This window comes from Panthera tigris, chromosome C1 (assembly GCF_018350195.1).
Source record: "Panthera tigris isolate Pti1 chromosome C1, P.tigris_Pti1_mat1.1, whole genome shotgun sequence".
NCBI classification, from domain to species: Eukaryota; Metazoa; Chordata; class Mammalia; order Carnivora; family Felidae; genus Panthera; species Panthera tigris.
Window position 1 is genome coordinate 159,219,018 of NC_056667.1, and position 143,789 is coordinate 159,362,806.

Genomic DNA, 143,789 nt, shown 5'->3' on the forward strand with positions numbered 1-143,789 from the left:
CAGGCTCTGTGCTGACAGCTTAGAGCCTGGTGCCTGCTTCAAATTCTATGTCTCCCTCTCTCTCTGCTCCTCCCCCACTCATGCTCTGTCTCTCTCTCTCCTTCAAAAATAAAAACATTATAAAAAAATAATAAAATAAAATAAAAGGCAACTGGCAGAATGGGAGAAGATATTTATTTGCAAATGACATATCAGATAAAGGGTTAGTATCCAAAATCTAAGAACTTATCAAATTCAACACCCAAAAACCAAATAATCCAGTGCAGAAATGGGCAAAAGACATGAATAGACACTTCTCCAAAGAAGACATCCAGATGGCCAACCGACATGTTCAACATCACTCATCATCAGGGAAATACAAATCAAAACCACCATGAGATACAACCTTATAACTGTCAGAATGACTAACAACTCAGACAACAACAGATGTTGGTGAGGATGTGGAGAAAGAGGATCTCTTTTGCATTGTTACTGGGAATGCAAGCTGGTGCAGCAACTCTGGAAAACAGTATGGAGGGTCCTCAAAAAACTAAACGTAGAACTACCCTACGACCCAGCAATTGCACTACTAGGTATTTATCCAAGGGAAATAGGTGTGCTGTTTCAAAGGGACACATGCACCCCCATGTTTATAGCAGCACTATCAACAATAGCCAAAGTATGGAAAGAGCCCAAATGTCCATCGATGGATGAATGGATAAAGAAGATGTGGCATATATATACAATGCAGTATTACTCGGCAATCAAAAAGAATGAAATCTTGCCATTTGCAACTATGTGGATGGAACTGGAGGGTATTATGCTAAGTGAAATTAGAGAAAGACAAAAATCATATGACTTCACTCATACGAGAACTTTAAGAGACAAAACAGATGAACATAAGGGAAGGGAAACAAAAATAATATAAAAACAGGGAGGGGGACAAAGCATAAGAGACTCTTAAATATGGAGAACAAACAGAGGGTTACCTGATTACTGGAGGGGGTGTGGGAGGGGGGATGGGCTAAATGGGTAAAGGGGCATTATGGAATCTACTCCTGAAATCATTGTTGCACTATATGCCAACCAATTTGGATGTAAATTAAAAAAAAAATCGAATTCTTATTTAACATCACAGCTAACATCAAATGTTTATGTAAAAAAAAATAATGGCAACTGCTTTGAATAGGGTGAAAATCTACAGAGAATTTACAATTTTGGGCTGATATGAAACTATCGAGTATCTCATAAAATGGAAATTCTGCAAAAGACCCTACAATAAACATTTCTAGTTTCCATTTTCAGAAGTGCTAAAGACATGTTTTAAATAAATTTAAATAAATTAAAATTGCAACACATACTAAAACAATCAAGGTACATTACTTTCCAGCTTCTCATAAACAGTATTGTACTGACTTTAGGAAATTGTAAGTTCTGCTTTTATCTTCTAGGTTATCCAACTCTTGTTAACTGTACCTTTTATTTTTGCTTCTTAACTATTTTAAGAAAAATTTTTTTAATGTTTACTTATTTTTGAAAGACAGAGCACAAATGGGGGAGGGGCAGAGAGAGAGAGGGAGACACAGAATCCAAAGCAGGCTCCAGGCTCCAAGCTGTCAGCACAGAGCCCGACGCGGGGCCTGAACCCACAAACCGTGAGATCATGACCTGAGCCAAAGTTGGCGCTTAACCGACTGAGCCACCCAGGCGCCCTGCTTAACTATTTTTGATGTAAGTAGGCCAGTTCATTCTTTTCAGCAATTTATCTTTTTAGACCAACCCCTTTTTATTACGTCTGCTAAACTTCTTGAAACACCTCTCTCCAGATAAAGCCCTGAATTTAAATAATGCCATTTCGCCCTACCCCTGGCTCACTTCTTAAAATTATAGAAATATGCAAAATTGGTTGCTTAATCACACATGTTCATATTAATAAGCATACTGAAATGCTTTCCCAAACCACTACAAGTATACTTAGATTCAATACAAAGATCCCATCTACTGCTCTTAACAAGCAGTGCTGTACTAAATATTCTTGTGTATACCCCATTTTGTACATGTGGGAGTCTGTGTGCACAATGGTGATAGAATCACTGAGTAAAGGTGTATGGACATTTTACATTTTGGTAGGTTTTATACACACTTGAGACAATAAAGAAGTTTGAATATGGACTCTATATTAGATGATATGGGATTTTGTGTGGTTGTGATAATGATATTATGATTGTGTAGGAAAAGGTCTTTATTCCTGGGAGTCACGTAGTGAAGTATTTAGCAGCAGAGTCATGGTGTCTACAGCTTCCATGCAAATGGTCCAGAAAAAAAGTATGTGTAGGTGTGATATATATACTTACATATATATAGGCATATATAGACAATTATATAAACAGAAAAAGAAAGTAAATGTGCCAAATAATTTTAAATTATTCAATCTAGGGAGAAGATACATACAAGTGTTCACTATATGATTCTTCAACCTTTGTGTATTAAGTTTTAAAGATAGGGGTGCCTGCGTGGCTCAGTCAGTTAAGAGTCCAACTCTTGATATTGGCTCAGGTTGTAATCTCCTGGTGGTAGGATTGAGCCCCACGTTAGATTGAGTTTGGGATTCTCTCTCTCCCTCTCTGCCCTTCCCCTGCTTGTGCTCACTCACTCTGAAAATAAATAAATAAGCTTAAAAAGTTTCCAAAATAAAAATTGGGAAAGAAAAGTTATTGCATACATGAAACAAAAACAATATTGTGAGAAGGGAACAATTGGTGAATAAAAAAGAGCTCTTGGAAATTTAAAATAAACATTGTAATTCAAGCAGTAGAAATGTGGGGCATAAAGTTGAAGACGGTTCCTAGAACATCGAAAGGAGAAAGTATGAGCGAAAAGAAATCCATGTGGGACATCTGATAGGTTATTTTCATTTCAGAGAGGAAAAGAGAACAGAAGAATATTATCAAAGAAAGGCAGAATAAGTCTGCCAAGTTGAAGAAATGAATCTTCAAGTTAGAAGCTCAGTGAAGGTTCAACAAGGTTAAGCCATCAGCACGAACATTTACTGAGCACTTACGATCTGCTAAGCACTTGAATCACTCCTGTCAATTCTCACAACGACCTTCAGAGGCACATGGTATCCTCCTCAGGTGAGGCCTGGGAAGGTGACTTGGTCCAAGGTCACACTGGAAGTAGGAGAGCTAGGATTTGAGCGCCGTCTAATTGGCCTGGGTTCTTAACCACAACACCACTTACCTAAAGAGATCCGCATATAGGCTAAATTATTAAATTTCAAAACTCCGAGCATAAAAGAAAGATCCTAAATACTTTCAGAGGGCAAAACACAGGTCACCTGGGGGAGGAGGGGGCCTTTAAATAGCCTTTAGACTTCTCATCAAGCATGCTTCATGCAAAAAGACAATGGAATAATGTCTTCAAAGTTTAGAGTCCTATACCCAAATGTGAAGGTAAAATAAAGGTGGTTTTGGAAATCTATGAAACTAGAAGACTTACTTCACACACTTTCTGATGAAGTTATATAGGTCTATTTTAGCAGCATGAAGGTGAAATCAAAGAGCATGTTAGGTGTGGAGTATAAGAAAGAGTAAAACTAGGGCTGCCTGGGTGGCTCAGTCAGTTAAGTGTCTGACTCTTGATCTTGGCTCAGGTCATCATGTCATGGTTGTGAGATTGAGCCCCACTTTGGGCTCTGTGCTGAGCATGGAGCCTGCTTAAGATTCTCTCCCTCTCTCTCTCCCCCTCCCCCTCTCTCTCCCTCTGCTCTCTCATGCATGAGTGCAAGTGCATATGCTCTCTCAAAAAAAAAAAAAAAGTAAAACTAATCTGATTTCAATAAAAAGAAATCCAAGGATGGCAACCGAATAACATATCAAGGAAAGCAACTGTCCATTTTATAATAGGAAATTATGAACTCAAGGAAAAAAATATATAAGAAAGTCAGAGTCCAAACATAATAAACTGCAGTTGGCATGACTCTGAGCAGCAACTAGAAACAAATTTGTTGAGTCCAGTCAGACTGGGAAAGTTTAGGACAGACTATCCCTTTTCATTGTAACCCTTGTTATAACAGCATGTTTTTAAAAACTATGTGTTACTTCGGGGCGCCTGGGTGGCTCAGTCAGTTAAGCGTCCGACTTCGGCTCAGGTCATGATCTCGTGGTCCATGAGTTCGAGCCCCACGTCGGGCTCTGTGCTGACAGCTCGGAGCCTGAAGCCTGTTTCAGATTCTGTGTCTCCCTCTCTCTGACCCTCCCCCGTTCATGCTCTGTCTCTCTCTGTCTCAAAAAACTAAATAAACGTTAAAAAAAAATTAAAAAAAACAACTATGTGTTACTTTGATACAAAAATTTATTGAAATAATACAACTATATTGTTCATCAACTGAAGCTCCATATAGTTATCAAATAAAACTATAATATGCATAGATTTTATTTTATTTTATTAAATAAAAAAAATTTTTTAATGTTTATTTATTTTTGAGACAGAGAGAGAGCATGAAGGGGGAGGGGCAGAGAGAGAGGGAGACACAGAATCTGAAGCAGGCTCCGAGCTGTCAGCACAGAGCCTGACGCGGGGCTTGAATTCACGGACCATGAGATCATGACCTGAGCCGAAGTTGGATGCTTAACTGACTGAGCCACCCAGGCGCCCCTAAAATGTATAGATTTTAAAAGTAAGTTTACTTGAAGCAGACAAGTGTCACCTTTAAACAGTGGAATTGTGCTCAGCCTGACTTCCACAAAGCAGAACTCGCCAAAAGAAAAAATAATGAAGAGCTTTCTTTAATAAAAAACAAACAAAGAAGCAAAAAGCCCCTAAAAACCACAATACTCAATCCTTTTCTTTGGAAACTGATTCTCAAAGGGATCATACTTTAGCATGTTCTTTGTTTGGCCACCAAAAGCAAACTGCCCCTATCTTTGACACCCTGGCTCTGTGAATCAACAAGCAGATGCTACGTATAAAACCAAAGCTTTGAAATTTTTCGTGTCATAATTTTTGGGGCTTTCCATGAACCCTGTGGAGAAATATAATGCAATAAAAGTGTAATGCTATCTCTTGTGAATATCTGAAGAGTGTAAGATGATACAAGAAGTACCTTATAAATAGCTTGTAAAAATTTTTTTTAATAGCTCCAGTGTTATAATGTACACGGGATGGAAAAGGATTGCACCTTCTCTCCTGTGATCTTCCTGGGCCTCACTGTAGAGTTGGAAGGGGAAGAGTTAGAGTTGGATTAGGCGGTCTTTGAAGCTCTTTCCAGTTCTTCAACTGTATTCTCTTTGAACTTAATAAAAGACCAGTTGGAAAATGTGCTTTGGTTAGACTCCCAGTTCACCTGGACAGTTCTTCAGATATTTTATTAATAATTCTGGCAGGTGAATCTGTGCGGAAGTCTTGGGCTGCACAGCGTGTTTGCCTAGCTCTCTGAATCCCCCTTTGTGAAGGCTGTGGGGCCACCACAGTGAGGTTTGTTTGCTGTGTGTTCCTAGAGCAGCTGCTGCTTTTCTTCCTTTATCCTTTATCAAGCAAAAGAAAATGCGGCGATGTTTGTGTGTGCTTCAGAGGAGGAGAATGCTCTCCACACAGGTTATTCTCTGGGCTAAAGTGGACGGGGTGAGTGCAGAGCAGCTAGTTCAATGGGAAGAGAGGTCGAGGCAGCATCTGCCCTCCTGTTTGTTTCGACAGTTTTGGTCTTGAATGTAGAATTGGTTGAGTGAGAGGCAAGCAGAAGTTAAGAAATGCAATACTGCTTGGTTTGTCAGCCAGTTTGGGGAGTGGAGGCGGAGAGTGGGAGGGGAGAAAGGGACATACAGCTAGTTTTCTTTTTCTGTAATTAAATCCCTTGTAATTTCATAATCTCCACCTCAGAGATTCTTACTGCGGTGTATTTTGCGTAACTGTTAACGGACCAAGGAGTACTGTTCCCTGCTTTTGGTAGGAAATATCAAAATTCCAAATATTTTCAACCTTGTGATATTAATGGTCAGACCTGGTTTCACACAATGCTACAGGACCATATATTTTTGCTCAAACACACTAAACATGAAACAGCAAACAGAACCATAAATCCAGCAAAAGAAGATGCAAAGATGGAAAGATACAGGAAGGGAACCAGGAGTGTACCATCACTTCAGGAGGGAAAGGAAAAAACCACTAAGTAATCTTACAGAAAATGGAAACAATGAAAGGGAAACAAGTGCAGGGTGAGTGCAAAAGGAAGAGAGAAAGCACAGTAAAGCCATAGGTAATAGTGTGCATTCCTGGGCTTCTACATATGGATTGCCGAGCCTGCTGTCTTTTACTCTATATAGATGTGTGACTGGTCGTGGTAAAAATAGGTTCCTTCCCTTAGAAAGCCCAGTCAATGGTACATGCTTAGAAAAAAAAAAATGGATGAATATACATCAACTTAACACTGACTACCTGGAGAGAGCTTTTCTGGGGGACTTCTACTTTCTATATTATATATCTGGGTACCTTTAAATGTTTTTAAAGAGCACATATTACATACTTGTGTAAACAGAAAAAAACAAAACATACTTTTTAATTTTTTTTAAGTTTATTTATTTTGAGAGAGAGAGAGAGAGAGACCCACACAAGCAAGAGCAGGGGAGATGAAGAGAGAGAGAGAGGGAGTGTGTGTGTGTGCGTGTGCATGAACACGTGCAGGGGAGGGGCAGAGGGAGAGAGGGAGAGAGAGAATCTCAAGCAGGCTCTGTGCTGGCAGAGCAGAGCCCCTACTTGGGGCTTGAGCGCATGAACCATGAGATCATGACTTGAGCTGACAATCAAGAGTCAGCTGTTTAACTGAGTGAGCCACCCAGGCACCCCCAAAATAGACTTTTTTTAAAAAGTTTCAACAAGTATAGGGCTGCTGGGTGGCTCAGTTGGTTGAGTGCCTGACTCTTGATTTTGGCTCAGGTGTTGATCCCAGAACCTGGGGTCAAGCTCTGTGTCAGGCTCCATGCTGAGTATGGGGCCTACCTAAGATTCTCTCTCTGTCTGTCCCTCTCCCTCACTATTGTGCTCTTTCTCTCTCTAAAAAAAAGGGGGGGCACCTGGGTGGCTCAGTCGGTTGAGCGTCCGACTTCAGCTCAGGTCATGATCTCACAGTCTGTGAGTTTGAGCCCCACGTCGGGCTCTGTGCTGACAGCTCAGAGCCTGGAGCCTGTTTCACATTCTGTGTCTCCCTCTCTCTGCCCCTTCCCCGCTCATGTTCAGTCTCTCTCTGTCTCTCAAAAATGAATAAACGTTAAAAAAAAAATTTAAAAAAACTCTTAAATTCCAACAAGATCTAGAACATTTTCCTTTCACTTTTATAAACATGGATTAGAGGTGATAAAGGAAGAGTTATATCCCTTTCTCTCACCTTCATCTTTGTAGGAAGTGAAGGATATTAAACAGATTCCAATATTTACATAATTAGATAATTTTTCTCAGTTCTTGACAGCCAGCGTTACAGAATCTGTGACCGCTCACCCCTGTCGTCGTCCCTATGGGGCTTATAGTCTCAAGGGTATTTGGTCTTTCTTTACGGACCATCTTGTGAGCATGTTAGTCTCAGGTTTCCAATTCTTTTTTTTTTTTTTCAAGAGTTTATTTTTAGTTAATCTCTACACCCAATGTGGGGCTGAAGCTCACAACTCCAAGATCAAGAATTGCATGTTCCACCAACTGACCCAGCCAGGCATCCCTCCAATTAGTTTCTTAAGAACAAAAATAGTATCGTATCTCTTTGGAGCCTAGAGTAGGCATTTAAGTGTTCTTCATTGGCTGTTTGATTGCTAAATTCTCTTGCCAACCTTTTGCCTTTCTTCCTTACTCTGACTGGAACTCTTCGTTCTCCAGAAGTGTCTAAGCAGCTGCTGTTTTTTCAAAGATTACTAATATAGATGGTAGTTGCTAATGGTACACATCTTTATTTAGATTTCATAGGGGCAAATGCACACTTCTGTTTTAACCCAACTTCCCTCAGAGCCAATTCCAAGAGATGAGATCAGGGAAGGCTTTTTTCTTAAACCTGCACAGTTCCAAAGGCAAATCTAACCAAAACAAGTATTATCAGAAAACTTGGATGCGTCAGTGTGTGAGGTCTCAGACCACCCTCATCCTCTTCCCTATAGTCTTCCTATGCCCTCCTTCCCTTGGCTCTTGCCACCATTTCATGCTCCAGCAATGAATAGGCTATTAGGCTGAAGCATCATTTCTGCTTACAATCTCCCATATTATCTTTCAAGCCAAGAGGTTGAACCAAGTTAAAATTAATACTGGCCAGACTGGGCCTGAAAGCAACAACTCCCTAACTCCCTTGGGACAATGTTTTGGTCTTACCCTACAGCTAAGTTAGCCCTGTCTGATCCCATTTTACTCTGCTTACCTTGACAGACTGTTCAGGAAGGTGCAGCAAGCTATTTGCTGAGTCCACTTGGATCAGGCCTATATGTGGGTATAAATTCCTGAAATTTTCTGAATTTCAGTGTAGGAGGGGCTCAGGTAGGACAATGTTGTTAGAAGGGGGTGGGACTTCAAGTTTCGCTTACATAGGATTTATATGACTGAGAAAATGTCATTGGACAAATCAAAAATGAGAGGGACAGAAGAGTCACGTACAAGTAAAGCCCCACTCCCTTGCCCCCTGGCTCCTTCTTAGCACTGCTATAGATCAAAACAGGGCACAAGCGGCAAGGAGAAATCCCTTGATTTTTCACAACTGCCTTAGATATAGCATTAGTTTTCCTCAAAAAAACATGGAGCATCTACACATTTTCTCTGAGGATACCTCTAGAATACTCAGTAACATATCCATTGTTGTCTCAAATGATTGCCATAGGAAATGACATTCTACCAGAAAGTTGGTTAAGAGAATGTCTTAGAAACGTTCTGCCTGCACATGTGATCATTTGAAGCTGGACCCTAACTTTACAGGGGTCCAATGAACTGCTGAGACAGGTCCCTGTTGTATGGGCAGACATGTTTATGCAGGACTCCTAGTTCCTGGAAAGAATGTTCATTTGACTTAAAAAATGTAAATAAACAGAAGTATTTCCTCATACTAACATCAGCTAAATCAGAGGGCAAGATTGGAATTATTCTTCTCAAGCCATGGAGTAAAATGCTAAATAAGAAATGATCCTGAAATCAAAAGACAAGTGTTTCTAATTCAGATGGCAAATTGAGAAGCAAGGTCAGGAAGGGCAAATGAAGGCATCTCAGGCTCAATGACAGACCTGCCGAAGCTGTGCAGGTCACAGGGCACCAGGTTCCCTCAGCAGGCCATAGAATCTGCTTTGTGCCCAGTAGGAAATACTGCATTATTTCAGTTAGTTTTACAATATGTTCCTATATTCTTCTATAGATATGTAAACATCTTAGTCTTTACTTTATAGTCTATGTTTTTAAGTATCTTGCATTATAGGTAATCCTAACAAGCATTTAAAAAATCTAAACTTGCAAAACAAGTTTCAGGAAGATGTTTTACAAAGCAGAATTTATTTTATTTCATTTTATTTTCATTTGGGGGGCACCAGTGAGTGAGGGTCAGAAAGAGAGACAGAGAGAGAGAAGCAAAGCTCACCCCAAGCGGGGCTTCTGCTTGCCCGAAGCGAGAATCAAACTTACAAACCATGAGATCATGACCTAAGCCAAAGTTGATGCTTAATGGACTGAGCCACCCAGGTGCCCAAGCAAAATTTATTTTTAAAGAGATTTAATCCGTGTTGCATAATCTCCTAGAACATTTTTAAAATGTGAATTTGAATTACAAATTCAAAACATACAGAAGCCAATATAATTTAAATTTTTATCACAAACTATATACAACTTTTGAAAAAGGGATATAGTATGTCTATAATAAAATATCATTAAGTAAAAGAAGGAAAAACTGACTTCAAAAATAGGAATATGACAATTTATTTCTGAATTATTTCTTTTATAAAAGAAGATAAAAAGATTTTTTTTTAATTTTTTTTTCAAAAAATTTTTAACGTTTATTTATTTTTGAGACAGAGAAAGACAGAGTATGGGGGAGGGTCAGAGAGAGAGGGAGACACAGAATCTGAAACAGGCTCCAGGCTCTGAGCTGTCAGCACAGAGCCTGATGCGGGGCTTGAACTCACAGACTGCGAGATCATGGCCTGAGCCAAAGTCAGACACTTAACTGACTGAGCCACCCAGGCGCCCCGAAGATAAAAAGATTTTAAAAGATGCTAATAAGACGTGGACTTAGGAAACAGTAAAAACCAAGATAAAAGACCTATAAAACAGTAATTAATCACAATTAATAAAATATTTTAATGTTGAAGAATGAATTTTTGGACACAGAAACTGAAGGTATTAAGAACTTATCCTTTATTATTATTTTTTTCATGTTTATTGTTTTTGAGAGAGAGACAGAAAATGAGCGGGGGAGGGGCACAGAGAGAGGGAGACACAGAATCAGAAGGCTCTAGGCTCTGAGCTGTCAGCACAGAGTCCGACCCGGGCCACAAACCCACATACCACAAGATCACGACCTGAGCTAAAGTCAGACACTCAACTGACTGAGCCACCCAGGTGTCCCAGAAGTTATCCTTTATTTCTTGAGCCCTGGTTTTGAGAAACTAAGTACTCAACTTTTTATTCAAGAATCCCAAGTACAAATATGAATATTGGTGGGAGTTCAAATCAGTAAATGCCACAGTGTAATTAACTTTCATTTCACAGGTGGGAAGATGGACAGAACTGGAATAGAGAAGTGAGTCAGTAGTGGTTACTCATCTAAATGAAAGCATTCTAATGCCCTGAATGCCCAGGATCACAGAATGTTGGAATTGCAAGGGATTTCGGATGTCAGTGGTCTAGCCTTTTATCTTGTTGGTCAGTATGCATTTATGTCATAAATTGATGATTTTCGAGGACACATACTGGCAATTTTTAATCCTTCTAATGTCAGTGCAATATGGTATGGGAGAAGCCAAATCCACTGGCAGGAGGTCAGTGGATGAGCTGTATAACCTGTGCAAATTCATATCTGCCTCATTTCTAGTGCATCCTAGATACATACCTTCTATGCTGAACTTATTGAGTATATCCTCACTGGATTTCACTATGGTGGTGTCACCTGAGTCCTTTCCTTTTCCTTTTCCATCTAGTTGCAGGGGAACAGAACAGATTTACCATATTCAAAAACCCTCTCCCTGGAACTGATCTGACTTTGAAAAAGGTGGAGCTTGAAGTAACCTGTGGGAGTACTTTTCATTCTCATCCTTGTACATCTTAACTTACCTCAGTGCAAAACATTATTTCTCTTTATCTTTTAAGGTGACCCAAAAGCATCAAAAACTGGGTCTCCAAGAAGTATAGCATGTGTCCTCCAATGAACTGCCCAAATCCATTCTCTTTGAAAGTAAAAATATCAAAACTATGTAGTCATTAAAAAGAATCAGTTTGAACTAAGTGTTTGAGATTTGATGTTTGCAATGAGTGCAAAAAGCAAGTCCTAACAGTAGGTATGTGAGTCCATTTAAAATATTTTACGCATATTTGCCCGTAAAAGGCATGGAATGATGCACTCAGTGGTTGGCTGGAGAGTGGGACTGTGGTGTGCAGAGAGGGTTAGGAAGCGGACTTGGGCTTTTTCCTTTATATATTTCTGAACTGTCTGGATGGTTCACCAGGTGTGTACTTCAATTCTTAAAAAATTAATTAGGAATCATCACACACATTCACCAATCTTTGCTGCATTAAAAGTCCGGGAAACTGTTAAAGTCTTGGTTTAACTGGTTCCATAAAGAGTTCAATTGCTTCAGGTTCTTTGCTGGGCACCAGGCTACCAAGATCAATAATGCCTGGTCCACGACAGGATGGAAATCTGCCCCAAAATGCAGATAAGAGAAAAAGAGAATTTGGTCAAAAAAATGGGCACCGTCACAGTAGGGATACATCAGCACCCTCACTTGTCTCACAATTGGCCTTCTGTAGGCTTCGTCTTTTGGCAGAGCCACGGGCAGACGTCATCCTCTCATTCTTAAAAGTCAAATTTAGGATTAAGACTCCAGTTAATACCGCTGAGCGGGAATCGTCCTTGGGGAAAGAGAAGTCCCCCGAACATACCCACTGGGGTATCCAGAATTGATTTTGCAGCTGCACACAGATTCCTGTCTTGTCTGAAGTCTCTGCTGAGTAAAGGACACTCTGGGACAGCAAAGGGGCAGCTGGTGACTTTGAACCGAATTTTACCTTTCAACTCAATCCAGGGAAATTGCCAACAGAGTGGCCGACGATGCAAAGTGCTATGTTGAACGCTAGACTGTGTTGTATTTTTTTCCTCCCAACTTCACGTTTCCATGCACCAAAATGTTGATGCTACAAATATTGGATGCCACGCTTACCTGACAGGCTTCTTCCATCCCACCTGGGCGCGGGGGCTCTGAGCGAGAGCGCGAACCGTGGCTGGAGCCCGCCTCTCGCGGCCGGAGCGGGTTCGGCGGGCCGCGGGTTCCCCTGCCGGCCCCAGTGCGGGGGCCGCTTTGCTGCCGGCGCTCCCGCAGTCAGCCCCCCGCGCGCACGCGCGCTCCCCCTGGGGCGGCCCGGGCGCCTCCAGTCTTCGGCTGGGCTGCGACTGGACAGCTCCGGCGGGCGGGGCGGGGCGGCTAAGGAGTTGCTCCGCGACCACGTGACCGGCACTAACATGGCGGCGCCCAGCGGCGTCCACCTGCTCGTCCGCAGAGGTAAGCACCTGGAGGACAGACCCGCGGGAGGTTGCACTGTAGCTCACTCGCTAAGCCCTCGGGTTCAAAGGGTTACACACCCGCTCTCAGACATCTCGGCGCACATGAATGTACTTTCAGTTCTACCGATACGCGCAGGCACACAGGCTGACACATTGACACGCCGCAGGAACAGATAGACATATTTGTTCACTCGTCGCTTGCCTGGACTCCGTCACTGCCTGGCATCTATTCGCCGTCACTCCTTGAGATTTATGAGATATTGTCTGAAGTTTTCTTTCCCCACCTCAGTTGTCTGATTCGCGATAAACCTATGGGAACTCTAAATGTGCCTGGATACCCAGTTGCCAGAGAGAAAACAGTTGGTGTTTGTTGTATCTGTTGGCATGCTGCAACACGTCTTTTGGGACACTTGAAAATTGTGATTATTCTCGTACAGTGACTTAAAGTTAAGAAGAGGAGAAATTATGTCTGGGTACCTGTTAGTAGGTGTTATCCTTGCGTGCGTGGTGAGATTTTAGTAAACGTGCAAATACTTTTGCAGGTAAATTAGGGAAATCCTTGTTGGATTTGAACTAGTTTCTGAATCTTGGTTAGAAAGAACTAGGAAGTTGTTTCAAGGATTGGGAAAGAGGGGAGCCGACATATTTGGAGGGACTGCATAAGTGTCAGGTCCTGTGAAGTGAACGTTATTTTCACAGTAAATAGCTACCGTATATTAAGTGCTTTTTAAGTACATGATACTGTGTCGGCACCTTACACATGCTAGATACTTTTCTTTTTTTCTTCAATGTTTATTTTTAAGAGAGAAGCAGGGGGAGGAGCAGAGAGGGAGACAGAGGATCCGAAGCGGGCTCCTCCCACGAAGGGGAGCTCTTGACCTGAGCTGAAGTCCCACGCTTAACCGACTGAGCCACCAGGGCGCCACTGCTAGATACCTTTTAAAACCTAATGAACTAGTGAGCTAGTGCTCGCTTTGGTAGCACATATACTAAAAGTGGAGGGGCGCCTGGGTGGCTCGGTCGGTTAAGCGTCCGACTTCGCTCAGGTCATGATCTCACGGTGGTCCTTGCGTTCGAGCCCCGCGTCGGGCTCTGTGCTGACTGCCCAGAGCCTGGAGCCTGTTTCAGATTCTGTGTCTCCCTCTCTCTCTGCCCCTCCCCTGTTCACGCTCTGTCTCTTTCTGTCTCAAAAATAAAAAAACGTTTAAAAAATTTAAAAAAAATTAAAAGTGGAATGATACAGGAAGATTAGCATAGCCACTGCACAAGGATGACATGCAAATTCTTAAAATGTTCCATATTTTTTGGGGGCGCCTGGGTGGCGCAGTTGGTTAAGCGTCCGACTTCAGCCAGGTCACGATCTCGCGGTCCGTGAGTTCGAGCCCCGCGTCAGGCTCTGGGCTGATGGCTCGGAGCCTGGAGCCTGTTTCCCATTCTGCGTCTCCCTCTCTCTCTGCCCCTCCCCCGTTCATGCTCTGTCTCTCTCTGTCCCAAAAATAAATAAAAAACGTTGAAAAAAAATTAAAAAAAAAATGTTCCATATTTTTTGGAATTAAAATAAAAAAATTAATATTTATTTATTTATTGAGAGAAACAGAGTGTGAGCAGGGGAGGAGCAGAGAGGGAGGGAGACACAGAATCCGAAGCCTCCAGGCTCTGAGCTGTCAGCATAGAGCCCCACACGGGGCTCCCAACTCACAAACCTGAGATCATGACCAGAGCTGAAGTCGGAGGCTTAACTGACTGAGCCACCCAGGCGCCCCTAACATAATTTTGTTTTAAATAAATAAAGGAAAACTGTACTGTGGAAAAAAAAAATAAAACAAACCCAGTGGGTTAGGCATTACTCCCTGTTTGCAGATGAGAAAAGTAAGGCAGTGACTAAGGTCACACAGATTGTGAGGGACAAAATGGTGTTTGAACATGACCGATTTTTTTTTTTTTTTAAGTTCATTCCTCTGCACTGCATGGCATCGTCTCTCCATACAAATCAATATACAACACTCAGATGAGACAGGAAAAGTATGATGAGTGTGTGAAAAGTAAGAGGAAGATGTTTTTAGAGACGAAGGAGCTTGGTTGGCAGATAGACCTCAGTATTTCAGCGTTAGTGGAGATGAGCAAGGAGCCACAGGAAGATTTGAAGTGAGAGGTGTAAGCAGAAGGTGATGTAAGCTGTATTTTGGACTAGTTGGATGGAAGAGTGCAAATCAATGTAAGAGTGCAGCCTTGTGAAAAGGGGCCCAATTTACATCTCTTAAGATCTGGGCTCCAGGCCAAGCTCTGTTTACTAATCAAGTTATTTTTCTGTTTCCTCTTTTGACAAGAAATAATGGTGTTTAGACTTTTTTGTTTGCTGCAGGTAATGGTGAAGAGGATCTGGGGAGATAGTCAAGGTGGAGGAGAAACCAACACACACACACATATATATTATATATATGCACACATGTGTGTGTGTGTATGTATGTAATCCATGCAGATTACAGAAATAACATATTAATCTCTTTTTTTGTCACTTATGATTTTGACAGATGGTGGTTCAATCTTGGAAAAGGCTGCTATAGGGAAACCGGGTCAGGTTATTGGTTCCTATAACCCATCCCATTCTATCCCATAGTGCTGCAACAACTGTAAGAGGGATCTTCTGATTAGAACAGGGAGAGAAAATGTATCATCAGGAAGAGATTTAGTGACTGGGAAAGGTCCCCTTTATGGACTATCCATAATTAGTTTAAAATTACAGGCAGGTTGTCACAAGACAACCTGGTACAAACCACCTGCTCCCCACCCCCCAGGGTGGAAAACGAAGGGTAAATTCATGAAGGCTCCTCTCCTCTCTCATCCTCCTTTTCACACACTTAAATTGATGGACATCAATTCACTACAAGTCTTTCTGTGTCAGGTTTATCATTAGCATCTCTCCCTCCTGGAAAATAGAAAGAAGACATTTTTTAACCTCTTAAGAAGGACATGAGGTTTTTCTGATGACTCTCCAGCTCACTGTAAACCTCCTCTCAGCATTCCCACTCCTAACTAGATTGTTAATTCTTGTTCAGCAGGAACTATTGTCATATCTGTCTATTTTAACAAACAAGTAACTGGGTCAGAGTTATACTCATTAAACTTGCTGAATTGAGAGGCTATTAAGACTTGTTCTCTCCCATGATGGGTTAAGGGATGGGTAGAAACTATGAGTAGTGACATTGGAAAGGAGAAAGGACAGATCAGTCTCTTGGAGCCAAGAGGTAAGGTAACAAGAGCCTTTGAGGGATGAAAGTATTCCCTGGTATTAGCACTGGCAGGAAGTCCCAGATCACAGTACATAATCCCTACTCTCAGGCCCCAGGAACTCTTCCTTGCTTAGTCTTTCACTCCCAGTCCCCACTTACTAGAATTCTTGTTTCAGTTCCTGAAGGTACTCCACAAGATCCTTTGTGTGGGAAGGAATGGGGAAGGCAAGTAAGTGGGGGCATACTTTCTCCTTTACACTTTGATTACTTTTATGAGCCAGTCTCTCCTGGCTTGTCTTCTATCAGTCTGATTTTCCCAGACTTTCACTAGTCTCTATCTATTGTTAAGTTTCTAAATATTATTGTTCCCCAGGGTTCTGTCCTAACCCCTTATCCCTGTTTCCTCTCTCTGTTGTCACCAAACAAATTTATCTACCTCAATGACTGTCAAATCTAGATGATTTTTTTTAAACATTAAAAAAAATTTTTTTTTAATGTTTATTTATTTTTGAGAGAGAGAGAGAGACAGAGTGTGAGCAGAGGAGGGGCAGATAGAGAGAGAGACACAGAATCCGAAGCAGGTTCCAGGCTCTGAGCTGTTAGCACACAGCCCAACGCAGGGCTTGAACTCATGAACCACGAGATCATGACCTGAGCCGAAGTCGGACACTTAACCAACTGAGCCACTCAGGCACCCCAAATCTAGATGATTTTTTTAAAAATGAACAGAGTATCTGCTGGAACTGGACACCAGGCCTCAATGCCAGCTCTCTGTTGGGCATCTTTTCCTAGATGTCTCATAGGCCTCTTAACCTCAACATGTCCAATATGGAAATGATTATTTGTCTCCACATCTCCTTCCTGTGCCTATAGCCTCTATCTCCATTAATGGTATTACCATCCAGTCAGTATGCAAGTGAAAGCATTTGAGTTCTCTTAGTTCCCACCGTTTCTTTTCATTTCTCTGTCCAGTGAGTTAGTAAATACCATTTGATTGATTGATTGATTGATTGATTGATTGAACACTAGCAGGGAAGGGTCAGAGAGAGAATCTCAAGCAGGCTCCATGCCATGAGTTCAGAGCCTGACATGGGACTCAAACGCACGAACTGTGAAATCATGACCTGAGCCGAGATCGAGTCAGACCCTTAACCGACTGAGCCATCCAGGTGCCTCTTTACTTATTTATTTTTAATTCAAGTATAATTAACATACAATGTTATGTTAGTTTCAGGTGTACAGTATAATGATTCTACAATTCTGTGCATTACTTAGTGCTCATCACTATAAGTGTACTCTTAATCTCAGTAAGTCCTATTCTAGGATCCCTCCAGTTTTCTGTATGGTCTCAGTACAAGTCTTTACCATTCTTTGGCTAGGCAGGGCCTTTATAATTGATCTCTACCTCAGGCCATCCTCTTCCCCACAGCCACAGTTATTGCTCTAAAATTCTGATCTGATTATGATGCTTCCCTGCTGAAAAACTTCTGGGAACTCTTCATTGCTGAGATAAAGTCTGAATCCCTTAGCGTGGAAAGCCAGCTGTATCACAGTCTGGCCTCACTGTATCTTTTCAGCCTCATTTCCTGTCAGTTCCCTATCCTCATATCTCTGCTAAGGTTTACCACTGTGTGCCTTTTTAATTGTGCTTCTGAAGTGTCCTTTTTCACCTGACGAACCCATTCATCCTTCAAGGCCACACCTAAGTGCCATCTCTCCTTTGAGCTTTGTTTGCTTCTACCCAGCTAGACCAACCCACTCTGCTTATATAGCACTTGGGGCATAACTTTACCATAACACTTGTCACCTAGCATCAAAGTATGCCCTCATCTCTAAAAAACATTAGTTTACACCTCTATCTCCCTGCTAGAATGGGAGATTCTTATAGGCCTATCTTACCTTTTTCATCTATCTCCACAAAGTTTGGAGCACAGTGTCTGCACATAGTAAGTACTCTCCTAACTGAATGAAAACCCTTCAGAATGCAACCTCCTATAGAAATATTTGTGCACAGGAGTTGTCTGGTAGGCCTGAAGAATAATTATCTCAAAATGTCAGTTTTCTTCACTTAACAGGCCTAGGTGGTGATTTATTTTCTTCCTTCCTTCTTCCTTCTTTTCTTTTTCCTACCTTCCTTCCTTCCTTCCTTCCTCGCATTCTTTTTTATATTTCATCTATCTCCAAGAATAATTTAAGGCAGTTTTACTTCTGCGTATCTTTTTTGGCAACTCTGAGAATTTCCATTCCAGGTAATTTGAATTGTGAATCACACTTATGATTAGGAAAAAAAAAAAGCTGAAATGGGGGAAGGGAAGAAATCTAAAAGACAAATGCTTGAAGCTTAAGCAGTATAGCCATGGGAGAGGTGAAGGATGGTGATGGAGGTAAACCGTTGCAGCTAAGCACTATCCTGCTGTCCTTCCACAAGCCACATGGAAGTTGCTGAAGCTGTGAGAGGAGAGCGGGCAGACTGTTGGCGAGTCTGGCATAGACTCTAAGTAAGGCATAGCTGAAGGGTGTGTGAAATAGTTTGGCCTTTCCAGAGGGCTGTGTGGCTATGGCTGTCAAATGTAAGATATACACGCCTTTTACCTAACAATTCTGCTTTTAAGAATTTATCCTAAGAGAACAATAGGTTGAGTATGAAAAGGTGTCTGAACAAGATTGTGTGTTGGTAATATTGGACAGGATCTGAAATGTCCATTGGTAGGAGAAGGGCTACATAAATTGTGGTTTATCCATGCATGCTGCTGCATTTAATGGCTGTATAGCAGCTGTTAAAAAAGATGATGTCAATGTACTATAGACATAAAATAGTCATTGACACATTTTTTTTAATGTTTTATTTATTTTTTGAGAGCGAGAGCGTGAGCAGGGGAGGGGCAGAGAGTTGGGGGAACAGGATCTGAAGCAGGCTCTGCACTGATAGGCTGACAACAGCAACCCAGATATGGGGCTCGAACTCACAAACCAAGAGATCACAACCTGAGCCAAAGTTGGACGCTCAACCGACAGAGCCACACAGGTGCCCCGTCATTGACACATGTTGAGGAAAAGAAGGCAGGGTATAGAACAGTGTATCCCACTTACGTAAAAGCATGTATCTTTTCTTTCTTACGTGTAGATATGCACAAAGTGATATCTAGAATAATGTTCACCCAAATGTTCATAATTGTTATTTCTAGATGGTGAGATTAGACTGATTTTCGTGTTTGAATTTTATATGTTGAGCATTTTTATTATCCAAATACTGTATATCCAAATAGAATATTTATATCATTATTCATTACTATAATTTAAGATGTAATGCTACTAATATTTTATTATTGTTTTGTTTTAGCTTAACAAATGTGAAAAATATTTACAAGTGCCTCTGTTCATTTGTGACTCAAAGGCCATCGATTCTTCCACTGAGAATTCTCTTACCATAGTGGTTTTTCACAAATTTAACCTCCAGGAAGGGGAGGGGCTGTTGTACATCATAAATTAAGTATTTTTTTAAAGATTTTTTTAGTAAAATTTTTTAATGTTTATTTATTTTTGAGAGAGAGAGAGAGACAGAGACAGAGAGGAAGAGAGACAGAGCATGAATGTGGTAGGGGCAGAGAGAGACGGAGACACAGAATCCGAAGCAGGCTCCAGGCTCTGAGCTGTCAGCACAAAGCCCGACGTGGGGATCAAACTCACGAACTGCAAGATCATGACCTTAGCTGAAGTCGAATGCTTAACTGACTGAGCCACCCAGGAGCCCCAAAGATTTTTTTTTTTAAGTTTATTTATTTATTTTGAGAAAGAGAGCAAGTGCAAGTGGGGGAGGGGCAACGAAAGAAGGAGAGAGAATCCCAGACAGGCTCTGCACTGTCAGTGCATAGCCTGATGCAGGGCTCAAACTCATGAACCATGAGATCACGACCTAAGTAGAAATCAGATGCTTAATGGACTGAGCCACCCAGGCACTCCATGTATTAAGTATAGTACTTTAAACTTCTGTCAACTGACCTGAGATTCTTACTATCTTGTATATCTTCTGTAGGAAAATGTATCTTCAACTTTGCCAAACCAAGTCAGAATTAAGTTTTGGGATGCAGTCTGTGCAATTTGGAAAATGCTAATGTAATAAGGAGTTTCCTGTGACTTAAACTCTATTCAGGTTGATAACCAGAGAATGAAATGGATTTTTGCTATATGATATTTTTTAATAAATACCTTTCAACCCTATTATAATATGGCTTGTGATATACTCATAGATTAAGGCCTACTTAATAATCAAATCATGGCCCTAAATTCTCTAAAGTCAGACATATCCCTAAAGCCATATAGACCCGTCTGTTTATCCTCTGCTTGAAACAGCTTTCTATGACACAGATAGTTCCTGACTCCCAATGAAATTTTAAAATCTCATGCACGGTGTAGGAGACGTAGACCCTCAATGAAGAATACTTGCAGTGATTAAAAAAAAAGAAAAGTGATGTTGACCTGTATTTGTTGACATGGAATGATGTCCCCAAAATCTGTTGTCTGGAAAAAGCAAGTTATAGAACAGTGTAATACAATCCCATTTTGTAAAATAAAACACCAATATCTTCATGTGTGTCTAAGTATATAACATACAGAGAGAGAGAACGGCTAAATGTTCTAAATATTCAGTTTTTATAAAATGCCCACTTTCCCCAAGTGTTGGAAATCTTTGAAAATGCAGAGTGGATGCCACATACCTTAGGGAATTTGGCAAACAAGGGAGGGGAATAATATGTATGCAGAGCGTCACTTGAACATCTTATTTTATAGGTAAAACAGCTTTTTCTTGTGGAGAGTCTCTTTTTTAGCTCTTGAATATGGAGAACTTCAAACATACACAAAAGTAGAGAAAGCTATAAAATAAACTCCCACCTATTCATCACCTAGTTATAATAATCACCACTTATGGCCACTCTTGTTTTATCTTTACCCCTAGCCACTCTCTCCCCAAAACTGGATTTTTTTGAAACACATCCCAGATATATAATTTCATCCATAGATTTTTCATCATGCATCTCTAAAAGACAGGGAGCCCTTTTTATTTTCTTCATATATTGTACTTACCAGGTCTAGAATTTTTGGTGGATTCTTTTCTTATAGTTTCCACTTCTCTGTTGAGATTTCCCAGCGGTTCACTCATTATGCCCATCTTTTCCAGTCAGTATTTGAAAATACATTTTTACTAGCCATTTTAAAGTCCTTATCTGTTAATTTTGTCACCTAGGTGATCTCAGGGTCTGTTTCCGTTTTACTGACAGCTTGGTTTTTTGTACTCTCAGCTATTTCTTTTTATTTACAGTTTGTGTTCAATGCAGATCAATAATCTAACACGAGAAGTTACTATGAATCAAAGCATAAATACACAAACACAATATACAGTCTGAAAGATGTAGAGCATTGAGATAGGAAACAAAAGGGGAACATAGTAGCTTGAGATCTGTTGGATAGAACTGTAGCTTCCTGAAGAGGAGAAGAAATTACTTTGGTTATCAAGAGTACTGTGGCCAGATTAGATATTGGAACATCGAAGCATCAGTGTGGGACCATGCACACAAAAGACCTTAGGGAAGGTCTACTTTTAAAAAGTTTTCTGTGCTTTGAGGCAGTTGTGAAAAGATTGTCTTGCCAGAGTCAAGCCCACTTTAGGTTTGGGATCAGGTTCTAACTTTCTAAATATACTGACTGAGAACAGAAAAGTGTTCCAAATATGGGTATTCTGATTGAGTTTTTAAAAAATTTACAGAAAGAGTATAGAAGTCTGTCTGAATTTAAAGAGGCTTACAGTTTTCACTTCCCAAATAACTAGAGTTACAGTTTTGGCTCCTGCGTATATTTGCCTTTTTTATTTCAAGGTTTGGCAATTGTACCTTCAAAACAGGTAAGTTTTTACATTGTAAAAAGTATTCAGCATATGCAGAAATAAAAAGCATTTTGAAATTAGTTGAGGTCAATGTACTGATTCTTTGGAATCAGTTTAGCTGAATAAGTCTGATGCTCTTGTTGAATAGGAATGGGTGACAAGCATAAGCAAAATTTATGCATTATGCTTTGATTTGGGGTAGATTCCAATCCGTCACTGGCCTGGCACATGTTAATTTCTATATAAAAAGTCAAATGCAATGTCAAACCCAAAGCCTCAGAGAGAAGAGTTCAGTTCTCAAAGAGAACAGTGATAGCTTAACAGTGGAAAACTTTATCCAGAGTACATAAGCATTAAGTTAGTACTGCTGAAACAATGCATTGAGGATTTTCAGTAACACCCAGAAGTTTCTTCTAATGTACAAATAAACAGGATCTTGGAGAGCTTTTTGTATTGCCTGTTTTATAGCCTTAAAAGATTTAATGAACCAAATAAAAAATGAATCTCTGGGGCACCTGGGTGGCTCAGTTGGTTAAGCATCTGACTTCAGCTCAGGTCATGATCTCACAGTTGGTGAGTTCGAGCCCTGTGTCGGGCTCTGTGCTGACAGCTGAAAGCCTGGAGCCTGCTTTGGATTCTGTGTCTCCCTCTCTCTCTACCCCTCCCCCACCCGTGCTGTGTCTCCCTCCCTCCCTCCCTCCCTCCCTCCCTCCCTCTCTCTCTCTCTTAAAATAAATAAACATTAACAATTTTTTTAAAAAAAAGAAAGAAAAATGAATCTCTGTTCCACATTCCATCCTTTATCTCTAGGTAAGATAAAATTGATTCTCATTTTCAGAGTAGAGTTTGTCGTGTCCAGATGTTTTAAGCCACATGGAAGTAATCATCTCTTTCTTAACTAATCTTGGATGTTGTCCCTTCATCTTGTAGTGAAACCCCACTGGACATAATATTGATAGTCATCATCTATTCAAACCCTTTACATGCTCTTCACACCAATAAAATTTGGGATCCTCAACACTTTCTGTGTCAATAAAATAAGGTGTGGAATTAGCAGATTCAATGAAAATCTGTTTTTTTCCTCGTCACACTGGATGTCCAGATGCCATTTGAATTGGGTTTAGAAGATGGGGTAGTATGGGTGCTTCTTGACTTGAGTCTCTAAACAGAATAGACATAGAAAGGAGAATGAGATTATAAGGAGACTAGCTTTTGACTACAGAGCACCACCACGGTTGCCTTGATGGTGACATTAGCTGGATTAGGAGCAACTGAGATATTCTGGGAGGAATTACTTGAAAGTGATACAACAATTATTTGATTCGAATAAATCTGTCTGGGTAGGAGCAGTGCTAGAGCATTCGCTCCAGTCTGAGCTTGGCCACCATCACTTTGCCCTTGTCCACTGCATTGTCATTGGTCGTGGCACATCTCACTGTATGCTGGGTGAGTGGAGAACGGCTGGCTCGGGGCGGGCACAGGTGAGGTCTACTTTTTCTTCCTTGATGGTGGGTTACATTTGTCTGCTTCTTTATATGTTATCTAATATGTAATTGTATATGTGACATAATGAATATTACCTTGTGCAGATTATGTTGTTTTCTTAAAATATGTTGAGTTTTGTTCTGACAGGAGTTAAATTACTGGCAAGTCTTTTTGATTCTGCCAGACTTGGTTTAATTCTTTGTTAGAGTGAATCTGTTTGTTTTGCCCTAAGAGCTAGAGCGCAGCCCTTACTCTAGCGCAGAGATGAGCAAACTTTTTCTGTAGAGGGCCAGGTAGTAGTAAATATCTTGCGCTTTTGTGGACTCTATGGTCTCGATCGCAACTATTCAATTCTGCCAATACAGTGCAAAAGCAGCACAGACAGTATGAAACAAATGAGCATAACTATATTCCAATAAAATTTTATTCACAAAAACAGACAGCGAGCCAGGTCTTAATCTGTCCACCCTTGCTCTGCTAATGCATGGTTCTTATTCCTAAGGCATGGTCTTTCTGAGGTCTCAGTGAAAAGGTCTGAGCCTTTTTAGCTCGGTGAGGTCTTTCTACTCTGGCCTGGGACTCCAACTTTCTCAGCCCTGCAGCCTCTGGAATCCCTGTTCACTCTCAGCCTACAGCAGCCACTGTCTGCTTGGCCGTGTACCACTTTTCCAGTACTGTGACACACAGATTCCAGCTGTGTCAGCCACCAGACCTCTGCTGCCTACCTCCCTAACTAAGCAGTGAGGTCCTGTGGTTGGCTCAGGTTCCCCTTCCAAATGCCACAGTTGGAATGGTATCCTTAGGCAGAACGCTGGGGACAGTGTGGGTTCACTTTGTGTATTTGTTTATCCTCAAGGTTTACCATCTTGCATAGTTTAGTATCAAGTGCCAAAAAAATAGCTCCTTCACATTTTGTCTAGTTAATTTAGTTGTTAAGAGAGGAGGGCATTGTAGTACCAGATATATGTCAACATGGCCAGAAGAGAAAGTCAGATTTTTTTTTTTTAATCTGTAGGTTTACTTTCCCACTCTTTGGTCTTTTTTTTATATTGAAATTTATTTGTTTAAGCAACTGGTTAGTACGTCTGCCATATGGAGCTTTCCACATTCTGGATTTTGCTGATTGTATATCCATTGGGGTCATTGAAAATGTTCCTCTATAAACTGGCAGTTAAGATCTCAGGCCTGACCTCATTTAGGTTAGACTTTTTTTGGAGACAGGGGCAAAAATACTCCATAGGGTGTTGCTTTTTGTGATGTTAGTGGCCCCTGATGATCATTACTTGGCTCCATTAACTCATTTGGTATTTGTAAAATGGCAATATTTTAATTCAGTCATTCTTGCCTGATTTATTATAGAAAATGTCTACAGAGAGAAACTTTCTCATCAAGTAATTAATTACCCTGATAGACCTCATCCTGGAAAGGAAAGTTAAATGCTTGATTTGTTCTCTTTATTTACCAGTTTTTAAATAGCAAATTTATCCTCCAAAAGCGACCAATGAATTGTTGTTGAGAGTAATGTGGGTTTATTTTTAATTGTGTATCTACTTCTTTAGTTTTATGAAAGTATATGAAAGGATCATGCAGTGTTGAAATATAATCCTGGGGGCGCCTGGGTGGCTCAGTCAGTTAAGCGTCCGACTTCGGCTCAGGTCATGATCTCACAGTCTGTGAGTTCGAGCCCCGTGTCGGGCTCTGTGCTGACAGCTCAGAGCCTGGACCCTGTTTCGGATTCTGTGTCTCCCTCTCTCTCTGACCCTCCCCTGTTCATGCTCTGTCTCTCTCTGTCTCAAAAATAAATAAACGTTAAAAAAAAATTAGAAGAAAAAAAGAAATATAATCCTGAAGCAAGATTGCAAGATTGAAGGTAGAAGACCAAAAGCTATTGATAGAAGTAGCATTTTAAAAAAATGAATTCAGGGAATTTTTACTATAATTTCATGTTAAAATGGAAGCTTATAAGGTAAGAAAGCTTACCTCTGAATGTCCCCCAGAGCTTGTTGCAAGCCAGTCTCATAGTATTAGTCCTTCACATTCTAGCAAGAGGGTCAGTTTTGTATCTAGCAAAATGTCAGATCTTGTGCTTACAATAAATATGCTTCTTAATATTGAAAGGGTGATTGTATAGAGGATGAAAAGGCAAGTGGGTAAAGATCTGATTTTGAATTTTATCTCTACAACTTATTATCACATGAATAAAAAAAGTAACAATTTTCCACTCGACTTTGCCGTGAACCTAAAACTGCTCAAAAAATTAAGTCTATTTAAAAAATAACTGAACCTCGGGCGCCTGGGTGGCTCAGTCGGTTAAGCGTACGACTTCGGCTCAGGTCACGATCTCACAGTTCATGGGTTCGAGCCCCACGTCGGGCTCTGTGCTGACAACTCAGAGCCTGGAGCCTGCTTCAGATTTTGTGTCTCCCTCTCTCTCTCTGCCCCTCCCCTGCTCATGATCTGTCTCTCAAAAATGAATAAACATTAAAAAGGTTTTTTTTTTTTTAATAACTTAACCTTTCTGAATTTCACTGTTTTCATCTGTTAAAAAAAAGAGGGATATAAAGTTATCGAAAGTTATCGAAAGGAGGGGTATAAAGTTATCGAAATCAAATGAAAATTAAGTGAGAGGACTTGTGAAGACACCTAGCACAAGAAATGCCCCTTTCCTTTTTGGCAATTGTTTTCCAATGAAGCAATCACAAGGCAGCTCAGAATCAGGGGAGTGGACACAGGAGTCCTGCCTAATGGGGTAAGTGTCAATGACAATCTAGGGCTGTTTCTGGAATGCAGTGGGGAGGGAGAAAATGAACTTCCCAAATATATACAAAATTTTATCTATATAAGCAGTTTTCTGAAAGAAAATATGCATGACTTTCATTAATTTTTTAAAATAAGATGTGATTTGAAAAAAAGAAGCATTTCCCTTAGACTATCAAAATTCTTTGATACTCATCCCATGGAAAAGTGGGGTCTATGTCCCCTCCCCTTGAATCTAGACTGTCTTGTGACTGCTTCAACCAAAAGAGAATGGGGGAGGTGATGCTATGTGACTTTCAAGGCTGTCATAAAAGGGGATAAAAAGGGATGCAGACTCTACCTTGTTCACTAGAAAAGTCATGCTTAGAGCCTAAGTTGTCTTGTAAGAAACCCAGCTACCCTGGGGCAATCGTGCTGTGAGAAAGCCAAGCCACTTGGGGAGGCTACTTGAAGGTGGTCTGGTCAGGAGTCCTAGTTGTTGAGTCATCCCATCACAGGCACCACACATGTGACTGAATGTGCCTTCAGATGGTTCCAGCCTTCAGCCATTGAGTCATCCTCAGCCTTCAAGTCTTCTTGACATCAAGCAGCCTCAGACATTCATTTTTTAAATTTCTGACCCAAATAATCCATGAGCACAATAAAATTATTAGATTTTTTTTACACTGTTAAGTTTTGATTACCTCGTTACACAGCAATAGTAACTGGAACAGATTATAATATTTAATAGCTAGCAGTAACTCAATTTTCAGTAGAAAGCCAATAAAGAACCACTTGGGAGTACATGCAGGCATATGTACATACAAATCTCCACAAATCTTGGAGTATAGGTTCTCACCAGGTATTTATAACTTATTCATAGCCTCAATGAAATTTATCAATCTGGAGTAATTTTTATCATAAGTGATAATACTTAGTATGATGGGTGACATTCCACCTTTACCAGGTTTCCAGGAGACCTGAGCTAGAAAATTAACCAAAGTCAGATTTGTCAATAGAGAAATATTCATTGAGAAAAAGCAAAGTAGCAGTATTACTATTGGGCAGAATAGAATTTAGGGCAAAAAGCATCGAACAGAACAAAGAGGTTCATGCACCTTTTCTCTCTGTACGTTCACCGTTCTCTTAATGATCTCATCAATCCCATGATCCATTAAGCTGTCAACTCCCATAGTTATGCCTCCAGCCAAGACCTTTCTCCTAAATTCTAAGCTCATACATCCAACTGCCTACTGAACATTTCCACTTGGATGTCTAATAGACATCTCAAAATTAGCATGTCCAGAATTCCAAAATTGGATTTATAATCTCTTCCCTAAAATTCGTTCCATTCCAAAAACTTCCCTACCTTAGCTGATGGTAATTTTGTCCTATCAGTTTCTCAGACCATAAACCTTTGGATGACCCCCCAGTACCTTTCTTTCTCTCCCTCTCTATCTAATCTGTTTAAGAAATCCAGTTTACAGGGCACCTGGGTGGCTCAGTTGGTTGAGCGACCAACTTCGATTCAGGTCATGATCTCATGGCTTGTGAGTTTGAGCCCCGCGTCGGGGTCTGTGCTGACAGCTCGGAGCCTGGAGCCTGCTTCAGATTCTGTGTCTCCCTCTCTCTCTCTGCCCCTCCCCTACTCATGCTCTGTCTCTCTCTGTCTCAGAAATAGATAAACATTAAAAAAAATTTTTTTTAATAAAAAAAAAAAGAAATCCAGTTTTATCTACCTTTAAGATTTACCCAGAATGCAAACATTTTTGTCTTCCCCCTACTGTCACCATCTTGAGCTGAACCACTACCATATCTTACCTGGATTACTGTAATAATCCACTGCCTTCTTCCTGTTTCTACCCTTGCCCTCCTCAACTTGATTCTCAATGCAACAGCCAGACTGATCTTTTAAAAAAGCCAGATCATGTCACTCTTTTGTTTAAAACTTGTTTTACTTGGAGTAAGAGCCAAAGTCCTTATAATGTTCTATATTATACAATATAATAACAGTCTAACACACTGTACGATTTACTTATTTGTCATTTTTGTGGCTGTTAACTATCTCACCCACCAGAATGCAAGTTCCATAAGGAGAAGGAGTTTTGTTTTGTTCCCAACGTATCCCAAGTACCTAGAACAATGCCTGACACATAATAAGCATTCCATAAAGATATTTTGAATGAGTGAATGAAAAGTGGGAGTTAATGTTGATACAATAAAGTTATTAATAATGAATCTTTATGAATCAAAAAACATGATAAAATACGTAAAGCAAGAGCTGTTAAAAGCAAAAGGATAAAACCACAATCATAGTGGGAAACTTTAGCATGCCTCTAATTTGGCAATTTCAGTAGACATAATAATAAGGTTACTAAAGTTCAGAATGTTATAATTAGTAAATTTGATTTAATATTAAATTTGATACTTTGAATTAAAGATTGTTTTTACAGATATACAGGATAAAAGTTGATGTAAAACCTCAATAAGTTCTAGAAAGAAAAATTGTATGAACCACATTCTCTGATCACAAAGCAGTAATGTATAAGTTAATGGGGAGAGAGAAGAAATTTGATCCACATGTTGTGGAAACACAAAAGGAACCTAGATAATGAGGAATGTGATGCTAACACTGTAAAGGACTTGGAATCTACATTTCTTGTCCTCTGTGAGTTCATAGTCCTTTAGAGGAATCAGACATAGAAGTCAGTTACTGCCACAGAGTAAGATAGATGCACAGATAGAGGTAAACAAATGGTGCATTGGGGTCATCCAGTAGAGGCTGAGGAGTCTTCACCTTCACAGAGAAGACTGGGCTCAGTTGTGCTGTGCAAGGAGAGCCCGATCAGATGAAGGAGCCTAGAGACAGAGAAGGCCTCTTGTCCAATGGCAGAGAGAGAGGTGAGAGCCTCTGCAGCCTCTGGAAGCTTTGCTGCTTTAATACAGCAGGCAAAGACGGAGAACCAGGGGTAGCCAGAGGAGACTGGCTGCAAATGGACAAGGAGGGAGGAGGTGAGGGGAGGTGAGGGGAGCTACAGGGAAGCTACTTTTGGCAGTAGAGTATACAGTATACAGGATTTGGGGTCCACCTGAGACATGGGACAACTGAGACACATGTGTGAGAAGGGGTCAAGATACCAGACTTCTCCCTGAGGACTGGGGGAAATGATAGGTATGCATGTAGATGATTCTTCACATGGGAGAGGGAACAGAGAATTGAAGAAGCTCCTCCTTCCCCCCAATGATCTCTTTTTTTTTTTTTTTTTAGTTTATTTATTTTGAGACAGAGAGCACGAGTAGGGGGTGGGCAGAGAGAGAGGACAAGAGAGAGTCTCAAGCAGGCTCTGTACTGTCACTGCAGAGCCTGATGTGAGGCTTGAACTCATGAACTATGAGATCATGACCTGAGCTGAAGTCCAACACTTAACTGACTGAGCCACCCAGGTACCCGTCCCCCAATGACTATTTCTTTCCGTACATTTTTGCAGAGATTGGAGATGAAATGAATTAGGGGATTGGGAAATAGGAGAGGAGACTGATAAGGGATAATAGAAGAATTGCTCAGCAGTGTTGAGATCCAAGTGAAATTAGAGACAGTGTATTTGTACTAGCCCCATTCATTGCCACTGTGTGATTTTCTCCAAATGGGCATCATCTTGTGTGTGTAAAAGATTGAAGGTAGATAGTGGAATTGACTGGTGTTTTCCAGATGGATGCCCTGGAAAGACCAGGGAGTAAGAGAAGTGAGTGGTTGGCAAGATGGGGCTTGATTTAATGAATTCTAGAGTCTAACCTAGTTTCCTAAGGACGTGGACCCTGTCTATTTTGTTTGTTTCTGGGTCCATTATTATCTGAATAATCTAGGATGTAGAAGTAAAAAGAGAAGAGGCTGATAGTTTGTGGGGGGAGGGAGAAGAGTTGTTCTAAGATGAGAATTAGAAGCAAGGTCAGAGAACAGGTATAGTGGTAATGAAGGGTGAGAGAACTGGAAGGTTTGGGGGTAGTAGTTTCATGATGGAGGTGACTTCTGAATGCGCTCATACAGTTTTTAGTTTAATTGGAGGAAGCAGCCTAATACATATGACAATGCAGACAGTATAAGGGGGCTCTGGGAATAAGAGGCAAGAATGCTAATTTGGAGGGGAGGTGCTCACTTCACAGAAGAAATGACCATTGAATTGGGCCTTGACAGGTGAGTACAGCAGTCAGCAGGGAGCCTGAGAGTGGGGGCAATACTAAGGGGATGATGCAGGGCAGTGATGGGAAAACCTTGTGGATACAGGAAAAGTTAAGACATGGCTAGAGGGCTCTGGAATGGAGACTTTGGCTAGAGCTGAGCATTTGTGTAGGGAAGTTATAGGAGATGAAGATTAATAATACAGGTGAGGGTCAGGTCGTGGAGAATCCTGAGGGCAAGGTTAGGGTCTACCTTACAGGCAGCAGAGTTTTTTGACAAATAAAGGAAGTGGTGTCTCTTCACATCTGCTGGTGCTGTTCTGGAGGTGTTGGAGAGGAAAAGCCATTGCAGTCAGTTGGGAGGTTATAGCAGAAACAGAGTGATGGGGGCCTGAGCCAGTGCAGTGACTACAGGAAGGAAAGGGAGAGATGGATGCAGGAGGGATGATTCAGGGGAGAAATCCAGAGAAATCCACAGGTTCTGGAGGTTGGAAGGGGACTTAAGGAAGGAGAGGAACTGCCAAAACAGAATAGGAAGGAGTTGGCACAAACCAAGAGGAAAAGAGGCTCAGGGGGAAGCTTCTGGATGGCCCAGTAAAGGTCAGTGAATTTGGCCACAGGGAAGTCATGGTGATTTAGACCAAAATTTTAGCAGTGGAAGGAACTGATGAAAAGTAATGGTGGTGGCTGTGGAGACGTATGGAGGTTTTTAGTTCTTTATTTAAATAACAACTTTTATCAAAATATAACTCACAGACCGTATAGTTCACCTGTTTAAAGTGCACAGAGTTATGCAGCCATCACCACAGTCAATTTTACATTTTCATCACCCCAAAACCAAACCTCTTACCCATTTGCAGTCTACTCCCCAATGTCTTCCATCCCCTACCAGTCCCAGGCATCCACCAATCTACCTTCTGTCCCTATAGTTTTCCCATTCTGGACCTTGCAGATAAATTGAATCACACAATATGTGATCCTTTGTGACTGGCTTCTTTCACTCAGCGTGATGTTTCCAAGCTTTGTCCATATCGTACCGTGTATCAGTGCTTCATCCCTTTTTATTACCAAACACTATTCCACTGTATGGACAAGTCACGTTTTGTTTCTCTATTCAGCAATTGTTGGATATTTGGGTTGTTTCCACTTTCTGGCTCTTGTGAATAATGCTGCTGTGGACATTTGTGTATAAATTGTGTGTGAACATGTATTATGTTTTGTTCTTGAAATAGAGGCCCTGGCTAGATTTAGAAGCAGAGGGAGGGAAGGAAGCTGCTGGGAAGGAGTAAGGACTGCTGGAAATCTGAGAACTCAGGGGGCATCCTGGACGGAGAGCCGGGCTGAAAGAGGTGAAAAGGAACAGAAAGAGGAGAAGGGGAAAATTCCCCTTAGAAGTAAGGAAAGTGTCTACCTCTGAGACAGAAATGAAGGAAGAATGGGCATTTCTTTATATAGGAATGAAAATACTTTAAAAATATATTTTCTTTTTTTATGTTTATTCATTATTCATTTAAAAAATTTTTAGCGTTGGGGCGCCTGGGTGGCGCAGTCGGTTAAGCGTCCGACTTCAGCCAGGTCACGATCTCGCGGTCTGTGAGTTCGAGCCCCGCGTCAGGCTCTGGGCTGATGGCTCGGAGCCTGGAGCCTGTTTCCGATTCTGTGTCTCCCTCTCTCTGCCCCTCCCCCGTTCATGCTCTGTCTCTCTCTGTCCCAAAAATAAATAAAAAACGTTGAAAAAAAAAATTTTTTTTTTTAAAATTTTTAGCGTTTATTTATTTTTGAGAGACAGAGAGGGAAAGAGCATGAGCAGGGCAGGGGCAGAGAGAGAGGGAGACACAGAATCTGAAGTGGGCTCCAGGCTCTGAGCTGTCAGCACAGAGCCCAATGCGGGGCTTGAACTCACGAGCTGTGAGATCACAACCTGAGCTGAAGTTGGATGCTTTACCGACTGAGCCACCCAGGTGTCCCTATGTTTATTTTTTTAAAGAGAGTACAAACAGGGGAGGGGCAGAGAAAGAGGAGAACAGAGGACCTGAAGGGGGCTCCTCAGTGACAGCACCAAGCCCAATGCAGCAAGCCCAAAGGTTTGAACTGATAAACCATGAGGTCTTGACCTGAACTGAAGGCAGACGCTTAACTGAGTGAGCCACCTAGGAGCCCCTAAAATATATTTTCTGATTATAAAAGTAATGTGAGGAAAGCTGTATAATAATGGCTAAGACCATGGTTCTCAAGTCAGGCTGCTTACTTTGAATCCTGATGCTGCTGCATGCTATTTGTGGAACTTTGGACATGTTAGTGAGCCTATCTAAGCTTCAGTTTCTTCATTTTTAAAATCAGGATGAGACAAGTGCCTATCTTACTGGGCTGTTATGAGGATTTAAGAATAATGCCCGTGCAGCTGTGTTAGTCACCTATTGCTGTGTTAACAAATTACCCCAAACAATAAGCGTGTATAATGTCACAGGTTCTGAGGACCAGGAATCTGGGTGTGGCTTAGCTGGCTTAGCAGGCCCTCTCATGAGGTTGCAGGGCTGGACAACCTGTTTCCAAGCTCATTCACGCGGCTCATAACTGGCTTCAGTTATTTGTGGAAACTTCACTTTTTTTGCCACCTATGTCTCCACACATAGGACTGTTTACAACATGGCTGTCTGCTTCTTCTAGAACTGGTGATCTGTGAGAGAGAGAATCAGAGTGCCCATGACAGAATCCACAGTCTTTTATAACCTAATCTCAGAAGTGACTTCCATCACTCCTGCCATATGCTCTTGGTCACATAAAACGGCACAGGGTGGCAGACCAGGGTGTGAATGCCAGGAGGCTGGGTCTTTGGGGACCATCTACAAATGGCTCTTAACACAGTGCATGACACATAATAAGCCCTTGCTACTCATATTGGTAGTATTAAGGTGTTATGAAGAGGGCACTCAGGTGGCTCAGTCGGTTGAGCGTTGCCTCCTGATTCTGGCTCAAGGTCATGATTTCACAGTTCATGAGATCGAGCCCTGTGTGGGGCTCTACACTGACAGCATGGAGCCTGCTTGGGATTCTCTTTCTGCCCCTCCACCTTGTGCATACACTCTCCCTCAAAATAAATAAACATTAAAAAAAATTATGAAGATACATAAAGAAGAAAGTAATAGTCACTTATGGTCTGATCATTTTCATAAAAAGAATAAGCATTTCTTTTTCTTTTTCTTTCTTTTTAACATTTTTAGAAAGTGTATTTATTTTTAGTAATATCTACACCCAACATGAGGCTCAAACCCACAACCCAAGATCAAGAGCCACATGCTCCACTGAGTGAGCCAGCCAGGTGCCCCCAAAAAGCAGGCATTTCTAAAGTGATTTTTTTTTCCTCTAAGAAGGGCTGCTAATAATACAACCATAATGTAAAAAAAAAAAAAAATTTCCACCACATTCACAAGAAAAAGCTTATTAATGGAGCACCTGGGTGGCTCAGTCGTTTAAGCATCTGACTTCGGCTCAGGTCATGATCTCACAGTTTGTGGGTTCGAGCCCTGCATCAGGCTCTGTGCTGACAGCTCAGAGCCTGGAGCCTGCTTTGGATTCTGTGTCTCCCTCTCTCTCTGCTCCTCCCCTGCTCATGATCTGTCTCTGTCTCTCAAAAATAAACAAACATTAAAAAAATTTTTTAAATAAATAAAAGAAAATGTTTATTAATTACTAAAATATTAACTTAAGAAAATTAACCTTGATATCCTTTTACGTCTTACATATGGAGTCTTTGTGGCTCACTCTTGTTTATCCTTCTGTTAGGCTTTGTGATAATTCTGAATTTGGGGCATCATACCCTATCTCTGCCATCAGTAAGACTATGATTTTCCTATAAGATCAAATAAAATTAGGTCAGGGGTGAAAAGAACACCCTTACGATCTCCCTGCCAACTGGCTGATGCTGCTGAAAACCAGTCCTCTAGGAATTGAGATTTCAAAAGACAGCTTCTCTCTGTCGTCTTCTGTCATTTCTCCCCTACTTTGTGCTCTGTGAATAGCAGCTGTTCAGGGCATTGCTGAGCAATCAGAAAAGTGAGTGAGCGACACAGCAGGAGAGGGCTGGGGCTTAGAGAGATGCTGTTCTCTGCTGATACCATGAGTAAGGGGGAGATACGGCAAACAGCACTGTGATGGCCCATTGGGAAGCGTGTGAAAGATTATCAATTACCTAGATTAAAAAAAAAGGAAAGCAGAAAGCCCTGGAATGACTCTCAGCAATCACTTTTCAGCAAAGCTAGCTTAGGGGACAAGGAGACTGCACATTAAAGAAAAATCACAGCTGCCAAGGAGAGTCTTACAGAGTCAGCTTAGGTGGATCGGTACTTTGTGCTAGCTTCTTTTATAAGGGTCAGATTAATTTTCTGTTACTGTCTTCTACTTTAATGTTACTGCTTTAATCATTAGACTACCACCAATTCCTTCAGGCAATAGGAAGTGATTGAAGATTTAATGAGATTCATATTGCTTATGCTTAAATGTTGATGACTTCCTGCATGCATATTAATCATTCCTGACCTTGATCTTAAATTTCTTCCCAGTACAAATTCTCATCAGGTGTACCTACTAGAGCCCTCAGTGCTCACCAAATAACTGGTTTGTTTCCACAAGCAGATTATCTCTAATGTTCGTTGTGTGTCACATTTTTCAGTACCCTAGCTAAATTTGTCTTCCAGTTCTTACTATGACTATAAATCTGGAAATTTTGTGGGGAGAAAAATCGGCAACCTTTAACAGAGGATTTAGCCTAGTTTTTAAAGACTATTCTGTTCAGCAGACCTTGAACGTGCCTTAATTGGTTGTCTAGGTCAGTATGGCCAACTGGCAACTCTCAGACCCCATCCAGGCCACAGAGCGTTTCTAGGGGGCTTCTGTGTGTGCACTCCGGCTGTCGAGCAGCAGGACTCGGCCTCTGTCTCCTGCTTTGGTGGCCCCATCCTTTAGTTCAGGCCTACCCCCTCCTGCCATGGAGGCCTGGGAAACCCTGGCTAGCCACCTGGTCCCCTCATGCCCAGCGTCCATGCATCTGCACCCCCACCGTTGCCCCAGTTATCTCCTCAGCCACTTTGGCACATTTCCTGACCAACAGTCCTTCCTTGAACTAGGACTCTGGGCGGGAGTTGTTCCCAGTGTGAGAGGAGAGGTGAGAGGGCCAAGAAATCTGAGGGACGATGAAAGTGAGGATGAAGGGATGTGGGAGAAAAAGAGGGAAAGGCTCACTCACATCTGGGAAGTGAGAACTGGAAGGTGAGGAGGTTTGTATACAAAGAGACAGAATATGAGTGGGAAAGAGGTAAAAAGGTAAAACGAGCTTGTATTTGGTGATGCCACTCGCTGAGATGAGATACAAGAGGTAAATTTGTGTGTGAAAGGGGCCACATGTGAGAGAATAAGAAGAGAAAATGGGGAGAGCAAAACAGCGGACCGTGCCCATCACTGGGAAACGTGGTCTGACAAAGCATTTCCTTCAGATTTGTGAGTCTATTTTTAACAACAATGAAAAAACGTAGCATTATAAAAAAAGTTAAACCACAATTAGATATACCCCTTGGAAGATTACAATACATTGAAACTATTTTAGGATGTCACAAATGTGTAGTCGTTTGATTCAGAAACATAGCCTGCTTGCCGTCATACTGGTTTTTTTTTTTAAATGTGGCTCATTCTAACCAAGAAGTTGGACAGTATTGATTTTTATGACGTAGGTGCTTACCATTTTTTAAAAAAAACAAATAAGTAGGGTATTTTTTTACATAGAATACAAGTTTTTCATCTTTTTATCTTCTGCATTTAACTGAATAGGTGGGGAGATACTCAGTTTGTAAAGTATATTTTTCTTATTTATTTATTTATGGGGTTTTTTTGTTTTTGAGGAAAAAAAAAGTGAGTCGGGGAGGGGCAGAAAAAGAGGGAAAGACTGAGAATCCCAAGAAGGCTCCATGCTGCCATCAGCACAGAACCCGATACAGCCTCGATCTGTGAGATCATGACTTAAGCTGAAATCAAGAGTCAAATGCTTAACTGACTGAGCCACCCAGGCACCCCTATTTTTCATATTTAATGATCAAAATCTTTATCTTCAAAAAACAACTTTAAAAAATAGGCAGAAAATTTCATACCTTTTAACTCAAGTATTTAACTCTACTTCTAGAAATCTATATTCAGAAAATAACCAGGGATGCTGGCAAAGATTTAGTTTCAAGGATGTCAATTATAGTATTGCTTATATTAGCAAAGAACTGAAAACACCCTAAATGTGCAATAAAATAGAGGCATGATTAAGCAAATTATGAAAGATCCATAAGATGAGAGGAACTGTGATACAGTCATTAAACTACTTCCACACTGCAGTCAAGTGGCTTTTTAAAAAACACACTGGAGGAGGTGCCTGGGTGGCTCAGTAGGTTAAGTGTCCAGACTCTTGGTTTCAGCTCAAGTCATGATCTCATGATTTGTGAATTGGAGCCCTGCATCAGGCTCTGCACTAACGTTGCAGAACCTGCTTGGGATTTTCTCTCTGCCCCTTCCCCTCCCCTACCAGCACATTTTCTCTCTCTCTCTCTGTCTCTCTCTGTCTCTGTCTCTCTCTCTCTCTCATACACACACACACAAAACAAACAAACAAAAAAGAACAAATGCCCTATTAAAAAACAAATTTAAAAATAAGAGCACCCTGGGAGGTGGCTGGGTGGCTCACTTGGTGCAATGTGCAATTTATATCCCGGGATTGTAAATTCGAGCCCCACGTGGGTGTAGAGATTACTTAAAATAAAATAAAATAAAACCTTTTAAAAAACAAAACAAATAAAAAGCATACTGGATCATTTCATTCCCCCTCATAACTTCTTGGCTTCCCATTTCACCATGAAAACCCTAACCTCTATTGCCCACTGGCCTGGTCTTACTATCCCAGCTCCCCAGTCCTTCCCCTCCTCTGTCCACTGGCCTGCTTTTCAGGTGTTCTGATTCCCTAAACTGTTTCCTCCTTAGGATCTTTGCATATGCTGTTCCCCATGCTGAACTGTTCCCTCACTCTGTCTGCTAATGCCTGCTCATCCTTGAGGTCTTAGCTTGGCCTCCTCTGCTACCCCCACACTCCACCTTCTAGTATATTCTGTCTATATGGTGGTCTGCACTTCTTCATAACACATATCACATTTTAAAAGCATATATTCCTTTGTGTGGCTGTTCTTTTTTTTTTTTTAATGTGAAATTTATTGTCAGATTGGTTTCCATACAACACCCAGTGCTCATCCCAAAAGGTGCCCTCCTCAGTACCCATCACCCACCCACCCTCCCCTCCCTCCCATCCCCCATCAACCCTCAGTTTGTTCTCAGTTTTTTTTTTTAATTTTTTTTTTTAATGTTTATTTATTTTTAAGACAGAAAGAGACAGAGCATGAACGGGGGAGGGTCAGAGAGAGAGGGAGACACAGAATCTGAAACAGGCTCCAGGCTCTGAGCAGTCAGCACAGAGCTGGACGCGGGGCCTGAACCCACGAACCGTGAGATCGTGACTGAGCCGAAGTCGGACACCCAACCGACTGAGCCACCCAGGTGCCCCTGTTCTCAGTTTTTAAGAGTCTCTTATGCTTTGGCTCTCTCCCACTCTAACCTCATTTTTTTTTTCCTTCCCTTCCCCCATGGGTTTCTGTCAAGTTTCTCAGGATCCACATAAGAGTGAAAACATATCGTATCTGTCTTTCTCTGTATGACTTATTTCACTTAGCATAACACTCTCCAGTTCCATCCACGTTGCTACGAAAGGCCAGATTTCATTCTTTCTCGTTGTCAAGTAGTATTCCATTGTGTATATAAACCACAATTTCTTTATCCATTCGTCAGTTGACGAACATTTAGGCTCTTTCCATAATTTGGCTATTGTTGGGAGTGCTGCTATAAACATTGGGGTACAAGTGCCCCTATGCATCAGCACTCCTGTATCCCTTGGGTAAATTCCTAGCAGTGCTGTTGCTGGGTCATAGGGTAGGTCTATTTTTAATTTTTTGAGGAACCTCCACACTGTTTTCCAGAGTGGCTGCACCAGTTTGCATTCCCACCAACAGTGCAAGAGGCTTCCCATTTCTCCACATCCTCTCCAGCATCTATAGTCTCCTGATTTGTTCATTTTGGCCACCCTGACTGGCGTGAGGTGATATCTGAGTGTGGTTTTGATTTGTATTTCCCTGATAAGGAGCGACGTTGAGCATCTTTTCATGTGCCTGTTGGCCATCTGGATGTCTTCTTTAGAGAAGTGTCTATTCATGTTTTCTGCCCATTTCTTCACTGGATTATTTGTTTTTCGGGTGTGGAGTTTGGTGAGTTCTTTATAGATTTTGGATACTAGCCCTTTGTCCTATATGTCATTTGCAAATATCTTTTCCCATTCCATTGGTTGCCTTTTAGTTTTGTTGATTGTTTCCTTTGCTGTGCAGAAGCTTTTTATCTTCATGAGGTCCCAATAGTTCATTTTTGCTTTTAATTCCCTTGCCCTTGGGGATGTGTCACGTAAGAAATTGCTGCGGCTGAGGTCAGAGAGGTTTTTTCCTGCTTTGTCCTCTAGGGTTTTGATGGTTTCCTGTCTCATGTTCAGGTCCTTTATCCATTTTGAGTTTGTTTTTGTGAATGGTGTGAGAAAGTGGTCTAGTTTCAACCTTCTGCATGTTGCTGTCCAGTTCTCCCGGCACCATTTGTTAAAGAGACTTTTTTCCATTGGATATTCTTTCCTGCTTTGTCAAAGATTAGTTGGCCATACTTTTGTGGGTCTAGTTCTGGGGTTTCTGTTCTATTCCATTGGTCTATGTGTCTGTTTTTGTGCCGTGTGTGGCTGTTCTTTTAATGCCCTGTTCCCTTCTGGACTTTATCATTTGGGAGAGTTCCTCAAGTTTATTCTCTATCCCTTCAATTGAGGTTTTACAATTTCTGTTGTAATATTTTTAATCTCTAAGAGAGTCTGCCTTGTTCCCTGAAAAATTTTTTTAATAGTTTTGTTGTTGTATTTTTCTTGAGCATATTATTAATAGTTTCCTAGAAATTTTCTTCTAGGTGTATTCTGTTTCCTCTGAGTTTTCTTTTTTCTTTTTTTTTTTTTTTGTTTTGTTTGTGTGGTATTTATTTTCTACATAAGAGGGCTTCTCATATATCTGGAAATCCGTAGTTGTTTTCTTCTGTATGAGTGGTGGATTTAAAGAACTGAGTGGGCTCATGAAAGACAAGACTGAGAAACTGTCACAAGACTGTGGAAGACTAAGAAGGCTTAATAACTAATCATACTGTGGAATACTGGATTGGATCCTGGAAGAGAAAAAAGGGCATTAGTGTAAAAACTGGTAAAATTCAAATAAGATCTATACTTTAGTTAATTATATATATATAATAACTAGTTACTAACTATCCATATTTTAAGTACTAATGTTAATTTCCTGGTTTTGATGATAAAACTATGGTTACTCAAAATCCGAATATTAAAGTAAGTTGGATGAAGGATGTATAGGAACTCTCTGTACTTTTGTTTCCCTTTATACTATTATCTGTAAGTCTAAAATTACTTCAAAATAAAAAGTAAAAACAAGGCAAACTGAGTGGAAGCTCTGAGCATTGGTTGGGGAGGTAGGTTGCTATGGGTCAGCTTTGAGCTATGGAGTGATCTGGTTGGCCATTATCCTGGGGAATCAATATCAAGAGTCAGTATCCTTAGGTAATTTTTCCTAGGGTATTCAGAATCCCCAGAGCAAGTTCTGCTCATCTCCTGCCTGAAAGGTGAAGGCCTGGCTGCCAACATTCTGGAAGCTAAGTGGGAGGGCTGGATGGTGAGGAGTGGGTGTCAGCACCCAAGTATGTCATTGTTGATTTAATCCCCTATATTCATTATAGCACCCCCCTCCCCCAACTGTTCCTGGTGCTCTCCAGCCAGAGAGCTTCTATTTTACTCTCTCCTGAGAATAATTCGTATGCCAAAATGGGGGGGGGGGGAAGGGGATGGTCATTCCACTTTGTAGAGTAGAATATGAGATCTGGGGACTAAGCTGTGTCTAAATTTAAAAAGCTTTTCAGCTTCCATATTTCCTTCCTGATTTTAGCTCTGCTCCACCCTTATATCTAGAGAAACCTATTACCACCAGTTGACTCCTAGGAATTCTTAGGGCTCTCCACCTCCTGAACAGGATTCAGTTTTCTTGCTTCCATTTCATCATCTACCTCCTATCATCTGCGTTTCAGTTTCCATTCTTCTTCCCCCACCATTGTTTGCTCTCCTGTTCTCTCTGGTCTTATAGGTTCATGCTTAATCTACAAGAGAAGCAGTAAAAGTAGGTGATGCGTGTTCAATTCACCATCTTTATTGACTTCTTTAATGAATTTTGGTGCATGTTGGCCAGAAATATTGCCCCAATATTTGTCACATTTTGTTTAATTTTACTTCAGGTTCATAATCTCTTTTGTAGCGTTAACCTTTATCTAACTTTCCATCCTTTTCTTTTACCCAGTGACAAGTTTCAGACTTGTTGAATGGTTCTCAGGGTCTTACCTAACCTCTGGAATGATGAAAGCTAAGGGGTCTCAAGTTTTTCTTCAAATCTTTTTATTTTTCTGTAAAACTGATTTACCCATGAATCACATTTTATCCATATTCATAATTCTCTTTTTCTTTACTTTCTTTTGCCCTAATACTTCATATCTGGTCATTTCATTGATCAGGAATCTATCAAGAACTTACTGTGCATGGGGCTTCATTGATGAAGAAGACCTAGTCCTCGCTTTCAGGGAGCTTACAATGTAGTGGAGGGTATAGACAGGTATGAGAGTATTGGTATTACATGTGTTAAGAGCTGTGAAGGAGTAAGCACAGTGTCTGTGAAGCAGAGTGGCAAGGCTCCTATCCCAGTCTTAGGGGATCAAAGCAGACTTGTTAGAGAAGATGATATTTAAGAGAAGACCTGAAAGATAAATGATGGTGAAGTGAAAGAGTATTCAAGGTAGAGGAACAGTATGTACAAAGTCCTAAAAGGGAAACAGCCTATTATGTTAGAAGTAGATGAGATTCAGGGTGCCTGGGTGGCTCAGTCAGTTGAGCGCTGACTTCGGCTCAGGTTATGAACTTCTGATTCTTGAGTTTGAGCCCCGCATCAGGCTCTGTGCTGACAGCTTGGAGCCTGGAGCCTATTTCAGATTCTGTGTCTCCCTTTCTCTCTTTCTCTGCTCCGCTCCCCCTCTCATGCTCTGTCTCTCTCTCTCTCTCTTAAAAATACAATAAACATTTTTAAAAATTAAAAAAGAAAGAAGTAGATGAGAGTCTTGGTACAAGGGTCAGGTTTTTATTTAAAAAAATTTTTTTAGTGTTTATTTATTTTTGGGAGAGAGACAGAGCGTGAGAGGGAGAAGGGGCAGGGAGAGAGAGAGGAAGACACAGAATTTGAAGCAGGCTCCAGGCTCTGAGCTGTCAGCACAGAGCCTGACGCAAGGCTCGAACCCACAAACTACAAGATCATGACCTGAGCTGAAGTTGGACACTTAACCAACCGAGCCACCCAGGAGCCCCAAGGGTCAGGTTTTAAGTGATGAGACATAAGAGGTAATCAGATCCAGATCATAAGAAGTTTGTAAAGTACATTAATGTGATAGACTGCAAAAGACTACAAATTCTGACCCTTACTGTATGTATATTGTTTGTAGCATGACTTTGAAGACCTTCTCATCAAGAGGTCATCTCTTGTTTCTCTATCCTTTGAATCTGGGCTTGGCCATGTAACTTCTTTGGCCAATAGGATGATGTAAGCAGAGGCTCGAAAAGCACTTGTATATTGGAGCTTACTTTCTGCTGCTCCTGGGAACCATCTGGCCACCACATATGAATGACCCCAAGCTGGCCTGTTGGATGATGAGAGACACATGGTTGAGTCCTCATCATTTCCCAGCTAATGTTGAGCCAACCTTCAGACATGGGAATGAGTCCATCTCCATCTCAGCATAGCCTGTAGCTGATTACCACAGAGACCAGCTGAGCTTGCTCAGGCCAGAAGAACTGCCCAGCCAACCCAGAGTCATGAGAAATTTAAAAAAAGTTTGTTGTGTTGAGACACTCACTGAATTTTGGGGTGACTTTGACAAAGCAAAAGGTAACCAATTCAAATAAGATGTTAAGATTTTATCAATAAGGGCAGTTGGGAGGTCAAGTGAGAAATCATAATGGAGTGACATGTTCAAATTTGTATGGTATAAAGATCCCACTGGCTTCAGGGAGGAGAATGATTTGCAGGATGATGACTCTGAAAACTGAGAGAACAGTAGGGAAGCAGTTGCAACTATTTTGGGTAAAAGATGACAGTGGCCTGGACCAGGGTAGTGGGGGTGGAGAGAAGTGAATAGTTTTAGTAGATATTTGTGTGGTAGACTTCACAAACTGGTTATCGATTGGATTGGGGGATGGTGGTGATGGGAAAGGATTAGTTTTGGGTGACCCCCTGATTTCCAGCTTCAGGTTTGGGCAGTTGAGTGGATTATGGTGCCATTCATTTGGAACAATGGAGTAGGGACTAGGTTTGGAAGAGAATATGATCAGTCCAACTTGGGTAATGTTGAGTGTGAAGTGCCTGGAGACAGCCAAGTAGAGATTCTAGTAAGCAGAGGAGATGAACAGATAAGGAGAGTTCTAGGGAGGGATCTTGGTTAGACATACAGCTTTGGAAGTCATGAACATGTGGTGACAGTATAAGCTCCCTAGGAGAAGGTGTTGGTTTGGCAAGAAGAGAAATGAGAATGGAACCCTGAGGAAAACTGATCTGTAAGGTGTGATCAGGGAAGGGAAGCCTGCAAAAGAGGATGAGGCGTAGTTAGAGAAATAGGAAGTCTTTAGAGTTAATTTCTTTTTAGTGAATACTTTAGATAAAGTATCACCAGATATTGAGGTAAGTTTCCAGATTCAATATGGTTGACTTCTCAGAAAAAATCCTGCCTTTTCAGATGCTCTCTGGACACCCTCACATAAGGTCTTGTTGCTTCTTCACATTCAGTAAATCCAAAGCCAAACTCAGTCTTCCCCAGAGCCGAACCAACTCATCCTCTTGTGCTCCCTCTTTCTGTTTTTGGAACCACTGTCCTCAGAGTCATTTTTGACTCCTTTCTCCTGATCTATATATAATTAATTAGTTGTCAAGTTATGTGAAGTATACCTCTGCAGTCTCTTACATCCATCCCGTTTCTTACATTCCCTAAATTACCACAGAGGTTTAATCCCTCACTACTTCTTACTCATCCTCTTGTAAGAGCCTACTAATTGTACCATATCCTGATTCCCCATTCCAATCCTTGTTACCCTTTTAATTTCCCTAAGGAGTCATATTGGTGTTCCCCTACTCAAAAACCTTAATAAGTTGCTGAATTAAATCTAAACCCTTTACCCTAAGCACTTTAAACCTTTCAGAGTATGGCCTTTTTTTTTTTTTTTTAAGCGTATGTTTGTTTTTAGAGAAAGAGCAAGTGGAGGAGAGCAGCAGAGGGAAAGAAAGAGAGAATCCCAAGCAGGTGTCATGCTCAGCTCAGACCCAATGTAGGGCTTGATCCCATGACACTGGGATCATGACCTGAGCAGAAATCAAGAGGCGCTCAACCAACTGAGCCACCCAGACACCCCTGGTCTTATTTACTTTTCAAAATAAGTGTATTCAATACTTCAGCAAAAACCTGGCCACTCAACCCTTAATGTACCCTGAGCTTTCATAACTCTGTACTTTTGTTCACACTCTGCCTTCAGCCTAGTGGTGCTAGTTCCTTCCTTTTTGTTTTTGTCAAAATAATGTCTATATATCAAGGACGATGTCAGGCACCACCTTCTTTATAGAGCCTCTCTTGATCTTCCCTAATAGTTGTGATCTTGTCTGTCTGCCTCCCTTCCTCCCTCCCCTCCTTTTTTCCTACCAATATCGGAACCCCACCAGTTGGAGTTAAGTTGCAGAAAACTGAGGTCATTCTAGCTATTTCAACTAGAAATGCCTTTAGCGTAGGAACTGGGTATTCCTAATTGTTGGCGGGTTAAAGAAACAACCTATAGGTTGAGCCTGCAGGAACAACATAGGGAACAGCTCCTCTGAACTGGCCTACAAAGGGAGTAGGTGGGACTAGCCTACCAGGGTGGCTAAGCTGCCACCACTTCCAGCTGCTTCTCAATACTCACAAACCAAGTATGGGACACCAGAATGCTGCTCAGAAAAACCTAATGCTTCCACAGCTGTGCTCACCAGCTGAAAAAAGAATAGCACATCGCTTCTCGGCCTTTTGGCTAAGATCAAGTGTAAAAAAGAATAGCAGAAGCAATAGGAATGAGGCCTTCACCACACTCCCCCCTTCAGATATCCCATGAGTGCATCTAATTGGTAGAGCAATATCCAGATGTAGAACCTCTGTCTAGAAGAGTTTGGGAAATGTCGTTTTTAGCGATCTAGTCTCTGCAGTACCGGAGACAGCTTAGGAAAAGTTTGGGATGGATGCTGAGTCCATCTTTTCTTCTATAGTCACTTACTGTGAAGCATGAGCTGTTATATTTGTAATGGTTTTCACACTAACCTTGGCGTGCTACTGGATTATCAAGACTGCTAGGGCAGGAAATGTGTATGAGTAATTCCTAACTGCCTCTCTCCCTCCCCAGTAAATATATAAGAAGGTAAAAACTAAATAACTATTTGCTAAATGAGTGAAATTTGGTTATCTTGCCAAGAGTAGCATTAATACTTGGATATAAGGAAGAACTTTTTACTACTAACCTAAGAGAAGATAAGATTAGTAATTAGAAGGGAGTATAAAAAAACTCCAGGGGAAAATTTGGGTTTTTTATGTAAAAAATAGAAATTTAATTGAGAATTTCACTACTCTTGTTGTGATGAGCACCAGATGATGTATGAAGTGTTGAATCACTACACTATACACCTGAAACTAATATTACACTGTGTTAAATGGAATTTAAATAAAAACTTAAGGAAACAAAGAGAATCTCACTATAAATAACTCCTTCTTCCCAACATTGTAGAGAGCCTGTAAATGATCCTCGTGTCATTGAATATGAGGAAGTGTCCTTTGGGGGAGATGCAGTTGCCATTGAACACAGTGTTTGGAATGAGAAGATTCAAGATAGTGGGTAGAATTGAGACCTGTAAATTTGTGTCTGCTTATTAAGAACAGAGGCAGATGACCTACTATGATGATTAAGATACAAAAGTAGAAAAGCAAAAATGTTATTATAAAATACATGCATCTGGGAAGTAGAGGACCTTTCATGCCATAGATGGCAAGGTGATCAACTTGACTTCATGGCTATTGACACATTTATGAGAAAGTAGGGATTCCAACAATGAATTGCAGTCAGAATTTGAAGGGTAACTTACTATATTAAGATACAACAAATAAGACAAACTGTACTAAAAGTTTTTCCTTTATCTAAAAAGCTACTTAAGAGACACTTGTATGTGGGGCGTCTGGGTGGCTCAGTCGGTTAAGTGTCTGACTTCAGCTCAGGTCATGATCTCACATTCTGTGAGTTTGAGCCCCGCATCGGGCTGTGTGCTGACAGCTCAGAGCCTGGAGCCTGCTTCGGATTCTGTGTCTCCCTCTCCCTTTGCTCTTCCCCTGCTCACACTCTGTTTCTCTCTCTCTTTCTCAAAAATAAACATTAAAAAAAAAAAGAAAAGAGAGAGACACTTGCATGTGGTGCAGAGGTAGCAAACAGGAGACTGTATGAGGAGTGGTAACTTTAGCTCTGGTTGTAACTTATCATGTGACCTTAGTTGTCTCCTAGTTCGCAGCCTGTGGCTTTAGCTACCACTCCTTTCTAATCTGCTTTATCTATCTATCTATCTATCTATCTATCTATCTATCTATCTATCATCTATGATATATTCATTCCCCAAAGCTAACTATCCTCTGGAGCTAGAGATCAGGCAATGCCAGTGGTTCTGAACTTCAGTGTGTATTAGAATCCCTGGAGGGCTTGTTGAAAGATAGCTGAATTCTACCCAACTCCCCAAATTTGTACTTCTGATGAGTTCCCAGGTGATGCTAATGCTAGTCTGAGGAAGCACACTTTGAGAACCACTGCAATGTCAACATGTCAAAAGTGGACTCATCATCTTAGCCCCAAAAGTCTGCTTCTCTTCCTCTTTTCCCTCTCTGGGTTAATAACTCCAGCACTCACCCAGGGTTCTAGGCCAGAAACCAGCATTGGGGAGGAGAAAAGGGGGTAAGCAGTTTCTAGACTTCTCCATCTTACTCATTTCACAGTGACTTACCAATCAGAGCCACATCCCTTATCCCCTTCTGTACCGCAAGAGCCTTTTCATTTATTTCCTTGCCTCTAATCTGCCCCTAACCCCAACCCACCCCGATTAATCCATTCTCCAGATATTTCTTTTTTTTTATCTTTTTTTTTTTTTTAAGTTTATTTATTTTGAGAGAGAGAGCATGAGCAGAGGAGGGACAGAGAGAGAGGGAGAGAGAGAATCCTAAGCAGGCTCTGTGCTGTCAGCACAGAGCCCCATGTGGGGCTCGAACTCACAAACCATGAGATCATGACCTAACTAAGCTATACTTTATTTAAAAAAAATTTTTTTTTAACATTTATTTATTTTTGAGACAGAGAGAGACAGAGCATGAACGGGGGAGGGGCAGAGAGAGAGGGAGACACAGAATCAGAAGCAGGCTCCAGGCTCTGAGCCATCAGCCCAGAGCCCGACGCGGGGCTCGAACTCACAGACCGTGAGATCATGACCTGAGCTGAAGTCGGACGCTTAACCGACTGAGCCACCCAGGTGCCCCTGGGTTTTCATATTTAGATAAATAGTATTGGTCCTTGCAGGATTATAGGAAAGCCTCAACACATACATGAGGAAGCATAGGACTTTAGCTTTACTTACTTACCTCTCTGGAGTGCTCAGAAGTAAGAGAAACAGGCTGGTTCTGTGGGGAAAATCTCTTATCCATCTTTACTTTCAAATAACTTAATCAAAAGATCTAATGTTTCACTGCAAACGGTCTTAAAAGTCAAATTAATGTCACCTGCAGAGTTAGCTAAAAGAGTGATGAGCATTGTTTTGCACAGCAGTTCAAACTATTTGCAGAGTCCTACCACAATGGAAGACTTTTCTTGCACTCCCCAAATACTAGAACTGTGTGGTAATTCTGATGACTGTCAGTTCCTGTGGGGTGTTTACACAAAGGTACTTTTAAATGAAGAGTCATTTTTAGAGCAATTAGAAAAGAGGCTAGACAGAATAGCTGGCTCAGGGGCCTGGCAGGTCGGGGTTAAGGTTTATTGACAGGACAGGGTCAGGCCTCTGCTCCGCCACCATTGCCCCTCATACCTGCCCTCCGGATACAGCCAAGACCTCGGCCGGCCTTGGCTCCCTGCCATAGGCCAAACCCCTTGTGCAGAATGTAGAGAAGGGAAAGAAGAAAGGAGGAAGAGGAGGGGAAGTTCTGCTGAAACATTACAGTTTGGTATTAAAATGCAAGTGTGGAAATATTTGTGTATATTTTTCTGGCCCAGATGTTGTGTCACATTGGGGAGGAGAAATTTTAAAACATACAAAGAATTGTCTGTTCTTTTCAGCTTTGTAGTTTGCAGTTGTTGCCTCCTGAAGAAAGAAATTGCCTGGCCAAAGTAGTCTTTTAATTTCATTTTTCAGTTTTGAGTTACAGGTTCCTGGCAAGCTCCCTGACCACTACTGTTACCTGGTGGCGCCTATATTTCATCAAATTTAGACGCGCAGACTACCTGGATCCAGGCCCAGATGAACTGTTGTGACTGATAAACATGATCCCGCCCTCCCCCATGAGCGCTCCTGCTTTTCCCTTTAAGGGAATCTAAGCCGTTGAGTCCCTGGGTCCCCAAGGGAGCTAAAGAAAAATGTGTTCCGGTATTCCGGTATTTGAGTTCGCTCTGTGGTTTTCTGTGCTGCGTCTCTCCCTGCCCAGAGGCTGGTGAACATCCCAGCAGTGCCCCACTTCTCCAGTGTTGGTAATTAATGCAGGGAAGATTTTTGTTTTTAATAAAAACAAGCAGAGACATCTATCAGTACCCACAGTCAAGGCAGAATTTGTTTGACATCTTATGATTGCTGCTTACAAAAAAGAGTGACAGCAGTTATTAAACAAATAAGAAAAAAGATGCTGTTTACTGGTAGATTTAAGATATCCTAAGAATATTCTTACAACATTACTGCCTTTGCTTGCATAAGTAGAAAATTGTAGAATGAACAGAATCATTAATTTTTGAAATCTGGGTTGTATTAGATTTAGAATAATAATAAAAATTCAAATATTAAGCAAATGTATTATTTTTAGCTGTGCCATATACCAGGGGCTTTTCCTTTCATTAGACCATATTTCAAACATTTGTTTTTATGATTGCAGGGGTAGTATTAGCATTCAATGTAATTAAACTTAATTGCATTTCCTATGTGAATTATTTTTAGTCTCTTTTTCAAATGCATTTATGATCCTTTTTGCTATACTAACTATTCCTGTAGATTTGCCTTGATAAAAGGCTACGGAAAAATTGTCTGTTTGCTTGGAAACAGTCAGAAGTCACAAATTTGATTTTCATTTAATTTAGAAGTTTTGAAGTGAAATTTTGGAATACAGTCAAGTAGGAAAAGCATGAAACCATTCAGGGTCTGAGGTTTTGGTTCTCATGTCATGTTCATGTGATCTAAGAAAAATAATTAATCTCTCTCTGGCCTAAGTTATCCTATCTGGGAAGTGTTATAATAGTTTTAGTCCCTAGCCTAACCAGATGATGTAGAAGCATCAGATCACATGTTTCCACAGGTACTAGATTGGGGGGTGGGGTGGGGCGGGGGTTGCTGGGAAGGAAGGGGAAGGAACTTCTTAGGGTGTTATTAGTAGTCTATATCTTGATAGATATTTGGTTACACAGGTGTATGCATTTGATGCAGAACTCATCAAATGATATGCTTAAGATTTGTGTATGTCATAGTATGTAAATTTTACCTCAGAATACAAAAACAAAAGGACTTTTAAATACATATTGAGGGTTGGTTAATAACATGCATGTTGAAGTATGGGGGAAGGGGTTACTGATCTTTGAAACTTACTTTGAAATACACTTCTCCCTGCCAAAGAAAAAATGAATGATGGGATGTTTAGAAGTGTGATAAAGAGCAAATATAGTGAAATGTTAATTGTAGAATGTACGTCGTACGATTATTTACCATAAAATTCTTTGAACATTTTTGTATGTTTGAAAATTTTCATAAAATGTTGGGGACGGGGAATGAAGGCCCTGGGTTTTGTTCATTGGAGGGTCTGTGTACCTCCATTAAAAAAAATGTTTATTTATTTATTTTGAGAGAGAGAGAGAAAGAGAGAGAGAGGAGGAGGGCCAGAGAGAGAGGGAGAGAGAGAGAATCCCAAGCAGGCTCCTCACTGTCAGTGCAGAGTCTGACTGGGGGGCTTGAACTCATAAACCATGAGATCATGACCTGAACCAAAATCAAGAGTCAGACGCTTAACCGGTTGAGCTACCCAGGTGCCCCTGTGCACCTCCATTTTTAATTCTAATCCCCACCCCCATTCACAATCAAACCACTTGGATTAATACCAGAAGGAGGGAGGGGTGTGAATGTAGCCATTTAATAGAAAAATGTGCCCACCTCATACTTTCTCCAGTTACGTTTTGAAAGGCCATTACCAAGCATGGAAGCCAAGGGTGTCCTTACAAACAAGAAGAGCTCTTAGAAATCCAAACCATGCAGCACAACCATTGACCTCTCTGGGCAGATAAGAATTGGCCTCCAGAACCATAACCACGGGAAAGGACATGGCCTCCTGACACATAATCTTCACCAATGGCAAGCAGGTGACTCCCGTGCTATATACCTTATACTAAGGCCCTATCAGATGAAAATGGACTTTCAGTTTCAGCCAAATCCCAGGTATTTGGCCAAGAACACCTCGACTTTTATCAGAATGCCAGACTATCTCTTACATCCTGATAGAGCCTCTTTTTAAAAAGATCTTATATGGGCCTCCTGCAATACTTATGTTGTGTATGTATGTGCTTTATTCTTGAATGGTCAAAAGGGTAAATTGGTTCTGGTGGGACTGGAACTCAACTTTTAAAAGCTAATGATAATATGTTTTTAAATGAGGCCGTGCTGCTCAGTTGGTGTTTGAATGGTAGACTGGAAAGTCAAGATAGGAAAGGCTCAAGGATCTCAATTCTTTCAGAGTCTCAAAGTGAATTCTGGCCAATTAATTTATCTCTATTCTTTGATTTTCTCACTTGGAAAGTGAAAAATGAAGTCTGACACAAAATGCCCAGTCAATGATTCTCAAATTCTAGTGGTTATAAGAATCATTTATGTAGGAAGTTTCAGTGTGTGTAAAAATCATTTAGTTTTTAAAAATGAGATTCCAGCTTCCATACCTGGGTTTTCTCAATCAGTATGTCTGGGACAGAGCTCAGAAATCTGCATTTTAGTAAACACACAGTGTGATATCAACGTGGTTATTGGACCACATGAGAATTGGTGTAGATGCATTTTGATGGGTCTTATGTTAACTGATAGAATCGTGTGTGTGTGTGTGTGTGTGTGTGTGTGTGTGTGTGTGTGTATTTTTTTTAAGCTTTTTCTTAGGGAATTTTTTTAATGTTTATTTATTTTTGAGACAGAGACAGAGTGCAAGCAAGGGAGGGGCAGAGAGTGAGGGAGACACAAAATCTGAAGCAGGCTCCAGGCTCTAAGTTGTCTACACAGAGCCTGATGTGGGTCTTGAGCCCACAAACCATGAGATCATGACCTGAGCTGAAGTCAGATGCTTAACCAGCTGAGCCACCCAGGCACCCCTCTTGGGGAAAATTTTAAACATACGCTAAAGTAGAGAGAACAGTGTAATGAACTTCCATGGACCCATCACCCAACTTCAACAATTCTGTTTCATTTCTATGTTCATCTACTCCTACTCCACAGATTATTTTCGGAAGTAAATCTTAGATATATGATTACATTAATAAATATTCTAGTAGGCAACTCTAAAATATTAAAATATAAGTACTCTAGAAAGATATCATTATTAAATCTTATAAAATTTGAGAGTAATTCTTTAGTATCAAATATGTCAGTGGCTACGTTTCCTTGATTGTCTCTGTCTCTCTGTCTCTCTCTCTTTTTTTTTTTACACAATTGATTTGTTGAAATCAAGAAGCAAACACAATCCACACACTGCATTTGATTGATGTGTCTCTTTAATCTTTTAATCTATAGGTTCCCCTTCCCTCTTTTTTCCCCCATGTGATTTATTTGTTGAAGAAACCAGGTCATTTGTTCTTTAGATTTTCTCAGTCTAGATTTTCTGATTGGCTCCCCATGATGTCATTTACCATTTTTCTTTCCCCTGTATTTCCTGTAAACTCCATCACTTCATCCTGAAGCTTGACCAGATTAAAGTTCAATTTGGGGGCAAGAATACATCATAGGTAGTGTCATATGCTTCCATCATGAGATACATGTCTGGTTCTCTCTCTCTCTCTCTTCTAAAATTTATTTATGTAAGTATCTCTACACCCAATATGGGGCTCGAACTCATGACCCCAAGATCAAGAATTGTATGCTCTTCTGACTAAGCCAGCCAGGTGCTCCTGGGTTTTTCTTTTTTTGTCATGTTAGTGACTGTTGTTGAGATCCGTTATTTCCTAGGGATAGCCCCATATTTTAACTTAGTAAGTAGTTCATAGAAGAACCTTCTCCCTCTCATCGTGGAGTTTTCTTTTTTTTTTTTTTTCTTTTTTTAAAATGTTTATTTATTTTTGTGTGAGAGAGAGACAGAGTGCGAGCAGGGGAGGGGCAGAGAGAGAAGGAGACACAGAATCCAAAGTAGGCTCCAGGCTTTGAGCTCTGAGCACAGAGCCCAATGCAGGACTTGAGCCCATGAACCACAAGATCGTGACCTGAGCTGAAGTTGGATGCCTAACTGACTGAGACACCCAGGTGCCCCGGAGTTTTCATTTTCTAAGTTAGGCTTTTAAAGCATTCACAGTGAATCCATAGCTACCTACTAACACTGTTGGCACCCAAAGCAGAAAGGCTTTCTTGCATTCACATCTTAGTCTTATTTTCACAATATAGTAATCTTTAAAATTTGTCCTGGTGCCTCCAACATTTATTTCATTAAGATATTTCATTATCTTAATGAAGGGATGGCCATACAATTGAACAGAAGGCTTGGGGCCCTTTGGTGAAACCATAGTTGCTGGCAGGGTGACCTGGTATAAGTACAAGTGAGTCAGAGCCACTGATTCTGTACCTCCATCCCATTCTGAGGCAGAGGAGATGAGTTTTTAATACTTGCATTTATTTTGTCCTGAAAGCAAGCATGAGGTTTCTGGATTGGGGCAGTTTTACTCATAGCAGAACCACATTAGTTCCTTACAGCCCAGTTTTCCTTCAGAGCAGTGTGAAGATGTCTAGAAGAATGAAGTTAGATATGCCAAGATCATTCCAGGGTTCATTCCTTCATTCAACAATTGCATACTGATTGCCGACTCTATGCCTGGCACTGAGCCAGCACTAGGCTAGATGATAAATACTAGAGAACTCCCAGCCAGCACTGGGCTAGATGATAAATACTAGAGAACTCCCAGCCTGAAACATAAAACCACATATCTGTAAGTCTAGAGTTAGTCATCAGATGTCATCTTGTACTTACAGATAATGTATGTGTGTGTGTATATATAATATATGTGTACTTGATTTTATATATATGTAATTTTGTATACAGATACATATATATTTGTGTGTTATTTGATTTTTCCCTTCTTACACTGTACTTTTGAAAAAATCAGTTTCTTCATTTTTAATTTATCTACAAATGTCATTTGCTGGGAAGTTTGCATGAAGTTTTCTCATCCCCAGCTTTTTGGGTAGCAGATGAATTAGCTGTGTTTTATATCTACTGTGGTGTTTGCTTATGTGGATAGTTCTTTTGACAAGTTTCTTTGACAAGAAAGTGAAATCCAAATTATAAAAGTGAGACTCTGAGGGGCACCTGGATGGCTCAGTCAGTTAAGCATCTGACTTCAGCTCAGGTCATGATCTCATGGTTCGTGAGTTGGAGCCCCACTTCAGGCTCCCTGCTGTCAGCACAGAGCCCACTTCAGATCCTTTGTCCCCCGCTCTCTGCCCCTCCCCCACTTGTACTCTCATAAATAAATAAATATTTTCTAAAAATGAGACTCAGAAGAAGAAACTCCAAGCGCAAAGTACTAAAGATTTTACCAGGCTGAGGAGACCTAAAGAAAGAGAAGGACAGACCCCAACAGCTGCTGCAGCAGGAGGTGGAGTATAGACCTCATGGAGTTGGGTGTTCTGGTAGGGGAGACAACCAGATACAATTAGGCAAACCCTGTGACTCCAAAATGGGGAAAGTGCTTTGAGGGAAATAAAGTTAAGAAGGAATGAGTAACCGAGGAGACCACTTTAAAGACAGTGGTCTAGAAGGCCTCTTTGCTGAAGTGACATTTGAGCTGAGGCCTGAAGGATGTGAAAGAACAAATGCAAAAATGAGAAGAGACTTTGTGCATCTGAGAAGCAGAAAGGGGGTCCCCACAGCAAGTGACAGGGAGTGTGAGGAGGCCAGAGAAGTAGGGGCCAGACCATGTGGGGCCTCATAGACTCTGAGAAGGTGGAATTATTTTCTTTTTTTCTTTTTTTTAAGATTTCATTTTTAAGTAATCTCTACACCCAACGTGGGTCTTGAATTCACAACCCTGAGATCAAGAGTCCTATGCTCCACTGACTGAGCCAGCCAGGTGTCCCTGGAATTATGTTCTAAAAGTAGTTGATGAACATTGAGGATTTTTTTTATGTTTATTTATTTTAGAGAGAGAGAGAGAGAGAGAGAGAGAGAGACCGAGCACGAGCAGGGGAGGGGCAGAGAGAAAGGGAGACACAGAATCTGAAGCAGGCTGCAGGCTCTGAGCTGTCAGCATAGAGCCTGATGCGGGGCTCAAACTTATGAACCTCGAGATCACGACCTAAGCCAAAGTTGAGTGCCCAACCGACTGAGCCACCCAGGCACCCCTATTTACTTCTTGTACTCTGCTTTCTCACTTTGATCACATTGAAATAGAAAAGTAAAAGATTAGATACCATTCATCATTATACTTTTTAAAATAATTTTTTTAATGTTTATTTATTTTTGAGGGAGAGAAAGAGACAGTGTGCAAGCAGGAGAGGGGCAGAGAGAGAGGGAGACACAGAATTGAAGCAGGCTCCAGGCTCTGAGCTGTCAGCACAAACCCTGATGCGGGGCTCGAACACATGAACCATGAGATCATGACCTGAGCCGAAGTTGGACGCTCAACTGAGCCCCCCAACAGCCCCACATTGAGGATTTTAAGCAGGGAAATTAGTAACTTGAACTATAAAAACTCCAACATCGTTTAGTTCTTGCCCATTTGTAAAATCTAAGGACAAACCTCAATAGGAGAAACTGTCTATATTACAGTAAAGCAAAGATGGGGATTATATTTTCTGGTTTTAGAGTCTGCCATAGTATGGACATTTATGGCAAACATTTTCCAAAATAGTAGGTGAATGAGAAAACTATAGCCCTCAAAAATAACCTCCTCAAATTCATGAACCCCAACTTTGTTTATTTTTAAGTCCACATTAAAAAAAAACAACAACAACATATCGCAGAGGTGGAAACGAGCTAAAGGAGGCAAGAAGTGAGGGGATCCAGAGATGTGTAACAAAACATTGCTATCTCATTATAGGAAGTATATCCCGGAAAAAAAACCCTGTCTGCATTCTTAACCCGTGAACTCTGACCCCAGCCTTCAGCATTGAGAAGTATCTTTCCCAGTTCAAATCCTTGATATGCTTCTGGTTTTGTAATAAAGTTGTGAGCAACAGTAATGCACTCATTAACCTGTCTGCCTTTTATCTTAAATTGGAGACACTGGAGTAATATCAATTAGCAAGAAATATTCTGTTTCTTAATAAAATCTTTCATTTAATTTTCTCCTGCATTTAGTAATGAAAACATAGGGGCGCCTGGCTGGCTCAGCAGAGCATGCGACTCTTGATCTCGGAGTAGGGAGTTCGAGCCCCATGCTGGGTGTAGAGATTACTTTTAAAAAGTAAAATCTTTAGGGGCGCCTGGGTGGTGCAGTCAGTTGGGCATCTGACTTCAGCTCAGGTCATGATCTCACAGTTTGTGGGTTTGAGCCCCACATCGGGCTCTGTGCTGACAGCTCAGAGCCTGGAGCCTGCTTCGGATTCTGTGTCTCCCTCTCTCTCTCTGCCCCTCCCTTGCTCATGCTTTGTCTCTCTCTATCTCAAAAATAAATAAACATTTAAAAAATAAATAAATAAAAAGTAAAATCTTAGAAAAAATAAAAATAAAAAAATAGAAATAAAAATATATTTAGCTTCCACAAATATTTAATTGTATGTGATCCATTTGTTAAAAGATGTCTTAATTCCATGATTAATTGTATACCCACCTATATGAGTATATGTATGTATATATACACCAAAAAATCTCCCTGTTGCTTAGTTTTAAGTTGTTTTTTTTTCTAATTATTTTTTTTCTAATTATTTTGAGGGATTGAGAGAGAGAGAGAGAGAGAGAGAGAGCGAGAGAGCGAGAGCACATGCATGACCCAGGGAGGGGCAGAGAGAGAGGAGAGAGAATCCCAAGCAGGCTCAGTGCCGTCAGCACACAGCCCAATGTTGGGCTCTATCTCACGAACCGAACCTTGAGATCATGACCTGAGCTGAAATCAAGAATTAGGTGCTTAACCGACTGAGCCACTCAGGTGCCCCTCAAGAAATTCTTTTGAGAAGTAAATACTGAATGACAATTTAGAAATACCTTATTTTGGGGCTTCTGGGTGACTCAGTTGGTTAAGCGTCCGACTTCAGCTCAGGTCATGATCTTACAGCTCGTGAGTTCGAGCCCCTGCATCAGGCTCTGTGCTGACAGCTCAGAGCCCGAAGCCTGCATCGGGTTCTGTGTCTCCCTCTCTCTCTCCCCCTCCCCCACTCACACTCTGTCTTTTTCTGTCTCTCAAAAATAAATAAACATTAAAAAAAAAATTTATCTTAAGGGCTTATCATTTTCAAAAGTTTGTAATCTAGAAATAAATAGTTCACTGGAAGAGGAGACTAAGATATTTATAGTCATCTCCTCCTTCCCCCAGAGCTTCATATATATGAAACAGATTATTAACAAAGGCGTCACTAAAATCAGTGGAAGAGTCCACTGGCCCCAAAATATCTCCCCTCCACACTGTTTGGAACCTAAAATTTCAAACTATTAGAATCTGGGTTAAGGAATTTTCCCCATAAAGCCTTAGTTTAATAGGAGTTCTCATTCCTGAGCTTTGCTAAGATTTGATTATAAGGAATAAGTTGGAATGTTTCTAATAGTTTTGGTGAGGAGGCAGAGGGGAGAGTGGGGATTCTTGGTGGGAGGCAGGGGAGACATTACCTACCAAGAGGACTTTAGGCTGTGGGAGAGACAAAGCCCCTGCTTCATAATTAGGATATGTCTGCTTAGGCAGAAGCCATATGTAAAACTGATAGTACTGTACTCATTGTCTGGGTTGTAGAATGGATATGATAAGATGAACTACATCATTCACGAACACTTCTGTCTCTTGTTGAGCATAATGCCAGTGTGTGTGCAGAATAACTTGGCACCTTCACTGCCTCCACAGTCTGGAAGTAGAGTCCAGAAAACAGTCTAGTTGAATTCTCAGATGGGTTTTTGGCAAGAACACAAGGTGGCTTTATACAGTTTGTCTCCGATGCTTTTCACTGAGTGTCTGAAAGAAAAGGGAGGATTTGTGGACTCGATTAAAACAAGGAAGTAACCCAGTGACTTAAAGAGGCGAGTTGTGGAATTTGAATCCTAAAATAAAAGCCCTCCCTCGTTGACTTTTCAGCCATGGGAATAACCAGTTGCTTCATTGTGTGTTTTGTCAAAGTGCCTCAGCCATTTGGCCGGCCTGATGGTTACCTGCTGCCTCTTTCTCTAGCCTTTGTGTCCTTTGTTGTTGCCCGGCTGGTCACACATGTGTACCGGGGCCCTAGGGCACCAAGCATGCCCTCAGGGAGCTAAGTGCTGCCAGATGTGGGGAGCAAGGGTTGATTCACATGGCCATAATTTCCAATAGCTAATTTTACCTGTTTTCTTTCGGTTTTGGGTTTCTTTCCTAAAGAAAAATCCATTTGGAGTTGGGTTTTACCTCCCTTTAAATTGCAGTCTTGTCTTATTAACACTAATCTTCCAGCCCCACCCACCCCCAAAATGAAAGTGTGAGAAGGATGGAGAAGATATGTGATATTAAGTCTGGGTGATTAATGTTTTTACTTCATGATAAAAAATAAGTAAAATGTTTTTGTTTTACTGGACTCTGACTTCAAAGTGAAGTTTCATTAACTCAGTCTTTCTCATACACAAATCATTTACACTGAAATAGGTAATATTTTAGATCAGGATGTTTTAGGTGGAAATTTTATCTAATCTCTGATTAAGATATTGGTTGTTCAAAGCTCTAGGTTTTTAACTAGCTAATTCTGAAAACTGGATAAGTAGAGGGAAAGAATCCAGCCTTTAGCTTGATTTCATATATAAATTGAACCTCAGGTTGATCAAATACTTTGATGAAAGAAAGGTTTATAGAGAGGTATGCCAGCCAAGGAATGAAGAAGGACTGATAAAATATCCCCAGTTGGCCAACCCCTGATGAATTAATGGATCAAGGCACTGACTATCAATGACTGCTAACATCACAAGAGAGAGAAGTGGTCAGAGCACAGCACCACCCGTTAAATATTCTTGCCAAAAAAACTGAGCTTGAATCAAAATGGGTATCTAGGCTTCATATCAGTCTATAGGAAATATAAGGGACAGGGAAACATGTTAAATGACACCACTGAGATATAACTAGTGAATTCCAGAATGTGGGAGATGCTACGGACAAATAAATCCATTTCTTTAATAAATCACATGGAAGGAAAAAAAAGGAGAAAAATTGATTAAAACACAAAAAAGACATGTCAGTCAAATGCAAAGTGTAGACCTTATTTAGATCCTATTTTAACAAGCCATTTGTTAGATCTTTAAAAATTGTACACACAGGGCGCCTGGGTGGCTCAGTCGGTTGAGCGTCCGACTTCAGCTCAGGTCATGATCTCACGGTTTGTGAGTTCAAGCCCCACGTCGGGCTCTGTGCTGTCAGCTCGGAGCCTGGAGACTGCCTCAGATTCTGTGTCTCCCTCTCTCTCTGCCTTTCCCCCGCTCACTCTCTCTCTCTGTCTCTCAAAAATCAATAAAAAACATTAAAAAAATTTTTTTAAATCAAATAACACCAACCTACACAGAACAATGTTATCTTATTTTGCCTCCCTAGATTTCTTCCCAAAATTCCTTACAAGAACCTCTAATATGGGGTGCCTGGGGGGCTCAGTCAGTTGAGCGTCCGACTCCAGCTCAGGTCATGATCTCACAGTTTGTGAGTTAGAGCCCCGCATCGGGCTCTGTGCTGACAGTGCAGAGCCTGGAGCCGGCTTCGGATTCTGTGTCTCCCTCTCTCTGTCCCTCCCCAACTCGCACTCTGTCTCTCTCTCTCTCAAACATAAATAAATTAAAAAAATAAATAAATAAAAATTATGCACACATATATATGTAAAATTGTCATATATAGGCCAGAAGGAGACTATCTGAAGACTGTCCAAATATTTGATGTTAAGAAATTACTGTTAATTTTTTAGGTGTGATATGATTATATTGTTAAATCATAAAGAGAGTTTTCATCTTTAGATACACATAATGAAATATTTACACATGAAATGATACCATGTCTGGGATTGGCTTCCAAATAACTTAGTAGGAAGGGAGGATGGTTATAGATGAAGTGAGGTCAGCATGAGTGGGTAATTGTTAAAGCTGGATAATGGGTATATGGGAGTTTGTTACAGTAATGTCTACTTTTGTGTATGTTTGAAATTTGCGATCTTGGGCAAATCCTTTAAGCAACTTGAGTCTCAGGGTTTTTTACCTATAAAATAAGTATAAGAATATCTTCCCAGTTTACCTTACATATGTTGTTGGACCAAATTAAATATGTATAAAGTTACTTATAAATTGCTACAACATGTCAGCTGTGTTATTATTGTTGTTATATACAGCTTGTGAAAAGATAGTTTTCCTACTAAGAAAATTTGGTAGCTTTTTCTGCTTCAGCAAGCAGTATAGCTGTCCCATGTGCATTATATCAATTAAAAAACTCTGGAATAGGAATGCAGTTACGTGGTCATCAGGGTGTTTATTAACCAGTTTGTAATAATAGAGTAATTACAAGAATTCATTTGAAAAATTTTCAAATATAAATTTCTCAAAGCCTAGTCAATTAAATGCAATATAGACAACAATGCTATTAATTTTTTCACTATGTAGTAAGAATGTTTCTAATTTTTTATTTTCCTTGATTAAAAAAAATTTTTTTAATGTTTATTTTTGAGAGAGAGAGAGAGAGAGAGAGAGAGAGAGAAAGGGGGGGAGGGGCACAGAGAGGGGGAGACACAAAAACCGAGGCAGGCTCCAGGCTCCAAGCTGTCAGCACAGAGCCAGACACAGAGCTCGAACTCATGAACCATGAGGTCATGACCTGAGCTGAAGTCCAGCACTTAATCGACTGAGTCACCCAGGTGCCCCTTTATTTTCCTTGATGAAAAAATTGCTTGAATTTCATGTATTAATAAATATTACAAATTACTTGTGTTATAATATATAGAAACCTAATTGTTACAATGCTTTCTCTCCTTTTATTTGTTTTGTTTTCTAGTTCTTTTTTCCTTCCTTCCTTCCTTCCTTCCTTCCTTCCTTCCTTCCTCTTTCCTTCTTTCTTTCCTTCCTTCCCTCCTTCTTTTCCCGCCTTCTCCCCTCCTGTCCTTCTAACACTTTATTGTGAATTATTGTGCATTATATTGTGAATTATAATGCATAGGGAGAAACATGTATAAAACAAATGTACAATTTAATAAATGGTTACAAAGCAAACACCTATATAACCACTGTGCCAGTTAAAAAAAAATTTTTTTTTGAACATTGCCTGCACCCCAGAAGAGCTCTGCATACCTTTCCCAGCTCAAATCTCTTCCAGCTCTTAGGTAATCACACCCTTGACTTTAATAGTATTCACTTCCTTGCTGTTGTTTATAGTTTTACCCCCATGAGTAATTCCTTAACAGTATGATTGAATTTTGCCTATTTTTGAACTTTATAGAAGTAGAATCATACAAGTAGGTATTCTTGTTTTGTGTGTCTGACTTCTTTGACTTATTATATATATATATATATATATATATATATAATGTTAACTTTTTTTGAGAGAGAGGGAGAAAGAGAGAACATGTGCACTAGGAGGGGAGGAGCAGAGAGAGGGAGAGAGAGAGAATCCCAAGCAGGCTCCACACTCAGCATGGAGCCCAACTCACTACTGTGAGATCATGACCTGAGCCAAAATCCAGAGATGGATGCTTAACTGACTGAGCCACCCAGGCACCCCAGCTTACTTTATATTTTAAAGATCCATCCATACTACTGTCTTACTATAACTGTAGTTCATTAATTTTGGTTGCTATATAATCTTTCATTTTATGAATTCATCATAATTTATCCATTCTATTGTTGATGGACATTTGAATTATTTCCACTTTTTCCTGTTGCAAACATTCTTGTGTATGTCTTTTGGTGTATCTCTGTATGCATTTCTGTTGTGTATATACCTAGGCATGAGCCGGTGACTTCATATTGACTATTTTCCAAAGCGGTCATATCAATCAACACTCTCTGCAGTAGGATATGAATGTTTTTGTTGTTCCACATCCTCATTGGTAGTTGCATTGACTTTTAAAATGCTTTCTTTTAGAGGTACCAGCGTGGCTCAGTTGACTAAACATCTGACTTCATCTCAGGTCATGATCTCACAGTTCATGGGTTCAAGCTCCACAGTAGGCTCTGTGCTGACAGCTCAGAGTCTGGAGCCCGCTTCAGATTCTGTGTCTCCCTCTCTGTCTCTGCCCCTCCTCTGCTAGCATTCTCTGTCTCTCAAAAATGAATAAAAATGTTTTAAAAATATAAAAATAAATAAAATGCTTTCTTTTAAGTATTATTAAACATTATAAATGTATAAATAATATAAAATATTATTAAATATTAAAACAACATAGGTAAAGTAAATTTATTGTTTATTACCCATATGTTCTTGTAATTTAAACATCTGGATTTTATTTGAGGAGTGCATATGTGAGGCAGGGGTGAATAGAAGTATTTCAGAGGTACATAAACTCTTTCTGGTTATTGATGTCCACTTGCTAAATTATGTCTTCCTACTAACCTAACTACTACTCTGAAGACCAGGAAAAAAATAATACCGCTTTAAAAAAGGAGAGAGAGATGCCTGGCTGGCTTAGTCAGTAGAGCATGTGAATCTTGATCTCAGGGTCATGAGTTCAAGCCCCACATTGGGCTTGAGAGCTTATTTAAAACAAAAAAATGGAGAGAACATTTTTGTAACTTTTCATTCGTGGTGATATCGAATCTATATTGAGTGATAACGTCTTGATTGCTATGTGCCAGGCACCATGCTAATAAGTACTTAATACATGTGAACTTACTTAATCCTTATAACAATTTTTCCCATTTTTTAACAAATGAAGAAACTGAGGCACAGAGTGGTCAAGTAACTTGCTGAAAGTTGACAATTGGTTAATCTTAGAGCCAGAACTGAAGTTAGTCCAGTTTCGCTGGCTCTAATTTGTGAACAGTTACTAATTAGACCTCCTGCCCATATGGTGAACTTTGGGTAGAGTGACAGTAATCCTCCGGAGCCGCCGTATTTCCTCTCAGGTGGCTGAATTGGGGCTTGAGATGTTTACTCTGGTACTAAGGGTTAGGTAAGAGGGGTTGCTTGAACTTCAGAACAGACTTATTTCCTTTCACTTGCTCCAGAAGTTGGAAGAAGCTGAAGCCATATGAGTTCCGGGGCAGGTACCGGTTTTATCGGAGTGAATGAGACTTGGCCTCCTCCTCTCTTCTCTAGTGTTTTCAGGGGGCACTCAGCCTTCATTCCCCTTGGGGCTTGAGAGGAAGATGTTGAGAATGGGAGGTAGGAGGCCATAGAGGAAATTTTTTCAGTTTCCCTAATTGTCCAATAATGTGCAACACATTCTTCTGTAGAAAAGCTACATTGTAAACATCAGAAACCTTCCCAGACTGGCTCAGAAAACCTATAATGTAGCTAAAATAGTAGGTGTTTGCAGCTGAATTGTTTCTAGTTTTTTGTTTTCATTGCAAATGTGTAGGACTTCGGTTATAGGCAAACGGGCTAGCCTGAGAATTTAGCTACATTATTTATGTAGGAAAATAAACAGCTTTCCAAACAGCTAAGACCACATATTTATCTGAGTATAGAAAAACTGCTTCAAGAAAACTGTATAATAAGCACTTTTTATAATAAAGTGAAAACCATGTCTAATAAGATAGGGAATCATTTTCTATGGACACACTGTCACTGGGACCAAATTTTGATTAGCTAAGATAGTTAAAAAAATTCTATCAATACAGGGGCACCTGGGTGTTTCAGTTGGTTGAGCATCCAACTCTTGATTTCAATTCAGGTCATGATCTCACGGTCCATGGGTTCAACCCCCGAGTCAAGCTCCATGCTGGTAGCGCAGAGCCTACTTGGGATTCTCTCTCCTCCTCCTCCTCCTCCTCCTCCTCCTCCTCCTCCTCCTCCTCCTCCTCCTCCTCCTCTCTTTTTGCCCCTCCCCCATCCGTGCTCGCACATGCTTTCTCTCTCTCAAAATAAATAAACTTTAATAAAAAGTATAGCGATGCAAAAAATTCATCTGCTTTTCATTTGTCATACATGGACTTTTATTTACCAGCCTACTTAAAACATTGAGACGTATTCATGTAGCTTCCTGAATGACTTGGAGATCTTCAGACTTGCGTGGCAAAAGGAATGATTATTAATAATCTGCTTCAGGCTACAGGCTAGAATAATTCAAAAGGAAATGTGCATTACTAATACAGCAGAGCCCATAAATTCTCAGTGTCAGTTTGCCACTTGTGGCTGAAAATTGCAGTCAGGCTGGTTGGCTAGAGGCAAAAAGACTAGAGTTACATAATATTTATGAGGTCTGAAGTTAGCAGTCACCAAAACCAAATATTGTTAATCTTTCAGATTACTCAGTGAAGTCAGCATCATCTAGTCGTGACAGTGGAGTTGAGAGTAGATTTGGTAATGATGAAACATTAGTTATAAGTATAAATTCTGTCCATGTCAGTCCACTGCTACCCCCCTTTACAGGATATATAGCTTTCTTATTTTGTATATTATGTCCAAAATAAGTACCTGAGGGACCCCACACCACTGGGCAAAAATCTACTTGCTGCCTAAGGTTTTATAAGGCAAAGGTGGGAACAAAACTTCCCTCACTCTGCAGTATTTCTCTAAAATTTCCCATGTTGAACTTCCATGAGGACTTCTTGCCTCTCTGTACATCATCACGATGGCCACGCCCCAAACACTTTTCTGATCCCAGCCAGCATGTTACATCACACTGTGCTCAGAAACAATGAAGTGCCCAGCCCTGTGCTCTTCTTCTGTGCTCGAGTGTACTCTTAGGAGTCTGACTTGCATAGTATGTGAGCGGCTGAAGGTCTGGACCCTTGAATCACTCCCCAGCAGCACATGTGGTTTGTGAAGTGCAAATGAGACACGTGTGGATAACTGGACGGTTCCACCATCAAGAAGCACTAGTCCCAGAGCTGTTCCTGGCTTACAGCCCAGGAGCAAGTGCAGGTCAGTGCTCATTGTAAATGCTTGTTTTTTCACATATACACAGCATCTAGATTTAAAATAACCCTTCCATTTCCCATACTTCTTAGAGTTCTTTAGGAAAGATACATTTTTTTTTTTAGTGCTGGATGAGATACTTTTTAAACTTTTTATTGAAAATTTTAAATATAGGGAAAAGCACACAATAAACTTCATGCTCTTACCTGTAGATCAGATATTTGTAATGGGAAAAAACTAGTCATATTTTTTTCTGTCATCTGTATAGCATAATGATTTTCCAAACTTGTAGGTGGAGTAGGAAGTAGTATTCTGAAACTCATGAAGGAAAATGCATCAGGAGAACATTTGCTTTAAGGAAGCAATAGACGATTCCCCGCTTCTTGTCCCTCTCCTACAACCCTAAGACATATTGCTCTTCTCAGGGGGACATCAAACTAAATACAAGAGGATCCTAGTAACTAGAGCTAAACAGAATCCTTGTTCAGAAGGCTGGCAGATTAGCCTTTTTTTTTTAATGTTTATTTTTTTTAGAGAGAGAGTATGAGCAGGGGAGGGAGAGAGAGAATCCCAAGCAGGCTCCGTGCTGTCAGCACAGAGCCCAACGCAGGCCTCGAATTCATGAACTGTGAGATCATGACCTGAGAAGAAATCAAGAGAAGAAATCACTTATCCAGCTGAGCCACCCAGGTGTGCCTGGCAGATTAGTTTTAAATTTATTTTTATTTAAAGTTCCTGGCCTCTTTCACTGTTGTAAGACCAGGGGAAGGTTTGTAATTGTGCTGCTTGCTTGATGCATTCAGGTATTTGCATGCTTGTGGGCACAGTTATAGTTATGGAAGGGCTGAATCGAGATAAGAACCCAGCACTAAAAAGATTTATGGTCACTCCAGCATAACCCAGACATGTAATTCAAAATAAAGCAAGACTAAGCTATAAAATGAGATAAGTAATATGGACAATATATATATAAATAATATAGATACGTAGATTTATTTAAATCTTAAAAAACTCTTCCCCACCCCTTCCCTCCCTGCCATGATTAGGTCATTGCTTTTTGGGGGAAATATTTTTTTTTTAATTTTTTTTTAACGTTTATTTACTTTTGAGACAGAGAGAGACAGAGCATGAATGGGGAGGGTCAGAGAGAGGGAGACACAGAATCCGAAACAGGCTCCAGGCTCTGAGCTGTCAGCACAGAGCCCAACGCGGGGCTTGAACTCACGGATCGCGAGATCACGACCTGAGCCGAAGTCGGCCACCTAACCGACTGAGCCACCCAGGCTCCCCGGGGGAAATATTTTAAATATCAAACCCTTCCAAAAAAGTCTATCCTTTTTTTTTTTTTTTTTGATGTTTTTAGTTTACTGGCACTTTTAGCACTTGTTAGCCTACCAGTCCAGCACTTCATATTTGGGAAGAGGGAGGGTATTTGTGGGGGGAGAGACAGAGTAAGAAATGTGAATGGGCAATAATGGAAATAAAAGTCTAGTTAACCCATCAGCCTAACTCACTTCTTTCCAATGAAATGAGTGTATGAGTCTGTATGTATGACTTTTTTAAATGTTAAGGAACATAAAAATATGACACTGGAGTATGTCAGTTGTTTTAACTTAACTCTTTAAACTTTTTTTAAATGTTTATTTATTCCTGAGAGAGAGAGAGACAGAGACAGAGACAGAGACAGAGATAGAGTGTGAGCAGGAGAGGGGCAGAGAGAGAGGGAGACAGAGAATCCGAAGCAGGATCCAGACTCTGAGCTGACAGCACAGAGCCTGACATGGGGCTCGAACTCACGAACTGCGAGATCATGACCTAAGCTGAAGTTGGTTGCTTAACCAACTGAACCACCCAGGTTTCCCTAAATTTAACTTTTTAAAGAAAAATAAGTTTAATTATTATACAAAAAGAAATTGCTGTCTTATATTTATGCAGAAAGTTTGAAAAAATCCATTTATAATAGCATTTATAATCCATTTATAATAGCCTAGGAATAAACAAATAATAACAAATATACAGGACTTGTATGAAAAAAAAACCATTAGACATCTACTGAGGGATGTTTAAAAAGTCTGTGGTACTTGGGGCGCCTGGGTGGCTCAGTCGGTGGGTGGCCGACTACGGCTGGAACCTGCTTCCGATTCTGTGTCTCCCTCTCTCTGCCCCTTCCTGCTTGCTCTCTCTCTCTCTGTCTCTCTCTCCAAAAAATAATAAACATTAAAAAAAAAAAAACCCTATAGTACCTATGAAGACATCTCTCTTTTTTTTTTTTTTTTTTAACATTGTAACGTTTATTTTTGAAAGAGAGACAGAGACACCGTGAGTGGAGGAGGGGTGGAGAGAAAGGGAGACACAGAATCTGAAACAGGCTCCAGGCTGTGAGCTGTCAGCACAGAGCCCAATGCGGGGCTTGAACCCACGAACCGGGACATCCTGACCTGAGCTGAAGTTGGATGCTCAACCAACTGAGACACCCAGGCACCCCCAGACATCTCTTAAATAAGACAACTAAGTATTTTAAAGAGTCAGATTCTCCCTAGATTAATCCATAAATTCAATGTAAGTCCAATTATGTGGCCAAAAACACTTTAAACAAGGTTGAAATGCAAATGGAAAACAATAATTTGAAACAATAGAGTGCACAAATGTTTCATATTTCTTATTCACAGAGCACTCTTAAAAATCAGTCAAGTAAAAAACAACTCAAGAGGCCTAAATAAGATTTCACAAAGGAACATAGATACATAAAGAGATCTTAATAGTATCTGAGGAAAAACAAGTAAAAGCAAGATATCATTTTTTGTTTATCAGATTGACAAAGATTTTAACAATAATATTGGTGATGATGTAGGGAGATAAGCACCACTGAGAATGTAACTTGCTATTATGTGGAAAGCAGTTTTGCAAATGGCAGAATTTTGCATATTTCTTAACCTATGAATTCTGCTTCTAGGAACTTAAGCTAAAAAGAATAATTGGTCACATGTGCAACTGTATTTGTAAAAAGCATATTATGCAAGACAAAAACAAAAACAAAAAAACAAACAAAAAGAAATTACCTAAATGCTCATCACTGGTTTAAAAAAGTGCTATGTTACCCATTGATATAAAGGAATACTATGAAACAAATAAAACAACCCAAGAGGCCTAAAAAGAATTGTGTAGCTCTGTATTTGTTGTTAAAGATGGATATCTTCCATATATTGTAGAGAGACATTAATTGCTTTCAAAAAGCAGCTTAACAAAACTACATGTACAAACTGAATATTTATAAAATATGATACATTAATATGAAATGTAATAGCAATATATTAATGAATACTTTGAGAAATGTTCTAAAGTGTGTTTGCAGCGGTCATCTCAGGAAGCTTTTTACTGTTCGTAACTTTTACTGTTTATGCTGTTTTAATATTATAAAAATAATTAATACCACACACGTACCATTTTCATAGTAAGAAAAACAAAACAAAAAATAACAAGAAAAACAAAACATGGGCTTTCCATGGACTATGGCTCATTCTGTGTGGTTTCAGGAGAGGACAGAGCACATCCACTCAAGAGGATGACCTTTGAGAAGTGGGTTCGGAATGAAAAAATTAATGCTGGACACTGTCTTCTTCACAGCTGCTGAAGACCCACTAAGGAGCTTCCATTGGGAAGATTGTATGTCACGTCCATACTTGTTATTAGAAAGCACTTGGTCATATGGAACAAAGTAGGATGATTGTCCAGAATAGTATTCTGGCACACTGAATAGCCACATAGACCAAATCATCCCTCGGTCAGACCCAGTGTAAAGGTCAGTCATGACAATGAAAGGCAAAGGGGCTGTGGAGTTGTTGTTGGTGAGCTCACACCTATTATTTCCATGTTCCTTACCAGGTCCTTTTGACTCAGGGCTGGAACAAAATGATTTGCAGCTATTTCTAAAAACTGGTTCTGCTTTTTCTTTTTCTCCTCTCCACTTCCTAGGCGCCATCAGCAGGTAAAGACAGGATTATTGTCCATAGTGGGGGCAGTGTCCTCATTTGTGTTGTGGTATATTTTTATAGACACCATACACCTGACACTATCCTTAAGCCCAGTCTCATTTGTGGCTGGGCTCCCCAAATTTTATTCTTCTCAAATGAAGAAGTTTTCATAGATTTCTATCTAATGCTTTTTTTAAAAAAAAATTACAGTTTGGTATCTCAGAAATCTGTCCCTGTGGGTGTTCACTTGGATTCTGAAAATGGAGCTAGGTCTTGAAGTGGTTTCTGAATAAATAATGAAACATGTGTTCAAAGTCTGTAACTCTTCCTTCTGCTTAACCACATCCTAGATAACCCGCCAATGGTAAGTGTCATTTGTGTGAATAGATTCTCTAGTTTTAGTTTTCAAGGCCCTTTTTCTTATTCTAGCTGTCCGAATGATTAATGTGACTAGGAAAATACTGTTGACCCATTTAAATCATGTCAAACAACATCCAGTGCTCATCTACATAATGAAATACACACTGAACATTACATCTTGAGTGTGGGAGCCAGTGAACTACAAAATAATGTTTTACTCATGTAGCTTATAAAATAAAATATAAGACATTATGACTAACTATAGCATTAAATATTAAACTATTCAAATGGTAACTGTCAGCGAAAATCACCTGTAAACTGAAACAGCTAATAGCATTTCTGCTTTTATAGTTAATTAGAGGAAGTGAGGGTGGTTGCATGCAACAGTGTGAGTTTAAGAAAAGTCTTTATGTCAAAGCACATTTTAATATTATTTGACTCTTATGAGATTTGTTGTGTATAGTTGAGTTTTTTCAATTGTTAATCAGTGGTTGTGAAAATAACAGTTTATTGAAAAATTAAAAAATTGTTTGACATTTTTATCATGGTTTCATTAAATTGGTCCCTGAATAATTTTAAAAGCAGCTAATTTATAGTTGAAACTATTTTGATCAATGATCAGATAACAAAGATAAGCTTTGACTGCTTTTACAATATTTAAACTTTGTAAGGACATCATTTGCACAGTGTTTAAATAAATGCAAATTTTAAAGGCACTGAATTTAGGCTATTAGGTTTCCATGGTTACACCTTTCCAAGTTATTTTGTGTACTGTGTAAATAGGTCTGTGAGTCACTGATAATTATTTGTTTTTTTGTTTGTTTGGTTAGTAATTCTGTGTGTAGCTGAATTTAATACAGTTCACATGGCTTGCTTTGGTTTATGTATATTTTGGTGTTTGTGATTGACAGTGATTGAGCATTTCTTATGGAGTGCTTGCCTTTTTTGTCATAAATGATGTATGTTGGTGGTGCTTGAAATGTAAATAAGTTCTTCCTGTATCACTGTTTAATAAACAGGAATTTTTATGCAAAGAAGACTTCTTGGTACAGTAAACAATAAGGTTTGGTGAGCTCTAGAATATTTCTATTAAATAGTTGCACACTGAAACAAATATATTGAAAATCTTACAAACTTTAAGTGATTGAGTTTACCAAGGACAATGTAACAATTTATGGATAAACACAGTATGGACTGAACACTGTTTAGTAACAGAATAAAAAATAGCATCTGCTGTCACTCTTAAAATTGTTTGTAATAGTGAGCTTTATAGGGAATGTCTGCAATGCCAAGTAGAATCTTTCTAAAACATGATTTCTCCTATCTCACCTTTTGCACAGATATCAAAACTATTCTGACTAATGTGTTTGGAATGATATGATTCTTGAGAAAAGCTGGAGTCTTTTATGCCTCTGAATGGAAAAAGAGATTTTCCTTAGACTTCACCATTAGCCATCAGGATTCTAGAAAGGAAGGCCTCACCAAGAATTCTCAGAAAAATGTCAAAATTAGGCTGTGCATAATTCATCCTAGCGAGTCTGACTCTTCTCTCAATACACTACAGTCATGAGATGCTATCCGGTTTGTAAAGTATTAATACATCTGCAGCCCCCATTGATGGTCAGGATGGTCCTATAATGAAGGCAGGAGAGGCCCTGTGCTCTGGATAGCGTGGTTTTTAAGTAGCAGCTCTGAGACCCAATCTAGGATCTTATGAATACTTTGTGAATGGCCAAAGCACATTTTGAAATTCGGGCTGGTTTCTACCTACTGATTAGTCCATTTTACAGTGCCCTCCTTCCATCATACAACCTATGATCACAATTGCAATTTATCAAGTGCTTACCTTGTGTCCCTTTCCATACCTCATGTCGTACAATTATCAAAGCAGCCCTGTGAAGAAGGTATTACTGTTCCTGTTACCGGATGAGGAAACTAAGGCTTAGAGTGTTTCACTGACTTGTCCAACTGAACCAACTATTGCTCAAAGAAGGAAAACCAATTTAAGCAAGAACTCAAGTAAATATAATGCCACGTGCATTCACAAACAAAATATAAAATTTTTTAAAGTTTATTTACTTATTTTGAGAGAGACAAAGACAGCACGAGTGGGGGAGGGGCAGAGAAAGAGGGAGCTAGAATCCCAAGCAGGCTCCACACTGTCAGCATGGAGCCTGACGTGGGGCTTGAACTCACGAAACCGTGAGATCATGACTTGAGCCGAAACCAAGAGTCAGATGCTTAACCAGCTGAGCCAACCATACACCCCTAAAATTTTTTTTAAGTTTATTTATTTTGGGAGAGAGAGACAGAGTGAGAGCAGAAGGACAGAAAGAGAGAATCCCAAACAGGCTCCGCACTGTCAGTGCAGAGCCCAACACAGGGCTTGAACTCACAAAATGTGAGATCATGATTTAAGCCAAAATCGAGTTGGATGCTTAACAACAAAGCTACCCAGGTGTCCCTCAAATGTTTAAGTTCCATAGTATTTACTTCTTTTTACCTCCAAATTGGCTGTGTTTTATTTAGGCATGTTAGGGTTGTTTTTCTTTTTGTAACATTCCACTAAATGTTCAATACACCTCACATTAGATAATAAACATGTTTCAAATATTGTATACATCAGATGTTTTGGTATTGTGGTTATATTGAAGACGTTAGTCTAAAACTGAGATGATGGGGGTACCTGGGTGGCTCAGTCGGTTGAATGTCCAACTCTTGATTTTGGCTCAGGTCATGATCTCATGAGTTTGTGGGTTTGAGCCCTGCGTCAGGCTCCTCACTGTCAGAACAGAGCCCTCTTAGGATTCTCCCTCTCTCCCTCTCTCTCTCTGACCCTCCCCCCTCATGCCCTCTCTCTCTCTCAAAATAAGTAAACTTAAAAAAAAAATAAAAATGAGATGAAATAAATAAGTAAAAATGAGATCATGAATTTGTCATTCCACCAAATGTGAATAATCTTGGTCAGCTAAGGTTTTCAAGTAATACTGTTTTCAGATTGAAAAGCAGCCTGCTTAATACAGATAGAATACATGTTTTGTTAGGGGTGATGTGATAGTTTTAATTTTTAATCTTAATCTTCAGTACAAAAATAATGGTCTTATAGTTGAGCATTCGTTAAAATAAAAAAAAAAAAAAAGACAAGAGTTTGTAAGTAGGCTTCTGTGGGACTCCTTTTAAGCCTGTACCATTTTAATGCATTGCACTTTTTGCATTCATGCCTAAAGCTGTGGAGTGATTATTCACATGGTTAACTAAGTCTGTACGGTTTAATTGAATATAGAACTATTTGTGGCAGCATAACTACATCAGTCCAAACTTTTTCTTTTAGTAAAGAGGTTACTGTTTATTTTCTCTTCATTTTTTCTTGTGAAAATAACCCCTTGGTGAGTAATCTTGGCTTCTATTGTCTTAAATCTATATAATCTCAACTGCAGAGGTTAGAAATATATTGTTTTCCTGGACCTTTAGCTTCCTCATTTTGGGTTGTGATTATTGACCTACCTACATACCTATCACTCCTGTTGCCTGGTTACAGAGCAGAAACAAAACTCCCCAAATTGTCAAAATACCATGGTAGAATTTATATTTAAATGTTTTCTTTTTATTTCATGCCTTTCACTTGGAATTGTACAGTGAAACATTCTCAGAAAAATATTATGATGTAAAAAAAAATTTTTTTTTTTTTTGGTGTTGATACTGCAGTTTTGGTCAAAGCTCTGAGCTATTTTATACCAGTTGTTTGCATAAATAACTTTAAATGGTTCATAAAAAGATAGAAAAATACACCCAAAAATATAACTAGAGCATGTTGCATATAGAATTCAGTTGACACTATTGTAAGATGAGGACTAAAATTATACTCTTTTCAAATGCTTTAATACAATTGAAAAATTTTCATGGTAAAGTTGTGCCTTTGATCACAAACTGTAAGTCCCAACGTCTTCTATTAAAGGGTATTGTTATCCAAATAAGTAATATTTTGAGTAGTGTTTTATATGACAGTAGTATTTATAAAGTATTTTTTTAATTAAAGAAGGACTTTCTTACTATATCATTTTTTTAAAACTCATGATATTTTTATATGAACTTTCTCTAAAGTTGAATTCCATGTGTGATTTCTGTGAAATTGCTCTTTCTGATTCTTATTTATGTGCTTTAATATAGAATTTTTCTATGTTCCTCTTCTGTAACCAAATTGTGTGGTAATAGGAATGCTTCTTTTGAGAAATTTTGGAAGGTTGAAGCTTGCCAGATGTTCTGCACTAACCTACCTAGAAGAGTTACATTCTCTGGGTATCAGGAGTGTGTGAATTTCTTTCCTCTTCCTTTGATGAAATGAACATTTGCTTTTGGTTCGTTTTGGTGTTGTACTTCTACTCTCATCAGAGTTTGCCTTTTATTCTGTATTTAAATGATATCACGGCATCCAGAAAATCTGGCAAAGAAAATGATATTTTGATGACATTTTCCACAGGGCTCAACTAGAATGAATTATTACATTTTAACCACAGCCCTAATAAACAGCTCCTTTATTTCCCCTGGAAAGACACAATATTTCTTTGTCCAAGAAGTTGCCTGAGTATATGTATTGTTGAAGTGCTAAAAAGCTGCTTTTCTCTAAACTTTAGCTGAGAGACAATGGGATTTTCTAAGCATATACTATTGCAGTGTGACTCAATATTGTATGATTCTAAAAATGAATTTAGATTTAAATTTTGAAGTAAACATTTTTTACCATAAATGGAGAAAATTCACACAACAGCCCTATTTCCTTCTATACATTAGTCATTTCCACGTAACTTCCACTCATCCACCAAATGATCTTTCAGTTTTAGATTTTGAGTTCTTACTCTAATCTTTGACTCCCCTCCCCCACCTGTGGTTGGGCCAGCCCAAAGGAATTATTTTCTAGGCCCACAAACATAAGTCTACTCTATTAACTAGGTTTTGTTTATTGATAATGTGTTTACAGACTAGGTTGGGGGTGTGTTTGTCTCCCAAGAAGAGGGGAATGCTTTTCGTTTCAGTCACATATTCCTGGGTGTTGGTGGTATATACCTTAATGAATAATCACATATCATCCAGTTGGCTTTTGTAAAGAAGAAAATGCAGTGTTTTCCCAAACCCATTTCTGAGCTTGTCATTGTCGTTATACTCTATCATTTGCTATTGCTGAATTTTTTAAAAGGAGGAGGGAGGTAGCATGGAGCCAACTTCCTGATGGAGCCTTGGGGAAGGTCATGTTTTGCCGTGACCTGGGCATCATTCTTGAATGTTGTTATTATTGGAGGAGGGTGCCCTCAGGCCACCGCCCTTCCTTTCCCCAGAAGTGCTCTCTCACTGTGGCTGACTTTCTAGCTCATCTTCTCTAGAATCAGGACTCCTGGGCTTTGGCTTATGGCTTGAGGGTGAGTTCTGACATCCATAGGCTAGTACCTGTGAAGGCTACTATTTCTCCTTCCTTTGCTTACTTTTATTGGTAGTAGTGGCCCAGTTCTGTTTTCATCTGACATGATGCAGCCTCCTAACAATCGCAAATTTAGAGCTTTAAAGCAACCAGGACAAATGTTTATGTGTCAGCATAAAGTGATTTGTGATTTTTTTTTTCACTTAAAATAGTTTACACATTTCTTTTTAATTCATGTGAAATCTGTTACTGCGTTAGTAGTCTTAGCTATAACATACTTCAAGGACACACTATTGGATGTTAAGTAGAATCTTTATTTCAGACAAGTATCTATGCCAGTATATTTTAGACTTGACTTTGTGCTTTATTTTGAACATTAAAGTAAATAATCTGTTTTCCAACACCTGCATAATTGGGCCTGCATCCTCTTTAGAAATGTTGTTTAATAAACACTGTTGCTTTATCATCCGGAGGCTATTGCCAAATGCCGTTAATTAGGCAAAAGAAAAGGAAAAAACAAGGTTTTGTTTTTTTTTTTTACAGTTTTGTAAAACAGATCCACACTTCTTATAGTGGCATCTTAGCTTGAAATCCAGGAAGCAGTGGTGTATGGTGTCCATATCCATGATTTCCTGAATTGGAGAAAAAGTGTGGAAAGCATCTGGGGAAAAGGAGGCTCTTTACCAGCTTGTTTCCTGTAAGCTCAATTGGAAGACCTTGTCTGTGCAAATAGATTTCAAAATAGAGCCTGCCCTTTGACTGTCTCCATAATTACATGGCTCACTCTGTATTTTATTTGGCAGCCAGAACAGTTAACCCCTGGAAGGAAGGGGCTGATGGCATGGCCAGCTTGGCTCCCCAGACGTGTCCATGGGAATGAATAAACCACTGTTTGGGGAAGCCCATAGCAAAAAACACAGCAGAACAGTCTTCAACTGAATTGAAACTTTTAAAAAACAAGTTTAATAGTGTTTATTATGATTGGTTTAGAAACTTACTTTGTCCTTATTGTGTAAACTGTAGAGAGGTATTAATTGTTTAAAAAAAATTGGGAGTTGGGGGAGTTCCTGTCGCTTTGATGTAATCAACATCTGTCAACAGAATGAATTTGCTTTTGTTTAGTTTCAAGGGCCCTTGTCCTTTAGCTTTGCCCAATCAGTATCTGCTTCAGCCTGGGGCATTCCCCTAGCTGATTTTTTTTTTTCTTCAACAAATGCACAGGTTATTTCTTGTGAAATGTGAGCTTCTTGTCTGCTTTATAGTCTCCTTGAAATGGGAAGGAACCTTCAATCTTTCTCATTTACTTTTGAAACATGTACATCTTAGTACTAGATTAGGAAAATCAATGCGAGTTATATCAAGTGATGCAGACTATTTAATTTTCCTTTCACAACATCTGTGCAAGTTATCAAACCTATCAAGCAGACAGTCAGTGCTTTAGGTCAAGAAATATAAGGCATGGATGCATTTGCAGTGTTCCCTTTTGGACTTAAAGCACACAGTGCTATAAAAGCCTGTGCTCCTACTCTAGGTAATTGGTTGGAGTTCATGAAGTGTGATCTTTCTGTGACTCTAAATCAGCACCTCGAAAATGTATTTCTGTGGTACAGTCCCTTTCGAGCCTACTGTAGGAAGCAATATTTCTAAACAGTTAAAAAATATCTCAGTTTGCTGTCACAATGTAAGTTACTTTTTTTTTTGTAAGTCATTGTATTATTTCAGCAAATCATTTGGTTAAAAATTAAAATTATCAATGATTGTAAGAGCCATATTTGAAAATGAATTAGCAAAACATTGTTTTCTCTCTTAGTAATCATAAATCATTTAAATCTGGCAGGCATTCCCCCCTTCATCCAAAATAATTGCCTCCATTTGTAAAATCAATTAGATGTTGATATGCTATAAATAATAGTTTTGTTACTAGACTTTGGCATTTGATCATTATGAAAAAATATATTCAGTAAGACATTTTACAGAGTGTCTTTTAAATTACATATTATCTCTGGTTGACATTGTTAACTAATGTAAAGTAGTACAGGCTACTTTATTGTGTTGTTTTCTAGCCAGATACTTAATACCTCTGAAATGTAACATGACAGAGGATTGATGGCTGGCTGCAGGGTGAAAGTGCTTCCCTGGAAGCATACAATGAAAAATATAGGTGTTGGTAGCCCCCACTTGAGTACAAATAAATATACTTTGTTCAGTTTTACAGCTGCTTAAAATAATAAGCATTTTAAATGTCTTTTTGAAAGTTCATTCAGGCCTCTTCCCTAAAAATACTTGTTGGCCAGAAGAAAACTCACATTTTCAAGGATAAAATCGGCTTAATTAAGGGTCATTAGTAGAGGTGCACAGAAAAACCCAGGGCTCAGTGGGTGAAATGGAAGCATTTCATTATGTGGTATAGAATGCATGAGCAGATAACAATTAAAATGGACCCTGAGTAAGAGGCCAGTAAATATAGGGCATGTTGCATGCAGCAACATTAGTTATTTAAAATGAATTCCTGCCTCCATCATACTCGAATTCTGTAATCCCACCTTTCAGACTTCATCTGTAAAGGGAAATAAAATGGAGTTTTTAGAAATTGATGCTATTACCAAATATGAAAATATTTAAAACCATAACTTAGATTTCCATTGCAAGTACAAATTTAAAACAGGAAGAATGTGCTGCACTACCCAGAGGACATATACCAATTTCAAAAGACACTCCGGCCGCACAGTGTGCTCCTCCATGGAGTGACAGAAGCAGTTGCCTGTAATTTTCGACATTCAGCTGAAACTAGACGCTGATAGAATTTTTGTGACACTGAAAATAATTCTTACTATTACCTTTGATAACAGTAAATATTCTGGTATTTATAACAAATAACGTATAGATGTACTGCCTAAGGGAACCCTGTATAGAGTTTCTGTTACATAATCAACAGTAACAACACTCACTATGATCATTCTTTTAAGATCAAACTAGTCCAAAGCGGCTCCTTGCTGATCTGGGGCTCTCCTCTCCTGAGGTTTCTGATGATTTTCAATTTGTGTCTCCTTAACCCAGATTGGTCAGCTTGTCCCTTGCAATAATTAGTACACACCTGAACCTTGTTTCCTGAAAATAGCTTTAACGAAAGGGGGTGTGCTATGCGTCCTAGGTAAATGGTGGTGCCCCAGAGGCAGAGAGGCCAGTCCTGTGACTGATGGAAACCTGGCTGGTGTCCCTGCCTCTGATGATGGATGTTGTGCATCAAATTAGCCCTAACATTGACGGTAGCAAGTTGGAAAGTTAGATGCAGTTGTGATAAGGTATCAGCAGTGCTCTTATTTGTTTCTTTGTTTACTTGAGATATAATTAACATAATGTTTGTATTGTACTAATTTCCAGTGTACAAAGCAGTGCTTTTATTTTATTTTTAAAAAATTTTTTTTAATGTTTATTTATTTTTGAGACAGAGAGAGACAGAGCATGAACGGGGGAGGGTCAGAGACAGGGAGACACAGAATCTGAAACAGGCTCCAGGCTCTGAGCTGTCAGCACAGAGCCCGACGCGGGGCTCAAACTCACGGACCGTGAGATCATGACCTGTGCCGAAGTCGGCCGCTTAACCGACTGAGCCACCCAGGCGCCCCCAAAGCAGTGCTTTTATAAAGAAGGGAAATACAAAGGAAACTCAGCAAACCTTTTCTAGAATAGTATGTAGCAGTAACTATAGTTTGGTTATCCTTCGACCCTGAATATAATTGGTACTGGAGATTTTAATTTTACTCACTCTGCATTTAGAAAATTTGTTAACTACTATTTATTAGTTATAATATGATAAACAAAATAGAGGATTTTGCCCCACCTCTTTTTTTGCCACATTAATTGGAGGACCATTATCTTCTAAAGGCATGTATTTCTTAAGCCCATTTCTTCATTTCACCTGTGAAAACAGTAGATTTTTTTTTCTAGTTTGTAATGAATAGTTAGTGAAATAAACACGGTATGGTACCTTATTATCCTGTTACCTTGTGACAGCATTTATAGGGTGTCTTTTATCAGATTGAAAGAAAAGATTTTGCTTCAAATAAAAAAGTATCATATGAAAGTGGAATTTCTGAGTAGAGTGCAGAACCGTAATTGTCAACAGATTGGATATGTTCAGGCTGTGTTCCCAGTGTTTAAGTCATGTGTGGGTGTGCCTGCATCTTTTCGGCAGTGAGCCTATCATTTGGCAGGACAGGTACATTGGCAACACTGTTCATTCTAAAAGTTAATGTCTCAAAAGCCTCAGCCAGATATCCAAGTAGAGGCCTGGTGACTTCGTGCCTCAAGTTTAAGTACATAAAAAAGATTCCCCCTGTAATGACTGTGTACTTGAACTTGATAATGCTGATAAAGATGATCTCTCTATCATGTAATCAGCTGCATTGAAAAAAATCTTCATACGTCCTAAAATTGATCGGCGTCTACATCATCCCATTGCCTGGGTTGTAGCATGACAATCAGATGCTGCTGAATGAAGGCACAAATGTCAGAGCTAAAGGAGACCTCAAAGATCATAAAGTACAACTCCCTCATTTTCTTAAGACTTTCTGTATCAGTGGGCAACGTCTGAAGTGCTCCGCATAGAGCTTGGCACCAGGAAGCTCTCAACCAATGTTCACTATTATTGTTACTACTTGAGGTCACATAGTTAGGTTTTGGCGGGACCAGGAGCAGAACCATAGTTCCAAGGTGCCATCCGCTGCTCACCCTGGCCCATTTTTCATCATGCATATCACCATCTTATGTAATCTAATGTATTTGTTGGTTTGCTTGTTGTCTGTGTTCCGCCACAGAATATAAGCTCCATGAGAGCGGGGACTTTGTCACCTGGTTCAGTCTGCATCCAGAGCATGGCATATAGGAGGAGCTCAGTAAGTAGTTGTTGAATAAAATAATAAATAAATTTAGAGGCCTGCAGGTAAACATGTTGCAGATTTGAGAAGGGAAAGGAAAAAAAACTAACGCTTATGGAACACCTGCTTTTTAAGATGATTTACATACATATGTTAGCTCATGCTCACAACAGCCTAGTGTAGAGGAAAGCACTGTTCTTCCCATGTAATGGTGAAGAATGTGGGGCGCAGAAATTCTGGTAACTCAGATCTGTCTGACTTCAAAGCTCATGCTATTTTCACTACTACAATGCCTCCCAATTAGGTCAGATCTAAGAATTTTCGTGAAAAGTACCTTCATTCTAAATGTTGGATGGTCCCATGTTTATTTTTTCATAATTTTTCAAAAAAACTTTCCTTTAAATCTAATCCCTGAGGAAAAAAAGAAAAGCATGCTATCTACTAGAGCCCCTGCACACTATAGAAAGGCATCTAGGAATGGCAGACACAGCCCTTGGTTTGGTAGCAGGGGATGTGGAGCCTTAGGCCCCCCATTGACCACTAGAGGTGTGAGTCTTAGTTCCTCATCTGTAAAATGGTGCCATCAACAGCCGCCTGCCTACCAGACAGAATGGGTAAGGAAAAGATCGTGTATGTAGAGCACCTAGCACTGAACTTCATTAAAGAAAGTGGCCATTAAATGTTAACCACATTATTATTGTTACTAATTCCGTTAGTGTTACCAGAACAGCAATCATAACGCATACTTTCCTCCAAAGGGAAATACTTACAACCTTGTGTCTTGTCTGTGATCCTATCTAGGGATGCAGTTAGGGAGCCTGGAGTCATCGGTTGATTCCACCTAAGTCTTTGCTTTAGCTGGGATCCAGATTTTCTGTTCCATATCCTTAGACTGCCAGCCAACTTCTGTCAGCCACCTCACCGAAGCCTGTGTTTGGTCAACGAAGGGAGGAGGGCTTGAGAGAGTGGATGGATTAGGTCAACCCAAAACCACTTTTGGAAAAAATAACCTAATGGTAGTACCTTTTAATAGTTTTGTAATGCCTTTACGTTTTCTGGATGTTTTTCATGTGTATGAGAAAAATAATATATTTTGGGGAGGCAACTTGATCTGCTTTCTCACAGCTTTGGGACTTACTACATGTCCCTGGGGAAGTTACTTACCTTTGGGTGCCTCAGTATCTTCAACTGTGAAATGGAGCAATAACAGTTCACAACGCATAGCGTTCTCATTAAGATTCAGGAGCTAACATATGTAAAGAGCCTAGCACAGTAATTGACACATAGTAAGTGCTCAGTATTAGAAGCTATAATGGAGCACATATTTTCTTTCTCATTTTACTTTTTAAGCGTTCTTGAGGAAATACCATTTATTAGAATGCAAAGTGTTTTCACATACTTTTTCACATATTCTAATTAATTCCCACCTGAGACTCAAAAGAAGAAACTTGATCAGGGCCATACAGCTACCGAGTGATAGAGCCTAAATGAAAGTCCAGCTTCTGCTTTCCAACCATCTGCTTTTCCTAGGAAAATGCCCTGCCCCCATATACCAGTTGACAGTCCTAGAGCTGGTGGTGGTGTCTTCTGGGAAATATACAAGCTTCAGGGAATATGTACCTGCCTCTATTTAAAAGAACTTTTGATATTTAAAAGAAGTGGTATTGCTGCATTTTGTCTAGTATTTGGAATTGTTTAAAATAACACCAAAACGATTCTAGAAGTTTGATTCAACACAATTACATTCAACTTTATGGAAGAATGTAATTGAGTGAAACTTAGGACACTGAATCACTGACCACTGGGGTTTGTTTGTGTCCATGCCTTTTTCCAGTTCACTTGGAGATCTTGACTTTGGAGGCCAGTACTCACCAGCAGTTCACGTTTCTATTATGTTTCACAGCTGAAATGTTACTCTAGGCCAGTAATTCTCATACTTTAATGGGCAGGAGAATCACCCTGAGGGCTCATGAAGGCACAGATTGCTGGCCTCATGCCAAAGTTTGAGTAAGTAAATTGAGAAGGGGTCCAATATTTTGCATTTTTTCCCATGTGGCGTTGATATGCTGGTCTAGGTACCACATTTTGAGAAGCAGTGCTCTGGACCAGAAGTTGATGAACTTCTGTAAATGACCAGATAGTAATTATTTTGGGCTTTGTGGGTCATACAGTCTCTGTCACAAGTACTCAACTCTGCCACTGTGGCTCAAAGCAGCCATAGATAATTATAAGCTGTGTTCCAATAAACCTTTATTTATGGGCATTGAAATCTGAATTTCATATGATTTCACATATTAAAAAATATTATTTTTCTTATCTCTTTTTAACCATTTAGAAACATAAAAAAATCATTTTTAGGTTATGGGCTGTACAAAAACAGGCAGCAGGCCAGATTTGGCCTTCGGGCTATCGTTTGCTGATCCCTGATGTGCAATTGTGATATGTTGGGGAATTTTCAAACTATTGTTTTAATTATAAAAGTAATGCAAGTGGATGGTTTAAAAAGTGGATGGTGAGAAGTATAGAAGAAGATAAAATGAATCAGGAAGTCTTCCTCCCCACCCCCAGCCCCGATCACATGCCTCGCAAATAACCACTGTTGATGAGTATCAATTTTCAGAAATTTTATAGGCATATACAAACTTATATAAATGTATAAATTATTTTTACATCAATGGGCTTTTTATACATATTGTTCAGCATGTGTTTTTTTCCTGACAATGGATGGTGGCTTCTTTACATATCAACACATAAAAATGATTTAGCTTCTTCTCCAATAGCTTCATAGTTTTCTGTTGCGTAGATATACCATAAAGATTTCCCCAGTCCCCCATTGAGGGGAATTTGTGTTATTTCCCTTTTTTTCTACTACAAAGTGAGGGTCCATCTTCGTATATCCATTATTGCATAATACCTGCAAGGTAAGGTCCTAGGAGATGAACTGCTGAGTCAAAGGATATGTGCATTTAAAATTTTGATAGATGTTTCTAAATTCCTGTTGTGGGTACTTTCGGATCCTGTGTTCATTTTGTTTCAGGGTTACACCCTACATTTCTGCTATTTAGTCTTTATCTGACTTGAGCATTCATCATAGTGAATTTTGGTATAATGCCTCCCTGCACGTGAACTTAACACAGAGTAGTAATCCTATCAAGGGCAAAAAGTGCAGCTGGCAATTTGTCCATGATTCTTGAAAGGAAAACAGCTTTAAAGAATATAAAGCCACCCAAACAGTGCCCTGAATCTAGGGTCATCCGCACATTTGCTGCATAAGGTACCACAACAGAAATTGTTCTTTTTGCAGACCTGGTACTTAGCAGATGCTTCTATATGTTTGTTTCCCGTTAGAGTGGAGTTTTCCATTGTCAAACATTTATGTAAACATAGTATTAGCTAATAAATATGCTGTGCTATTATTGTACTAGAACTCAGAATACCACTGCTTTCCTTTCTATTTGGGGCTTTTCCTATTTTGAGCCAGTGAAGGATTAGGATAATGATTTAATAGACAACAAAGCAGCATCTTAACATGTAGCACTGTTAGGTTTTTTAACTTAAAATATGCCTATTTCTTCTCATAGGTTATCATAGAATTCTGTCTTCACCACTCAATCATATCTACTTACACAAGCAGTCAAGCAGTCAACAAAGAAGAAATTTCTTTTTCCGGAGACAAAGAGATATTTCACACAGTATAGTTTTGCCGGCCGCAGCTTCTCCAGCCCACCCAGTGCCTGAGGTACTGTATTGCCTATGATCTGCTGCTTTTTCCAGCCAAGATAAAGGTTAACTGCAGAAGCGATCAAATGTGTTTGCGCCTTTCATTTCTGAGCCTTTTGAATCCTAATTTTTAAAGTTGGTTTATGATTTAAAATTGTGATTTGAGAAGTTGTAACATCTGCAGTTCTATCACGTTAATTTTTTTTAACTAAACCTCTCATCTTACAGCTGCTTAGATTATTCAGAATTAGTTTCTACCATGAAATTTTCTATATTAAATTTCTAACATGAAGGTAAAATTACGTGTCTATAGTTTCTTAACTTTTTTAGAGAAATAAAAAAATTGGCTGTCAAATTGGGATCATTCAAGAGAGATTACTTGAAGCCCATACACTAGGTGTTTTTTCCTAAAGCCTGCTCTTATACTTTCCATAGGATTAGTGCTGCTGTTTTTGAATCCTCTTTTAGAATAATTAAATAAAACCTCTTGCCTCAGAGCATTCTTGATTTTTTTTTTCAGAGATTACAATTCTGTGGAAAGAATCTATTTTCGAAATGCAGTATAAAGGAGGTGTGTGGGTCATGTAGGAAGAATGAGAACAGCTGAAAGAAGTATAGATTTCTCACAAAAATCACCTGCCTTCCCCCTTTTATGCATTTTTTTTTTAGCAGTAAACCCACATTAAGTATATTATACTCCCTGAAAGTGAGTGGCCCTTTTTTGTGGAAAGGGGCCAGTGAGACAGGCTACCAGAGCCCAGAAGTATATTCCTGGTATTTCCTTAGTGGGAAAGAAAAGGAAATGTCCAGAGAGATGAATGTATTGTTTTAGAAGTGTCAGTGACAACCCAGTAGCCCTTCTGCCTGTAATTGTAACCTGGCCACATCACAAAGCAGAGTGGAGACAAGAGCACAGTCTGCGGGGGAGACCGGGCGAGCTTTGGGCCCTGGTGGCAAAGCTGTAGGAACAGGTGCTCATCCAGAGCTCAGCTGTGGTGCTGCGAGCAGTGGCATTACCTGTGTCAGGAGGGCCCCTCTGAACACAGGAATCAGTGACAGTCCTAAGCCCTGTGTGATACGCTTCACGAAGAGCAGACCCCTAACCTCAGCCCTTCCACAGTTGCTGTGATGTCAATTGAAATAGCGTTATCTCCCTCAGCTTCCTGTTCCCAACTGCCGTGTACCCTTCCTGGGTACTGTTCAACAATGCTTATATGGCACTTTCCATAAATAGATTGTAAAGAGCTGAGCAAAACCTTGGGACTGAAAGAAGCTCTGTGTGTAAAATTGTATTTATTTTCTGAATGCTGCCCACAGGTTTAAGTAAGCAGTGGAGAATGTTCTGCAAGGGTGATCAGAGTTGAATGTTTTGAGTTTTGGGGGGGTTTCTTTGTTTGTTTTTGACAAGTGATGGAAATGTTCTAGGTATTCTTTATGCACTTAAAAAAAAAGAAAGAAAGAAAAAGAAAAGAAAGCTGTTTGGTTTTGTTCTCTAGTCCCTTCTTAGTTTGGGTACAGTTGCGAAGTGTAAGAAAAGTGTCTACGTAATAGGCTTCAGAAGACTTGACAGTCAGCCTTTTACATACGTTCATTCGGAGAGGGTGTTGTGAGCTATCCTTTGCATAAATTTTATCTTTGTGTTACGAAGATGAAAGTGCTCTTAATTAGCCATTGGGCAATTTGGAAGCTTGGTGCTATTTTTTTCATCAATGGCAATAATGCTTCTTACGGGCTTGGGAGGAGGAAGAAAAGAAAACCACTGTTTGTTTTGACCAGAAGTCTACTTCAGACCAGTTTGACTCAAAGCACAGTAAGGTTAACAGACCATCCAGAAGCAGCACTAACAGGCAACGATAAGTTCAAAAGGGCAGGGGAAGGAACTGGGGGCAGCCTGGAGGGTCTGTTGTGCTGGCTTCGGAGGTCGGTGCTCCGGCAGGAAGGGCAGAGCTCCATGAAGCAGGAGGCTGTGTCCGAAAAAATGATCCCATTGTCGTGTGCTGGGTTCTGATCTTCATTTTCAATCCTTTTTCCTCAAGCACATAAAGAAGCCAGACTATGTGACGACAGGCATTGTACCCGACTGGGGAGACAGCATAGAAGTTAAGAATGAAGATCAGATTCAAGGGCTTCGTCAGGCTTGTCAGCTGGCCCGTCATGTCCTCCTCCTGGCTGGGAAGAGTTTAAAGGTGGCGTCTCACCAAGCCTCAGAAGGGCTTACAGAAGGGGCAACAAACCCTCCTCTTTGCCTTCTTTCCATTTAACTCTTCTTTTGTATACATCTAATTTGTTAAAAACCAAGTAAAGCCTGGGATGGGGGAAAGGGATTTTATTATTTTATGTGTTTTTTTAAGAGGTAACTTAAAATCCAAATTCAGTTTTAAGTATCAGGATTCCAGAGATACTTTGGGCCCAGCCAGCCTGTCCAACTTGATCCAGGGCAGACAGTTCTGACTTCTGCCTCCTTATTCCTGCCTGTAGTTTCTGCTTTTATTCCCCACATTATTTCTGTGTGCCTGAAGAGAGTTGTTCTGCCTCATCCTTTGTTTCCTGTTTTCTTGCATTAGCTCTGCAAAGAAAGATTAGAGCAGATAACACAAAGCTATAGGTAATATAAAAATGTAACTATGGACAACTATCTTACTACAAGATTTAGTTCTTCCAGAATAATCTGAAACACCCTGCTTTATAGGAATCCTTAAATATATATATATATATATATATATATATATATATATATATATATAGGCCTGTAGTTTCCAAAAGGTGGGCAGAATTTAAGAAGTGAGTCTCAGGAATGAAATCACTTAGGGTATCATTTGTGTAATAAAGTTGTTATAGCAACATAACTAAGCTTAATGTGAATATCAAATAACACAAAGAAATATTACAGAAATAGTTAATTTTTAATAAAAGATTTTGTTTTAGAATTTTATGACTTATGAGTTTATGGAGATATCTTCATGTACTCATAAAACTCAATTTTATTTTTGTTTTTTTTTAGTTTGAGAGAGGATTTTTTTAGTTTGGGTTTGAGAAAAAATACTCTCCAAAGTATTTTTTTAAAACAATGGATTTATTCAGGTATGAAAGAAATCAAGATTTGTGAAAAACAAATTTCTACGATAGGTATCAGACTGAATTTTTAAAATAATCATCCATAATCTCCCCACCATTGCTGCAAAGCCCATGTAAGATTTCTCTTAGATAAGAAGGTGTGGGATGACCTACTTTTCAAGCTTTGTCATCTAAACTGAAGATACTTTTGAGAATGTATTTATATGCTTCAGCTAGCCTGAGGCACTAACCATTGAAGAAGAGGAAGGAATTGCCCAGGAAGCTTTGTGAAGTGTTCAGGCCCAAAGGAGTCATGTCATTGAATGACTCACGGATAATTTAAAGGATCTTAGAGTTTAAAGTCTCCATTTCCTAATAGCCCATAACACCATCCTATGCCCAAACAGTTGTCCAAAAGGCACAATTAAAAATTTAATGTTAATCACCATTAATTAAACTGTTGTATCACAAGTTTATCACAGTAAATTTATATAATCTCATCAGAAAGTACTGTAGCTGTAGACATAGTCAATGAGTGCAGGAAATGACTTCAACGGTTGCTGCACAATTTCTTTATTTAATATTTTAGGTTGACATGACAACTGAAGAGATAGATGCTCTTGTCCATCAGGAAATCATCAGTCATGATGCTTATCCCTCACCTCTAGGCTACGGAGGTTTTCCAAAATCTGTTTGTACCTCTGTAAACAACGTGCTATGTCATGGTATTCCTGACAGGTATTCATTGCTTAATAACATATTGTTCCTTCAGAAACTAAAACATGAAACTAAGATCTATAACATATGTTGAAAGATACTAGTTTAATTGAAACCCACCTGTAAACTTTTGAAGCTGATTATGGTAAAACAAAAATTTTGAAGTATTTTGCCTCAACGGGACATAATTTAACTGTTTGTTAAAGCAGTGTGTAATCCACACAAGTCATGGTTCATGAAATATTTCTTTTACCTTCTTAAGTTTTAACCATATAAATGGTAAAAATCCAAATGTAGGCAAATATAAATTATCAACTGTTGTTTTGGGTCTTTGCAAAATTAAGGAAACTAATAAATACATTTTTTTAAAGACTGTTTTAAAGATTTTTAAACAATGGCAGTATGTTCCTATTTTGTATGTCTTGTAAAATTTGATGTGACTAATGTAACTTAAAGATTAGATATAGTTATTCCATTTATTCCTCTTCCACTCCAAATTATCATTGTGACTCACTGGGCGTGTGATAGTCTTAGGTATTTATTTTTACATTCCTTTTATTGAGATCTGTCTATCACCATTTTTATTCTGTTTATGTTTCAGTCGACCTCTTCAGGATGGAGATATTATCAACATTGATGTCACGGTGAGTAAATAATATAAAAAAATAGTCTTTGATCAACTTCAGAATTGCTGGTAGCAACAGGAAGAATTGTGGATTGAAAATGTGAACTGCACCAAGGGAAGTGCTGTTTACTTCCAGACCCAGACGCAAGCAGCTGGTTTCCTTTTTTGTCTTTAACTCTGTGTTTATTCCAAGTAAACCCAGGCCTGACTTGAATTTAGGGCTGGAATCAGATGCACTGAGATCAATGTTGGCCTAAGTGAAATGTCAACCCAATCCTGCTATGTGTCATGTTTTTGAGAAGGTGTAATTGTTATTGATCCACTGTGTAGTTAATGCAGAGCACCACAGCACTGGGCAGCTGCTGAAGCTAGATATGTATGAGATGAGCTAACGCGAAGAAAGCCAGCATTTTTCCTTCACTCTGCCAAGATTGATCTTCCTCTTCCTGCTGATTTTGAGTGGGGCCTGTCATTATCTTACTCTGTCATTAGGGGCTACATTGGCCTGTGTGTGTCAGTCTATTTGGACAGCAACTCTTTTGCTAGCAGTGTTCCTTAGATTTATTAAAATCCCTGAAGGTAACGTCGTGTTCCATTTCTGGTATAGAGGGTGTAGAGAGCCTTGAACTTGGAACATACAAACAGAGTGGTTTTCTCACTGAACCTAAGTTTTTACCAAATGGTTAACAGCCTTTCTTTTAAATAACAACCCAAAGTGATTTCACATGGAAACTTAGAATTGTACAAGCTCTAACCTTTACTAATTCCCTCAGCCTCTCACTATTCTCAGACTTGGATGATTTGTGCCTTGGCAGTTCATTTTACTAAAAAATTTTGTAGCGGTTCCTTTGGATTATGTAGATTGGAGATAAATTCTATACATCTGATGATTAATAAATTATTTTTAAATGAATAAATAAAATTTAATCATCTGATGAGAACTTGTTGAGACAGACAACATTCAAGGAGTATAGCTTCTATTAATGAGGAAATATTTTTAATAATAGTTATTTGTCTATCCAGACCATGAAGACAGGTGAGCGTGGGAATGAGGTAGAAATTGGCATCCAACCGTTGGGTTTGGTCAAATTTTTAGTTGTTTAAATTAACTCACCCTCTTGTCTTCCTATCAGTTTGTATGATAATATAGTCAGGGATTCTTTTATTGCTGATACTTTTTCATATATCATTTTGTCCTACTTAGAATACTTGAACATTTGCTCCACATAGATTCAGTTGGTTTATCTTTCCAACTCAGAATCATGTAGAGGGAGATATTTTATGAAGTATACCTGAAATAAAGTATTTTTCATGATATGCTTTTCTTTTGAATTGTAACTGATTTAGGGGTTTTACATTTATCGTCTCACCTAATCACCCCCTAATAAAATATTGCTGCTTTGAATGAAACCAGCACACTCTTTCCTGCTGCTTCCAGTTCATCCAAAGAGAATATTCCATGCCTTTTCTGTTTTCCTGAAGACTTTTAATAAACAATTCCAATTTTAACATTAAAATATTTCACAGTTGCAAAACTAATAAAGCAAAGTGAAATATTTCAGGTGTCTAGAAATATGGAGGAGTCAGGAAGCATACAGGTAGGTATCTTAACAAATTATATTTCTTTTTCTTTACCCTTCCCCACAAATTATATTTCTTATGAGATCTTTTATTAAGTGAAAGACTCCATTATTAGATCCTTATACTTTATTAGAAAATACTCATTATGTGTTTTATAATTGTTTACATGTAGTATATACATCACAGGAAAACAGGCGTCTTTCCCCCTTGAAGGTTGAATGTTAAAAAATAGACAATGAGATATCCAGAGTAGTTGCTCAATAAATATATGTTTAATAAATGAAGTACAAAACAAGAATACTTTGTGAACACAAATCCTAATTATAGATAACTGCCACAGACTTTCAAAAGTATCGTTATTTCCATATATATTGAGTTTTCTAAGTAGCCATTTTGAAAGCTAGCCAAAAGAATTATACAAAGGCAAATAAAGATTTTTAAAAATATTTTTACTTAAATAACAGTTATAAAACACTGAGTTATACATTAAAAAATTTTTTTAATGTTTAGTTTTAGAGAGAGAAACACAGAGTGAAAGCAGGGGAGGGGCAGAGAGAGAGGGAGCACAGAATCTGAGGTAGGCTCCAGCCTCTGAGCTGTCAGCACAGAGTCCGATGAAGGCTGATGCAGGGCTCGAACTCACAAACCGCGAGATCATGACCTGAGCCAAAGTCAGAGGCTTGACGGACTGAGCCACCCAGGTGCCCCTATGCATTTTGTGAAGTGATTATTACTCTTGTATTGGCAACTGTTATATATTTGTGTATAAAATCAAACTTGTACTTTCTTGGATTGCAAATGGGAATAAATGTATAAAATTCTATTGCAAGGAGTTAAGGTCATTTGACATAGTAGAGAAAACATTTGATTAGAAGCCAATAACCCATCATATTAATCTGGATCTACCTCTGTATTCCACCACTAACCTGAGACAAGTTACTTGTGTATGCCTCAGTTTTCTAACTTAGAAACCGAAGACATAGTAAAGACTTTTCCTGCTTCCCTTATAGAGGATAGTATTTTTTAATGCAGAATAGTATACAGATTTAAGACATTAAATCAGTATTAAAACAGTCAGGAAGCTCAGATAAACATCTTTTTTATAAGTTTCTGCATTCTACTTCATGAGAAAGAGAAATGTGAAAAATAATTACATAGGTCAAATTTATGCAAAATAGCAAATGCCATGCTATGTCTAAGGATCAGCTTTCAACCAGTCTCCTCTACCTTCTCTGTTTATTATAGTGTTTGTTATTATTGATTTTTATAACAAATCTGGTATTTTTCAAGATCCTATGGGGCCTTCTGAATCATTGACAACTGATAAAATTGTTTTTTCTGTAATTTTATCCTTAAGTCTATTTTGTTATGGTTTAATCCTTTAAAACCCATGTATAGTGTTTTCTGTTAACATTCTGCTATCTGGAACATTTGATTAAGGTTTCACTTCCAGATAAGACTTTTCCATAGCATATTTCATTCTCATATCAAGCCACTTCAATTCTTAGAACTAAATTCTCCTATGTCTAATACTGACAAGTCTATTTTATTTCTTCTTATCTAATCACTTCCAAGTATAGAAATGGTAAATAAAAGATCATATATCTCCATGACACTGAAGAAACTTCTCACTAGGTTAAATACTTCTGGGTTCTTTAGACCTATTATAGTAATTATGGGTCAGTGTCTTTGGTCAGTAAATTATGCATATGTAGTTTTGTCTTCTCAGAAACAAAATGAGGTATCAAAACATTTTAATAGCATTGCTAATCATAATGCTATTGAAATAGCCCTACCATTACATATTTATTTTTAAATTTTGTAATATTGTTGTATGGCTTCTTTTTTTTTAATTTCTGTGAGGCTTTAGCATGTCCCTTTTTTTTTTTTTTTTTTTTTTTGGTAGGGAAACTTGAGAGTAATTCTGGAAGGGTGAAATATATGAATCTACTAAATGCATAGATGAGCACAATATATACTTTAATGAGTACATTTACAAACGAGAACATATTTTAAAATGTTTGCCTGTGTTTAGGTCTATTACAATGGCTACCATGGGGATACCTCTGAAACATTTTTGGTGGGCAATGTGGACGAATGTGGTAAAAAGTTAGTGGAGGTTGCCAGGAGGTGTAGAGATGAAGCAATTGCAGCTTGCAGAGCGGGGGCTCCCTTCTCTGTAATTGGAAACACAATCAGGTAAGCCTTACACTGACAAGTAAAGGGAGGGTTGGCAAATGGTACAAAGGTTATTGGTGGCTTGGTATAAAGTTGATGACATGTTTTATGATTCAGAACCATCATTTCAGTCTGATATCAGTATGTGGACTGCCAAGCTGCAGTGTTGTTCCCTGGGTTTAAAAAAAAAAAAAAAGAAAGATTTTAAAACAGTGAATTATACTCAGGTCAGCGGGAAACTTATAAGAGCAGCAAGCAATATTTATACGACTGCTTTAGTTTTAGCTCGACATATTAGTCTGTAGTGTTCCTTTGCTCAAAATCATACCAAATATGGAAAAAAGTACCTAAGGGGGTAAACATCCCAACTCTTGGGTAACGAAACAGGAGAAAAGCTAAATTTTATAAAGGAATGAGGTGAAACATATTCTTGTGATACAAAGGTAAAAAGCATTAGCTCGAGCAAGCCTTACCTTTCAGATCAGTGGATTAGCAAACAGGCTAAAAGGGTAAGCTAATGTCCTTTTCTCGTCCGGTTCAGTTTTCCTGTACACCATTGTTTATTTTCCAAACGGTATTCTATGCGTGCTTTGTGAGTATATGTGTATTTTCTGAATTCAAGACTTTTCCCTATAATCTGTTACCTACGTTTAGATCTTTTTTCCCCCATAACTGTTTTGAAGTAGACGTACGGAATATGTGTTTTCATCTAAAAGTAATACATTTTGTTAAAGATGATCACATCAGTACCTTTTAAAGCACTGTTCTCATTAATATGAACCATTGAACACTTCCCGTTTGTCTAAAGGATGGAAGGCGTAGTCACCTTGAAAAGATGCTGCCTTTTTTCTTCGTAAGCCCTCAAATACTTTAAGAAAAAAGGCAATAAAATATCAGTTAAATGTATTTATGGCTTTAAAAATATTGTAACAATGTCTGAATCAAACTTTAGTAAAATCTCTTTGGGTTATATCTGAGAAGCTTTTATTGAAGACTTCGAGCAAAATTGTGTTTTTGACAGTTTTAAATTATAGGCTAACTAGCCTGGGAAAAAAGGATAGTGTCTCTCTGTTCTTTCATAGGAAATGTTGAATCAGACCCCTACTGGGAAAAGAAATTTAATGCATATCTCACTATCTTACTGTCCATGAATATAATAGAAATGAATTCAAAATGCAGTTTTATTTTTGCAAATGGGATGAGTCGATAGATGTATCTCATATTTTTGAACACCTAGGGTTCAACAAATTTACTGGTGGTGCTCTTGCATTTTAACAAAATTTATTCTTCAGTAGAAGGGGGCAGAGAACACTAGATTCTTATTCAAGCATTCTATCGAGCTCTGCATTCATGGCTGTGTCTAAAGGGCATGTCAGCCTTTGATTCTCTCTGAGAGGTAATTATCCTTTTCCTGTCACGGAACAACAAATGATAGCTAACTACAGAGGCACATTTGCAGTAGTCACATTCATCAACTGCAGAAAAAAAAATTCAATTTAATTGTGCAACACAGCTGCACATGGGCTTTTGAGCATTTCTGTTGTTCTCCCTGTCTCGCTATTCCTCCCTCCAGATCTATTTTTTAAACTTTTTTTCTGGTTATTTTTTCCCCTTTTTGTCTCTTCTTCCATTTTTACTCTCTGTACTTTCTTGTTAAAGTAATTTTCCTTTGTGGCTCTCATTCTTTTTTCCCCATTGAAGGCTATGAATGTAGAAAATTATCACAATTACTCATATAATTGAGCCTCTTTGTAGCAAGTGCAACTCCAGTAGCCTTTCTCCATCATGAAAATGGTTTCATTATAGGGTTTTTCATATTCTCTGACACCATCTACACAGAGGAACAGGCGTGCAGATGAGATGTGCTAGGAACAGGCTAGATCAGTAAGGTCACAGTAGGAATAATTAGCTCTGCTATGGAAAGAGCATCTAGGCCTTTTACTGCTACATAAATGTACTGTCCGTGGCTTTTAGTCACAAAAAAACTTACTAACAAATGGAGCTCCCGCCTACTACTTTGAAAAAAAGATTTGTATCAACACTACAATTTTCCATCATTAAGACTAATAACACAGAGCCTAGTATACATCAAGGGGAATAAAAAGAAAAATCTCACATTCAAGTGGCGGCTGGGTGCTGACCTTTGTTCCCTTTTTTTGTGTACGACTTAACTCTTTACAAAAAAGAGCCACACGCCACACCAACATGCAGGTGAACTCCAGCTAGTACTCGCAAAGCGTAGCATTCAGTCGGAAAATCTGATAAATCTCCATGCAGGATAATGCATTTCATTACATATTCACTACATTAATTCTAGCTACATAAAAAGAAGAAGAAGAAGAGGAAGAGTAGAATTGAAAGTGACATTGGATTTTAGCTATCTGGATGCAAAGGTCAGTTTTCGCAGAGGATGAATTTGCATGTACAAGCTCCTTTGAAAACCAGATCAGTCTCAACAACTACACTTACAAAAACTACGTGAAAAATAATAGACAATGAACTTTTTACTTTTACCCTGATACATTTCGTTGTTTAGATGGTTTGTGTCTGCCACTGGGGACTAACAAATGTTTGTTCTGGCGTGTTAAGGCAGTGTTTCTGGACCTCTATTATTTCGCCTTTTCTTATTCAGGCAAGATCTCAAGGGAGTAAATAAACAATCTCCACCTTTAAGCCAAAAGTACTTGGAATCATTACAGACCGAAGGTTTACAAGCATCTTTCAACCAGCCTTACTTATTTTAAGATATTTACCATCTTTTGCACAAATTCCTTCTCCTGATACACCATGAAAAGAACATGCAAGCATCTTTTATGAGTAGTACGTCACCAAAAACCGAGTGGTCTTTATGGGAAATTTTGAAATTCTCTGAAGCCTGTAAGGATGGGATGATATCTCTGGAGAAGCACTGGCTAAAATAGTTTAATGAAAAGAGTTCTCTCTGTGCCCTTGTGCTTCATGAGGGATGGCTAGTGATGTTTGGGCTACAGTGTTACCATACTCCCTGCACCTCCATTTGCTTTAAATTTTTTCTAAATCCGTGTATTTGTAATTATCTCTAGATGATATGATCCATGCGTATGAGAATACTGTGAATGTGTAGATTCACGCATCCCAAATATGTGACAGTTCAATCAAAAATAATTTAAACTTACAGTTGTAAATGTCATGATGAAAGTATCAATAAATGGTTTTTAATGTTTAATTCATAAGTATATGTTTTGATATTAATTTAGAAGAATATAAAGCAGATTTTTAAAAATAATCTCTTTCTATTAGATTATGCACATTTAAACAATAAGTGGCTCAGGCAAAATAAGTCATTTTAATGTCATCCGTGATGGATTTTTCTTGACAGCTACTGTAAATTACAATTACACTGCTTCCCTCTGCACACGAAAGTAAGCACTGCAATAAATTATCTTTTATTTCAATCCATCATGTCTGCTTTTCGGAAACAGAAAACCTCAAATAAAAGTTCGGCACTATTGTAAGAAAAATACAGTAATTTGTGATCCAGCTTGAGACATAAACGTGTACCGCTCTTTTGGAAAACGGTTGTTGGCTTTCAAAAATATTACTAATTGTACTTAAACATTACTTGTCATTAGAGGGAATCCTTGGACTTGTGCATTCCTTCATTCAAAGCTTACTGCTTAAAATAAAAATCTGGAAAGACTGAAGTAAAATTCTGTAACTTGGAAGATCAGGTGCCATTTAATCAGAGATACGACTGTTTGGAAATTGGTGCTGTTTGTAGGATTCACGTAGAAATGGTGATAAAACTATTTCCGTGTGCATTTTACTTCTTTAGAAGAGAATGCACTTAAATATAGTACTCCTCTGCCCTCTTGGCGAATGTATCCTTAGTCATAAAATGTAGCTGAAATGTATTAAGGGTTTTAATTTCTCCAGACAATACTTCAATTGAGGAAAACTACCTCATGAAAGGGAATTAAACTGAAGAAAACAGTCACAAGATGAAATTCCTTAAGAGAGATTTCTCTTTCAACTATAAACTGTAACTGAAACATGAACTATGATAATAGTATAATTTGAAAGTAAGTTCATAGACTATGTTTATACACTTCCTTCTTCCTTTCCCCTCTTCTCTCACCCCAAATAGTCCCTATGAAGGACTTCAAGTCATAAACGTGCTCAGGCTCATAGGTAAACGTACTGCCTGAGAGGATTTTTAGTTAGGGAAAATCAGAACAAAACAGCTAATGCCAGGAGAATTCTTTTCAGTAGATTTCAGCAGAAAGAAGGCAGATCTCATGAGTGGAATGTCCAGGACAAGAAGACCCTTGTGCTCAGAAATGGTCAAGGCCCTGTAATGGCTGGTGTTGGGGCGCAACGGAGGCATTTCTTGGGCACCCCTGCCCGTCCAGCTGTTTCCATTTTCCTCAACACACCAGTTAAGAAAAGCACACATGCTCCACCTTCCCATGCCGCAGTCAGGGTTACCACTACTTGCTTTCCTGTTAGAGCGGGACCTGCTATTACAGGTCCCTTGGATTATCTCCATGAAATTAGATTTGGACCCTAGAATCAGGTAGATAATCTTGTGTTTCCCATATATTCCAAAGTAGTAGAAGGAGCATTATTTTAAGTAGTAATTAGGGACATTAAGGAGATTTAATGGCATTTAGTCCCAGTAAGTATGTGTTGAAAAGCTCACTACAAATCCAAAAGGAAAATACCCTGAAAAAGCAGATAGAAGTATATACTTAGCTTCTGGGAATCAAGCATTGAGATGGGTGCTTAGCCAAGGAGCTGAGTGAAATTTGTCCGGTTCTTTTCTTCTTTCCATCCGGCTGTGAAATCCTGACCTTTGCATTCATGACACATACATTCTATGATACTCCTATGACCATAAGTTCCAGCAGGATCCAGGCAGCAAATTGTTGTAGGAGAATGCACTCAAATACCTTTAGCCACCTTGTAATTGCCCAGCTTTTTTTATGAAGAGGAATGAGAGGGATGATGGCAGAGGGAACCCAAGTGTTTTTTCAGAGTGGGTTTTCTTCCTCTCCTTTCATCAGAAATTAAAACGAAGATTGCCATTGTAACACACATTTAAGATGTAGCCGTGATGCCTACCAATCAGTTAGATCCCAGGGTTTTTTTTTTAGGGTTTTGTTTTGTTTTGTTTAGAAAATAAAATAGAACAGTTTACATTGAGTGTTCTTAGAACCATTGAGGTCTGTTGGGATTGAAGTCACATAATTTACAGGTTTAAGTAGAACCCATTCTTGTAAAAAAAAAAAAAAAGTCTTGATCATTATTGTTTTGTCTCAGTCTCTCTTCCACCCTCTATCCACTCCTCAGTTTTTATTCAGAAATTGTGTGGTACAAATGGAAACACCTTGGAAAAGTTTTTGTACCTCCTGCCCAAAGAGCAAAAGCACATAGAAATAACTATAACCATAAGGTACAACTTTAAGAGATAAAAATGTTGACTTATTATTCCTGTCATCAACACGTGCTTAGCTTACCTATTTCTGCACTATCGGTTACATGGAAATTAATTCTGAATGAGAGGCTGTCCACCTGCTATTTGTAGTGACATCCTGGTCCAAGGGAAGATATCTTACAGGTCTGGAGATGCAACTTAAACGTATTCAGTGATAACTATTGACATGAATGCTCATAGAGATGCTGCCTTTGAGTTCATGTTAAATTGAACCTAGGGTCTGTTGGAAACTCTAGTTTGAGATCTGAAAACTTTGATTTTGGTAAAAATTTAAATAGGAGTCCTATAAATCCTGATTTATTGTTACGGTTAGGGTTAGGGCACTGTGCCCCTTATCCATGTGGAAATATAAATTGTTAATGGTATATATGTTCTTATCTTTGTGGTACTCCTAGAAATGAATATGTTCACCTGATTTCAAAAACAACTTCTTAGCTTTATAGGTGAAGATTTTAGGGTTGGATTCTATTTGCCACATTTCATTTATGTGGAATAGATGGAACTCAGTACATTTGCATGTAGAAATAACTAATAAAGCATTAAGAGTTAGGAATCACAATACTAGCTTCTCTTAAGCATCACAGTGATTAAAAAACATTCTGTGTGAATTTTGTTAATGATACAGGTCTCGCATGGAAATCCCAATGATCACAAAGTTTTGGAGTATTTTAAGAATATTGACAAAGCAGATTTGACCTTTTGTATGAGTGTTTCTGTTTCTAAGATGTATAATGTTTTGAAATAGTCCAAAATAAGGGAACTATAAAAGTAGGAAGTCACATTTCTAGATTGCATTTTTGTTTCTCTGTTTGGTTCTCAAATTAGTATTAACTTGCACAGTCTTTGGCGAAACCTCATACAAACAAGGCAAGTTTTTATTCCCTGCATTCTATACACATGTATTTTGGTTATGTATATCGATCTTTATATGAGGTAACACTCATTTGTTATCTAAAAGTGGCCTTGTTTGAATGCTGTACTAAGGTAAATGAAACAAACTACTATGTTAGATACATACCTTTTTTCTTAATTTATCCAAAGGGAGTCATTACATGCAATGGCAACAATTTTAATTATTCCGGAATAATGAAAACAGTAATATTATCATCTGACTCTAAATATAACTGATTTTTTCTCTTTCAGGGGCTATTTTAAAGTGACTTTAAGTATGCATTAAAAACTTACCTAATTTAATTAAATATTTTGTTTGGTCACTTTTAAAGCCACATAACTCATCAGAATGGTTTGCAAGTCTGTCCACATTTTGTGGGTCATGGGATAGGATCTTACTTTCATGGACATCCAGAAATTTGGCATCATGGTAAGAAAGTGATTGAATGGAATCTGGAAAAGGCAGTTTTGTTCCTGAGGCTCCTCTAACTTTGAATGCCTATTATCATCCTTTGGTGTGTATGCATGTGTATGTGTAGTGGGGCGGGGGGGGGGGTTACTTAATTGTAACCAGCACATTACAATGTTATTGGATTAGAGCCCAGCAGTTTCAGTCTCAAAGAAAGGTTTATTTTGCTTTTTGTCTTCCCACAAAAGGTGATGGCTAGAAGGCACAAGGGATATTTGCCTAGAAAGTTACTGAAAACAAAATGCCACTGCATCAATGTCCCAGCAGCATGCACATACGACTGTTTTCTGTTTTTCTTTTCCTACCCCCTTCTCTAACCGCTGACTGTTGTGGTTAAACTTCATTACATCCTACACAGCGTTGACAGCTGATCTATTTAGCAGCATGCACTCTTTAGTGATTTCTAGATTATACCCACCCTTGTGTTCCTTCCCCAGAGCCTCCTCTTTTCACTGCCTGGGTGTGCACCCTACAGTGAGAACGCAAGGGTGGGCCAGAGCAGTGGGAGGATTTGGGTGTGGGTAGGAGGCGGTTCTATAGAGTGGCCCCCAGGGGAGCTGCACACCTGGACAAGGACCAAAGGAAAGTTGGGCCTTGACCTGTGTGCTTGGGGTGGGAGCAGTCCCTGGAGGGAATACCGCCTGGAACCCATTACCCGGAAGATCTCCAAGATCTCCGTAGACCCAGCAGGTCAGAATTCCTTTTGCACCAGAGAGTCCCCCCTCCCCCCGCCCCAGGCAGCTCAGAGGAGGTCCGGGCAGGAGTGCAGACAGAGCATCTCAGGCATGTACCCCACCCTGCCCCAACACTTGGAGTTATTGCAGGGTTACCCGCCCTGTCCTAGCCTCCTGCTCCAATCTGCACACTAAGTGGCTGCCTTCCCTTCGTATCAGTTCCCCAAGATATCTTCCTCTTTGGGATAGGAGGGCAGGGCCTAGGACCCAGTGAAACCAGGAGACCTTGAAGCAAGTGGCCAGGGGACAGTGGAGGGGGGAACGCAACAGGTGTCTGGAACACCCAGGCTGCCTCTGCTAGGCCTTGGTGCACCCTTCCCAGGGGTCTTGACCCCCAGCAAAGAAAATGCAGAGGCTAAGGCCCAGAACCCCTGTGTTTAACCCCTTGGCAGTAGCCACTACCAGGATTCTAGATCTCTCCATCCTTCCTTCTACCCTAAAACAAAATAAGTAAAATGACCAAGGTTTTTGAGCAGTCCTGTCCTTCTAATTCTATTCTCTTTCTCTCCATTTCCCACTCCCCCTACTGCATATATTTTGTTTTGCAGCGAATGACAGTGATCTACTCATGGAGGAGGGAATGGCGTTCACTATAGGTCAGTGCCCAAGTTCCCCTTTAGAGAGTGGTGGCTCCTGGGTGGAGGCAGCAGCGCTGGCCTAGGCCAGGCAGTCCCGTGAAGGAATAATAAAGCCAATCAGTGTAATGAAATAATTCAGATGCATAGCAAATCTGATTAAATAATATCCTCGAGTCCCATCTTCCTAAATCAGATACTTACCGACACATTTAGGAGACGGCAGCCGTCCAACCTCTAATTTTGTTACCAGCATAATGTGGTGTTTGGTTTTTTGTTTTGTTTTGGTTTTGGTTTGGGTTTTTTTTTTGTTTTTTTTTTTTTTTGGTTTTGGTTTTGGTTTTGGGGTTTTGTTTTGTTTTGTTTTGTTTTCATTAACACCCAGTGACTAGAAGTGATTATGTCCCTTGCTCTCTGTCAGCAAGTGGCATGTCCTTTCTGGCTGCCCATTCCTGGCTGATCATGTGGTTGGTGTCACCACCAAATTCCAATCACCTCAGACCTCAGAGGCATCATATTTCTGACTGTGGTACTTAATGGAGAAGCAATTAGAGTGAAATAAGAAAATTGTTATTTGCTGATTAATGAACATTTTGAGCATGTTTTAAAAATTCAAATATTTTAAAAAACTGACTGGTATTTATAAGAGGGACTGGTGTTTGGGTGGTTATTATCCACAGGGTCCTAATTAAGGCTTGATTAAAATGCCCTTTTTTCTAAAAAAAAAATTATGAACTAGGCAACTTCATACATTTTTTAATGCAGTGGTGTTTCCTCTTCCTACTGTTTAGTTTGTAGTATACTATGTAAGCAACATCAATTATCAGCCCTTGCGAGATGACAACATGAACCCGTGGGGGAAGCGCTTGCGGGGAGGGGAGGAGAACCATCTTATTCTCTTTTTTCATAATCAGCCGAAACAGAAACAATATTTGACAAGAATCTGATTAGATCACTGCAGTAAATATTTTCCCTCTTACAGAGCCAATCATCACCGAGGGATCCCCTGAATTTAAAGTCCTAGAGGATGCATGGACTGTGGTCTCCCTGGACAATCAAAGGTGTTTGCTTTCTGTGCCATTGGTTTTGAATTCTATGGGAAGGGAAGCTTCGATCAACGGCCCTGGCCCTGATGGGCTGCTGCTCCTCTCCCCCGTACCCTGAACCCACAGCTAGGGGTGTCGCTCTTTCCCATGGCTGCTGTGTGTGTTTCAGGTCCGCCCAGTTCGAGCACACCGTTCTCATCACGTCGGGGGGCGTGGAGATCCTGACCAAACTGCCCCACGAGGCCTGAGGAGCCGCCTGAAGGTCACAGAGGCCAGGAGGTTTTTATCCTAAATTGTTGAAATCTAGCTGGAGAACTTTTAAAAGACACAGGCGAACGGCAGTTCACGCAGTAACCAACCTAGCACTTACTCTTGGAAAAACCCGGTGGGGTTTGGGGGCACTGGGAACTCAGATCTCAAGCCTTGCCTTGGCCTGAGCAGCTTCAGAGGGATGGATCCTGGAGCCGGCTCGGCTTCCCAACGCTCCCCACTTCCCAACGCAGGGAAAAGATTCTGGAGGGGAATGGGGACGCCCTCAGTTGGAAGAGGAAGGATTTCTAGAGATGCATGGTTTTCTCTTTGCCTTGTCTTGACTCTGGCCAAGTAAAAAGCTTTTCCTTCTTAACCATTGTGTCTGTGCTCCTTGCATCTCTGACAGTTACTAGGGGGAGAGAGTGGGTGGTTAATTTTTGAATCTCTAAACTTTTCACATGTGCATGTAAGGAGGGAAAAATGAGCCTAGATGTTAGCTGGGAATTTTTTTAAAGTCTCTTTTTTCCGCCTTGTGGATCCCACGTTGGCACTCTCAGGGGCCAACCACCCCCCAGCCTTTCATAGCTGCTTTTGCAGATGAAAAGATTAGCCCGCAAATGGAAGGGTTGGTCACAAACATTTCTTTGCCTGGGAACCCTGGGCCTGGTCCCTACAGGGCTTTATCAGTCCAGAAACATGACTTTCCCAGTCCCCTGTGGCTCCTCCTACTTTTCCCTCATCCTACCCTAAGTGGCCATCCCTGAGGTTACTTTTGAGAGCCCCTCTCCGAACTGCCATCACACACACACACACACACACACACACACACACACACACACACACAGACACACACGACTGTATGTTGCACTAGGAATTAGAACATCGGCCCCACCTGTCCAGATGTGAGCAGTGTCCAGCTGGTCTACCTCCTAAGCAGACCATATTGGCCCCTTTTGGACTGTGCTCTTCTGATGGAGACCCAGAGGATCCCAGCACGGGGAGATACGGAAACTTTTGAGGGCTAGAGCCAAGTTAGCTGGGATTGGAGCTGGCAAGCCCATAGCTCCACCTGCTTCCGAAGCAGGAAATCCAAGGGCCACGTTCTGCATTTCCCAAAGGCCGATTTCTGATCAGAATACCCTTCCTTCCTCAGCACCCTTCCCCGCCGCCCCCCCCCCCCCCCAGCACCTGTTCACACCTGGGCTCAGGTGAAGAGGTTTGGGGCCTCTAGCAGACCACATAGAAACGATCCCTGCTCTGGTCATGGTTTAAAGAGCAAGTTCAGTGAAGGTGTCTGGGCAGTCAGGGGTTGTGCTAACTTTTGCTTCTACTGAAACGGGTTTTGCAAAGTTGCCACCCTCTAAATACAGCTTGAGCTGCAGAGCATCAAGGAAATGTGAGCACCTGTAGTTATCATGACAGGTGGCCTCTGTGATCAGGACCCAAGAGGCAGCTCACTTTGTGACACTCAGAGTGGAGAAGAGATGGGAAACTGAAGCCAATAAGTGCACTCGGAAAAGTGGCTAGTTCAAGCTTTTCCCTAAACTTGGATTCTCTCAGGTGTCCTCCAACCCCTCCAACTCCCTTTCTCTGTGTCTAGAGATGTAGAATTTGGACCGAAGTAGTTCCAATTCAAGTGGATCTGAGAGCTGGAAAAGACGAGGAAAAGGTTGAAGATTTAAAGGACCATAGAAAAACTTGGGGGATGCTTGAGAGTTGGCCAAGCAAAAGCCTCAAGATGAGGCTGCTGCTCTGGACCCATCCGATTCTCTAGTAAGGAACCAGGCCCAGATGGCCTTGGGGGAGGTTTGCCAGATAATGATTGCACTTCTCTCCTAGAACAATCAGATTGCAATGGTTAGCCACTTATCTTATCTACGGATCAGTTTACTCCAAGTTCCTCAAGAATAATTTTATTAGGACCACAGGATTTTACCATCCACTGGGATAACGTGCTGCTTGGGCAGCAGTTATTCTGAGGTGGAAGTATTTGGGGGACAGGTTTATAACCCTATATATTAAAGTAACTAGTTTGAGCCTAATTTAAATATTATACACACGTATATGTATATATACCAGCACCAGCCAATACTCGCTCCGTAGGAAACAAACTTGAATTAGAACGAACTCCGTTTAACCTGCTTTGAAGTTGAAGTTAGAAAGCAGATTTAAAAATACCCCGTGCACCACAGCTACCACCTCCCAGATGAACTGGCCCCAAACCTCCCGCGGGGCCGCGGGGATTTCCGCCCACGCGTGGCCACGGCTACCACCACCCCGCGCGGGTCCTGCGGTGTCTCCAACAGGTTCTACTCGGAATCCGGGACTCTCAGAATAAATGTGAGAGTTTTGCTCCCTCACAGAGTTGGGGCAGGCAAAGATCTTAGCAAACCAACGTTTCAGAACAGGTGTCTTAACAGCGGGGGTTTGGGGGGCTTGCGGGGGAGGGATCCACTCTGGGCTCCGAGAGTGGGGGGAGATAAGATCGCTCACTCAGAAGCTACTCAAGGCCTGGCGTCTCTGCTCCCGAGGGCCCCGGCTCAGCCTTCCCTCCCCAGACCTGCTTCTCTGGGGCTAGGAAATAATTCCCGAATGTAGAGACTCCCTCGCCCACATATAATTCATTTCTAACACAAACAAGGCTCTGAAACCTTTTCCTGAGGGGGCGCGTGCGGGTCCTTTGTTCCACGCAGCCAGCCCTGTCCCCTGCGCTGGAAAGGCTTGGATTCTCCCCCTCCAGATGTGGACCGAGAGCCCTGTAGACAGTCGCGACCTGTGGCCGTCTCTCCCCCCTTCCCTCATCTTGCAGTTCTCTGGAATAAACCCAGCCGTCGGGTTTCCTCACACGTAGCCCTGAGCGCCCGAAGTCAACAGCCACTTCCCACGGTCCCAACCCCGACCCCGCGCCAGCCGAGGCAATCACTTACGTGGGCAGGGCCCGCTATAGGTGCGCGCGAAAGACCGGGGGCCCGGGCGGCATCCGTGCTGTCGTGCGTGCGTACCGCACCTCACTCCACACCCCGAAACAGGCGCTAGGAAGGAGCTATTAAAACCACAAGTGGAACAAGGAAATCAAGAGGAGTCGAGCGGCTCCAAGAGCAGTCTGGTGGCGGAGTCATTAGCTGGTTGTTGCTACAAAGCATCACCGTGTGGTTCGGTGATTAAGGGTGAAAAAAAATCTTTTTAAACGTTGGCAAACCCGTTATTGGTTTGAAGGATTTTTTTTTTTTTTTTGCTTTTGTTTTTCTTTTTGCTCCAACCACGCTGCCTGAAATATTGCTATCCCCAACATCATGCCCTTAAACCAAAGGAGAGGGATTCCGCGGGCAGCAGCTGCGGCTACAGAAGTTAAAAAAGAGAGAAGCCCCTTCCACTCATATCTGTAACGACAGCACGATGTAATTTGTTTTGAATGTTCATTTTTATTGGTGTTCCCTCTGCCAAAATGTGCTTGATTACAGAGGTTTGTCCTGTGATCATTGAGCACTCCAGACAGGGGAAGGTGCATCGCCGAAGGTTCAGCTCAGGCCAGATCAAATCCCGGGCTGTTTAACGCTGAAAGGCTGCATGTTGCTATTAGTGTTAAATATATGGCTAATTATGCGTATGAAAATTAAACATCAGTGTTATGCTAATGGGGCGCCTTCAGCTGCGGATCGGAGCACTTGAGACTACCATTTAATCAAATGAATCAGTAACTAATACATCTGCACGTGTGAACTTTCACAAGATCATTTCCCCGTTCCCGTCACACCGCTAAATTATGAAAGAAATAATTATCAACACTTTCTAATTACCTAACAAAGTAATTTGGGATTCACCGTGGGGCTGGCGGGATGGGGAACCAACAGTCCCTAGCAGGCAGCGTGGTGTGCGCCACGCCTCGTGGGGGTGGCTGTGTGGTGGCGGCGGCGGGGGGCTTTTGTGCGCTTTTCTGTACCTAGCGCCCCAGAAGATAGAAGGCGCCGTGGCAGCTTTTGCTAGCCCTGCCCCCAGGCCCAGTGGCGCCCGCTTTGACCACTGGAGATGAGGAGGATCCTGGGCGACAATGAGAGACACGATTGTACAAAGATATGCGAGCCTGCCACTGGCCTGTTTTTGCCACGGGTTTCGGTGTTCCCCAGGACTTCTAAACCCGGGGTACTCTCGCCAGACCCCGGAAGGCCGGAAACTGACCACCTGGTACTGGTTGCTCAAGCCAAACTGAGCCCGCCGGCTCCTGGGCTCCACTCTGCGCCGCGCCCTTGGGGCGAGTGCGTCCGGGGCTTTCGGCGCAGAGGGAGTGAAGAGGAAGGGGAGGCGGAGGAAGGTTGGGAGGGAAAGAGGGGGTGTGTGTTGGGGGGAGGGGGCGGTGCGGCTGCCTTTCCTGGGAGGAGAAGCGCGGGTTCCTGGCTCTCCGCGCGCACTGCTTTAATCAGACCGGTGCAGCCTCGAGCTGGAGTGGCCAGCTGGGCCTGGAGCAATGCGAGCGGGCCCCAGGGAACGGCGGCGGCGGCGCGGCGGCCGAGTGAGTGAGTTCGCCCAGAGGGCCCCAAACCTGCCCCCAGGGATGTGGCAGAGCGGACCCGAGCCAGGGAGGCGCCGCCGAGGGGAGCGCTGCGCTAGGCACACGGCTCTCGGGAGGACAGCGCTCGGTTGGCCGCCTCCGGTACCGCCACCCCCACCCCCGTGCGCGACTTCGCGCTCCGAGGCCGCGGCCGGGCTCCGGAGCCCTAGCTGACCGCTGGACCGGGTGACGGCGGCTGGGAGAAGCGATGCCCCTTTCTGGGCGTTGGGGGCGGGCGGAGGGTGGGGACAGTAGTGGGGGGAGGGCGGCTGCGCCGAGCCGCTGGTTTCTGGGAAGTACGGCGCGCCGGGGGAGGCGGGAGGCTGAAGAGCCGCGGGCCGCGGAGGTCCCGGCGCGGGTGCTGCAGCCCATTGTGCGCCCCACGCGGCGCGCTCTGTTGCAGAGGAGCCCCGGCCGGGAAGTGTGGACGCGTTTCTCCCGAGGCCCGGCCGCCTCGCCCGCTCTAGTCCAGCGGAGCCGGAGCGCCTCGGACCAATCCCCGGTGATTATGCAAGACAGCGGACCAATCAGCTCCGTCAGCTCATGAATATTTATGACCTTGGCTGAGTCAAAGCTTTGAAGCGAGTTTGGGGAGCTCGGCAGCATCATGCTTAGACTTTTCAAAGAGACAAACTCCATTTTCTTATGAATGGAAAGTGAAAACCCCTGTTCCGCTTAAATTGGGTTCCTTCCTGTCCTGAGAAACACAGAGACCCCCAAAAGGGAAGCAGAGGAGAGAGAGAGACCCACACCCAGACCCCGCGAGAAGAGATGACCATGACCACCATGCCAGAAAGTCTCAACAGCCCCGTGTCGGGCAAGGCGGTGTTTATGGAGTTTGGGCCACCCAACCAGCAAATGTCTCCTTCTCCCATGTCCCACGGGCACTACTCCATGCACTGTTTACATTCGGCGGGCCATTCGCAGCCCGACAGCGCTTACAGCTCGGCCTCGTCTTTCTCCCGACCGCTGGGCTACCCCTACGTCAACTCGGTCAGCAGCCACGCGTCCAGCCCCTACATCAGTTCGGTGCAGTCCTACCCGGGCAGCGCCAGCCTCGCCCAGAGCCGCCTGGAGGACCCAGGTACGTGCGCCTGCCAGGGAGAAGGAGAGGGAGAGGAAAGGGTACGAAGGGAGAGAGGGACAGAAGGAGGGAGGAAAGGAGGGAGGAAGAAGGGGGAGGAAGAGAGAGAGAGAGAGAGGAGGGAGAGGGGGAGAGAGAGGTGGGGGTGGGGAGGGCGCCGGAGCAATGGAGGTTTCGGGTATCAATCTATGGATCCTTGTCATAGCAAAGAAAAAAAAATATTTCAAAATTCCACCCAACTCGCGACTATCCAGTAAAGGATAAATCTGAGATAAATCCCCTGGCACTGTCTGGGCCTCTGGGTGGCTCTGTGCGCCGAGCACACAATGCCCCTTTGGAAAACAGAAACCCACATGTGCACGTATTAGTCTCAGTAATTATTTATTGCGTAGCGCTATAAACAATGTATGCAATTAAGGGTAATTAAACCTCAACTGCCGCCTGCAAAAATAGCAAACTTTCCCTGCAAAGGCAGGAACTGCACGCTTGGGAACTGCCCCAGTCCGCCTGCAGCGGCCCGGGTCTGGCCCTCGGACTTTACGGGACACTTCCCTGGCTTTCGGAGTTTCTTGAGCGTTCTTTCTCTCAGCCCAGCCACCGCCACCCCTCGGTTGCCACTGGCCCTGGGCTCCCCACACTAAAGGCTGTCCCTGCATTAACAGCGGCCCTCCGCTTCTGCTGTCCCTCCAGGGGCTGACTCCGAGAAGAGCACGGTGGTGGAAGGCGGTGAAGTGCGCTTCAATGGCAAGGGGAAAAAGATCCGCAAACCCAGGACGATTTATTCCAGTTTGCAGTTGCAGGCTTTGAACCGGAGGTTCCAGCAAACTCAGTACCTAGCTCTGCCCGAGAGGGCGGAGCTCGCGGCCTCCTTGGGACTCACGCAGACGCAGGTACCTTGCCGCTGCCCCTTCTGCCAAGCGGGCTTCCCGCGGCCGGCCTGCGCCCGGAGCTTCGCGTCTTGCTCTTTGCGTCTCAGGGTCGGAGGTGTGTGTGTGTGTGTGTGTGTGTGTGTGTGTGTGTGTGTGTGTGTGTGTGTGTGTGTGTGTGTGTGTGTGTGTGTGTGTTTCCCACCCCTGGCTCTCCCTGCGTCTCTCCTTCCTTCCTCGTTCTCTCTGCCCTGGCTCTGGCTCTGTCGCTGCACTCTGTACTCCACGCTACCGGCCGCCCGGCCCTCGGCCCCTGGACAATCTGATTAGGGCGAGGAAGGATTTCCCTAGACGTTTGTTTGGGGACTCTCGGGTCACACGTGCCCGAACAACTGGAACAATAGACGCTGGGCTTAATCCCTTCTTTGCCTTTAAAGTGTGTGGCTAATGACTCAGGGCCCGGGCCGGAGCCTCTGTCTCCCTCCTCCTCCTCTTTCTCACCCGGTTGGGGTAGGAGGAAATCGTTTCCTCTGCCTTCTCACCTCCCAAGTCCCAGACCCTGGAGGAGAAACGGGACCTTCCTTCCCGGATTGCGCTTAAGACTTTGGGGAGCCCGTGGGCTTTCTGATCACGACTGGCGCAGGTTTCCAACGTCTGGGCCGGGATTTGGAGCAGAGCTGGGGAGCGCAAACAGACACTAAGACACTTAAAGGTTGATTTAAGTCCAAATGAAAAGTTTAACGAAATCTTTGGCCTCCTCAGTCAGCCCCCAACTCACTCAAGGGCAGAAAGAATGGAGCAAGGAGAAAGCAGGTGGCATTGCAAATAAATTTCCTCCACTCCTTTCCTCCACACGATTCTTTTATTGATGTTCATATTGGACTTGAAGACTCCATGTTGTGCAGGCGCTGCTTCTTCCCCAGACTATTGCCAGGGTCGGGCTGAGTTCCTGACAAGCGAAGGTCTGGACCCCCCCCCCCTTCACTCCTCACCACCACGCCCCCTTGGCTCTCTGAGAGCTGCCCCTGCGGGCCACCGGCGGCCGGCAGCCGTGCCTGCCTGGCTTTGATTCTTATAGGTGATGGTGGGGCTCTGCTCCTCCAGCGGAGAGCTGCCCAGTGGCACAGGGCAGAGAGGGGGATCCTAACTCGACTGTCCCACGCACAGCCCCCTTATCTCCCCGCCGACCACGGTAGGCACAATGGACCTAGCCGAGTCACATTATTGTCCGCTCTTGCAGGTCAAGATCTGGTTCCAGAACAAGCGTTCCAAGTTCAAGAAACTGATGAAGCAGGGCGGGGCGGCTCTGGAGGGTAGCGCACTGGCCAACGGCCGGGCGCTGTCTGCCGCCTCCCCGCCAGTGCCGCCCGGCTGGAACCCCAACACCTCATCCGGGAAGGGCTCGGGCGGCAGCGCGGGCTCCTACATCCCCAGCTACACGTCGTGGTACCCCTCGGCGCACCAAGAAGCTATGCAGCAACCCCAACTCATGTGAGGTTGCCCGCCCGCACCCTCCCGCCTCCTTCCCGTCTCCCCCGGCCCGGGCCCCTCCCGCCTCCCGGTCCATCCACCCTGTCCGCAAGCCCTGGACCCGGAGAAGGACCCGGGGGGAAAGAAGAAGGAACAGCGAAGGCAGGACGCCCGCCAACTCCTTGGAGTCCCGCGAGGTCTGGACCGGCGACTTCCCGGCGCCCGCGCGCTCGCCCTCGCCCCGGCCTGGGCCGCCCGGCGACAGCAGACAGCGGCCTCGGAGCGCGGGCACAACTGCCCGAGACAGCCAGAGCAGCAAGACGAGCCAGCTGGACCCGACCTGCTGACCCTCAGCTGTGTGGGACTATCAGGAAAAACAAAAACAATGTAGAAAAAGCAAAAGCTCTTTTCTGTTCTGTCCGTCTCTTGTCTCCTTTCGCTGTGTATCTGTGCGCTGACGAAGTCGAGGTCCTCGTCCGTCCACTGTCCTCAATCTGCGGCCTCTGAAAAAAGTCACCAGGTCGGAAGAGGCTCGGGCCGCCGGGCCCCAGCTCCGCATGCTGGGACGTTTTGCCCTTTCGGACCTTCTCCTGGGCCTGCCTCACCATCTGTGTAGTTCGTTCGGGAACTGGGGGGAAACTGGAGGGAGGGGTTCTTATTTATTGAGAAATGGACTTCGCCTGAGGGTGAATGTTGGCCAATTCGCAGTTCTGTGGGGTGCAAGGAGCGCACGGTCCGAAAGCACCCGGGAAAACGAATAAGGAGGACCTGGTGATTTTTAACTTCTACAGTAACTTTTGTACTTCGCTGGTATGGAGAGGTTGGAACCTAATGCTTTGCATTTTTACATGTTCCGTATTATTTTTAAAAGAAAAAAAAAGAGAAATGAAGCAACACAATTTTCTCATCTCGGGAAAAACACTTTGGTCGCTTTGCCTGGACAAGAAGGAAAATCCTAATTCCCTCCTTGGGAAGCAAGGGAGAGGACCGATGGGCAGTGAGGAAGAAACAGGCAGGCAGAAAGGAGTGCCCTAGAGCCAGTGAGCTTTAAAGTAAGACAAAAGCAGCACTAATCCCCAGAGGCTCAACCACAGAATAATGCCAGGCAGCACCCTGGACGCCTAGTCTCCAGTGCAGGATCTAATCGCTGTACATATTATTATTGTTGTTAATTATTATTGTTATTATTATTGTTCCGTAAACATGTTGCACAAGCTTAGCTTTTTTCCGTTCTGTTGTGTGTGGCTGTAAACCCCGATGCTTTGTGAAATGAGAATCTTGACATTTTACTTGTGAAATTTGGAAAATGTGATCAGTTGAAATCAACCGTGTTTTGTGTTCTCTATGTCAAAGTTTAGTTTTATATTGAGAATGTTAACTTATTGATTTGTATCTTGAAAAAAAAGAACTTTGTAAATAAGTTATAAAGTTTCTCTGAGACAGTAAAATTATGGTTTCGAGAAAGAACTGCTGTCTGGTGTGCTGTGTGAGGGGGTTCTGTGGGCTGGGTGGAGAGAGGGCCTCCACCTCTCGGGACACATAGCGGCAAGGGTAGATTCCTGCTCCAGACTACCAGAATCACCGGCAAGGCCCTCCCTAGCCGCTGGGACCATTTATTTTGCCCTGCTTCTGACCCCCAAGGGGTCTGATCCCTACCTGGGTTAGAGGGTGGGCAGTGACTCTTGGCCAGGGCCTTGGAAGGGGGGGATCAGGAACAGGTGCTGTGTGAAGGGGGGGGAGGTGGGGGTTCTGGAACCAAAAGGACTGTGAAGGCTGGTTGAGAGGAGATGAAAGCAGAGCTCAAAGGCAGCCGGCCAGGGAGACTTGAGTGCTCCCCACACCCAGTCACCTCACCGGAAGCCTAGACGACTGAAAGCAGAGACACTGGGGGCTTGGCCCCTCGCCTTCGCGGCGATCTGGCCTTCCGGCTTTTGCTTGCCCGCAGGGCTCCCGATCCCGACGCGGAAAAGACGCGGCCAGACACCGGAAAGGGGCCGGAAGGACACGTCTGTCAGGCTACACCCAGTCAATCACTGAGCTCCGGGGGACAGTCCCAAGGCGCCACCTGGGCCCCTCCACAGCCACTCCCACCCATCGGGCCCATCCTCTACAAGAGGCCTCTTCCCGCCTAATGATCCCCAGCTTCTCTCTGCGCCTCAGATGGAAATTCCAAGGGAGGGGCGGAAAGGCTCCGCTGACTCCTTGGAACCCAGGAGCTGGCCGAAGACACCCCCCCCCCACCCCCCCACTCTAGCCCGAAAGTCCCGAGGCCAGGCCAGTAAGGGGTCACCTTCAGTGGAACTCTCTGATGAGTTCTTTCCAGGAGAATGTGGACTCTCGAGCAACTAGAACCCGCCTGGCTCCCTCCACCCGGGGGCCCGGCGTCTCGCCCCAACCCCAATCCCAGACCCTGCAGCTGAGCTCAGGAAGCTCGGTGAAGCTGCGGGCCCGGACGGGCTGCTTGGAGCGGTTCCCGCTTCCCTCGCACTCGCCTTCCCACACTGCTTCCTGCGGGCTGGCCCTCCGCTTTGGGGGGCCCTTTGCAGCGCGCGGTGGGGAGCAAAGCAGGGAAGGCAGTGATCTGTGTTGTGACAAGCACCCATTTTTCAATTGGTGCTGGTGAAAGAGCAGATGCTCCAGGCTCTTCTGACGCCCTTTGGGAAGGGGAGGGGAAGTGGTGGAGGGGCGGTGATGGAGGGAGCTGGGGAAGTAGTGGGGGATGGAGCCCGGGGACCTCGAGGCCCCCTCAGGGCTTGGGATTGGAGCTTGTCCTGCCCTGCGGGCCCCCATAACCCGGAGCGCAAATGCGGGAGATAAGATCTCCGAGACCGGGAGCAGACGGGCCTCAAAGCTGGGAGAGAACTGATTTCCCAGACCGGGTTCCAACGCGGGGTAGGGACCTTCCCGGATTCGGTTTTGCCTGGAGATGTGACTTTGCTAGAGGGGAGTTTTGGCTGATTGCTCTCGCGCATCCGACGCCGGTGCGGCAGCCAGGGCCCAGCGCCTGAAGCCACAGGCAAAAATCTGTTTGGTCAAGCGGATTTTAATATTTCGAGATATTAGCTTATACTAATTTAATAATCTCTTGCTAACAGTTCAAATAGAGAAATTATTAGTTTTAGCTCAACGAAGGCGGTCTTTAGTTAGGCTCTATTATAATTATAAGCAGTTGCACTTTTAAAAAATGTTAATCTCAATATAGGCCTAATTAATGCTGCCTTGTTACTGACAAGTAGTTCATCAAATATCTGATTCAAAGATTTTCATAATGAGTATATTAATTAAACTATGAATAATCTAAAGGTGGTTATATTTAAACAATACCTCATTATAATGATTAAATACTGATTTCGAATATTATGTCTTAACAATTGTCACTTAGAAAACACAACCTTTCCTTATGTATGAGTCTGTAATGGCAAAATGCAATTTTGGGATTTTTTTCCCCCTTGTTCAAAAAATGTGAACCTCATTTTAAAACACTTCTGAAATAGGTTACACACAGCTTAATGATTATCAAAATGACTCTTTTCTGCAAAAAAAGACCCCAAAGTGCGCGTACAGCTGCAAACCCAAGAGGGTCAGCATCATTTCACTGTATTCTCTTCTTGATTACAAGCCGGGCCCATCAAACACAACATAATTACAGTAATTTCAGGTTTATTTATTCTAATGCAGTTTCCCCATCTCTCTGGTAATTATGAGCAATTTTTTCGCCCAGGGAATCTTTTTGCATTAACAAAAGAGATAACGCACTGAAAGCCAAATTTGCTGTGCATTGAGAAAAGGGAAAAAAAAATCAAATAGGTGCGAGCTGCCATCTCTGCAATTCTCTGGTACCGGAGCCGGCAAATTGCTTGCAGGTGTATGGAGCAAGCTTGTCAATGGCCAGGCCTCCAAATTAGCAAATGCACAGCGTCGAAGTAGTGAAGACAGACTTAGCAAAATTGCCAAACAACAGATACCTCTTTAATATCTTCTCTCACACACACTTGCTCTAAAAGGGGCAGGGGTGGAGGGGGGTGGAGGGGCACAAGCAACAATCCCCATTCCCCTTCTCACTGGCCTTGGCTTTCATAAGCCTGGGACTGAGTGATCCTTCAAGTAGTAGTCTCATTGTGGAAGGACCCAGCTTCTCATTCTAGGCAACATTTTTTACAATATAAGATTTGGAAACGTACTTATCGTTCATAGCTTTCCTTCATTGATTTTTACATTGTATTTTTCTTTCTTTCTTCTTGGGATCTGAACCTGGGCTGGGTCAGATGGCTCTTCAGCCTTCCCTATTCTGCGCTAATTTTAAGAGCCACAAAAAAGTTTAAAAATTCTCCCATCTATGAGCACAGAAATATGAACTTATTCTTAGAATCATTTAGTGAAAAAATTAACTAAATCTGTCCCCTTGAAGAAATTGCCCATTTCTGTCACCTATGGAAAGGTAGGTCTGGGCGCTGGATATAGAACCTGAGATAGTTGATCCCAAGAAAAATTGAGAGGAAAGAAGCAACTCGGGTCCTAAGCTGTGCATTTTCATCCTGCTATCTCTTTCTGTATCTTTTAACAACCGATTTCAGAATTATCTGGGTTTTGTCAAGCCACCGCCTGGGCTAAACATCCTGAAATCACAGGTTAAAGCGAACTTTTCTGCTCCTCATCCTGCACAAGCCATAGGCACCTCCATCAAATGCAGTACGGAGGGTAAGGGTCTCTCCCTCCCTGACTCAAAGAAACCCTCCTTCTTCAGTCCCCAGCTCCACAGCAGACCCCAACTCCAGTGTAGACAGGCAAACGGCTCTAAAGGGTGCCTTCCCCAGGCTCAAGAAACATGTCACCCACACCCACTCCTTTGCTACCCCCGCCCTCATCCCCCAACCTTCAGGGATTAACACTTCCTGAAACATCAAGTGTTTTTATAAAAAGAAAAAAAAATAATCCTGACATCGCTGACAAGAAGTTTTGATGGAAGAATTAGCTGGTGCATACATAATCACTCCCCCACCCTCCTACTCCCGGAGCGGGAGCCACCGCGGCGGGCGCATTGCAGCCTTCCAACCCTCTGAAAAATGAAACCAGTTTCCACCCTTACCTTCTTCAGTGTCAATTTCAGATAATCTGGACACAATCTTTGCTAGATCAAATCAAAAGGGTCGAAGGCGGCATTTGTCTGGGAGAATGACAGGAAAGAAAAGGCAAAAAAGAAAAAAAAAAAAGGAAATAAAAAGGAAAAATAGGAAATACAAAACCGACCAAACCAGATCAAAACAAAACCAGAAAACCAAAAAGAAGCCCCCAGCCCCATCCTCCTATCCTGAGAGTAAAGAGTGGAAAGAGGTCTCCAGGACCAGGCGCCTCCGAGCGCCGCAGGCTTTTTGCAGCGCTGCGCTTGCAGAATAGGACTGAAATTTTCGGCTATATAGCCTCTGTCTTTATAGCTGATGAAAAAAATTGCAGATTATTAGCATAAATGTTTACTCTTCATTACGCTGATGACATTGTGCACTCGAGATCTTGGTAATCTTTGGGAAAATTATGAGTAATTTTTAAAAATTTTAAAGCAGCAGCAGTTACCATGCAATTCAGGCTAATTCTGCGTAGGCTCCGAACGGATATAATTATCGAGGAGTCAAGATGTTATGCTAAAAACTATGCATTGATATTCCCATTTATTATGTACATACAACTTTGACAATGTTGATGCTTGAAATAGCAGGAAATTGTCTTGCGCAAAAATTACAGTCCATATTAGGACATCTGAAATTGCGAAGAATTATATAGTAATTGCAGGCTTTCAGATGGGAGAGCCAGAATGCTCAAACTAGTGCAAATGTGGATAAAATTACAGATCAGAGCAAAAATTAGGGAAAAAGGGGGTCTGGGATTTTTCAGGTTGGCTATAGGATTCCGGAAGTGTCTAATGCCACATGATTGCTGCAGCTTTAGGGGAGACATTCATGCCTCAAATAGCGCCTTGGCCAGGGTGGCTTTAATTGAATTTCTTGGGCTTTTTCTTTTAATAGGGGCAAATGAGAAAATTGGCCACCTAAGGCAAATTTTCACTGTTCTCCCCGTGAACATGTCGAGAAGAGAATCCCTTTCCCCGCGTGCCTGCTTTTCCCGGCTTGGATGCCACGGAAGCCCCGTGCCCCCATCCTAAATGTCGCAACTGGCAAGCAAGTGACTGAGCCGGACCTCCCGCACCCCCACCCCGACACTCCTTCCTTTCTTGTGTCCACTTCTACCCTCCTTCCTTCGGCCCCTTTCCCGGAGTCGCCTCCACCTTGCCGCCGGTCGGGGCCCCGGAATTTGAAGGCCGGGCCGGGGGGTGGGGGGTGGGGGGGGGTGGGGAGGCGGGGAGTGGAGTGCGGGAATAGCTGTCGGACTGAGGAGTTGGTGTGAAAACGAGTCTGCTGTTTGGAGGCTTTGGGACGAGGAGGGAAGAAGCTGAGGGTCGTTGTGGCCCACCCTGAGACCACCGAGGCCCTTGTTTGGTCCCCACCGTCGGGAGATAGCGCCCTCCAGAAACACTCACTCCCCACTTGGGCGGCGCTTCTCTGGAGCTCTGAGACACCCTGCGACTTTAAGAAGCCGAGGCCAGGGCCGCGGAGGGATGGGGCGGGGCGGGGGTTGCCCCAGAGGAGGGGTCGACGCCGCTGCTGCCGCGGGCGGGAGAATCCTGCCGGTGTGCGGCCACCATTCGGAGCAGCCCAGACTCTGTCGAGTTCCAGGGCCAGAAGTGCCCATTGTTCTGTGAGCGACGATTACATTTCTAGGGTGTCTGAGACTCCTGCACCACGAAAAGGAGGGCAGGAAAGGGAGTGTGGGAAGCCGGCCGCGTTTGCTCCCGGCGGGCCCAGGTCTGCCCTCTGGGATTACCCTAGCGCGCTCCAAGTCCAGTCCTTCCCTCCCTCTCGCCTCTTCTCCGTCCCCGAAGTTCTAATCCTCGGCCCCGCAGCCCCTGCTGGCCGCACGCAGCCATTCTTCTCTTTCCCGGGCTCCACACCTGATCCTCGCCCTCCCCGGTTACCCGCCCCCACGCCCCCTTGCGCTGGATGGACGCGACCCGGGACGCGGCGGGTGGCACCAGGGCTCCTGAGGATCTCCCCAGACGGCCTCCGGACATTTGCGGGAGCGCTGCCACACAGCCCGCAAACTGCTAAGACTCAGTAGTGATTGTGGTCTGGCACGACCCTGAGGACGAGTGAGCAGTCGGAGCCGGAGGCGGCCCCTGGAAGAAAGGTCTCTAGAGACTGTGCCTGTATTCTCACGTGGAGGCTCCGAGTGGTTGCTCTTCCAAGACCTGCCTGCTCTTTTCTTTCCTGAAACATATTGTCTCCCCCGCCCCGCCGGGCCCGGCCCCAGGCCCCAGGGCGGAATGTAACATCTTGTAATGTGGCAATCACTGCCAAACCCGTCCCTGCGAGGGGAACTCCCGCCGGGGGGGCCTCGGAGCGACGTGGGGCCTCCGCATCCGCCCCGGCCGGGGTTTAAGGGGGGAAGGGGCGGGGCAGCAGGAAAGGCGTGAGGGGCAGATCCCAGGTGGGGAGGGAGGTCCCGGCCGGGAGAGGCTTCTCTGGGGCTGTTTTGGACGTCACGACCCTGCCAGAGCCCTCTAGTCTCGGGAAAGCCTGGTGGGACAGGGCCAGGGGCCCGCGTAACCGGGACTGCAGGATCGCGCCCCACTCACCGGCTTCTGGGGACCCCAGAAATCAAATGCAAGGGGACCTGTATTTTAGGAGGAAGAGAGGATCTGTAGCTTCATTCTCAAGGAGATCTCTGACCCTAAACAGGTTTATGGCACTGGTGGTCGCTGGTCCCTTTCGGGAAAGGAGCCGGCTTTTGACTTTTGAGCGAGTGCTTGGGACGGGGACAGCGGGGTGGGCTGGGTGGGTGCGCGGAGTTGCTTCTGGGTTTTACCGCCAGTGAGGACAACTTTTTTTCTTTTTTGAAAGGCAAGGAGGCTCTCTGACCTCTGACGTCTTTCTTCCCGGGGGCTTGTAACACTGGAGGGGACCATTCCACCACTTCTCTTCTCCCTTCACCCCCTCTTTCTCTCATCCCCCACCTTCTACCGCTGAACTGTTTGTAAACAAAGCTCCAGGTTTCCAGCGCACTCTCCGCCCCCAGCAAACCTGATACTTCCCCCAAACTCGCCCCACCAGTCTCGGAAATTCTTACACAGGACGGATATTCACAATTTTCACAAGTAATCCTGAAAGAAGGCCGAGGGGAAGCCTCCTAAACGGTCCCACATTGCAGCCGCACTGATTAGGCCCGGCATCCGTTCTCTTTCTTCTCTGCTCTCCCCAGCCCGGGAGCCACAGGGCGGGCGGCGGGAATTCGGGGCCGCAGGAGGGGGGTGTGTCTACGCCTAGCGGAGCACCCGGGTCTGGTGGCCCGCAGCCCGGCGCGCGCTGGGGGAGGGGAGCCAGGAATGAGAGGAGAAGGGGATGCTGGCGCGCCCGGGCTGCCTGCCTCGGGGACTGGAACTCAATACCAGCGCTCTGCCAGAGTTCCAAGCAACCCTGCCAGGAGGTGGGGCGGAGAGGGCCGGGCACCCCTCACTCTTCGGCTTCCCTCCCCCTGCTTCCCAGCGCTTGTCATATCCTGTCTCTGGCCTGATATTTCACGCGAGCAAATGGAAGGGGATTACAATGAAGATTTATGTGTGTTCCGAGCGCGACTGGTTTCCCAGTGTAGGGAGCCGAGATCGCTGCTTCCCATTTCCATTTTTCATTCGCGCTTTGGGTAGCGCAGTCCCGCGCGGGGGGAGCGTGTCTGCGCGGCGGCGGGCTGATCACAGGGCTCCGCGTCTCCCGGCGGGCCGTGAGACTGTGAGAAAGACTTGCCAGCTCGTTGCCCCCGGCGGGGCTGGAGCCGGCCCCTACCTCCCCCAGCCGGGCTTTGTTTGTCCCCTCGCTTACCCCTCCCCCTCCCCGCCCCCCTCACTTCTGGGACCTGGGCGCATCCTAGCTTTCCCTTCTCTTTGCCCTTCTCCTCGTCTGCGGAAACGCCCCCTTCCTCTGGCCCCTGCACCCTCCTGCTCTCTGCTTAGCGGGCTTCCCGGGGAAAGACGCGCCGTGGCCTGGCGCGACCCCGCCGCTGCCGGGTGCCAGGTTCGGTGACTCCAGCGAGTCTGTGGGGCCTCGGCCCACCCCGGAGCTGGGGCCGCCCGCCCTCCTGGCTCCCAGGCTCGCTCATGCCAAGGCCTGTTGCGTGATTCCAACTTGGGCTGACATTCCCTGCCCCGGGCGCTCCGGCGTAGGCCTCTTAATCATCTTGTCTGCTGCAGATCCTCGACACCAGCCAATTTACTGCCCCGTCTCTCCTCGCTGGTTTCAGGAGGGGGAGGGGAGTGCGCGCAAAGTGGGGGAGGGCACATACAACCGCAGGAGGAAGGCTGGCACCGGCTACTGGCACTCAAAGAAAACCACGGAATTTGGAACTGGGGGGAGAGAGAGCAGGCATGGGGGTCTTCTAGGCAGCGGCTGCTTAGGGAAGCTAGAATCACAGGGTCAGTGAGCTTTCAGCTCAGGTCTTCCCAGCCTGAGAAAACAATGCAGGAATGAAAACGGACACTGGATTGTGTAGCCTCTCTGTGTTTCCCAGAGCCCCCCACTCCCTGTCCATATTCGGTTGTAAGCTAGACTCCATGCAGGCCCCAAAACAATCTGGTGGGAAAAGACAAGATTCCTTTCAGGATGATGCCACTGAGTCTAGAAAGTAACCCCCGTCTTATGTCTGTGTTTTTTTGGCAGAGTGGAGTTGAAGACACACAAGGATGGCCTGAATAGCCATCCCAGAGAAGAGGAGGCCTGGATCTGGCAAGCAGAGCTCTCTGGTCCGTCTGTAATCTCCTCTCCAGTAGAGGCAGGTCTCTTCAGAGGGGATGGCTGAGGTTCAGGCTCTCATGTAAGAAGGGGCCAGAGCTTCCCCAGCTCTAGAGTGCTGCTCTAACACACAGGGTGAAGTTGGAAAGGCCTCTGGGTATCTCTGGGCCTCAAAAACACAGGCACAAGTGAAGCCTCCCTGTTTTGGGAGACATTGGAATAAAACAATATACTACCAACAGCAAAAATGGGTACTTACCATGTGCCAGGCACTGTGTTACGTCATCGTCTCATTATACACTCACAGAAACTCTGAGATAGTTATTATTTCTCCTATCGTATAGATCTGCACACTGAGGCACAGAGAGGTTACACTGAGTAGCCCAAAGTGGCTAAGAAGCTTCCATTGTAGGCCCCAGTGCTTTGAAGGAAAGGGGCTTTTAGTTCAGGCCTGCATTAGCCCCCTAACCCCTGGCCTTGGCAGAGAATGTCAGAAAGTAGGGTCACTTCCAAAACTGGAAGCCAGTTGGGGTGGGATCCAAGGTGGAAGGCAGGGCTGAATGGTGTGACGACCTTTCCCCTCAGAGAAGGTGAAGTGGAAGGATGCCGCCTGCATCAGTGTCTGCGTGAATGTGCATGTGTGCACGCGTGGGTATGTAGGTTTCTGTATCAGTGTGTGTGAATGTGCGTGCATGAATTTTTGTCAGTGTGTATGTGTGTGTGTGAGACTCAGTAGGAGTGTGTGTACGAGAGTGAGAGTATGTCAGTAGAGATGTGACTGTGAGAGTCACAGTGCGTGATTGTATGTGTGCTAGCGCAGCCCTGTGTGCCGGGGTCGCCCTGCATTCCAGAGCAGCCAACCGAGTTTCCCGAGGGCCGGGGTGACTCACTGAGCTCTCGGCTCAGCCAGCCCCAGAAGGGCCTCAGGGCAGACAGAGGGGAGGGTCCAAGGTAGGGGTCTGACCCCGGTTTCGGCAGCGCTCCGGCGGCGACTGCAGGTCCCCCGTGGGGGCTCCGATGCACTGCCTGGCCAGCACCACTGGCGCGGGGGCGGCAGAGACCGCCCAGGCTCCGGGCGGCGGCGCCGGCACTGGAGGGGCCCGGCGGGCGTAGGCTGCAGCCGCCCCGGCTCGGAGTGAGTCACCGCGCCGAGAGCTGGCGAACCCAGCGCCGAGACTCGGGTGCCGGCAGAGCGTGAACGTTTCAGGGAGGCCGGCGTGGAGCGCGCCTGTTCCCGCCTCGCCGCGCCCCACGGCTCTCTCGGCCTCTGAGAGATGTGAATGTCACTCGTGGCTGGCCAGGTTCCCCGCCCGGGGAAGCGGCTCGAGGTTCCAGGTCACTACGCCAAGGAACAAGCGCACACATCCAATGAAAACAATAATTTATTTAAATAATCTCTTCATATTGTAAAATCAACATTAAGAGCATGTTGTTTTCATAATAAATAACCCCAAAATACCTTTCATTTCAAGAACAAAGACTTTAGGATAAGATAAAACAAAACCAAATCAGTAGCTTAGTTCAACTGAGAAAATTTTCAAAGGGAAAAATAAAATGGAGGGGTTGTTGAGGTTACTGCTAAACCGCAGTTTTCACAAGTGGGCGTTTACAAAAAGTCCGAAAAGACGAGTATTTTTATACAAATAAATCAGTGGGAAAATCTGCACAGACACCTTTATTTACAAACTCTATGTCGAAGTCCACCCTAATAATCCTGAATAGGTTTTAAAAAAGATAATTTAAACACATTTTTTTGCAGTGTCCACATATTAAAAAATCATTTTTTTCCCCAACATCAAAATGAGGTCATCCGCAAAGGCACCTAAACTTTTAAAAAAATAAAAATAAAAAAACTCCACTGGTGATGGATGAGGAGAGGGCTAAGGAAGCGTTCCTGGGGGAGAGCTATGGCGTGGCGGAGGGGGGCTCGGAGGGCTGGAGACGGCAGGGCAGAAAAAAAGCGGCGGGCCGCCCGGGTCACGGGGGCGGGTGGGGGAGGGCGCGCCGGCCCGGGAGGTCAGTCAGCCCGGCCGACTGGGGCTGGGCCTGGGGGCGGGCAGGGAGAAAGGAGCCTCAGAGCACCCTGGAAACCTCGCGGGAGGGGGAGGCGTCCCTCTCGGACTCAGCTCTTGGCCCGCGGCGAGGAAGGCGCCCGACCGCCTGGCTGGGCGGGGAGGGTGGGGAGGCAAGTCTGAGGCGGGGCTCAGGTCGGAAAGGAGGCCGCGGCGGGCTGCCCTGCCCGGGGGCCTCGGAGAAGAGCCTTCCAGGTCCCGGCCGCACTGTGGCCGCGCGAGGGAGCAGGGCCCGTGGCAGGCCATCTCGGTCGCTCCTCCCGGAGGGGTGGGAGGCATCCGCGGGCCAGTCGGAGGGACCCTCTGGCTCTTGGAGCGAGCACGGAGGATCACCGGTCTCTGCTCTCTCAGTCTCTGGCGCGGTCTCCCTCGGGTTAGAAAATCGTCCCGGCGCTCACCGGGGCGCCCCCGCCGCCGCCGTGGTGGTGGTGGTGATGGTGGTGGTGGTGCGGCTGCGGGGTCTGCGTTGGGTGCAGCAGCGGCGCGGCGGCCTGCAGGTGTGAGGTGGGGCCCGAGGCCTGGTGGTACCACGGGTAGTTGCCCAGGAAAGCCGAGGCCGCGCTGCTCGGGCTGGAGCCCGAGCTGCCCGCGCCGCTGCCGCCGCTGTTCGGGCCGCCGCCGCTCCCCATCCGCTGTGGCGCGCTGAAGTCCCAGGAGGCCGGCGCCGACACGGGCGGCGACGCACAAGGTGGCGAGCTGCTGGCCCCAGGGTGCTGCTCCGAGGGGATCTCACCGCTTTTCCACATCTTCTTGAACTTGGACCGGCGGTTCTGGAACCAGATTTTGACCTTTGTGGAAAACGGACCCGAGCGTTAGTGGAAGAACCTGGGTCTGGGGCAGGGGAGGGGGAGGAGGCGTAGAAATCACAGCCGCGCAGGTAACCGGGTCACGTGCCGCGGCCTCGGAGACTCGGGATGGTTCCTGCTCCATTAGGAGGTAATCTCCGAAAGTCCGAGGCAGCTGGATCGTGCGTACCGCGGGGATGGTGACAGCGGGAAGGGGTCAGGAGGGCCAATTATTTTACCCGTTTAATCAGTATCGCGCGGAAAGAAGATGTGGAAGCGGATTTCTGCCCACCCCAGGCCTTTCCTTTTCTCAAGCGCGGCGTCCCCTTGGGGGATTTCAGCTCCAGGCGTAGAAGTTTAGGCCGCCCAAGGCGCGGGCCTCGAAATCCTTAAAGTTACTTTAAACGTACTTTTTAAAACATTGTCCGGACCCCTCCTGCTTCCCAGCCACCCCAGGCCAGCGCCCTCCTCGTTCCCCGCCAGGCCGGAAGCCCTCACCTGAGTCTGGGTGAGGCCCAGGGACGCCGCCAGCTCCGCTCGCTCGGGGAGGGCGAGGTATTGAGTCTTTTGGAAACGTCTCTGAAGAGCCGCCAGCTGGAAACTGGAGTAGATGGTACGGGGTTTCCGGACTTTCTTTGGCTTCCCATTCACGATCCGGATTTCAGGCTCGAGGTCCTCTTTCTCTGCAACGCAACGCCATCGTGAGAACAGTGCAGCGGGGGGACCCAAACAGTTCCCGCTGGGCTTAAGGGCCGGCCGTGGCACTTGGCCTGCGCCCGAAGGCGAGTTGTTGGAGACGCTGCGGGGCGCCCAGGCGCAACTTCGCTAAGTGCGGACTCCGGCCGCCGGACACCCGGGAGCTGGACCCTTCCCGGAAGGGGAAGAAGGAGCAAACCGGAGAGAAAGAAGGAGCAGGTGGTAAGGAAATGAGGTTACCGCGAGGCATGCACCCGGCGCCCTTTCGGCCCCCGAGTCTCACCAGCTGAGCGCCGAGGGACGTACGCGGTGACCCTCGGCAGACTGGTGGTTGAGGAGGGTAAAAACGCTCAAGGAGGGCAGGGAGCAGGCAGTGTAAGCGTCCGGGTTCCGGATGGATCCCCGTCCCAAACATTTTTATCCCACCCATGCCAGTAACTAGGCTGACTTGGCACCTTTGACGCCAGCGTTGTGCTTACCAGGTTCGTTGTTGGCCGGGGAAGAACTGGTCCCGTAGGGTGCGTAGGAGGTGTAGGCGGCGGTGTAGCCCAGGTCGTAGCCGCTCTTAGCGGAATAAGGGACGTTGTTGAGGCCGCCGGCGTGGTACTGGTAGGAACCCATGTGCGCGTAGGGCGAGCCCCCACTTCCGCCGCCGCCCGCCGGGTGCTGCTGGTTGGTGTAGTAGCTGCTGTCGGTAGCTGTGGACACCGGGAGTGTGGGCGACTCCTGGGGCTTGTGGAGGCTGCTGCCGTTGCTGCCGCCGGGGCCAGCGCCGCCGCCGCTTGGGGGCTGCTGGTGCTGGTGGTACGTGCTGGAGGCCGTGATCTGGGTCGAGTGCATATCAGCCACCAGACTGTCAAAGACTCCAGTCATCCTGGCCCGGGATGGGAAAGAGCAGGGGTGGCGGGCGCGAGGGGGGAAGCGAGGCGCCTCCTCTGTCTCTCCCTGTCCCCTCCAGCAGCCAATGTAATTACGGGGGGGTGAGGGAGGGTGGGGAGGAAAACAAGAAATGTGGCAACGGTCTAGGCAACTCCTCCTCTAGGGGAGGCGATCACCGTGCACTGCTCGGGACAGCTGCCGCCGGCCGCATCCTCTCTCCGCCTCTCTGCCCGCTCGGCTTCTTGCCCAGCGCCCGCTCGGGCGGGGGGCGGGCGGCGGAGGGGGCAGGGGTGGCGGGGCCAGGCCGGGGCTCCGGGAGGCGGGAGCAGGTGAGCAGCCCAGAGCGGCTTTACGATTGTCTGCGGGGCGGGTTCCGGCAGCGTGGGCATTTAACACTCGTCACGTGAGCGCAGGCGACGTCACCTAGCAACAGCCAATCGGAAGCGCCGGGCCGCGGGGTTCCTGGCGCTCTGGAATGCCCGGAGGGGGGCGAGGGGGGAGGCTGGTGTCACACGGCGGGCGCTGCGGCTGCTGTGGTTGCGGGTGCAGACAGGCGGCTGCTGAATGCGAGCAGCGAAGCGAGGGACTGGGGAAGGGGCGCGGTGGGGAGTCAGGGTGGCCAGCAGCAGGAGGACAGAAGGCGTGAAGGCGGAGGCTGGCATTACTTCTCAAAGGAAGAAGACATGGGGTCTCCCATCCCATTCTGTGTACAAGTCCCAGCCAGTTGCAGCGATTCGGCTCTTCCTGTCCGAGGTCAGCTTTCAAACATGAATCAAAATAAAGCGGTACCGCGAGCCCGGCCAGGTCTAGCTCCGCTTTTCCTCGAAGCGTCTGGCAGTTACTCTTGTCAGTCACTCGGCACTTGATAAAGTCAATTGATTTAAATTATCCATAAACCACGTATTATAATACCTACTTCCAAATACCTGCTTAACCAGCCCACAACGATATTAGGCAATTAATTAGATAATGTTTAAACGATTTTTCCTTGTTGCTCGAGAGAAAAGCACTTTTGAATAACTTTTCTGAAGAAATTCAAAAGTATTATTTCTAATGATATATCTGAAACCATTTTTTTTTTCTTCCTTGTGCTTTCCTGACAGGCCGAGACTTTGAGTAATTATGTACATTAGATGGCTAACTGACAGGCGAAAAGCGATCCCGGGGATTTCCTCTCTTGTTTGGAATGCTAGACCATAATGACCAGATGGCTTTCAAAGTTCGTTCTAATTCTAAATACTATATTTTTACGAAAACAGAAGTGGGATAATAGGTGAGAGAGTCGTCTCGATACTACAAGTCTTGGTAAACTTACAGGAACAAGTAGAAAAAGTTTTATTTCATGCACTTAACCCTATTTTAGTTTTTGCGCCCTGTCATTGCAATTTCTTCGTTTAAATCAGCACTGGCGACTTTCTCCATATCAGTATTTCCTAGTGGTTGGGGACAGTGGCCCGGAGTTGAGGGACACTCGCCTTTACTGGACTCCCCAAGTTCGCAGTTTCGGCGGCAGTGCTTGCCTTGTGGCGCCACCTGCTGGAGGTGTGCGTAGTTGCAGCGGGCCCAGTAGACGGTCTAATCATGCTGAGGCGCCAGCCTCTGAAACCCCCCAAAAGAACAAAATAGTAATTAAAAGCCACAAAATTGTACAAGTGCGAGCCATCTGAAGCACCCTTTCCTAAAGACCTAACATGTCGCCGAAAGAACTTGTTTCAACAACTGCCTAATGGAAAACAAGTTGATACTTTGAAAAATATGATCTTGGTCTTCTTCCCCAGAAAAAGCAAGTGTGTAATTAAAACTCCAGCATCCACACAGCTCACTGGCTGAAGAATAACGAGGAAGGTAATCTGCCCTCAAATCTGCCTGGATTTAGTTCCTAGCCTTCCTTTTGGTTAAGGAAGGCTCCTTGATGGAGGCTAGTGAACTAGTTAGAAATGCTTTGGGAGGTGGGGCTCACCACCAAGGGACTGCATTGCTTCACTGCTGTGCTCAGCCTTCTGCTTTGTGGGCCTCAGTTACAAAACTAACCTCTAGACATTTAATCAGTATTACCTTTTGGTGTCTTGACTCCAAATTCCAAGTCTTCCTGTCACCACCAAAGTAGTGGTAGCTGCTTTGGCCTAATATAGAAATCCACCCCCCCCCCCACCAATGAAATATAAAAGAGCCAATTGCTGTAGCTCTGCCTTCTCTCTGCTCCTTTGTTCCCACTCCAAGCATGTCCTCCAGGCTTTTTCATGGTGGCAAGTTTGTTGTATTTTGTTACCTATGAGGACCTCCATTAATAGCCTAAAGGCTAGGTCAGCTGAGATCTGGAAAATGGCATCTTCCTGGAAGGAAATATGACCCCAGTTTCCTTTTAACTGGAAAACAAAGGACTGGTGTGTGTGTGTGTGTGCGCGCGCGTGCCTGAAGGAGAAAAGACCAGATGCAATGAGCAAGGAGAGTCAGCAAGAGTGCGGGAGCCAGAGAGGAAGAACTTACCACTGCATTTGGAGAATCAAGTAAACATTTGAAATATTAATTCTGATACTCCAGATACTCCTGATACTGGGTTTGCCCAAATGCTCTGATCACCGTAGCGCAATATCCAAATGATTTCCTCACTTTGGTCTGAAGTCCGGGAGACAGTACCTAGAGAACTGACACACTCATCCACAGTTCAGAGCAGAGTGATACCCCTCTCCACAGATTGAGTTTAGGGGAACACCTCTGAGTGGCCAAACTTCCTCCTCTGCCTCAGGGCACTCTCCATCACACTTTTCTGCTTCCAGTTTTCTTGATCCTTTCTTGATCCACAGAGGCATTCTTTTACTCTGCAAGGACCTGGAAAAGAATGGGGGGGGGGATGTAGGGAGGTGGCCTTGTATATCCTAATCCCATCACTAAGACATTTCCACTTTGAATCCCACACCCAACAGGTTGTTTGATGCAGCACTTGGTCTGATCACAGAATCCCACCGTGTTCTCCCAGAAACCTTTGCCAGAGGTGGATGGAATCATCATTCCCATTGTACAGAGGAAACTGAGGCTTGAGGGCAGAAGCGACATACTTTGAGTCAGGTACCCCTCCTTTCTCTGTTGCCATAGTGCAAATCACAGGGTAGTACTCTAAGCCTTGGCTGAACAGCTGGAGAACAGGTCTGGGGTATCTACCTGGCCTGGGCTTCCCCTGACCTTGTGTACTCCTCTGCTCCACCACTGGGTGTCCTCAATTACACCAAGCAGCGGGAGGGGTCGGGGGTCGGGTCGGGGTGGGGGCGGAAGGATGCCCCCTGCCGGCAGGGAGCGCGGGGTGGGGGTCTGGGTGCTTTTTTGTGTGTAGAGGGATGGGCTCATTCTCACTCGCCTATTCTCCTGGAGGGTCACACCCGCGTTGTTGCTGGACTGCCCCTTTTCCTGGGGACACGGCTTCCTTCATTGGTCCTAGAGGCATTCTTTCCTTTTTCATCCCCGAAGTAGTTCTAGGAATCTGAGCTTTTGAATCTTTTAGGCTCCTTCTAGAACTCAAAGACGTTTGGAGAAGTTGGGAGTCTATGGGAGCCTCCCATTCCCACCTTTCCAGGACCATACCTTCCTGTTCTCCTCCTACGGCCTCCATTGGTCATTAAGTCTTCTTGGGGACAAGCCTTGCCCAATCCTTTCGCATTGCTAATGTCCTCAACTTGCTTCCCCCTCAACCCCCCCCCTCCCCCCGCCATCACTAACGGAGCTTCGAGGGATTCCGGGTGCGGTCAGTTCCTCCCAGCCCCTTTGGTCCTCAAGCAGATGGGATCTCTGAATCTGGGATCTGCGAACTTAGACCCCACTTTTTTTTTTTCTTGCGTAAACTTGGCAAGAGGGCATAATGGAAACATACCCATTGCTGGTGTGGGGACCTCTAGAAAACCCTTAGGAAACACACAGCAGAATCATCACTCGAACTCAGGTCTGAGCCACAGAGGCAAGGCCAATGCTCCTTTGAGCTGGTTTTGGCCTGGGGAGCATGGGAGAAGTCCGAACTACCCCCACCTTTCGCGAGTTCTGAACACAAGCTCACCCCTCCGGCCCCAAGAGCAGACTGGAAGGAGAGATTTCTCCCGGAGACTAGCAGGCGCGCGGGCACTGAGTGGGAGGCATCCCCAGACCCACCCTAGGAAGATCCTTGAACACATTCGGGGGTCAACAGCGAGGGCTGGAGGCAGGCGGCCCCTGGCCCCGCACGCGAACCGGAGAGCCTGCAGTGTCCGCCTTTGGGATTACCTTTTGCTATCTGCTAGTGAGCAAACCAAAAGGACTTGAACGGGAATAAGCGGATACACAGCCAAGACCTTTCCGAGGGAAGTCGTAGCGCTGAATTGTTAGTTCAGCATGCTTCTAGAATTTTCAAACCCAGTTTCGCCTTCTGCCTTCTAGGTCTTCCAGACATTCCCACCCCCTCACTCAGGCCCATTTTGCGTTATAGACTGCCCAATGGTTAAAAAGAGACACAAGCTATGGTTCCTGGCACCCAGCCTGGGTCGAGGCTCTGAGGCGCTAATCCGATGGCCTCTTCGTTGGGTCCCAGTTCACAGGCCGGGTTACTAAGAGCTCAGGCAGGCAAGCCGCAATGGGTGAGAGAAACACATACTCCTTCGATTGCTAAAAGCTGCCAGGTCTCGGTGTCCAGGTCCTCAGCTCCACGAACGCCGATGGAATATGTTATAGCCTCCACTCCACCCCAGGACAAAAACTCAGACCGCTGGGACGCACACTTGCACTAGGAGCAGGTCTCACATTGCTTAACGAAGGAGAGGTATGCAAATGGCTCACGGGAGGTCCTTGCTCAAACCTGAAAGAAAACAACCCCCGACATTCCCCGCCCCTGCTCCCGGCCTTGGCCTCGGCCTCTGGCCAACGCCGCAGGGAACATTCGGGCGCCTGCCGGCCGAGGTGCAGGGCGCTCCGGGCCCTCCGCGAGGGCCGGGAGGGGAGCGCCGCCTTTCGTTCCGGAACCTCCTGTCCTCCGCGGGTGGCTCCGGGCTGTCAGGTTGAAACCGCACCTCCTCCCAGAACAGCAGCAGATGAAACCCTGCTCATCACCTGGGGCTCACAGCGCTGGCTTGTCAGTTACGGCATGCTTCTGGAACTTTCACAATTTTGCCTTCTGCCTTCCAGGTCTTAGATCCTAGTCCGGTCCCTTTTACTTTGTCTATTCAGTAGTTAAAAAGCGCGCGCGTGCACACACACACCACCAAACGGGCAGAACGAGGAATGAACTGTTTGAAACTCCAAGTATCCTTCTGAGTAGGAGGATTCCTTTCTCCCCGCTCCCTTCCCCGCCCCTACATCTTCTTCACTTACTAAAGACGTGTGCCACCTCATACGGTTGCAAAGAGGGTGTGCTGACGCGTGGAGTAAGAGTCACACTCCGCTGGGTCACTGTGTGGCCTTTGCAAAAGGACTTAATTTCTCTGTGCCTCATTGTTGCATCTGTAGAATACTGCTAATAATGACAGTACCCTCCTCATGGGATTATTGCCTGGGAACATACCATTACGTGTTTTCTTGACTGCTGCCGGGTGCATTCTCTGACCTGACTTCCGAAGGTTTTTAAGAGGCCAAGGCAAGGGTGTTTGCCCACTTTCTTTTTTAGTGCTCGAGGAAGTCTTCTCCAGGCGCTGAGAGCAAACGTGGTCTCCAGGTTTCCGTGGACCAGAGCGGGCAGGGGGATCTGGGCGTGCATGACTGGGGCAGGATTGCATGGTCCGGGTGCTCTGGAAGAGGTCAGGCAGAGCACCCTCTGGGTGAGGCACCCGACCCGACCATGGCTGCCTGCAGAGCTGAATTTAGCAAATGTTCTTAAAGCTAGCTCCTAACCCATGTGTATTGCAGTGGGCTGGGCCGACTACCACTACACCAAGCCTTAGGTAGTTTCTATGTGTGGCATACCCAGGCTGCTTCTGCTCACCTTTCTGAAAATGCAGAGGGGGTGAGGGTGGGTGTGGGGAAGAGCTCCGTAAAATATTCATAGGAAACTGTCCCTCTAGGTAGCTATCCCAGGTTCTTTGCATCCTTTTTTAATTAAACAAACAAACAAACAAACAAACAAACACAACATTATTGGGGCACTGGGTAGCTCAGTCCATTAAGCCTCTGATTTGGTTCAGGTCATGATCTCACAGTTCCTAGGTTCTAGCCCAGCATTGGGCTCTGTGCTGACAGCTCAGAGCCTGGAGCCTGCTTCAGATCCTGTCTTCATCTCTCTCTGCCCCTCCCCTGCTCTCTCTCTCAAGTAGAAATAAACATTAAAAAGTTAAAAAAAATTATTATTGTTAAAAATTGCAAAGTAATACATAGTGGTTGTTGGAGAATCAAACAGTGTTAGAAATATAGCAGAGTGGTTAAAAGTAGAAACTCTAGGCTTAAATCCTAACTTGGCCATTTGCTAGCTGTATGACCTTGGGAGAATAAACTCCTCTGTGCAGCAATTTAATGTTTAATCAGAGTAAAACTTCATCATTTGGACTAGTAATGGATAATTGTGGACCAAGTGCCATCTCCCCAAATTTGACTTTTGGGAGAATTCAGCTAGACCACCATTTGCCAGCTTCCCTTGCAGTCAGGTGTAATGATACATGACTCAGTTCTAGATAATGAAGGGAACTTGAGTGGAGGTCATGTGTGCCACTTCTAGGATGGAAACTTTCACCCTCGCCTTGAGACTCCTCCCTGCTCTTCCTCCCCCACCCCATCCACTGACTGGAACCGGCTTCAACTATGCAGATGACTTGGCTCTAGGGGAATCATCTCCAACACTTATCTTGGAAGGTTACCTGACCAAGAAATAAACTTCTGATGTTTTAAGCTCCTGAATTTTGGGAGCTATTTAAAAAAAAACATTTTCTTTGGAGTCGCCTAACAGCCTGCGTAACTTTTGGGCTCGAGCAAATTCATGGCTTTGCATCATCACACTGAAGGTATATAAACTTAGCTACTATAACTAATATGACCTTGGAGTCAGGGGTGATGACTTTGTCAGCAAAGTATAGAAAAAAGTCCAGAACATCTTTTGGCTGTGAAAACCAGACATTGCATTGGGAGCCAAGCATAGAACTCAAACCATTTGATTCCTAGGTGCATTCAGTCCATGGACAGAAGTAGTTTCGTGCAGCTGATTGTTATCATTAGGAATGTAAGTCTTGAAATGGTCATTAGTGAGGTTCTGGCAGGTAGGTCTAAGCTCAAATCATACGTGTTTCCTTTTCAAAGGTGACAGGTTGCAGAAGTCTGTCATCCTGCCACGTGGGGCCCTCCCTCCTTGTCAGTGTCAGTCTTGCCTTGGGGCATATGTTCATTATGCTTAGGGGTTGTTATTAGGTGATAAGCCCACTTTCTACTATAATCTGTTTTGGATCCACAGTACCTAAACTAATGGATGAGCCAATGTAAAGTCAGTACAAAAGCTAGAAGTACTAATGATGAAATAACTTAAAATAGAAACACAAAACAAAACAAGAGACTTCCCACTAACTGGGCCCAAATAACTGTCCTAAGACTTTGAAGAAAGTGTACAAATACAAATAAAAGGTCTTGGAGATGTCATTTTGGATGACTTCAAGATGCTAGTTTTGCTTATTTTCCAGTCCTTAGCCGTGTTCCCCTGGCCCATGTTGCCCCATAGCTAAGTTCTAGATTGATAATGTGCTTTGGTCCCATTTAGAGCTGAGCACAATTTATCTCCACCTTCCAGAAAAGGTAGACCACTAAGGAGCCATGGCAAGGCTGTTGCCTTGTATAAGACTTCGATGACACCCAGTGGTCATTTCCAGTCTTCATCTACATCATCGCAATTCAGAAGAGAGCCAACACATTGTACAAATTACTATAAGGAAAGTGCTGTTTGCTTATTAAACAAAGCAGAACTTCATTATAACACAAATAACCAAACTCTGACATTCTCCACAGAGGGAGACATCCTGTGAAGGAAGTGACAGCTTTCACAGCCTCTACTATTGTATTTTTAAAAATTTTTAATTAAAAAAATTAAAAAAAATTTTTTTGCAGAGACAGAGAGAGAGAGAGCGAACTGGCAGGAGGGGCAAAGGGTGAGAGAGAGACAGAGAGAGAGAGAGAGACAGAGAGAGAGAATCCCAAGCAGGCTCAATCCCATGACACTGGGATATGATCTGAGCCAAAACCAAGAGTTGGACGCTCAATGAACTGAGCCACCCAGGTGCCCCTCTACTGTTGTGTCTTAATAGTGTTACCTTGAGCATTTCTCCCTATGTTCTTTCTTGCCCCAGGGGAGCTCAGTGGAGGATTTCAGTAGGCTCTTTTTCATTACACTTTTGATACTCTGACTCATAACCTCAGGATCATAACCTAAAGAAGAACTAGGGGAATTCTGAGATGTTTAAACAAGGTTTTACTAAAGTATTGGGATAGCAAAAAGGAAAATAAACATCAAAAGGAACCTGATTCCAGAAAGCCAAATGCCATAAAGTCTCTATCAGTATGGACTGTATGTATCCCGAATGCTGGATCCCCATCATGTAGTGAGTGACTGAATGAAAATAGTGACATAAAAGATACTTGAAGGATCAATTAGAGTTAGGTGGGTAAAGAGTATAGAGAAGAGCATCATGGGAAGAAGGAATAGCATGTGCAAAGTTTGGAATCTGAAAGGAACATTTGAAGATCTGGAAGAAAGCCAGTTGGATTGGCCCAAAGTGAGTGAGAAGAGCCTGCGAGATAGGGCTGTAAGGTAGGCAGGCACTAGATCATATAGGACCTAATAGGTTTTTGGCCTAAGAACAATGGTAAAATCTAAAGGTTTAAAACATTACAAAATTTAAACTTCTTATTTTGAGATAATTATAGGTTGACATGCAGTTGTAAGAAATAATGAAAGACATCTTTTATATTCTTTACTCAGTTTTCCCCAATGGAAATATCTTACAAAGTCATAGTATAAATCACAACCAGAAGATTGACATTGATATAGTCAAGATTCTGAATATTTCTATCCCCACAAAGATTCTTCATGGTTGCCCTTTAAAAGCCACATACACTTATCTCTCACCCTACCTTCTCCTTGACACAATAACCACTACTCTGTTCTCCGTTCCTATAATTTTGTCATTTTAATAATGTTACATAAATGGAAGTCCATGATAAGAAATGTTTTTGGATTGGCTTTTTTCACTAAGCATAATTCTCTGGAGATTCACCCAGATTGTTGTATGTATCAATAGTTTATCCTTTTTTAAAAAAAAAATTACTGCTGAAGAGTATTCTATGGCATGTATGTATCACTATGTGTTTAACTATTCACCTGCTGAAGGACACCTAGGTTGTTGTCAGATTTGGGTTATATGAATGAAGCTGCTATGAGCATCTGTGTATATCCTTCTGTGTTAACACAAGTCTTTGTTTCTCTGGGATGTATACTCAGGAGTGCAACTGATGGGTCTTAGGTTTGTTACGCGTTTAATACCCAAATTCATATGGTGAAGTCCTAACCCCCTGGTACCTCAAAATGTGAATGTACTAGGAGATCAGGCATTTAAGGTGGTAATTAAGTTAAAATGAGGTCATCATGGTGGGCCCTAATCCAATATAAATCCTCCTTATAAAAAGAGGAGGTTAGGACACAGGCATACACACAGAGGGAAGACCATGTGAAGACACAGGGAAAAGGCCATTTGTAAACCAAGTAGAGAGGCCTTGGAAGAAACCACTCTGTGATGCAGATGCTGGCTAACCCTATGGGGGTAGTCATTTTGTAATAAGTAAGTGCATCAAATCAACACATTGTACACCTTAAATCTGCACAGTGTTATATGTCAATTATATCTCAATAAAGCTGTGAGGAAAAAAAAAAAGAAACCAACTTTATGGACACCTTGATCTCAGACTCCTAGCCTCTGGAATTGTAAGAAAATAAATTTCCATTGTTTCAGACATCCAGTCTGTGGTGCTTTGTGATGGCAGTCCTAGCAAACTAACACACTGCTGAACCATTTCCCAGAGTGGCTGTACCATTTCATATTCTCATCAGCAAGGTATGAATCCACTTTCTTGGCATCCTCACCAGCATTTCATGTTGCCACTATTATTATTATTATTTTAGAGAGAGAGAGGGAGTGAATGGGGGAGGAGGAGCAGAGGGAGGGAGGGTGGGAGAGAGAGAGAGAGAGAGAGAGAGAGAGAGAGAATCCCAAGCATGGGGCTAAGCATGGAGCCCCATGTGGAGCTCAATCCCACAACCCTGGGATCATGACCTGAGCTGAAATCAAGAATTGGATGCTCAACCGACTGAGTCACCCAAGTGCCCCTACCACTGTTATTTATTTTAGCCACTCTGATAGGTGTATAGTTGTATGTCTTTGTGGTTTTTATTCACATTTTCCTAACAGCTAATGATGTTGGACATCTTTTCATGTGCTTATTTGCCGCAAAGACATCTTTTTGGGTGAAATATCTCTTCATGTCTTTTGCCCATATTCTAACTGCATTGTTTTCATTTTTGCTATTAAATTTTGAGAATCTTTGCTGGATACGTTATTTGCAAATTTTTTCTCCCACCCTGTGGCTCGCCTTTTCATCCTCTTAACAGGATCTTTCACAGAGTTTCTCTTCTGTTTTATTATAAAGGACACTTTGTTGTCTGGGGAATAGACTGTAGAAGGGACAAGAATAGATGTGAGGAGACCAGTTAACTCATTTTTTCCCTATCGTACAGGTGCTATGTGATGGTGGCTTAATCTCGGTGGGGAGAGGGAAAATGTTGAGAAGTGAGTGAAATCCAGAAATATTTAGGCAGTAGAATTAAAATAGAATTTGGTGAGGATGAAGAAGAAGGAGGCTTCAAGACTGACTCCTAAGTCTTTGGCATAAAGGACTGGATGGATGGTGGTGCTTTTTATCAAGACAGAGGATATTGGAGGAAGCACAAGTTGGGGAGAACACTATGAATTTAATTGTTTAAATAAAATAAATCTTTTAAATAAAGAAAAATATTCCAGTAATAAAAAATTATTGGAATATAGTCATATTCTCTTTTATTGAAGTATATGTGACATAATGTGTAAATTTAAGGTGTATAACATGTTGGTTTGATGCATTATTTATTGTAATATGATTATCATTGTAGCAATAGTACCTCTATCATGTTACATAATTATCAACTCTGAGTTTAGTTTTAAACATGCTGAGTATGAGGTGTCTCTATCAATTAGCTATTGTTGTGTCACAAACTGCCCTGAAAGTTGTTAGCTTCAAACAATAAGCATTTATTACTGTTCCTAAGTCTAGGAGTCAGCTGACTGGGGCCAGGTTCAGCTGATCCTGCATAAGCTTGCTCGTGTGTCTGTAGAGGGCTGAGTGGTCAGTTGGAAGCTGGCTGGTCTGGAATAGCCTCATTCTCATGGCTGTCAGTTGGCTGGTTGGCAGCTGGGACAAGTGGGGTGACTGGGCCACACATCTCTCATCATCCAGCAGGCTGACCTGTGCTTGTTCACGTAGCAGTGGCAGGGTTCTGAGAAAGAGGAAAAATGCACTATGCCTCTTGAGATCTATGCTTGGAATTTGCACACTGTTATTTCCATTACATTGTATTGGCCAAAGAAGTCACAAGGCCAGCCCAGATTTAAAAGGGGAAGTAGAATTAGCGTGACCAATTTATCCCGGTTTGCTCTTGACTTTTCTGGTTTTAACACTTTAAGTCCTGTGTCCCAGGAAACTCCTCAGTCCACGGCAAACCGGAATGGCTGGTCATCCTAAGTAGAGTCCACCCCTTGATCGGAAGAAGAGAGGTCTGGTCTGGAGATAAATTGGCATATAATTGTGTGTGTGTGTGTGTGTGTGTGTGTGTGTGTGTGTGTGTATTGTGATCTAATATTTATTGAACAATTGAATGGCAGATACTAATGCAATAAATTACTTAATTTTAATCCTCATAAATTACTAGAAAATATACATATTTTTAGGAGTTCAAAGTTTCTCAAGATAAAAGGAAGCAAAGTAGCAGGAAACTGATGGTCAAGGATGGGGTAGAAAAACTACCAAAAGCTGATAGATACCCCCAAACACAGCTAATTAACATAGGGGGGATGTTTTGACACACTTTGATTAGGTCCTGATGGATCTGGTAAATTGTTACTATTCAGAATAATGGTCTTGGTAACTCAGAAAAAGTTGAAATGTTTTCAGCATGCATTTCTAGTTCAATTCCACTGTGGTCACAGAACATACTCTGTAGGATTCTAATCTTTTGAAGTTTGTTGAGACTTGCTTTATGGCCCATACATGGTCTATTCTGTGAGTGTAATATATGCGCTTGAAAAGAACATGCATATTGTGTACAATGTTCTAAAATGTCAATTAAGTCATGATGGCTGATAGTATTATTGAGAATTTTATGTTTTTACTTTTTTTGGGTCTCATTATACCAATTATTGAGAGAAAGGTGTGAAAATACTCAATACGGATTGTATTGTTTTTTCCTTTTAATTCTATCAATATTTTTATGTATTTTGAAGTTTTGTTAGGTACATGTACATTTATGACTTATGTTTTCCTAATTAAATCTTTTATCATTATGAAATGTCCCACTGTATCTTTGGTAATACTCTATCTTAAAGACTACCTTATATGATAATACTATAGCCAGTTTAACTCTTTTTGTGATTATTGTTTGTAGGGTATTGTTTTTTACATTTTGAAAACCTATATTTATATATATATATTTTATGTTAGCGAGAGAGAGAGAGTGCCCAAGCAGGGGAAAGGGGCAGAGGGAGAGACAGAGAGAATCCCAAGCAGGCTCCATGCTCAGCATGAAGCCCAATGTAGAGCTCAATCCCATGACCCTGGGATTATGACCTGACCTGAAATCAAGAGTTGGACGTCCAACTGACTGAGCCATCCAGGCGCCCCATGTCTTTATATTTAAAGTGCCATATCAGTGAGGATCTATCCAGGAGACAAACTACATAGTAATTAACTAGAAAAGTTTAATATAAAGAATTATTAAGTAAAATTGAGAATTGGAATAATGAGGGATCAGCTAGTAGGAAGTGAACAAAATTCTTTTTTTTAAAAAAATGTTTATTTTTGAGAGAGAAAAACGTAGCACAACTGGGGGAGGGGTAGAGAGAGAGGGACACACAGAATATGAAGCAGGCTCCAGGTTCTGAGCTATCAGCAGAGAACCCGATGTGGGGCTCAAACCCATGAACCGTCAGATCATGACCTGAGCCAAAGTTGGACACTCAGCCAACTGAGCCACCCAGGCCCCCCAGAAGTGAACAAAATTCTAAAGAATGTAAGAATGTCAGATTTATGTGTCAGCCACTATCCCTAAGGCTAAGATAGGATGACCAAGGAAGGGCTTCTCCTTCCTCCTAATATTTCTCACCCTCTTGCCAAAGCTGAGAGCTAGACTTTGTTGGAGAGGGTGGGACATGTCTTGCAGATGGCAAAGAAATCAGTGTGGTGCTGCACTGACAGAACTTGCTGGAAATCCATTCTGTGGAAATTGCCAGGGATTTGCTCTCTGGAGTGTTGAGGAAAGTTATTCATGCAGAGGTTTTCTCACCACCAGTTTTCTGCCAGGAAACTGCCCAGGAGGTGCTGGAAAAGCCGCTGGTTACTGCGTGCTGCTGACCACAATGCACTGCAAAAACAGGGCACTAGAGATGTTGATAGTGCTAGATATCTGCTAAGAGAGCACTCTGTAACCAGGAAAGAAAATCCTCTTTTCCTCCACTGTTTCTGAAGTGCTCACCATTGAGAAAGGTTACTATTGGGCCAGATGGCAAAAAGAAAATATTTAAAGGGCCTAGATCCATTTTTACAGAGCCTACAATGAAATATGAATTTGGGGCTGAGAGGCAATATATTGATAATTGGTACAAGTGTGTCTCTTGTAGGAAGCATATAGTTGGGTCTTACTTTTTTGTTTGAGTCTGATAATCTCTGCCTTTTAATTGGAGTATTTGGTTCATTTATATTTAATATAAATTATTGATAGATTTGGATTTAGGTCTATCATTTTACAATTTGTATTCTATTGGTCTATTAGTTTTTAAAATTTTAAAAATTTTGTTGTTTCTCTGTTTTGTTTGTCTCTTTTTGTTTTTGTTTTCAGTAAGCTCTATGCCCAATGTGGAGCTGGAACTCATGATCCTGAGATCAAGATTTACATGCTATACTGACTGAGCCAGCCAGGTGCCCCTCACTGTTTTCTTTTAACTCAACCAGATATTTTTTAAAATTCCATTTTATTTTTTATATTGCCTTTTTAGTTATTTTTCTTTGCATTTTTGTTTCAAATGGTTGCTGTAGGGATTACAATATACATCCTCAAGTTAAAAAAAATTTTTTTTGACGTTTCTTTATTTTTGAGAAAAGAGACAGAGCATGATCAGGGGAGAAGAGAAAAAGAGGGAGAGACAGAATCCGAAACGGGCTCCAGGCTCTGAGCTATCAGCACAGAGCCTGACGTGGGGCTCGAACTCACAGACCACAAGATCATGACCTGAGGTGAAGTCAGACACTTAACCAACTGAGCCACACAGGCACCCCTACATTGTCAAGTTTTTAAAGTCTGCTTAGAGTTATGGAACCACTTCACATAAAATGTAAAAATTTTGCAACCATACAGTTTCATTGACCTCAATCTTTTATGCTGGAGGTTTACAAACTGTGACTTTTTGGCTAAATCTAGTCCTGTACCTGCTTTTGTTTAATTGTAATATAACTACACTCATTCATTTATGTGTTGTCTATGGCTGCTTTCATGTTATGATGGCAGAGTTGAGTAGTTGCAACAGAGACCATATGGTTTATAGATTAAAATATTTTCCATCTGGGCCCCTTAGAGAGAAAGTTTGTTAATCCTGCTTTATGCTATAGTTGTCATGTGTATTAATATTAGTATGCTATAAATACCACAATACTTTGTTACAATTTTTCTTTAAATAGCCAGATGTATTTAAATAAATCAAGAGAACAAAAATAAGGCTTTTATATTTATCCAAATATTTATTCTTTTTTTTTTTTTTTTTTTTAAATTTTTTTTTCAACGTTTATTGATTTTTGGGACAGAGAGAGACAGAGCATGAACGGGGGAGGGACAGAGAGAGAGGGAGACACAGAATCGGAAACAGGCTCCAGGCTCTGAGCCATCAGCCCAGAGCCTGACGCGGGGCTCGAACTCACGGACCGTGAGATCGTGACCTGGCTGAAGTCGGACGCTTAACCGACTGCGCCACCCAGGCGCCCCTAAATATTTATTCTTTCTAGTGGATTTTATTTCTCCCCAAATATCTGAATTTCCACCTGGTATTGTTTTGCTTCATCTTGAATTTTCTTCGTTTAGCATTTCTTGTGGTATAGTTTTGTTGGTGAATTCTTTTAATTGTAATTTACATGAAAACATTTCTACTTTCTTTCACTCTTGAAAGATATTTTCACTGGATATAGAATTTTAAGTTGGATTGTTTCTAATGTATATTTATTTTTGAGAGAGAGAGAGAGAGACAGAGAGACAGGGCAGGAGCCAGCGAGGGGCAGAGAGAGAGGGAGACAAAGAATCTGAAGCAGGTTCCAGGCTCTGAGCTGTCAGCACAGAGCCCAGTGTGGGGCTGGAACTCACAAACTGAGAGATCATGACCTGAGCCAAAGTTGGATGTCCAACTGACTGAGCCACACAGGTGCCCCAAGCTGGAAGCTTTTTGTTTTTTAGACATTTTAAGTATGTTGCATTACAATCTTCTGGCCTCCATTGTTTCAGATGAGAAGTTGACTATTAAAGATATCATTGTAGTAATGAGTCATTTTTCTCTGGCTGCTTTTATTTATTTATTTTTAAGATTTTATTTTTAAGTAATCCATACACCCAATGTGGGGCTTGAATCCACAACCCCAAAATCAAGAGTAGCACATTCCACTGACTGAGCCAGCCAGGCACCCCTCTCTGGCTGCTTTAAAGATTCTTCTCTTTATCTTTGATTTTTAGCAATTTGACTGATACGCCTAGGTGTTTTTTATTTCTTCTGCCTCGGTTTTGCTGAATCTTCTTGAATTTATGTCTTTCACCAAATTAGGGAACTTTGGAGCCATTATTTCTGACACCGTTTTGGCTTCTTTCTCTCTTTTTGGTCACTCTGGGATTCTAGTTATATGTATGTAAGATTGCTTGATATTGTTTTACAGGTCTCTGAGACTCTTCAATTTTTTATCTATGCTTTTCAAACTGAATAATTTCTAGTTTACTGACTATTCTGACTTTTCAATCTGTCCATTAAGTGCAGTGTTTATTTCATATATGTATTTCTTTCAGTGCTACAATTTCTATATGCCACCTTTTTATAGTTTTGTTTTTTTGCTTAGATTTTCTATTTGTTGATCTTATGTCTTATGTCTTTACTGATTGCAGCTCATTTATTTGTTGCAACTTATTATTGGGTTGTGAAATGAAAAAAAATTTTAATGTTTATTTATTTTTGAGAGAGAGACAGAGCGTGAGTGGGGGAGGGGCAGAGAGCGAGGGAGACACAGAATCTGAAGCAGGCTCCGGGCTCAGAGCTATCAGCACAGAGCCTGATGTGGGGCTCAAACCCACAAACCATGAGATCATGACCTGAGCCGAAGTCAGACGCTTAAGTGACTGAGCCACCTAGGTGCTTCTGAGTTGTGAAATGAAATTGAAGTTCTGCATTCACAGATTTTAAAAAAAGTGAAAATGCAATGTGCATAGTGGGGACCTTATTCTGTGGAAAATTTGTGTGTGTGTATGTGTGTGTGTGTTTAGTTACTATGTAACATATATTTCTTATTGTGATTATGGTCTACATTTTTGAAAGCCATCAGCTGGAAGACAGATGTGGAGTGGGATCTGTTTCAGAAGAAAGACCTCGAGTTCTTAGAGCCAGAGTTTGCCTGAGAGAAACAAATGTATGTACAGATCTGTATGGAGGAAGAAGCGCTTGCCTGTTATTTGCCAAAGGTTGGCTTTCTGCCGCAGAATCTCTAGGACTCTCATTAAAAAATTGAAATGGTGCTTCTTGAACCTGGCTCAGCAGTCCCCAGGGCAGAGGAAAAATCTCTTAAGGATCTGGCGATCCTTAGGCCAAAGATAGTTTGGGAAACAGAAGCCTACACTAGAGATTAGTATCTGAGAAAGAAATGATTGTGGCTGTGATTCACTGAGTTTTGTCTTAGAGAACTGAAACCAGAGAGGTCAAATGATCCATTTGAGGTCACACAGCTTGGAAGTGATGGGCCTGAGACTTGGAGAGGGCTGTCTGACCCTAAGCCCTCGCTCTGAACCACTGAGTGGAACAGTGTAAGACACTGAGTCTGCAGAGAGGGAGAAGTTTATTACCAAGCACTGGCTTGGCTGGGTTCCACTCTGTTAGCTGAGTGACCCCAGGCAGATTTTACAAGTTGTCTGGACTTTGATTTTCCTCTCTATAAAATGGGGGTCTAATGGCCCTTCCCTGTCAGGTTTTTGAGGGGTGTGGACTGCATTACATGCCGGGCAAGTGCTGTTGCTATCTGTGTTCTGTCCTTTTATCATGCTCTGTCCTTTTCTCAAATTGGGGCTGTAATGAAGGAGGTTCTGGGGAGATGATAGGCCTTTTTGCAGTCAAACTTGGGATGAGAGGACCTTAAGGGCTAGGAGGCGTGAGCTCTGAGAATGCAGGCCAACTCCTGCGGTTTTCAGGCAAGGACAGGAGAATGCAGAGGGCCTGTTTGGGCCTGGGAAGGGGTGCTGGGATGAGCTGCAGAGGGCCTTTGTGAGGTTTTCCTGTGCCAGTAATCTTCATGAGACCAAGGCAGTCTGCTTTGGACCTGGTTAAAGTGCATTACCAAAGCCGAGGGCTTCCAATTCCTCACTGGGATGTTCTGAGAGTTTATATTTTTGAAGTATATCAATCGTTTCAAGTGAAATTGTTGTAGAGGAGGGCAAAGAATCATTTGATTACTTAATTTTCATGTTTACATAGCATTTGTTCTAAAGTAGTAAGAATCTAAATTCCAAATGTGGTTACAGAATCAGCCTCCACTTAAATTGGTAAGTGCATTTTAATGAAGCTTAATTTTAAAGCATATATTTGCATATTGGAATTTGCTTGAGCCAACTTTTAGAGAACTAGTTTTCTACTGTTTTGAGAATGTGGCAGTTCTTTCTAATTGCTTTTTATGGCCTGGAAACCTTAGCTCAATTGGTGTAAAGCTTAGCAAAATGGAGAGGATCCAGATTAAACATTAGTTATGATACAGTACCTTTAGAAGTTGTTCTTAGAATGTTCTTGGGATACCTTCAAACCCAAATGTCACCATTTTGAAACAGTGTGTTAAACATACTTATTCTACAGCTCATTTGTATTTAAATCAATAGGCATGCGATCTTAAAATAGCATCTGATAATTTGCCAAGTCAGAAATAGATGGCTTCCATTTTCTATTGATACCTTCTTGCAAAAATTAAGCTGTATTAATACACTTATTACAAGTCTAACAATTTAAAAGGAACTCCTATAGTTATATAAAATGAAGCTGATTTATTTTACCCTTTATTAATTGTGAAAGATAACACAGAGAAAAGTGCATAAAACACAAAGTAAAGTATGATGAATAATTATAAAGTAAATACAATTAAAAAAGCCATGAAAACACTACCCAGTAAATAGGACTTTGCTGTTACCCCCAGAACCCCTTCCATGTGTCCCATCCCGATCACCTCCTTTTCACCCTCCCCCTTCCACCTAGGTAACAATTATCCTGATTTTTATGATTATCACTTCCTTGCTTTTTAAAGTTTTGCCTGTTTTTGAACTCTATACACAAATAGAAAAATACTAACAAACACTGACTTGGCTACTTAGCTTGCTGATGCCAGTGCAAACCTGGCCAGTCTAGTACAGTCCCCACTGGGGAACATCATGTATGTAACAGAGGCATCCAAACCATAATCTTGAAGTTGGGGTGTGAGCCCACGTATACAGGGACCTCTCCCAGTCAGCCCAGGCCTTTTACTTAGCTCATGGTCCTGCATGTCCACCGCCAATCAGCAATGGTAGGAGGTTTTGTTTTCCTAATATCAGTCTGAAACAGATCTTGGTCTTTTGGTTTTAAAGTGACTCACTCCATTTCTTATCCCCCTAGTGTCATCCTCCGGACCCTAGATTCTGTGCTAGATTAGGTTCCTCAGCTTGGTAGTAATTTTTTTTCTCATTCTGCACTCAATCTTTTGTCTTCTTTTTTTTTTTCTACATTTATTTATTTTTTGAGAGACAGAGACAGAGTGAAGCAGGGGGGGGCAGAGAGAGAGGGAGACACAGAATCTAAAGAAGGCTCCAGGTTCTAAGCTGTTAGCACAGAGCCCGATGAGGGGCTTGAACCCACAAACCATGAAATCATGACCTGAGCTGAAGTGGGAGGCTTAACTGACTGAGTCATCCAGGCGCCCCTCAATCTTTTGTCTTAAAATACTAAGATATTAAATTGTTATTTTAACAATACAGAATATATGTCTTTTAAAAATTATTTTAACAGTACAGAATTTTATGTTTTTTTCTCAACTTTATAAGATTCATCCATGTTGTATATATAGCTGTAATTTGCTCATGTTCACTGCTGTATAATATTACAATATGTAAATATATTATAATGTATCCATTCTATTATTGAGGGACATTGGATTGTCTTCTTTTCTTTTCATCTTCATTTCTGTTAAGAATATTCTTCTGCATATGTCCTGGTACACACACACACACACACACACACACATATATATATATATTTCTGTTGGATATGTACTGAGAAATGGAATTGCTAGATTATAGGATATGTGTATCTTATACTTTAGTAAATAATTCTAAACTGTGTTCCAAAGTTGTTGTGGTGTGCATTTGTGTAACAGATTTATTTATTAAAATTTTTTAAAATGTTTATTTATTTTGAAAGAGAGAGACAGAGAGACAGAGTGTAAGCAGAGGAGCAGAGAAAGAGGGAGACACAGAATCTGAAACAGGCTCCAGGCTCTGAATTGTCAGCACGGAGCCTGAGGAGGGGCTCGAACCCATGAACTGTGAGATAATGATCTGAGACGAAGTCAGTCGCTTAATTGACTAAGCCACCCAGGTGCCCCTGTACAACAGATTAAAAAAAATGTTCAATATAGAGAAATATGTAAAATATATCATTCTTCAGCATGCATCTGTTGATTTCCGTCTTTAGGAACGGTCTACTCTAAGAGATAGTTGTAGATGGCCTCAGGCTCAAATGAAGTGGTCCACCTTTAGTATTGCTCCCTTCAAGTGCTTCTGGTGGCTTTTAAAGGGAGACAAGTGTACTTGTCAACTGGTAAGACACTGGTAGATACCTGGTAGGTGTCTTGGAGAAGGTAGGGCAGGAGCTAAGTGTTCTTTTCATAGTTCCCATGTTCTGCCCAAAGCAGGAGGCCCCTTTGAGGGTGACTTTCCTTGGAGCTATACTCACTCCTGGGGTATGAATTTTGCTCTGAGTGTTTCACTCTTCTCATCTGACGTTCTGGTTATGAGCGAGGGCCTCATTTAAATTCCCTGCCCTCAAATTATATGGCTGGTTGTTTTGTAAATGGCAAAATCAAGAATGAGTCAGGGGAGTGGTTTCCCACTTATTTAGCATGACAAACCATTAAAATTTTTTTTAAGCTTATTTATTTATTTTGAGGAGAGAGAGAGAGAATCCCTTTGTGGAGCCTGACACAGGGCTCAATCTCACGAACTGTGAGATCGTGACATAAGCTGAAATCAAGAGTTGGCCACTTAACTGAGTCACTCAGACACCCCTAAATTTTTTTTTTATTATGGGCTTTTCTAAACATAGGCAAAAGTAGAAAAAATGGTATCCCATGGATCCATGTCTGAGCTTTAACAGCTATCAATTTATGGCCAATCTTGTTTACACTGCTCTCACTTCCCTTCCCATTGGAATATTTTGAAGGAAATCCCAGACATCAAATGATCTCGTCCATAAACATTTCAGCATGTATTCCTAAAAGGTAACTATTTTTTTAAAACACAACCACAATACCCTGTCATACTTAAGTAAAATTAGGAATTCTTTAATACCATCAAATATCTTCTCCATGTCCCCACTTGTTTCATAGGTGCTTTGTTATGGTTGGTTTGTTAGAATCAGGTCTCACGAGGGAGACACATTGCATTTGCTTTCTGTATCTTCGAGTCTCTTATTCTCTATTTTCCTCACCTTCTTTCTTTCCTTGCCATTGATTTGTTGAATCAACTGGATCATTTGTCCTACCTTAGATATTTTGTTTTTTTTCCTGTGGTGACACAAATTTTATTTCTGTGGTGATAAAGGCCATGTGACAATACTTTCAGCATCCTTGATTAAAAAAACAATATAAGGTGTTGTATATAAGTTGATGAATCACTAAATTCTACACCTGAAACTAATATTACACTGTATAGTAACTAACTGGAATTTAATAAAAACTTGAAAAAGAAAAGAAAATGAAGATAAAACACGATAGCCAAAA

The 143,789-nt window shown here is 42.5% G+C and overlaps 3 protein-coding genes and 1 non-coding gene across 7 annotated transcripts; 3 read left to right on the forward strand and 1 right to left on the reverse strand.

The window, feature by feature from the left end:
• Positions 1 to 12,061: 12,061 nt before the first annotated feature.
• On the forward strand, positions 12,062 to 100,415 carry METAP1D (methionyl aminopeptidase type 1D, mitochondrial). 3 transcript variants are annotated; one of them, XM_007074573.3, is made up of 10 exons: positions 12,069 to 12,695; positions 82,306 to 82,463; positions 84,481 to 84,630; positions 86,088 to 86,236; positions 86,817 to 86,859; positions 90,457 to 90,620; positions 97,299 to 97,396; positions 98,718 to 98,765; positions 99,727 to 99,805; positions 99,960 to 100,415. In XM_007074573.3, the coding sequence occupies exons 1-10, from the start codon at positions 12,344 to 12,346 to the stop codon at positions 100,036 to 100,038; spliced, it is 1,320 nt and encodes a 439-aa protein (XP_007074635.2). In that variant the 5' UTR covers positions 12,069 to 12,343; the 3' UTR covers positions 100,039 to 100,415. The 3 variants fall into 3 exon arrangements, with proteins under 3 accessions (XP_042850640.1, XP_042850641.1, XP_007074635.2); XM_042994706.1 differs by lacking the exons at positions 97,299 to 97,396; positions 98,718 to 98,765; positions 99,727 to 99,805; positions 99,960 to 100,415 and adding an exon at positions 93,232 to 93,770 and having other exon boundaries at positions 12,062 to 12,695; XM_042994707.1 differs by lacking the exons at positions 97,299 to 97,396; positions 98,718 to 98,765; positions 99,727 to 99,805; positions 99,960 to 100,415 and adding an exon at positions 92,917 to 93,221 and having other exon boundaries at positions 12,062 to 12,695.
• LOC122241663 lies at positions 13,901 to 14,002 on the forward strand. The gene has a single exon (XR_006221902.1). It is a non-coding gene; the product is annotated as a U6 spliceosomal RNA (small nuclear RNA).
• Positions 100,416 to 105,188: 4,773 nt separating the features above from the next.
• Positions 105,189 to 108,033, forward strand: DLX1 (distal-less homeobox 1). 2 transcript variants are annotated; one of them, XM_042997335.1, is made up of 3 exons: positions 105,189 to 105,672; positions 106,363 to 106,562; positions 107,779 to 108,033. In XM_042997335.1, exons 1-3 carry the CDS (start codon positions 105,360 to 105,362, stop codon positions 108,031 to 108,033), a joined length of 768 nt encoding a protein of 255 aa, XP_042853269.1. In that variant the 5' UTR covers positions 105,189 to 105,359. The 2 variants fall into 2 exon arrangements, with proteins under 2 accessions (XP_042853269.1, XP_007074634.1); XM_007074572.3 differs by lacking the exon at positions 106,363 to 106,562 and having other exon boundaries at positions 107,779 to 107,855.
• Positions 108,034 to 119,890: 11,857 nt separating this feature from the next.
• On the reverse strand, positions 119,891 to 122,278 carry DLX2 (distal-less homeobox 2). Its single transcript, XM_015539116.2, has 3 exons — positions 121,868 to 122,278; positions 121,191 to 121,375; positions 119,891 to 120,695 (listed from the first exon to the last, which is right to left on the reverse strand). The coding sequence occupies exons 1-3, from the start codon at positions 122,259 to 122,261 to the stop codon at positions 120,282 to 120,284; spliced, it is 993 nt and encodes a 330-aa protein (XP_015394602.2). The 5' UTR covers positions 122,262 to 122,278; the 3' UTR covers positions 119,891 to 120,281.
• Between the last annotated feature and the right edge of the window lie 21,511 nt (positions 122,279 to 143,789).

Bases quoted from the DNA above. Each gene is read 5' to 3' on its own strand.
- METAP1D (XM_007074573.3), top strand. From the start codon at position 12,344: ATGCCACGCTTACCTGACAGGCTTCTTCCATCCCACCTGGGCGCGGGG. The intron at 82,464-84,480 runs GTACTGTATTGC...TTTTTCCTCAAG, and splicing joins CAGCCCACCCAGTGCCTGAG to CACATAAAGAAGCCAGACTA. The intron at 86,237-86,816 runs GTATTCATTGCT...TTTATGTTTCAG, and splicing joins TGTCATGGTATTCCTGACAG to TCGACCTCTTCAGGATGGAG.
- DLX1 (XM_042997335.1), top strand. From the start codon at position 105,360: ATGACCATGACCACCATGCCAGAAAGTCTCAACAGCCCCGTGTCGGGC. The intron at 105,673-106,362 runs GTACGTGCGCCT...CTGTCCCTCCAG, and splicing joins GAGCCGCCTGGAGGACCCAG to GGGCTGACTCCGAGAAGAGC. The intron at 106,563-107,778 runs GTACCTTGCCGC...CCGCTCTTGCAG, and splicing joins TGGGACTCACGCAGACGCAG to GTCAAGATCTGGTTCCAGAA.
- DLX2 (XM_015539116.2), bottom strand. From the start codon at position 122,261: ATGACTGGAGTCTTTGACAGTCTGGTGGCTGATATGCACTCGACCCAG. The intron at 121,376-121,867 runs GTAAGCACAACG...GTTGCGTTGCAG, and splicing joins CCCGGCCAACAACGAACCTG to AGAAAGAGGACCTCGAGCCT. The intron at 120,696-121,190 runs GTGAGGGCTTCC...TTTTCCACAAAG, and splicing joins TGGGCCTCACCCAGACTCAG to GTCAAAATCTGGTTCCAGAA.